The following is a 142,802-nucleotide window of genomic DNA, read 5'->3' as shown; positions in this document are numbered from 1 at the left end:
ACAGAGGAAAATGGTGAGGAATTTGGTGTGGGATTTCAGCGCTGAAAAAAAAAGCCTTCCATTGACTTCAGTGGGTTCCTTTTTTCTCTAGCAGATAAAGGAACCTATAGAAGTCAATGGGAGGCTTTTTTGTCAGCACTGAAATTCCACACCAAATTCCTCACCATTTTCCTCCGTGTGAATGGGCCCTTAGAAGGAATATGTCGCCCCATGGGTCCCTATGATGTATGCCCATTTTGATGCTGTTTTTTTTGAGTCCAAGCCAGATGTTGATGATGCAGAAAGGAGACGCCTACATCCTTCTTATACCTTCCCCTTCCATTAGAATCCATTCCTGGCTTTGGTTCAAAAAACTGCATGAAAAACTACTTGTATGAATCCAGATCTAAGGAATTATGTACACGACTTTATCATGTCTTGTAAGATTGGCAAGACATAAGACCAGACCCTTCACAGTCAACAAGATGTACAAGTCTGATAGGCTGGCTGTATATGGAATTTGGACAGGTCTGGCTGTATACAGAGTGCGGACAGGTCTGGCTGTATACAGAGTGCGGACAGGTCTGGCTGTATACAGAGTGCGGACAGGTCTGGCTGTATACAGAGTGCGGACAGGTCTGGCTGTATACAGAGTGCGGACAGGTCTGGCTGTATACAGAGTGCGGACAGGTCTGGCTGTATACAGAGTGCGGACAGGTCTGGCTGTATACAGAGTGCGGACAGGTCTGGCTGTATACAGAGTGCGGACAGGTCTGGCTGTATACAGAGTGCGGACAGGTCTGGCTGTATACAGAGTGCGGACAGGTCTGGCTGTATACAGAGTGCGGACAGGTCTGGCTGTATACGGAGTGCGGACAGGTCTGGCTGTATACGGAGTGCGGACAGGTCTGGCTGTATACGGAGTGCGGACAGGTCTGGCTGTATACGGAGTGCGGACAGGTCTGGCTGTATACGGAGTGCGGACAGGTCTGGCTGTATACGGAGTGCGGACAGGTCTGGCTGTATACGGAGTGCGGACAGGTCTGGCTGTATACGGAGTGCGGACAGGTCTGGCTGTATACGGAGTGCGGACAGGTCTGGCTGTATACGGAGTGCGGTCAGGTCTGGCTGTATACGGAGTGCGGACAGGTCTGGCTGTATACGGAGTGCGGACAGGTCTGGCTGTATACGGAGTGCGGACAGGTCTGGCTGTATACGGAGTGCGGACAGGTCTGGCTGTATACGGAGTGCGGTCAGGTCTGGCTGTATACGGAGTGCGGACAGGTCTGGCTGTATACGGAGTGCGGACAGGTCTGGCTGTATACGGAGTGCGGACAGGTCTGGCTGTATACGGAGTGTGGACAGGTCTGGCTGTATACAGAGTGTGGACAGGTCTGGCTGTATACAGAGTGTGGACAGGTCTGGCTGTATACAGAGTGTACACAGGTCTGGCTGTATACAGAGTGTACACAGGTCTGGCTGTATACAGAGTGCGGACAGGTCTGGCTGTATACAGAGTGCGGACAGGTCTGGCTGTATACAGAGTGCGGACAGGTCTGGCTGTATACAGAGTGCGGACAGGTCTGGCTGTATACAGAGAGTGGGATCTAGTCTGGCTGTATTCAGTGTGGACAGGTCTGGCTGTATACAGAGTGGGATCTAGTCTGGCTGTATACAGTGTGGAGAGGTCTGGCTGTATACAGAGAGTGATCTGTTCTTACCCGAGCCTGTGGACATGTCCTCGTCCTCTCGGAGTCTGAGCTCTTACTTTCCCCCATCAGGTCTTTTATATCAGCAAAAAACGAAACTTCCCCGCTCGGTTTCATTTCTGGAGTTGTGTGCCGGCTGAGTTTCATTTCATCTCTTGCTTTCTTCATCTTGGCTCAGTTCCAGAACTTCTGTATCATTTTCCCTTCACAATATTAAAGCCTAGATAAACGAAACTCAGGTCTGGCACTCGCCTGCTTTAACCCCTTACTGACCAGCCTGTTTTGGGTCTTAATGACTAAGCTATTTTTTTAAAAATGTTTTTGATTAATGCTTAAGAGATAGAGCCAATGACCGGTATAGAGAAGTGGTGCAGGGGGCAACACGGTGGCTCAGTGGTTAGAAGTGCAGCCTTGCAGCACTGGAGTCCTGGGTTCGAATCCCACCAGGAACAACATCTGCAAGGAGTTTGTATGCTCTCCCCGTGTTTGCGTGGATTTCCTCCCATTCTACAAAGACATACTGATAGGAAAAAAAAAATGTACATTGTCATCCCTATATGGGGCTCACAATCTACATAAAAAAATAGAGAAGTGGTGCAGACAGAGGCAGAACACGACGCTCCTGGGCCCCCCAAGTATAATATATCATTTATACTACTCCTATTGGAAGAGACACTTTATGGGATCTTAAAGAGAATCTGTCAGGTCAATTTGGGACACTGAACCAGCTACAGGTCCTTATAGACCGGGGGTTTAATGTCCCAAATCTCGCTGTTTTAAATCCTTCTGTGTTTGCATTTATAAAAAATAAAAATTTATACTTACCCAGAGATGAGTCCGCTGAGTCTTATCGGACTCCTCTCTGTGCAGTTCTTCACTGAAGCGGAGGATGTACACCCTGGCGTGACTGCGCAAGTGTAGGAGGTACGGGGCATGCGCACTGAAGTTGGGGTGAACTCCTCCTATGTGGAGTGTAGTGGGTGGGGGAGTATAAAGCTTTTTTTTTTTTTTTTTATTGTGGGCACGGACGGCTCTACGACAGGGTGGTTTGGAACACTAAACCTATGCGATCTATAGGGACCTGTGGGTGGTTTGGTGTCCCAAATTAACCTGACAGGTTCTCTGCACCCTAGGGGAGTAAATGAAGAATTGTGGGCCTTGGTGCAAAAACTCAGCTTGGGCCCTCCTGGGGAATTATATTTTGTAGGAGCTCTGGGGGGGGGTGTATTTCACTGTATGTGGGGAATGAGAGGGATACTTTACTGTGAGGGAACTCTGAGAAGGGGGTATTATCCGGTGGGAGGGCACTCATCTGTGTGGGGGCGCTGAGGGGGCATTATCCTGTGTGGAGGCACTGAGGGGGCATTATCCTGTGTGGAGGCACTGAGGGGGCATTATCCTGTGTGGAGGCACTGAGGGGGCATTATCCTGTGTGGAGGCACTGAGGGGGCATTATCCTGTGTGGAGGCACTGAGGGGGCATTATCCAGTGTGGAGGCACTGAGGGGGCATTATCCTGTGTGGAGGCACTGAGGGGGCATTATCTTGTGTGGAGGCACTGAGGGGGCATTATCTTGTGTGGAGGCACTGAGTGGGCATTATCCTGTCTGGAGGCACTGAGGGGGCATTATCCTGTGTGGAGGCACTGAGGGGGCATTATCCTGTGTGGAGACATTGAGGGGTGCACTTTACTTTGCTGGGGTACCAAGGGGACCTTACACCATGTCGCCATGTGGCCCTCACCTTGTGATCTTGTAGGCACTCTATCATGTGCCACCATGTGATTACATAAGAGCAGGGTTGTCTCCTGACCTGCTTATCACAAGTCCAGCCGCTTTTCGGGAGAAGGCTAATGTCCGGACAAGTTTATCATTACTCAATAATAATTTCCGGTGATTTGCATGGACACATTTCTAGGACTTGGCCCAGAGTTCAGTGTACTGAACTCCAGTGTGGTGACAGGAAGAACAATAGGTGGAGGTGAGTATGGCTGGACTGGCAGGGCCTGGCTTTGCTAGCAGGAAGGAGGATTCCATCAGTAACAAATAGCTTTTATCTGACACCACAAGAGTGTCATAAATTAACCCCTTACTCCCCGTTTGGTAGTATATGTGGCTTTAACCTCCCCTAACAAGACCAACATTATTCAGTTCCCTCTTATATAGCCATTATACAGCATCGGGAGATGAGGCCTACATAGTATAATGATGTATTATTGATCTATGGAAGAGAATTAAGAAGTTGTCTACAAAGTCCGACTTTGCAGGACTTTGTGTTTGGTTAAAAAAACCAAAAAAAAACCAGTTTTGCCGGGAAGAGGCACAAGACGCACCCGGGCGGTCACTTTGCAAACCCATTCAAGTGAATGGGTTTGAAAACTGACTGCCGGGTTTCTGTCTCCTGTCCAGTTACTCGGGCAGAAGATGGAAACCCACAAAGCGGAGACCGGGTGCAGGTGTGAATTCGCTCTCCGAAAACTGCAGCAAATCTGCAACAACAAAAAAAATGCTTTTCAGCAACATGGGGCCTTAGCCTTAGGGCCCGTGCACACGATGTAACGCAGCGCTCATTCTGACACGTAAACTCGTGTCAGAGTCATCGCTTCAAATCAGGATCCCATTGACTTCAATGGGTTCCGTCTTACGCGCGCGCTACACGTTGAAATCAATGGGAGGCTTTTTAACCCATTGATTTCAATGTGTTACGCGTGTTAAACGGAACCCATTGAAGTCAATGGGATTCTGTTTTGAAGCGCTGACTCTGACACGAGTTTACGTGTCGTAATGAGCCCTGCGTTACATCATGTGCACGGGGCCTTAGGCTGAGCCTCACATTGCGGAAACAGTATTTTTGGCTACTGCATAAAAAAGGATGTTTTTTACAGAAGCAGCAAAGCGAATGAAATTCATTCAATATACCTCTTCCACACATTGCAGGGGGAAAAAAAACGTGACAGAGATCTGCAAATTATAAAATGCATGTGCTTAAAAAACCATGGCAGGGTAATTCTAGCTGCGCATTCGCGAGCATTCCCACATATATTTAATAGCGGGAGAACGTGCAGGGAAGATGCAACAAAAGCTCAATAATACTGTGGAAAAAAACCAATGTGATTCACTGCTATTTTTTTCCACAGCGTTTTTCTCGCTGTTTCTCGCTGTTGGGCCTAATCCTTATCATCTGTGCATCACACTATAAGGGTAAGGCCCCATGTAGTGGGCTGTAGCAAAGAAAAGCAGCGGGAAAAACCGCAGCAATAACGCATCACAGTTTTTCCTGCAGCGCTTTTCACAGAAAGTCTGCGGATTCGTTTCCGTAGGTGGAATTGACTTGACTTGCAATCTTCAAAACTGCAACCGTTTTAAAGGGGCTCTATCAGCAAAATTTTGCTGTATGAGCCCCACATATGCATGAAGGCACCGCTAATCTTATTTTAAACCTCCCGCCCGTTTTCAAATAAAACTCTAAAAACATATATGCAAATCATACCTGAACGTGCACGGTGGGCGGTCGTGCACTGTCCGACGCCATCTTCGGTCCCGCCTTCCTCTTCTTTCTTCTTCCAGCGACGTCCTTCTGTCCTGGATCTTCTCCACCTTCATCTTCTGTTCGTCCGGAGTGAAGAAGTTCGCGAGCATGCGTAGTTCCAAGGGATACTTAGAACTACAACAAAAATGGCGCCGGCGCATGCACAGTAGCGCTCTGGAGGGAGCGCTACTGCACACGCGCGGGATTTGAACACAACCCGCCGGAAGAACAGAAGATGAAGAGGGAGAAGAGCCAGGACAGGAGGACGTGACTGGAAGAAGAAAGAAGAGGAAGGTGGGACCGAAGATGACGTCGGACCGTGCACGACCGCCCAGGGTGCACGCTAAGGTATGACTTACATATACGTTTTTATAGTTTTATTTGAAAACTGGGGGGTTTAAAATAAGATTAGTGGTGCCTGAATAACCTTTTTAAAGGCTATTCACACATATGTGGGGCTCATACAGCAAAATTAGAGCCCCTTTAACTGTTTCCGCTGTTTGCATTTTTCCAGTATACTGTATATACTCACACATATATCACACACTACATACCATATATATAACTACACAGTCAACATATACCATATATCAGGGGTAGGCAACCTTTTTTGTTCAGCTCGCTGATTTAAATAAAATAAAAAAAATAAAAAAATCAAGGATGAGGTCCTCTAAGTGCCGAGCGACAATTGTAAGACTGACGACTCCTATACTAAAGTCATATGGCACAAACCACAGCATAGAGGTGCTGCCATACTGCGCCCCAGCCACATATGTTTACTGCTATTTTCCTGGATACACATGTTCTTTTCCATTAGAAGCGATATATGTAATCTGCAATTAGTGATAATGTATGTGACCGGTAGCAGAGTGAGGTAACACCTGTAGGGGGCGACACACTATGTACCTAGATGCTGCATTTAGTCCACGGCCGCCAGTACCTTTACTTTTCTGTAAGTGAAACGCGGATTCGTTTTAGCCATATTTAATTCCTTGCGGTGCGGTAACAGGAATTAATAGGCGATACTCTTAGACCAAAGTGACAGCATCGGTGCCTGGTGACTAGATTTGGCTATAGCCACATCTGGGTACACAGTGTGTCACCTTAAGGTTGAGGCCCCACGTTGCAGAATTGCAGATTTGTTTAATTGCAGATTTTGCTGCGTTCTTCTGAACCAATGCCAGGGGTGGATTGAGCAGAAGGGAGACGTATAAGAAGGTTCCTAGATATTCCTCATTCCTTTTGTAGCCGTTCTTGGCTTGGCTCAAAAAATTGCAGCAAAATCTGCAACGAAAATGCTGCGTTTTCATAACAAGGGGCCTCAGCTTTAGGGAGACTGGGACTCCTACAATCATAGATGACTATACTGCTAGGAGTCCTGATCTCAGCATGATGTCCAAGCTGGTAAATGTGGCTGACATACGGAGCCGATTTCACATGTGAACCATGGTCGTGTGCTGCACCCGTTAAGCCTCCCGCATATAAACTGCACGGATGTGGATTTCACTGACCTATACATTAAAAATGAATTGAGAGGGCTGCAAATACAGACACCTATAGGACAGGTATAGGGCACATATAGGACCTGCTCCATAATTTGCAGCTCTTCAATTTTGGCCCAGACATACGGATGCAAAAACAACGGCCATATGTGCGGGACCATTGAAATATAATAGTCTGCAATTGAGAATATAAAGTCTAGTCATGTGCATTGCAGCTTAGTAACTCTATGTGCCTCAAAATAATTGCAATTAACCCCATCATGTCCCTCACATGTTCTATGCAGCCTGCAAAAAAAAAAAAAATGATGATTTTTTTTTCCAATGCATTAGCATTGTAATGCATTGCATTAGTGATCAGACCCCCTGGGATTCAAGGCCCCTAGGGGGTCTAATAAATGCAAAAAAATAAATATAAATGTCCCTCACATGTCCCTGTGTGCCCCATATAAGAGTTACTGATATGTGGGACATATGGAGGTAATAATAAGGTATCTTCATTATTAATAACCCTTATATGAGGTACTCAAGGGTTAATGTGAGACATGATGGGGTTAATTGCCATTAATGTGAGGCACATGGAATTACTAAAACTAAATTAATTCTCCCAAGTTCCTGACATAGATAGACATAGTAACCCCCTGCAGATACCTGGTATTTTTTGCTTCCACTTTACCTCAGAGCTTCCTCGGCTCCTCTTCTGTGCAGGATGTAATGGCTGGAGCTCAGCAGGGTCCTTGTGCTGTAAACTGATAAGCCCCGCCTCCTGGGCTCTCCTCACCCCTCTCATTGGTGGGCATAGGGCAGCCAGAGAAGGGAGAGGGGTCCTGGGGGCACTGAATGGATGCTTCCTCTTAAAATACCTGCAGGTTGCTGACCCCTGCATTGCTGCAGCTGCACATGGTGTCCTCCACGTGTATACTTTCTATATGTTAATAGCGAAAGCATTCCACTGCCAGGGGCCCCTGTATGTGCTGAGGTCCTGGGCAATTGCCCCCACCCCTATGGACCACCACGTGGCTCCTCTTCCTTTGGGACATATATGCAGACAAAGTGGGGCCCCAAATGTTTAAATGTTGTACCTACTACATAATCATATTGTTAAGTTGTTGTGCACTGCCTATCACTGCTGTATACTAGAGTGTTCCTAAGGTCTTTAAAGAGGACCTTTCACCTCCTGGGGCACATGCAGTGTAATACACCGCTAGAACGCCGACAGTGCGTTGAATTTAGCGCCCTATTGGTTTTCCCGTTCTGTGCCCACGGTGAAGAGCTACTTCTAACAGTATGTAAAACCGCATGTGCCCCAGGTGGTGAAAGGTCCTCTTTAAGGCCAGGGCCCCACATTGCAAAAACGCAGTGTTTTGGCCATAGCAAAAACACTGCAGCAAAAAACGCGGCGTTTTACAGAACCTGCAAAGTGAAGGGGATTCTGGCTAATCCCATACACACATTGCACAAAAAAATGCAGCAAAATCCACAACACAACAATCAGATTTTCCGTAATGTGACACACAGCGTTTATGGCGGCTGCAGAAAGTGCCAGCAAAGTGAACAAAATGTAATCACTAATCTCATCCACAGCAGGTTAGTTTCAACTGCGGCTTTACCATTTTTTAATAGGGAAAGTAAGGGCAGAGAAAAATGCAGCAAAAGCTCAATGAAAAACACTGTGGGGAAAAATCCTGTGTTTTTTGCAGCTTTTTTTTCTCCAGTGTTTTTGCAGCATTTTGCTGTGCTGGCCCCAATCCTTAGGCTAAGGCCCCACGGCTCGTCCCACAGCAAAAAAACACTGCGGGAAAAACCGCGAAAGCAATGCATTGCGTTTCTTCTTGTAGCGCTTTAGACGTAAAGTTTGCAGATGTTTCCTCTGCGGACTTTCTGTTACAATTATACCTATGGGGAATCTGCCAGCACTTACGTAGGTATAATTGACATGCTGTGATTTCCAAAACCGCAACAGTTTTGGAAATCGTAACATGTTTGCACCGCACTTTTTACCGCAAAGTGGGCATGGGATTCGCTAGAATTCCATCCACTTTTCCCTGAAAAAATGCCAAGATTTTTCCCGTGGGGCCTTAAGGAGGTTGTTCAGGAACTACAGGTTTCAGCAAGGAGGCCGGGGAAGGTGAAAAATAAAACCCACACTCACGGGGGGCGTGGCTTGGCCATGGAGGAGTGAGGTTGTGTGCTGCCTCTGCTCCGTCCCTGGCTCTGGGTAAGGACACCTTGTTCTGCTGACCGACATTGGACTTACCTGCTCAGTGATGGGGAAGAACCGCAGGCCCTCTCAGCGGTCCTCTTCAACCCCTGGGGACTTCTGGATCCTCTTCTATCTCCCGCTTTCTCCGGGTGCCGCGCTGTGGGGACTCCTCTGCTCCGGCCGGATCCAAGATGGCGCCTGTTCCTGTAGCCGCTCCATGCGGCCGGCCTGCTGCAGCCTCTGTGTTCTCCCCGGCTGCCTCCAGCGAAGTTAACCCTCCATCTACTGCCCTCCGCGATGCTGTGGACTCTGGAGACGCGCGGCCGGGCTCTCCTACCTCCGGCGGTCCGGACAATCTGCATGCCGGGGATGTCCGTCCACCGACGCATACCTCCGGCAGCCCCTCTCATCTCTCCTCCGGCCTGATGGTTGATGGGCAGGTAGGCTGTGACTCTGCCTTGCCCTCTCTACTGCCTGCTCATAGGTTGGATGGTGACTGGCCGTCCCTGCCGCCTTCTCCTGCTGCCCCACTGATGTCCCCCTCCTTGGAGCCTATGAATGCCTCCTCAGGGTCTGTTGCTTGGGGAGGGGGCAGGCCTGACTGGTTCTCCTCTGAGCGCTCTTCCCCTAGGATGGCCCCGACATCCCCCTCATGCCCCGTCCGTGAGACCCTGAATGTGTTGTGTGTGCCTCCAAGCCCCCTGGCTTCTGACTGTACCAACCATGAGGCCCATGGACTTTCTTCCCCATCTTCTGCTCCCCCTCTGGGGACTGCCCCCCCTTCTGCTGCTCCCTCCCGGCCTCCCCAAGGTCATCAGGTTGCTGTTACTTCCCCGCCAGTTCCCCCGGACTCACCTACTGCTGCTGCGGTTAGTGGACCACGTCTCTGTGTGGCTTATGATTCTGCTGGAGCTGACGTTTATTCTGTTTCTGTCTCTGATACCCTGGTCGAACTACGTCGCCTTAGCGCTCACTTGGCGGCGGTCCCCACTAAGTCTGACATGGAGGAATATGTGATTCGACTTGAGCAGTCTTACAAATCGGAGCTATCTGCTGTCCGTTCCTCTGTACAACAACTGGAGACCAGAGTGGATTCCCTCGAAGCGTCCTCTGCCTCCCATGATTCCCAGCTTTCTAACCAGGAGGTGACCATTGCCTCTCACACTCGGCAGCTGCGGTTCTTGTCTGATATGCTGGATGATTTAGAGAATCGCAATCGGCGTAATAACATAAGGGTGAGAGGACTGCCTGAATCTGTTGAGTCTCAGCATCTGGATACCACCTTGCGCACCATCTTCAATTCGATTTTGGGGGCCCCCGTGGATTCGCCCATTGAACTTGACCGGGCGCACCGCTCTTTGGGTGCGCGCCCTCCTGATGACAATAGGCCCCGAGATGTTATTTGCAGGGTGCATAGATACCAGTTGAAGGAGGCGATTATTGAAAGTTCGGGAAGTGCCGAAGATGTTGTTTCAGGACTCTGAGCTCCAGCTACTTCCGGACCTGTCGCGCCTCACCCTTGCTAAACGGAGAGCACTGAAGCCTCTTCTGGATGTTCTCACCCAGCATCAAGTGCCGTACACATGGGGCTTCCCTTTCCGCCTTCAGGTCCGTCATGGCGGCCGTGTTGTCTCCATGTCTCATCCGGATGAACTTTTCAATTTTGCCTCTGCCTTGGGCCTCCCATCTGTTCCTGCCCTCTCCTGGCCTCCGTTCCCTGGTGATCTCCTGTCGGCCCCTCCTGCCCGTCCTCAGCGGCGTACTGGGAGGCGCCGCAAGACCCGCTCCCCGGTGGAGACGAAGCCGTCTCAGGCTGCTCCTGGCGCTTCTACCTGATTGCTCTGACTTGTTTGTGCCGGGCTTCTTTAGTTGTTTGGAATGGACTCCTTTCGCGTTCCTATGATATGTGTGGGGGGATAGGGATGTGTGATGCTTATCTCTAAATGCGGTGTTTCCATCCTCTCCACCAGCTGGTTCCTTTGTTTGGATTGTTCCCTTCGATTATTATGTTCTTGTTTTTGTTGTTCTATTTTGTTGGTCAGCATTTAATACTTTGCTAGAAGATTTATTGTTTCGGTGTTTTTGCCTGGGGGCCTGGGATGGGGTACCGGCTGCTATATTTGGAAAAGCCCGTTTCCCACCGGGGTCTCCACGCTTTCTGTTTGCGTGGTCTTTGGCAACCTTTTTCTTTGCCGTCTCCCCACCTCTCTGTGTGGAGTTCTTCTCTCCACCCCACTTAGTTGGTTTTGTTTCTCTTATTTTCCTGTCCTCTGTGTTTCTTTTCTGGTTGTTTTTTCTTTCTTATTTCCTCTTTTACTTGTCTTCCCTTATCGTTCTCTGTTTGTCTCCCAGTTGTCTTGTCCCTTTCCTCTCTCTTTCCTCTCCCCTTGGCCATGTCCTCTGTTAACTTTTGCACCCTCAATGCTCGGGGCCTTAACGTCCCTCAAAAACGTAATCAGATTTTGTATCAGTTACATAAACAGCATTCACATGTCCTTGTTTTGCAGGAAACCCATTTTAAGAAGGATCACGTCCCGGACATCCGCAGTCGTTACTTCCCTAAGTGGTTCCACAGCGTCAACCCTGTTGCTAAGTCCAAGGGAGTCTCGATTGCTATCCACTGTTCCTTGCAGCATGAGGTTCTGGACACCTGTATCGACCCTGAGGGTAGGTTTCTCTTCTTGAAATTGCGCACGGGAGGCACGGTTCTTATCGTGGCTGGCTGCTACCTTCCGAATCAGGGTCAATTGGCATACTGTAGGTCCCTTATCCGCAGATTGGCAGACTTCAGTGAGGGGGTAGTAGTTTTGGGTGGTGACTTCAATTTTGTCCTGGACCCCCTTGTTGACTCCTCTCCCCCGCGTCCCCCCCACGCTCCCTCGCAATTGCGTCGTCTGTTGTCAGCCCTTCACAATTCCCAATTGGTTGATGTCTGGCGTATTCTACACCCTCAAGATAGGGATTATACGTATTACTCCCCGGCTCATAACTCTCACAGTCGCATTGACTTTTTCCTGACCAGCCACCATGCCCTCTCTTGGTCCCCGGTAGTCCGTATCGACTCGGCCCTTTGGTCGGACCATGCTCCTGTTCATTTGTCCTTGGACATCCCTGGTTTGCCGCGTCGTCCATTCAACTGGCGCTTAAACGAGGGACATCGAAGGACATCTCCTGTAGGGAGGCTGTCGGGGAGGCTATCCGGAACTTTTGGCTTGATCATACCCATGACTCTACTTCCCTCCCGATGCAATGGGAGGCTATGAAGTGCGTAGTGAGGGGGGTCCTTATTCAGCATGGCGCTCGCCTCAAGAGGGAGCGAGCCGTTGGGATTACTGTCCTTTTGGGGCGGATCCACGATTTGGAGATGTCCCACAAACAGACTGGCTCCCGTACGACCTTCACGGAGCTTATCAATGCTAAGGAGGAACTCTGTACCCTTTTAGACGGGAAATATCTGCGCTTCAGGGATCGCGTTAAAAAACATTATTACGAATTTGCTGATAAATGTGGTCGCTCGCTGGCTCGTCGTCTCCATCCGCGAGACTCCCCCGCGTACGTTCCGCGCTTGCGTGGGGCTTCGGGCGGTTTAGTTCATAATCCTATTGATATCGCCGCGGAATTCCGCTCGTTTTATTCCAACTTATATAATATTCGCGGTCATTATGCGGACCTGGAGCCGTCGGCGCTCGGGGATAAGATCCGTCGTTATGTCACGGAAACTGCTCTCCCCTCCCTTTCTAGTTCTGATACGGAAGCCCTTGAGACACCATTCTCGTTAGAGGAAGTCGCAGCGGCGATTCAGGCGACGCCTGCGGGTAAGGCGCCGGGCCCAGACGGGTTCACTGCTTGTTTTTATAAATGCTTCAGTTCTCTGCTTTCCCCGGACCTGGCGCGGGTTTTTAATAGTGTAGGGGAGTCGTCACCGTTTGCTACGCAATCCTTGTCTGCTCTGATCACTGTGATTCCTAAGCCTGGTAAGGATCCTGTGTGCCCGGCGACTTACCGGCCTATTTCCTTAATCAATATAGACGTGAAGTTGTATGCGAAATTGTTGGCGAATCGCCTTTCCTCTTTCATGCCTGCTTTGGTTCATAGTGATCAGGTCGGCTTTATCCCGGGTCGGGAAGCGCGGGATAATGTTTGCAAAACTGTTCTTGCCATCTCCATTGCCCGCTCCTCTAGAGTCCCTCTTTGCTTGCTTTCGATTGATGCCGAAAAGGCGTTTGATCGCATCCATTGGGGGTTTCTTCGGGAGACCCTTGTGCAGATCGGTATTGGTTCCGGATTCTTGGGCAAGATCCTGGCTCTCTACGGGAATGCGTCGGCGCGTGTCTGGGCGAACGGAGTAATTTCGGATCCCTTTTCTGTTCGTAACGGTACCCGCCAGGGTTGCCCCCTCTCGCCGTTGCTCTTTGCTTTGGTGATGGAGCACCTGGCGGTGGTGTTGCGCCGTTGTCCAGATGTTCACGGTATACCTCTGGGGTCTCGCGTGGTCAAAGCGGCGTTATATGCGGACGACCTTCTGCTTTATGTCTCCGAACCGCGGGTGTCGTTTCCGGCTATTCAGCGTGAATTCTCCCGTTTTGGTGCCCTTAGTAATTTCAAGGTTAATTTATCTAAGAGTGAGGCCCTTAATGTTTCACTTCCACCTTCCGAGGCTGAATTTCTGGCGCAGACTTTCCCTTTTAGGTGGCAACCTTCCTCCTTCAAATACTTGGGGATCCATATCTCCCCTGATCCTGCTTCCCTGTTCCAACTTAATTATCTTCCACTTTTGGATGCCATTGCTACGGACCTACGCTCTTATGGCGCCCGTCTCCCCTCTTGGTTCAGTCGAATCCATGCCCTTAAAATGGATGTCCTTCCCCGGTTTTTGTATTTATTTCAGGCCCTTCCCATCCCTCTCCCACGCACTTTTTTGGCTAGGGTACAATCCTTGTTTGGGAGGTTTGTATGGGGCTCCTCTTGGAGCAGACTTGGGTTTAGTACTCTTGTTAGACGTAAGTCCAGGGGAGGCGTTGGCCTTCCGGATGTGCGCCTTTATTATCGCGCCTCGGTTTTGCTTCGTCTGTTTGACTGGCAATTCCGTCGCCAAGATAAGCAGTGGGTGTCCATCGAATTTGACCTGATATCATCCTTGCTCTCCTCTTGGCCATGGATTCCACCGTACTTTCGTCCCAAACCTCCTGGCCTTTACGTTCTCCCTTCACACTTCCTGAAGGTGTGGGATCTGGTCTGCTCTTCTGGCCGCTTGGCCCGTGTTCCGGGCCCTATGACTCCTCTCTTCGAGAATCCTATGTTCCCCCCTGGGTGCTCAGTGGATCGGTTCCTCTGCTGGGAGAGAGAGAATTGTACTCGTCTTCAGGAGGTGGCAGGTGATTCCCCGCTCCTTCCTTTTGCCCAGTTATGTAGCTCTCACCCTGACTTACGCCTCTCGTGGTTGGAGTATGCCCAACTTCAGTCCTTTTTGAAGCGGTTCTCGCTTACTTCTCGCCTCTCTCCTCCGGCTTTAGCTTTGGAATCCCTTGCTGGGCGACGGACCTCCCCCCCTCGCGCCCTTTCGCTGTTGTATGATGTTCTCCTTTCGGATGTCACTGCGGAACTCCCCTCCTATGTTGCTGCCTGGAATTCCGATCTTCCTGTAAGTCTGTCATCTGCGGATTGGGACAGATCCTTCCTGCTTTCTCATAAGATGGCCCTACCGTGTAGCGCTCAGGAGAGGAATTTTAAGATACTGTCCCGGTGGTATAGGTGTCCAGTGCTTCTTCATAGGATTTTTCCTGCAGTTTCAGATTTATGTTGGCGCTGTGGTTCCGCTAGGGGTACTATGCTACATATTTGGTGGGATTGTGATGTTCTGTGGCCTTTCTGGGACGCGGTGTTTTCATTGTATTCCACGGTCAGTGGGCGTTCTGTGACTGTTTCTCCTCAGCTGGCGCTTCTGTCAGTCATCCCTGGCAAGCTGTCGGTGGTTAAGGAGGACCTCCTGAGACATTTTCTTACGGCCGCCAGGGCTGTTATTCCAAGACGCTGGCACAGCTCCACTCCACCCTCCCTGCTTGAATTCCTTCAGGAGTTCCTTCTTATACAGAGGATGGAGACCCTGGTAGCGGAGGATTCTCCCGCTTATTCCAAGTTTGAGCTTCAATGGCGTCCTTGGATTATGTTCCAGGAATCTTCTGCTTTTTCTACTGCCTTTGCTTGAGTGTAACATGGCCGTCTGCTCTCTTCCCTTTTCTCTCTCTTGCTTTCCCTTTCCTTCGTTTTCCGTTCTGGTTCTGTTTGTGGTCCCTCCGTTTTTGTCTTGTGTTTGTTTGTTTGCTCCTTGTCCCTTCCTTATTCCCTTTATTTCTCCTCGTTGAGCTATTTTACTTTTTGGTCATGTGAGGGGAGGTCTTTTTTTTGGCCTCCCAGCCTACTGATTTATATGCTTTTTCATTGATGCTCGACTTATCTTCTTTTTACTTGTGTTGTATTTTTATTGAAAAATACTTAATAAAACCCGTTTAAGCATAAAACCCACACTCACCTGTCCCTGGTCCTCCCCCCACCCTGTCTGGTCCAGCAGCGCCCCAGGGCTTGTTCCAGTGGCAGTCCTCGCCACACGTAACCAGTGAGGCCAATCAGGGGCCACAGCAGCCTAAAGAAAGGAACTAGGATGTCACTCACATAAGTCACCTGTAACGTGTCCTTTCCTTTGGCTGCTGATCGGCCTCACCAGTCATGTGCGGCAAGGACTTCTGCCAGAAAAAGCCTGCACCACTGGAGACATCGGGAACAGGTGAGTACAGGTTTTCATTTTTCTTCTTATCTTTCCCCTTCCCCGACTTCCTTGCAGGGAACTGTAATTCCTGGGCAACCCCTGTAACATCTCAATATACAGAGGCCCGGTTCACATCTTCATTTGGGCCATTCTGGTCCCCTATCTGCATGATATATGTGGAGAGAAAAGTCCTGTAAGCAGCTCTTTTCTCTCCACATTTTTTGTGTGGAAACCACATGGACCCCAGTCTAGTTTATTGTTGAGGAGCACACCCAGATACTTATAGGTCCTAACTATCTCAATATATGTCCCTCGGATCTCCACCGGGGTCGGAGCACTTCTCCATTTTCTAAAGTCCACCACCATCTCCTTGGTCTTCCCAGCATTAATCCTGAGATGGTTCTGCTGGCACCATTCAACAAAATCCCGGTTTAAGTCTCTGTATTCCCTATCATCTCCATCAGTGATAAGGCCGACTATAGCAGAGTCATCGGAGTACTTCTGTAAGTAACAGCTGGAGGAGTTGTGCCTAAAGTCAGCAGTGTACAGTGTGAAGAGAAATGGGGCAAGAACTGTACCTTGCAGTGCCCCCGTACGATCACAGTGTCAGACACACAGTCCTGGGCTCTCACATACTGAGGGCGGGTTGTCAGGTAATCTAGGATCCAGTTGGACAGGTGATGGTCCACTCCACCAAGGTTCAGCTTCTCCCTCAGTAGCCCTGGCTGAATGGTGTTGAAAGCCCTGGAGAAATCAAAGAACATTATTCTCACAGTGTTCCCGGGTTTCTCCAGGTGAGAGAGAGCTCTATGAGGAAGGTGGATGATGGCGTCATCTACCCCAATGCCCGGCCAATAGGCAAACTGGAGGGGGTCCAGAGCTGAGCTCACTATGGGGCGTAGGTGTGTCAGGACCAGTCTCTCTAGGACCTTCATCAGGTGGGATGTCAGTGCTACAGGTCGGTAGTCATTGTAGCCCGTCGGGTTGAGTTTCTTTGGTACTGGTACCACACAAGATGTTTTCCACAGTCGAGGTACCACTCCCAGCTTTAGACTCATATTGTACATGTGCGCATACCTCCCAACCGTCCCGATTTCAGCGGGACATTCACGATTTGGGTGACATGTCCCGCGGTCCCGGTTGGAGGGAGGTATGTCCTGAGTTGAACACATACGCGGCTGAAGCGAAGAGCTGACACAGGTCAGCTCCTCGCTTCGCCGCTGCCACCGGCTACTGGCTTGTAGACGCGATGTGATGACGTCACTGCCCCCAGTTTCATGTCCCCCATCTCTGCCCCCAGATTCATGTCCCCCCCATCTCTGCCCCCAGATTCATGTCCCCCCCATCTCTGCCCCCAGATTCATGTCCCCTCCATCTCTGCCCCCAGATTCATGTCCCCCCCATCTCTGCCCCCAGATTCATGTCCCCCCCATCTCTGCCCCCAGATTCATGTCCCCCCCATCTCTGCCCCCAGATTCATGTCCCCCCCCATCTCTGCCCCCAGATTCATGGGCAGATGAAGGGTGTATATGAAACTGGGGGCAGAGATGGAGGGGGGACATATAATTTACGGGTGACTGTAGGAGGATTATACTGTGTGCGGGCACATGAAAAATTACTGAGAATGGGCGGAGTCAACACAAAAGTGGGCGGGGCTAAATTTGCCGCTACGCGCACCGCACATTTTGTCCCTCTTTCGGTTCTTCAAAAGTTGGGAGGTATGTGTGCGTAATATATAAAATAGTATGAACAATGGTAGACATGTATGGAAGTGAAGATAGATAGATAGATCGATAGATAGACAGATGGACATTGATATGCCCTATATACTTACGCATATACACATACATTCATACACATACATTCATATACCACATAGACACACACACACTCCTATCTACACACATACAGGACTCACACAGTAAATAAAACACCTAATATACACAAATATAAACATCTATACATATTTTACCCAAGAATATATACTCACATTTGGGTGACTTGCTGGGTGCACAGGACATGGGAGAAGGCTCATGTGCAGCTCTGTCTGCCAGTGGTAAAGCAGCTAATCGCACAGGACATCTCCCCTCACACTCTGGGGAGGGGTGGCACAGGAAGCTGCTCAGTGCGGGGAAACTTTTACAAGCAGCGATCTGCAGCCCCTGCATCTGCCAGTGATTTATCTGTTGCCGATCTAGTCCTGAGTATCACAGCACCAGAACTGGCCACATGCTGCAGCATGATCCAGACACTTACTTTCCTTGTATGGGACTAGCTTCTTTACCAAGTGTGTGCCCTGGTTGCAAGAGGCAGCGGCCCAGCAGCACAGTCCCATCCAAGGAAGCAAGTGTCCGGATCACGCTGCGGCATGTGGCCAGTTCTGGTGCTGTGATATGGTACAGGAGAAGCGGAGAGGTAACAGAACTGGAGCCTCAGAAGGCGGAGAAGACGGTGGATACGGCTGTGACTGCAGAGACCGGTCAGGAGAGCCGCAGAGGTTTAACCTAGCACAGAGAGTGCTGCTCGGTTTGTTTTTGGGGCAGCCCTCTCCTGCGCTAGATTAGAAATAAAAAAATCAAATTGCCCTGGCTGCCGCCCCCTCCAAAGTGCCGCCTGAGGCCACTGCCTCACCTCGCCTCATTAGAGATGCGGCCCTGCTCACAGGCCACTAAATCTTAACCGAACAGGGTTCACAGTATCTTACCTCTCTGTGTTGCCGTGACTTCAGTTTAGCCACCCACAATGTGGTCGATAAGTGCGGCCATCAAGCAGACGGTTCCTGGCCCAAACTAAACGCATATTGCGTATGATGTGATAGAGTAGTTCCCAGTAAGGCCTGAACACTGACAGTTGTCTGGAATTCTGGGCCCTTGTGGTGTGTTTGGGGTCCTGAGGTGGTCCATACGCTATGATCAATATTACCATTGCCATGGGGGATGAAAAACCTAGTGATAAACCCATTTTATATAAATCGTGCAATAAGTCTGATGTTTCTATACATACCCATAATGGCATGACCCTCCTCCGGAGTGATGCCACTCTCGATGTACGTTTTAGCATCTCCTCATATCATTATAGGTATGTAACCTCAGACTTGTATGGGAATCTCAGACTTGTTCCACTGTTCATGTAGACTGGGTTTATTTCTAGGTCTTGTTCCCCCACACCCTGTGGTCTTTGCATTGGCCTTTGGTTCTTTTTTTTTTTTGGGGGGGGGGGTTTGGATATATGTAATGCTCCCCACTCTGGACATGAAGCCATTGTGTAACTCCTTTTCCTTAGCCCTGACCACACCAGCCCTGTGGCCTGTGTGTAATGTACTGAGCAACACTGAAGTGTGCCTCCTGAGGCAACAAGCTAAACTTGCCTCATGAAAGACCCCTGCCTTTGGTGTAGGGGCAGCACAAGTTGTAAGAAGAGCTGGCAAGTGTGACTATATAAGAGAGAAATTAAAGAGAAAGTATTGTTAGCCCTTGCTGGGAAAGACTATAAAGCAGAGGAAGGCACAGAGTAATGTGAGCGTCTCTATTGGTATCCTATTTATAGCTCCTACAGTGTTGGCCAAAAGTATTGGCACCCCTGCAATTCTGTCAGATAATACTCATTTTCTTCCAGAAAATGATTGCAAGCACAAATTCTTTGGTATTATTATCTTAATTTAATTTGTCTTCAATGGAAAACCACAAAAAGAATTGTCAAAAAGCCAAATTGGATATAATTCCACACCAAACATAAAAAGGGGGTGGACAAAAGTATTGGCACTGTTTGAAAAATCATGTGATGCTTCTCTAATTTGTGTAATTAACAGCACCTGTTACTTGAGGCACCTAACAGGTGGTGGCAATAACTAAATCACACTTGCAGCCAGTTGAAATGGATTAAAGTTGACTCAACCTCTGTCCTGTGTCCTTGTGTGTACCACATTGAGCATGGAGAAAAGAAAGAAGACCAAAGAACTGTCTGAGGACTTGAGAAGCAAAATTGTGAGGAAGCATGAGCAATCTCAAGGCTACAAGTCCATCTCCAAAGACCTGAATGTTCCTGTGTCTACCGTGCGCAGTGTCATCAAGAAGTTTAAAGCCCATGGCACTGTGGCTAACCTCCCTAGATGTGCACGGAAAAGAAAAATTGACAAGAGATTTCAATGCAAGATTGTGCAGATGGTGGATAAAGAACCTCGACTAACATCCAAACAAGTTCAAGCTGCCCTGCAGTCTGAGGGTACAACAGTGTCACCCCGTACTATCCGTCAGCGCCTGAATGAGAAGGGACTGTATGGTAGGAGACCCAGGAAGACCCCACTTCTTACCCAGAGACAGAAAAAAGCCAGGCTGGAGTTTGCCAAAACCTACCTGAGAAAGCCAAAACCGTTTTGATTACCGGAAATGGTTGCGCGCAGTTATTGTGTCTAAAGGTGGTGCTACCAAGTATTAGGCTGAGGGGGCCAATACTTTTGTCTGGCCCATTTTTGGAGTTTTGTGTAAAATGATCAATGATTTGACTTTTTTTTCCATTCTCTTTTGTGTTTTTTCATTGCAAGCAAAATAAATGAAGATATTAATACCAAAGAATTTGTGATTGCAATCATTTTCTGGAAGAAAATGAGTATTATCTGACAGAATTGCAGGGGTGCCAATACTTTTGGCCAATACTGTATAGACACACTGCATGGGATCATATCCCTCAAATAACTGTAACATAATAGTAAGTGAATGGATACAGACAAGACCTGTGGATGAAGATGGCCGCTGTGCCTTTATTAATTATAAATGAACATTAAACCACATACATAAAAAGTACCATAACCAACAACTGAAAGAATCTGGATGGATGGCTCACCAGTCATGACAGTCTACAGCCAAGGGGCTGATGATTCAGAAGGCTGGCACTGTCTATCACAGCAAAGCGATAGGACATGGGGGTTGGGCAGGGCTGCTAAGCAAGGTTCGGTGCACTTGTCGGGATGGGCACCACCATTAGGACACTCATTATTTGTATGTCAAGATAAAATTGATTTTCTGTTAGTGCCCTACGAAATGCTTGGTAGGCATACATCTCCTGACAGATTAATCCTAAAAGGGTCACCTGAATCTAATGGTGGTCTCCCCTTGCGAATCGCTGCCTCTATTACCGAGATATTGTCAGTTTTGTCAGTACGCCATTGAGAACTTTGATTTGCTGCTTACCTATTCGGAGCAATGGTAATGCCCTCATTGCTGCAAAGAGCTCGTGTCTCGCAACGGAGGTAACAATTCATCGGGAAAACACAGTATGATTTAGCTGACCCTAACCTGTCTATCTGCAGAGCTGGGGGATATGTTGGGTTCCCTTTAAATCATTCCTACATATACTCCAGGCCTTCTTTATCTCTGTGTCTGTGTGTCATACCATCAGTAGCCGCCATGAATCTTATTAAGGCTTTGCTAACTTTATTCCAACTATGTCCAGATACAGTCCTAACCCAATCCCCTTTAATGTAATGAGTCAAATCCAAAGCCTTAAAGGGGATTTTCAGGGCAATGATAATGCTGACCTATCCGGCTGCTATAGAGAGAACAGAACCAGAATTAGATAGTTCTGTTCTCCATATAGTGGACATATTCAGTTACTCTCACTCCTTAGGATAAGAACTGAGCTGCAGTAACCCATGATACAGCCATTACATGGAAAAATGGGCTGTTTCTGTGTCTGTTCTCCATATAGCAGCTAGTGAGGACAGCTAAATGGCGGGGTCCTGGGTGTCCGAGCCCTGACAAATTGATATTGATGATCCTTGTCCAAAAAACTGGCACTTGGCCTGGTTTAGGGGCGGACACAGACAGGTGAGGGTCCTTGTGCAAGAACAGTTATGGGCCCCTTGTTATCCAATATCTCAGCATAGACCACCCCCACTTATGTCTAGAAAGTTGCTGTTAAGGCGATAGGGCCCCCCTGACCTGCTGGCCCCCTGTGCACCTACTCAAGTTGCGGTATGTTCGCTCTTTGGGAGGATTCAGACTGATAACGCCCTTTGACGTGAATGGAAGACGGAAATTTCTGCCTGACTGGTGCGAAATTAATTCAGAATTTGGCCGTGGAAAAAATTCTGCTTCAAATTCCTGAAACTGAAATTTACAGCTAGGAAAAATTCCATTGTGTGAACATAGCCTTACTTTTTTCAACCTCCAATAAACAAAGAAGTGGACAGGACTATTGGGACACTTGGCCATTTTGTCCATTTCCATCGATGGAAAGAAAAATAAGTTACCACACGATGAGGTCTAACATGTGTGAGTATCTACTAGACTTACCCACTGACACATAAGGGCCATGCTTATGCTGGGGGTCATACACGTGTTCAGACTGGTGCAATCCTGAATTAAACTAGGCGTGTTGGTTCTGTTTGGTTCACTTGCAGTCGGGCCAGTAAATGTGAGCAACAGACTATGTTTCCAGTCTGAACACAGTCATGTGAACGCAGCCTTGTTTATAGAAGGAAGGTGGAAAGACCAGTACCCAGCAGGATACAGACAAGCAACCTTGTCACCTGGGGGGTGACGCATGCACAATACTGGCAAGCAGCCGCTCTTACACACTTATCACCTGTAACGGCATCTCAGCTATAACTATACACAGGTCAGGCTTCTAGAAGGTCCCATGGTTAGGCTTCATTCACACACAGTTGTTTGGGTTGCAATTTTTGGTGCTGGAAATCTAATCCAGTTATGACCTGATATATATTACCCCTGCAGACCTATTTGGTGCTCCACGTGTATAAGGGGTGTGCTTCATCATAAATGAGGCGCATCTTCCACCGACTGAGGGGTAATGAAGACTGGTGGTAATATCGCCAGTCTTCCTAAATCTGCCCCCCTCTGTCTAACTGTTAGACAGTGTAAAGTTAGACTAGACAGCCTTAAACTGCACCAGATTGACCAACCTGTCTAATGCTGTTCGTAAATCTGTCGTACATTTGCACAAAACTTGTCACAATATCCGATATTTTGGTGCAATTTCCAAAATTTTGGTGCAGTTGCTGCACGTTGTTTGCACATCAAGCCTCCTAACCTTTTTAATAAGCCCCACAGAAATAGTGTGAAGGTGTCTAAAACATGTACAAAATGAGGAGTAAGCAATCCCAGAATTCTGACATATATGTATTAGTTCATCTGCCCCACTGTGTGCGAGAAAGGGGCAACATACACACATCAATACTCAACATACAAACGCTTCCTCTAGTCATAGTATGTTAGGATGGGTCATCAATATGTGATCTGTGATGGATTGATACCCAGGACTCCCACCTATCCACTGCTTGAAGAGACCAGTGTTGGGATGAGAGCTACGACCTACGGCCGCAGTATTGCATCCCAACACTGGTCTGCTGCACCATGTAACCAATGAACGTGATATCATCAGCCAAGATCTTCCTCCTTCCATTCGTCTATAAACATATATACTCGGCTTAACCAAGTATGCATGTGTTCTCTTTGGGAGAAGAGAAAATGATTCTGCCAGACACCTCCAGCCATGGCCTATCGCCCTTCCGCGACAAATGGATGGAGCCTGTTGAACTTCAACAACCCCATCCTTATATTCCTTACATCTGCTGGGCAGAGTTTCTTTAGCTAGTTGGCCGTTCCAACCAAAATCCATCTGACATTATTCTAATATTGTGGCCATGTTGGACACCATATTGGACCTTGTAGTCAGATATAGTCATGGTGGCTTATTGAGATAATTCACCTATTCTCAGCCATGTTGTTTTACTGTACAGGTAATGTAGGGTGTATTGGACACTGGATTTCTATATATACCATAATCTCTTATGGACTATGTCACCAAGAGCTACACATAAAATCATCACTTTCCTCTTGGTTTAAGCAAAGTGTCCGATAAATGTTTATGGCGTTGGGTTCCTTGGCAGATGCCCAAAGTACATTATAATCTACATGATGATTTTCATTGGGGTGACCCGGTTGTGCGTCCAGTTCTTTGCCTATAAATATATCATCAGGTAGGGTATCTTGTATTCCTTTGGTTATAAGGTCAATGTCGTGACCACATTCATAATCACTTTGCGTTGTATTGGTTGACAATTTTGGAGACCCTTTCACATAGTCAGGAGGGTATATGTCTTCTGGTTTATGAACATCATGGAACTCAATCTCAGGATCACTCGAGAAAAGGTCGCTTGTTCTGTTCTCCATTGAATCGGGTGTCATCTGGAGGTAGGGAAATTGATGACCCTCTGGAAGCCAACTGGGTCCATTGGTGTCACATAAAATGGTCTGTAGAGTTGTCTCATAGTCCTGTTCCTTCCTTGGTTTCTTATGTAAATGGTGTGGTTTTGGGTGTAGTAACTCATAAGAAGAAGCGAAAATTCCATCTTCGGTTAGGATGTTATCAAATAGACTTTCAACTGTGCCGTCCTCATCTGAGCCCAATGTATCCATGCTAATTCCTATCTTAGAAATGGTATCTGGAACAAGATACGCCTCGGCAACACCTAGGAACGTGCTGCTATCAAGGTGCCCATCGGGGAGCACAGGCAGGTTGGATGATAAGCCAATAACATTGTGTAAAGGATTGATGGGAACTTTTCTTATGTCTTTTAATAAAATATTCCTGTTCTGATTGGCGGAATGATTCAGATTTTTAGGGTTTCGATTTCGTTTCTCTACTATGGCTTCCTGGGAGAAAATCGACGTGGCAAGTTGTTGTGTGGCAGCTTCTATAACAGAGTATTTCCTGTTGAGAAATAACAGAACAAAAAGTTTATCAAAAATGTGCAAAAGTCAACGAAACCCACAGAACGCACTGACAAAAACAAACATAATCTCTCCTCAAGACCTGAAGTAGCTTAAAGGTATTTTCTGGGAAAATTGGGTTATTCTAAAAAGACTCTTAGAATGGGCACCAATCGGCAATATTGGCCATTACCGTTCCAAAAACTTTCCTATGTACCCTGTTTCCCCGAAAATAAGACTGTCTTATATTAAATTCTCTTCTGAAATATATAACCTGTCTTATTTTCGGGGATGTCTTATGCAGTGGCTGGAGCGGAGGACAATCAGCAGTCATGTCGGCACTTCATTAAAGGAGTTGCCAAGTTTCAATTCTATCTCCTATTCTTAGACCCGAAGCTGTTCTGCCCAATTTCACAATACACATTCTAGAAGTTGAAAAAAATATTAAAAACTATATTGATCCACTCTAGACCTATTTCCCCCCCCCCCCAACATCAGGCCCAAAAAATGCCATTCCCTTGGGCTTGCTACTGAAGAAATCGGTCCATAAACTGAATTTCAGAACTCTTGTGACTCTCCGACCACATCTGTAGCTATGTAGCACTATCACTGTATTGATAGAAAAGTAGAGGTCTCCTAGCCTCTTATGTTGATGTAGATTTTTGGGCAGGTACATTGGACTGTAGAAGAGACCTTTGTACTTACATAATCTCAAAGTATCCTCCATCTATAGGGCTGCTATTTCTAGTTAGTCTTAAATCCGCTAAAGGAGCATTTGGATGATAAGAGCCCTTGATGGACTCTGTGGGGCAATTCTGGAGTAAGTACTTCTGGACAAGCAGGTGAGTTCTAGTCAAGCTCTTGGAATGGGCCAGTATCTCCTCAAGCTTCACATAATTTCAATGGACTATCCATAATACATCTAACGATAGGTTCACACTAGGTTCCTTGGCTTGTGGAGCCAAAAAATGGGAACCCAATCTGTTTAAAAAGCAGTTACATGCGGAAACCCGTCGCCCCCATAGACTATAACTCCAAGAAACTCACCGTGTACCAGTCTCTGCAAAGGGACTACACCATGGCCACCTACCTGGAGAGAATACGCCACCCCAAACACAGACAGACCCTGAGCCGGTACAGACTGAGCGCCCACAACCTGGAGATAGAGACGGGGCGACACAGGCAGACGTACAAGCCACGGGAGAACAGACTGTGCCAGCACTGCGACCAAGGGGCCCTAGAAGACGAGGCCCACTTCCTGCTATACTGCGCCAAATACTCAGCTGTGAGGGCCGTCTACTACCAAAGACTCTCTGCCCACATCCCAGACTTCATATCCGCAGACGAGAAGAGGAAACTCTACATCCTACTGGGAGAAGAAGAGGCCACTGTGGAGATCGCTGCCCAATACGTGCCCAGCTGTCACCAACTAAGAGGAAGATGAGACGCATGGACTATCAAACCCCCCATAAACTATTAAACCCTACACCCACAACCCAAAAGACCCCACGGACTGTTATACCCCAAATCACCCATCCCCCCCCCCTTCCCCGATACAGCTGTCACCAACCAAGAGGAAGATGAGACCCCACGGATTGTTGACTCCTATTGAAATGGTTCCGCCTCAAAATCCTGATGCAAAAAACTATGTGTTAGTGTTTTTTTTGTGGGGGCTTATTATTACCTGAGTAACATAATCCTTTTCTGTATTAACTGTTCTTAGATGCTTTTTGGAATACTTTCTAGTCTGGTTATGGTTCATGGTCAATGTGCATGAACATTTTGGCCACCCAAGTACCTTCTATATTGTCATATAGGTCACTTGGATGGCATTAGAATCAATGTTTTCCTATGGCACATCAGGTTTTGGGTTTTTTTTTAAGGATTGGCGTATCTTTTCTGTTCTGTTGTCCTATTCTGGTCCCAAGACGTTCATATACTCGAGTATAAGCCTAGTTTTTCAGCATAGTTTTTGTGCTGAAAAAGCCCCCCTCAGCTTATACTTGAGTCAAGCAAATTTTATTTTATTTTTATTTTATTTTTTTTTTTTGGGGGGGGGGGATCCATGACCAGCCGCAATAGTAATGTATAGAATCTCCCATACAATAGTGACGAAAAAAAAAAAAAAACTTTAACAAAATATGATAAAAAATACAAGTTCTAAATCCCTCCTTTCCCTAGAATACATATAAAAGTAGAACATGACTGTGAAACACAAACACATTAGGTCTCCCTGTGTCTGATAGTGCCCGGTCTATTGAATATAGGGGATCTGCAGTGCTCCTGTTCTGTCAGGAAGGGGTTAATAGGAGCACTGCAGATACCCTATATACAGCCAGGCTGAATTCCAAGTGGGGGCAAAAAAACTCAGTCCTCAAGCTCAGGGAAGGGGCAGACAGACAACCAAAACATCCCCTCCCCTTCCCCAGCACCTACTGCACCCAAAAACTCTAACCATTTTAATTTTTGAAATTTTCCAGTAGCTGCTGCATTTCCCCCCTAGGCTTATACTCGGGGCCTCGGCTTATATTCGGGTCGGCTTATACTCAAGTATATACGGTAAGTTTTTTTTGTTTTTTGTTTTTTTTTTAAATGTAGATTGTAAGCCCACATAGAGCTCACAATGTACATTTTTCCCTATCATTATGTCTTTTTTGGAATATGGGATGGAAATCCATGCAAACACGGGGAGAACATAGAAACTCCTTTCAGATGGTTTTATGCCCTTGGCGGGATTTGAACACCAGGACCCAGCGCTGCAAGGCTGCAGTGCTAACCACTGAGCCACCGTGTGGCCCCCTATATACGGTAAGTTTATGAATGTGTGAAATAAACAGCTGACACAGTAATGTCACCCGAGTGCCGTCCATTTACCACTAATACCCTCGGCCAGCATCAAATTTGAAAAAATAAAATCAAAGCAGGAAACACCAATGCAAAATGGATACACCATGGACATTAAAAATCTATGTGCAAATCGGAAACGGATGCTGAAATATTCAACTTCAGGAATTTGAAATAGAATTTTTCCACTTGACCAAATTCCGCGTCCAATTCCACCCCCTTTATTTTTCCTCTTCCTATTCACTTTAATGATTGGTGGAATCCACCAGAATATTGATCATGACACTTAACTTTCTGAATTCAATGGAGGTTGGTTTCAGGCAGAATTTGGAGCTGATTTTGAGGAGGAATCTGCCGTGTGAACGTAACCTTAGAGTTAACTTTATTTAATGGGTCAGGAGTGTCAGGAGTGGTGAGAGGTCCCTCACAAGCAATTCTCTAGGGTAAGAACCCTGGAACATCTCTGCTCTGTTGACTGATATGTCATGGCGTGGCGGTTCCATGCACATGACCATATTTCATTTGATACAGATGGAGGATACTTTGATAATGCATCCCTATAGAAGTGTACATGTTGGTGGCATATTCCACTACTGCCATGTTTTGGGCTGCATTATGTAGATGGAAATTCGATCAGGTATCCGGCACATCCGGTTGTATCTGTATTTCTGCTGGACTATACCCTCACATTTTCCAAAAACGGTTACCTGTAAATTTGGTTTTGCAGGAAACGTCGGTGATTGACTTTCCTTTTGGTGGGTCTGCTCTTCTTTGGTCTTTGTAGAGTCCGCATAATATGGGTGGAGGCCACTGAGACAAACGTGAAGAGATCACGACCACATTCGTAGTACCCGAGTTCGGAACGTGGGTAAAGGTTGAACGCAAACTGTGCCGTCCTGTGATGCATGGTGATATGCGGCTAGGCACGGGAGCTGGAAGAGAGGGTTAGGGATGTAATAAGGCAAGTGGATATCACAGTCCTTTATTATATATATATATATATATATATATATATATATATATATATATATAGCTTTTTTATTTTGCGGGATCAATATAACAAATATTCCGTATTTACAGTAAATTCAACAATATACAAACTGCGGTCCATACTTACAAACCCCGGCGTATCTTATACCAGTCTATGTCATGGACAGACTTGGGCAAATGTATGAAAGTCTGCAGAGTTCTAGAAATATTAGAAGATTTTTGCTTAAATATTTGCTACTCTTTTTTTCCTAATTAATTTGACTAAATAATTTTAAAAAGTAAAATAAAATAAAAAAAATTTTATGACCTGACATAACTACAATCCATTTTCTTAAAGAGGTGACGTCTAATCCCCGACTTAGGACAATATGGATCCTATGGTATATAAGGGCTAAAATTTATCCGTGACCAAATCTCTGCGTATCGACCGCATTGATATATTTACTAGCAACTAAAAGTCCAGTCATAGAAATAATCCCGTCACTGTATGTCAGCGAGACTAATTCTAACTAAGGGTATCCTATGAGATCAGCTGTGTAAAGTAGTGTAACTATATTTAGCTTACTACAGGATAGAGCTTTATATTGTCTTATTATGAATCAAAAACATTTTTTATTACAAAATAGCTTAAAAATTTGAAAACAAATGTAATACATCAGTCTATTAAATATCTCTCATCTAATTCGGAGTTTTCTATCTCTACTTATTTTACATCTATTCATCTATAGATTTTACATAATCTATTTCTACTTGTTTTCTATCTATCTTTATTATCTATCTCCTATCTATCTATCTATCTATCTATCTATCTATCTATCTGTCTATCTTTATTATCTATCTATCTATCTATCTATCTATCTATCTATCTATCTATCTATCTATCTATCTATCTATCTATCTGTCTATCTTTATTATCTATCTCCTATCTATCTATCTATCTATCTATCTATCTATCTATCTATCTATCTCCTATCTATCTATCTATCTATCTATCTGTCTGTCTGTCTGTCTGTCTGTCTGTCTGTCTGTCTATCTATCTATATTATCTATCTCCTATCTATCTATCTATCTATCTATCTATCTATCTATCTATCTATCTCCTATCTATCTATCTATCTATCTATCTATCTCCTATCTATTTATCTATCTATCTATTTATCTATCTATCTATCTATCTATCTATCTATCTATCTATCTCCTATCTATCTATCTATCTCCTATCTATCTATCTATCTATCTATCTATCTATCTATCTCCTATCTATCTATCTATCTATCTCCTATCTATTTATCTATCTATCTATTTATCTATCTATCTATCTATCTATCTATCTATCTCCTATCTATTTATCTATCTATCTATTTATCTATCTATCTATCTCCTATCTATCTATCTATCTATCTATCTATCTATCTATCTATCTATCTATCGTTATTATCTATCTATCTATCTATCTATCTATCTATCTATCTCTCTCATATCTATCTATCTATCTATCTATCTATCCTTATTATCTATCTATCTATTTATCTATCTCTCTCTCTCATATCTATCTATCTATCTTCCATAGTTATCTATATATTAATTAATCTACTTTAGATCATAATAACATATATATATATATATATATATATATATATATATATATATATATATATATATATACCTTATAAATGCACATCAGCAGAATACTAAATATCTATTGATGTTCTCTCTATGTAACTTTCTATCTATACTTCTGAAATCCTGAGCAGTATATTATATTATAGGCCGTTCTATTACTTACATAGACAGGAGAGATGTGCGCAGACCTGCAGCTCCTCAGGCAGCCTTTATCAGATTGAAGAGCAGACCTGGGTACATCCAGATACTGTGTATAGTGAGTGCCCAGAGCCCCTCCTATGTGGTGTATAGCGATAGCAGGGGGTCTGGATACTGATTATACACAGCGTGTGTTGTATGGAGAGGAGGGACTCTGGACACTCACATTGGTGGGCCCAGTGCAAAGGTTTCATAAATCCCCCCTCCCCATTACCACCCCTTATAAATAACTGACCTGCACAAATTATAATGCCCATTCAGTGGCACCCACATGGTATAATGCTCCTTAGTGGCCCTCACACAATATAATGCCTCCTTAGAGGTCCTATACAATATAATGACGCTCTGTGGCCTATCAAACTATCGAATGACCCTGCAGAGTCCTCAGACATTTACATCCCATAATATACAGACTCTAGTGAGATCTATTTATTTTCTAGCAATTACCATAAATAAAACAGATATATAATGGAATAGGACAAAGGAAATCCTGCTATAGGGCTCGTTCACATCTGCGCCCGGTCTCTGTTCTGCAGGTTTCCGTTTCCTGCACAAAACTGAGCAGGAGACGGAAACCTGCAATACTCTTTCATACCCATTCATTTGAATGGGTTTGAAAGATGTCCGGCCGTGAGCGCCGATGAGCGTTTTATGCTCTCCACCGCAAAACCGTTTTTTTTTAAAACTGGACACAGAGTCGGACATGCAGTACTCCGTGTCAGATTTTTAAAAAATGGTTTCGCGATGGAGAGCATAAAACGCTCACTGGCGCTCACGGCTGGACCCGGTCTGACAGCTCGAAAGCTGAGAACGGACTCCAGGCGCAAGTGTGAACCTAGCAATGCTGGGATGTAGTGATACGAAAAGTCAAACTTTATACATATCCAGTCAACGTCATGATGTTCCTCAGACATGCAAGGAGAAAACGTTTCCAGGAAGGTTGTAGAAGGTTTGATGGGGCCATATATCCCTCCCAACATTCAACAGACAGAAAGAGAGACAAAATGTGTGATGCACTCCGGCAAATTTTGCTTCGCCCACTTCTACGTTGACGCCACCCATTCTCACCCATTTTTCTTTGTGCTCCCACACAATATAATCCTCCTACAGTCACCCTAACATTATAAGCCCCCACATTATAATGCTCCCCTCCAATTTCCCCACAGTATGAAGTCTCTCTCCTTGTTCCCCAGTTTAAACTGGGGGTAAATAGAGGGGGACATTAAACTGGGGGCAACTAGAAGCAGACATGCCCCCCCTCCAGCTACCTCCGTGGTTTAATGTCCTCCTCCATTTGCCCCCAGTTTAATGTCACTCTCCATCTGCCCCCAAGTTTAATGAACCCTTCATTTGTCCATCTGTCTCCAGTTTAATGTTCCCCATCATCTGTTCCCAGTTTAATGTCCTTTTGATTTGTCCCTAGTTTAATGTCCCCCTTCATCTGCCCCCAGTTTAACTGTCCCCCTACATCTTCCACCAGCTTAATTGCCCTCTTCATCTGCTCCCAGTTAAATTGCCCCCTACATCTGCCACCAGTCTAATGCCCCTTCATCTGTCCCCAGTTAATATCCCCCTACATCTGCCACCAGTTTAAAGTCCCCCCCCCGATCTGCCCCAGCTTAATTGGGCAGACCATCTGACCGCAGTTTCATTGCCCCTTCATCTGCCCCCAGTTTCATGTCCCCCTTTATCTCATTCCTGTCTAATCCCCCCCCCCTCCAAAGTTTAACATAATTAAACCGCTGATACTCACCTCTCCCCGCTCCCCTGTTGCTCCGTCTCTTCTCCTGGACTATACAGGGAACTGTGCGATGTGAGTGACGTCATCACATCATATCTACAGCTCCCGGGGCCAGAGCATAGGGAGGGGAACAGTGGTGAAGCAAGTGCTGACCGTGGATAGCTCCGGCTTCACCATTGTATTCAACTAGTCCATAGGAGGCTTTTTTTTTTTTTTTAGCACTGAATCTAAGGCATATTCCACACTAAATTCAGTGTCATGTTCCTCTGTGTGAATGCACCCTTATACATTTTTTTTATATGGATTTTTGGTGGTGTTTTTTATTTTGTAAGAATTTTTTTTCATCCACTTTTTTCTGGCATTTTGGAAGAAAAACACCCCCCACAAAAAAACCCTCATTCTCAGAGCATGCTGTATTATTCTAAAAACACTACTGGCCTCCAAAGTGTTACAATATAATTCTATACACTTCAATCTTTTTAGGTATACCTATTAAAAAAAAAGAGATAGAATGGTGGTGTGAACGCAGCCGTACATGTAGCACTTCTTAGAGTGTGCTATATTATTCTAAAAACACCACAGGCCCCCAAAGTGGTACAAAAACAAAAGTTCAATGTATTTCTATACACTTCAAAGTAACATAATACTTTTATATCTTTTTAGGTATACCTATTAACAAAAAGGAACAGAAAGGTGGTGAGAGTGCGCCCATACACGTACCGTGTTTCCCCGGAAATAGGACACCCCCCGAAAGTAAGGCTTTTTTTTTTTTTTTTAATTGCCTAATATAAGGCACTCCCCGAAAATAAGGCATCCTCAAAAATCATTGCAGCCGGCTGAATACTGTGCGCAATGTTTCGTGTGCACGGCTGCTGCCTCTGCTGTTGTATCCACAGTTCTGGCTGCTGAAGGATGAGCTGGGAGATGCCCGCTGTGCATATGCTGCAGTGAGATCACTGTCCCAGCTCATCCAAGAGGCAAAGGCAGCAGCCGGTGTATGGCAGAGGCAGCAGCCGGCTTTCCTGTGCACATGGAGCACAGTGCACAGCATTCAGCCGGCTGCAATGCCCACGAAGTGAGGCACTCCGGCTCAACCGCTGGAAGCCTCAATAGCCCCGCCCACCACTGCCACTGCTAGGACGAACAGCAGCACCAGCGCTGCTACGAAGATGGGGAAGGTAAGTAGGATACCTTCCCCCGCCCCCCTACACTACCTACAACTGGGAGTCATGCCGGCACTCCGCTAAGGAAGTGCCGGCATGACTGCTTTTCGTCAGCCAGCAGCCACTCCATAATAAGACGTTCCCCCAAAAATAAGACAGGTCCTATATTTAGGATGGAAATTTAATATAAGACACTGTCTTATTTTCGGGGAAACACGGTAGCACTTCTTGTACAGTATAAACATCCTCATTTTTAGAGTAGTATCATAGTATTCCAAAAACCTCCACGGGCCCCCGAAATGGTGCAAAACCCAAAGTTCAATCTATTTCTTTACACTTCAAAGTAACATAACACTTTAATATCTTTTTAGGTATACCTTTTAAAAAAAAGGAGCAGAAAGGTGGTGCGAACTCGACTCTTCTTGTATCAGCATCCTAGACAAGTCACACTAACAACCTGCCAGCTATTGACATCCAGCTATGAATCCTTTAACATTAATAGAATACTAATTGGCCTTTCGTGCATAAACTTATAAGGGTTAAATGGGCCACGCCAATTACAAAGCAGCGCGGTGCGCTCCGGGCCAGAAGTTGGAGTTGTCATTAATACGTTTTAACAACCCCTCTCAGCTCTCGTAGCCCCTGACTTCTGCCTTTTGAGAAGTTATAAAGCCACCTGCCAATTAACAAATATTTCCTGTACGGATTCGCCCCTCATATGGCGTCTCACCCCGGAGACGGAGCAATTAGGGAAGCACTTCATTACACAATGAATGGCGTGTGCCGAGAAGAAGGAGTCAAAGGGACAATAAAGAGATAAAGGTAACCTGCCGGAGAGCCAATTGTCCTCTTACTTGACCAGAACATATTTCTCGCTTTTTGTTTGGCGATTGAATAAAAGCGAGTCTCAAAGGTTAACGTAAACTGGGAGATAAAGCGCAGCTTGACATGACGTTCCTTATTTAGGCGATTCCCAGATAGATTGGTCGCCATCTTCGCCTCTTTTTGCATTCAGCACAATATAATGTATATAAAAGAGAGGAATGAATGTAAAAGCGTACAATACACGACTAATGGAGGTGAATATAGCGGCAAAGTCGTCCATGTATCTGTGACAAACATCCAGCCGTCCTAGTTGGTTGCCGTTAGTTTTTTGGATTTTGTAAATCCGAAAAAAAAAAATTTGCAAGGAAATCAGAACAACAAATCTTTAGCAAATAATGCGGTTTTGATGCGGTTAGGCTTAAAGGGGTTGTGCATTTTTTAACCCACATAGACTATAATTTTTTTGCTGAATATGGCGGAGAGAAAAGTCAACTGAAAGGACAACAATCTGCAGGGCACATAGTGGGCCATAGCAAATTCCGATATTGTAGGCCCTGCCTTCAGCCACACGGATGCCCACATTACCTCCACCAATTCCCATCCGCATAGCACAATGCACATGTAGTGGCTCAGATATGGCATCCTGCCTGCTTGTGGCCCCTCACACGGTATAATGTCCCCTACGGCATATGTCCCCCTCATTGTGGCCCCGCATTATACTGTCCCCCTCAATGCGGTACTTAATATAGCCCCCACAGTATAATGTCCCACCTAATGTAGTTTTCCAAGGCAAAAATATTCATCACCGCCAAAAGATAGGTCAACAATATCAGATTAGTGGAAGTCTGACACCCAGCACCCCAATAAATCAGAAGTTGATACATAGAGAATAGAGCAGAAGTAGACAGCGCTGCTCTCTGTGCAATGGCCAGAGCCGGTACTGCAGATCAACTGTCATTCACTTAAATGGAAGATAAGCGGCAGTTACTCCATTCCACCAGTACACAGATGGTGCCCTCTGCTTCCTGCTCCATTCTCTGTGTATCATCTGCTGCGAACTTCTATTCAATGGTGGTGCTGGGTGTCAGACCGACACAGATCTGATATTATTAACCTAAGTTATATCTAGATTTAATATAATAGCCTAATATGGGCCCCACAATATAATGCCCTCCTTCATATGGGCCCCCACAGTATAATGCCCTCCTTCATATGGGCCCCCACAGTAGAATGCCCTCCTTCATATGGGACCCCACAGTATAATGCCCTCCTTCATATGGGCCCCCACAGTATAATTCCATCCTTCATATGGGCCACCACAGTATAATGCCCTCCTTCATATGGGCCCCCACAGTATAATGCCCTCCTTCATATGGGCCCCCACAGTATAATGCCCTCCTTCATATGGGCCCCCACAGTATAATGCCCTCCTTCATATGGGCCCCCACAGTATAATGCCCTCCTTCATATGGGCCCCCACAGTATAATGCCCTCCTTCATATGGGCCCCCACAATATAACGCCCTCCTTCATATGGGCCCCCACAGTATAATGCCCTCCTTCATATGGGCCCCCACAATATAATGCCCTCCTTCATATGGGCCCCCACAGTATAATGTCCTCCTTCATATGGGCCCCCACAATATAATGCCCTCCTTCATATGACCCCCGCAGCATAATGCCCTCATCATTTGGCCCCCACAGTATAATGCCCTTCTTCATATGGGCCCTACAATATAATGCCCTCCTTCATATGGGCCCCCACAATATAATGCCCTTCTTCATATGGCCCCCACAGTATAATACCCTCATCATATGACCCCCACATTACAATCACAGTATGTCAGCGCCCTCTTGCAGCAGGTTACTGCTCCCTGCCACATGACAAGGGTTTCTTCAGGAACGGTTTGAGGAACAAAACTAGTTCAAGGTTATGTCTTGACCTCCAAATTGCCCAGATCTCTATCTGACCAAGAATCTTCTGTGGTATGTGCTGGCAATAGTTGTAACGCACAACTTGCAGGACCTGTAGAATCTGCTACTACCATCTCCCTCTATTGGGCCCTGATCATAGGTTTTAATCATGGTGGATTTGTTTCCTTCTTTCTTTCTGCTATACTTTTGCACACCTTACACTCCATAGACTTCCAGGCTTTAAAAAGACAAAAAAAAAAAAAAAAAAAAAAAAAAAAGGGGAACATCTCCCTTGAAATCTTGACTCAAAATGATGCTGATCTACCACTAGGTGGCACTAGCTGCATTGGTATTATACTGTAGAACTAGTAACTGAAAGGGACCTGAGCAGTAACTGTGATAACATAAGGGGCAAAGGGGGGTGAGAATGCCAGTCTTCATAAATACAACCCACTTGGGGAAATGTATTATCCTGTATACTCCAGTTTTCTGGCATAGATGAGTGATAATGTGGTGTAAATATGGTGAAAGACGCTTTCTTGTACCAAATGTGGCATCACCCACAGCCACAATATGTCATAAATGGCTGATATATACAAGTAATACCCCTGAGTCCTGGACCTGTGGGTGTAGTGTGCGCTACACTGCAAACACAATAGTCGTGCACTACACAGACATCTATGCTAATAAACACCAGATCAATTAAAGGGGTTTTCTGGCCGCAAATTGATTTTTTTATACTGAGAATCGAACCACAAGACAGATTAGCAGTGTGTCAGTATATAACCTGTCAGGGTTCAACACCCGAACCCTACACAGATCAGCTGTACTAGCAGATTCCAGGTGTCAGATGCTGCTAGCGGACAAGGTGCAGCACAGCTAATATTCAAGTAATAGGAGCGGCACTGCAATTACCCAGAACCACCACTATACGGTGGATAGCGCTGTTGTTCCACTCATATTACTTAAGTAGTAGCGGTGCTGCATTCTGTCTACAAGCAACGTCTGGCACCCTGGAGCTGATAGAACAGCTGATCTGTGTGGGGTTCAGGTGTTCAACCCTGACAGATTACATACTGATGTCCTGTCCGGTCATATAATACATATATATACTAGTTCCCCTAGCTTTATTAACAATAGATCCTCCTTATAAATAAACCCCCTCCCCTTATAATGTTTAACCTGGCTCATAAATATGTGCCCCCCCCCCTTATCAATAATGGTGCCCTTTTATTTCTCATTAAATAATAACTAGAGATGAGCGAACGGTGTTCGATTGAATAGATATTTGATCGAATATCAGGCTGTTCGAGATATTCGATTCCAATCAAATACCACACGGCAAACACACTAAAAATTCGTATCCCCTCCCACCTTCCCTGGCGCTTTTTTTGCACCAATAACAACGGAGGCACCGAAAAAAAAAAAAAAATCAGAAAAAGTAATTGGCTGGCTAAATCAGGTGACCTCCAATTTATACGAATGGTGGATTTCAGATTCAGGTCATATGAGACTGTGAACTATGTGACTGTGAGAGAGGGATAGATGTACTGGCAGGGTTAGCTAGGGATTACCTTTATTTAGGTGGGAATGTTACTCAAACAGCTCTTTGGGGCTCTATCTCGTCGGGATCCCTGTCAGCTTGTGATATGCGCGAGCTGACTTTTTCTCATAGGAATGCATTGACCAGCATTGATTGCCCGAATGCCATACAGTGTACATCATTCGGCCAATCAATGCTGGTTCTGCCAGAGGAGGTGGAGTCTAAGATCGGTCCACAGCAGTCTCCATTGTGGTCCAATCTCAGATGCAGCAGAGCTGACTGTGTGCTGAACCCTGCTGCATGTCAGATATAGCAAAGCTGACTATGTGCTGAACCCTGCTACACCTGAGGGTTCAGCACACAGTCAGCTCTGCTACATCTGACATGCAGCAGGGTTCAGCACACAGTCAGCTCTGCTGACGCCAATGCTCATGTAAATAAGGCTTTCCTGATCCAGGTCACCAGACCAAACATCTGGTGCTGAGGATTCTGGAGCCCCTTTGGAGACGAGTCCCCCGTTCCCTTACTCCCACCTATGTAGGCCCTGGTGCTATATAGGGTCTTTTAATAAGAGCAGAAAACATAATTTTGGGCATAAACCAATAAGTAATGCAGAGATAATCATCTATTTATAGTTATTCAAATGAATCTGCAGGTGCACCAGGGGCGGGGCCTGATTTTCCTACAGTCTTCTGCTCCTATAGCCCAATTCTCCACTGGAATGGCTGCCAAATTCTACCACTTTAGCCATGATTGACATTTTCAGTTTCCATTATGGCTGTCTATGGGCAAATCAGGCTCCGCCCCTGGTGCACTTGCAACCTAATTTGCATATCCATAATAGGAGCATTATCTCTGCATTGTTTCTGGCCATAAAGGTGTGTTTCGGGTCCTATATGGCACTATAATTATTGATTTGGGAAGGATATTGGACCTTATAGGTTCCCTTTAAGAAATCATCCTTCATCTACGTCTATGACATTCTAAGTATTGTCACCGTATTGTCCGATGTCCGGTGGTAACACCAGCACCTCTCCCGGTATATCGCAACTACCGCTCTCTTTTCACATGTGTCTGCCAGCAGCCATAAATCCCATTACCAGATTTCCATCTGTAAGACGTCTTGCCCCGCAGACCTTTGTATGTCGGCAAATACAGCAAGGAGCTGCACATCCTCCATCTGAGACATAAGACGTTTCTGCTAGCGCTGAAGATGACGTGGGAAGGTTCCAGGGTTTTTCTGTTTCAAAGAGCCACTAAAATAAATTCTGACCCCAGAACAATGTTTTCTCTCATGTTAGCAAGTCAGCAAATGACACGTTTGGATTAGCACGCTGGTGTAAAAGCATGGGAGCCGAAGGGTGGGCGCGGAGCGAAGACTTGACGGAGCCAGGCAGACAGCTATACGGGAGCCTCATATGTTCTGCATTCTTTTATCCTCTATGAGATCTCCCCTCAGCAGTGACACCGCCATGTACTGACATTGCTCAGATATTGCATTCTCCAAAATTATTTTTTATTACAATTTTTGAATTTTTTTTTTTTTAAATCACAGCTGGTTTAGATAAGACTGAATCATAACAACACAGTGAGAAAAGAAGAAACTGAGATGGTGTCAATGCCAAGTAAAGGCAAGGATATTTCACCAAAATGTAGTCCTACTTGGAACGTTACCATGAGTGAACACAGACACAATTTTGCCGAACTTTGAGGGGTTATCCATTATTTTAATATTGATGACCTAACAGGGTGTGTGTGTGTGTGTGTGTGTGTGTGTGTGTGTGTGTGTGTGTGTGTGTGTGTGTGTGTGTGTGTGTGTGTGTGTGTGTGTGTGTGTGTGTGTGTGTGTGTGTGTGTGTGTGGTCCTAGATAAAAATGGGAAAACCTCCCAAGAATCGTTTTGGGTTTGGATGGCTGACCTCTTTTGAGCCTCCTTGGTCATGTCATGCCCTTGGGGTCACCACTGAAGTTTGTCATTGGGCCTTAGTGGTGAGATGGGCATGCCTCATTACAGTTGGTGTCCCCATGTGACCCATGTGTATTATGGCTGCTCGTAATGAGTCCGGATCTTAGGCCTGGTCACGTCTATGTCAGTAATCCGTCCGGGGGAGCCCGTATGGGGACCCCCCAAACGGACTACCAAATGCAATGACAAGTGGTGTGCAGTGAAAGCACACAGACCCCATAGACTATAATGGGGTCCATGCAGTGGCGTATATAAGCAAGAAGGGAAATGGGGTACAAGTAAGAGGGGGGGAATGGGGGTGCAAGCTGTGTGTGAGCACCACAATCTTGTTCACACACAGCCTGCGCCCCCACGTCACCCTCTTTGCTCACACACAGCCTGCACGCCCATGTACCCCTCTTGTTCACATAGGGCGGAAAAGGGGTGCAGACTGTGAGTAAGAGGGGTACATGGGTGTGCAGGCGGTGTGTGTGAAAGGAAGGAATGGGGGTGCAGATTATCTCCCACACAGCACCCCCCCATTGCCTCCTCTTGTTCACCTGCACACCCATGTACCCCTCTTCTTCACAGATAGCCTACAACCCATTCATTGTAAAATCTGTACAATCGGAATAGCTCCACCTACACAATACTTTGATTCTATCTTAGTTGGGTAAAGGACCTTTGATGACGTCATGTCACAGGACCTTTGATGACGTCATGTCATGTCTATAGAATAGATGCCGACAGAGGGCTTGGGACAATGGGCAGGAGATAGAAGTTTTTCCTGCCTGCTGTCACCAGGCAAGTGCCGGGAGGCAGGGGTACAGTAGTGAAGCCGGCAATTACTGGCTTCACTACTGTTAAAAGATGGATTGTGGAGGAGGCAGCTCCTCTGCACTCCGCTTCCATCTTCAGGCAGCCACCGGCGCTGCAGTAAATAGGGCCCATTACGTGCTGGAGTTACTCCAGCAGGTAACGGCCTAATTTAAATTCTTTAAAAATTATGCAGCGTTAGCAGCTGCCACCAGGTGCTACCGCTGCTACCTCGGTAGTTGCACCCCTAGGTCCGTGTGTTTTCCATGCGGTGTCTGCATGAGTAATGCGGACAGTAAAGTAAATTGTGAGCTACTTTTCTGTCTTTTCTGTTCCCTGCGGAGACCCTGCGGAAAGCACACGAACCCCATTATAGTTTATGGGGTCTGTGTGCTTTCACTGCACACCACTTGCCAATGCATTCAGTAGTCCGTTCGGGGGTCTCCATGTGGACTCCCCCGAACGGATTACTGACGCAGATGTGAACCAGGCCTAAGATGGTAAAGTCTTGATCACGACATGGATCTCTTTGAAAGGTCTGTTATGGCGGAGGTGACAGCAGCTGACAAACAGCACGGTATAGGTCATGTAGAAACATACAGAGAATGCATCCCATAAAACCTTCATGACAAATATAGCCGGGCTGTAAGAATAGGCTTCATGTAATATATATATAGTAATAGGGTAACATAGTCTGTAAAGATGATAAAAGACTTGTCCATACGGTACAGACTATTATCCTGCAATGTTGATCCAGAGAAAGGCAAAGGCTCCATGAGGTAGAACTAATTCTTCATCTGAAGGAAAATATCAGAATAAATCCTTGGATCAAAGACTGAATTATAGCGAGGCCCCGGGAGTTTAATAATAAGACTAACTTATCATCCAGCGTTAGACACTGTGATAAATCTGGTGTAGTATAAACCTGTCCGATCTAGCATTGTACTGTCTAACCTTGTAAATCCGCCCCAATGTGTACAAGCAGCATATTAAAGAAAAAAAATTCAATATAAGTTACGATAAATGTGACGTAGCCCATCACCTAGTAAAGTTATGATGTCTAGAAATCGCCACTGTAAGATGCATCTCCCCCAGTCTCTTCTCTGAGAACATGTCATACATCCCTCATGTCTTCTGTATTGATCCTTCTGGTAACCAGTGCGTGCGGTTCCTGTTGGGTTCCCCGCTGTGTGGTTAAGAAAAGACGAGAACAGATTCTGCGTCCCGGCACAGTGATGTCATCCGATGAGTTTTACAGATACAATGCATCAGCTGACAATCCTCCTCTCCACAGGGACTGTCATCGTCATGTATTTTGAGAAAGAAAGCAGCTGCTCACCTTCAAGTCCTCGGCTTTTTATTGGATGTTCCACCGAGAACAGTGTTCGAGAAATGTCGAAATCGATGATAGGGCGGATTTGTCTGACCATTGCATGTTAAAGGCTGTTTTATTCATTTAGGAGAAAGAACATTGCCCAAAGTCCTCCGACCGCCTTCCTACTAAAAAACAAGATTTGAGATACGTATAATAACTTGAAAAGATGTCGCAAACCATGTGGGGGCCATATACAGGGGGAACATATGATGTGTGAAGGAGGTGAAAAAGGGGGTCATATGCTGTTTGGGGGCCATAAAAAGGGGCCATATATTGTGGAGGCCGTAAAAAAGGAAGGGGGGCAACAAGAAGGGGTCAGATACTGCGTGGGGATCAGAAAAAACAGTCATATACTGTGGGGGCCATTAGAATGGGGTCATATACTGTGAAGGGCCATAAAAAGTCAAAATATATACTGTGTGGGCAGCGCCGCACCTCTAATGAGGCGACCTGAAGCGACCGCTTCAGGCAGCGTTATGCCAGGGCCCCGGGCGGGGCGGCATTTTTGCTGACCTAAGCCAGTCTAGGACAAGCTGTCCTGGACTGGCTTAGCATCACCGTCTCGGCAGTCCGGCATGGGAAGCGAGCGGTGGATTGGGGAGGCCCTGTGGACGCAGCGCTGCTCCAGCGGCCTCCCCTCACGCTTAGCAGAGAGCAGGTCCTCTCCCTGCCTGCTCTCTGCCTACTAATGCCGCCCCCTCCGCTTCTCCCCCTCCTCCCTGGGGGGGGGGGCTTTCTGTCGTCCGCGTCAGGCGGCAAAAAAGCTAGGTTCACCCCTGTGTGTGGGGACAAAGAAGGGGGTCATATAATGAGGGGTAGCGTAAGAAAGGGGTCGTATACTGTGTTGTGAGTTGAAAAAATGGGGTCATATACCATATGCGGATCCAAAAAAAGGGGTCATATACTCTGTGGTGGGCCCGAAAAGGAGCCAAATACTGTGGGGGACATAAAAAGCAGGGACATATGCTTTGTGGGGGAGAAAAGAGCTCATATACCATGTGGTGGTCTAAAAGAAGGGGGTCATATACAGTGCGCGGGACCAGAAAACGGTGTCATATATCGTGTGGTGGGTCAGAAAAAGGGAGTTATGTATTGTGTGGAGGGGCCAAATAAGGGGATTGGGGTTTGTTTGTTTTTTTTGAAGGTCAGGGAGACTGTTCACACCTGGACTAAGACTCACCTCTGTTTTGACACACAAACCTTGACTCTTTGGTTTTGCAGCCCATGTCCTCCATGACAACCACGGATGCCCCCAGGAGTTCTAGCCATACACTGTATGCACCCATCACAGATATATTTGCCCCCTATGGTTGTCACAGGTATTCCCACAGATCCCACCACAGTGCCCCCCCCCCCAGGGATCTGGACCCAACCCATAGATCCATCTATATATTTCTTCTATGAGTACAGACTGTACTTGACACGTGTCCCGGGTTTCTTCTTTGTCTGATGTGTTGTTCATTCCTGAATGTCAGATACAGTTACTCATCTGGGCTCCTTCTGAAAAGACTGACTGGGAACAGCTGGGGCCCTGAACCTTAGACCTGGGGTACGTGTCTACAGTGCCCGGGTCTAACAATGCCAGGACTTCTCTGAGTCCTGCAAAACTGTTTGCTATTTGGGGTAACATAAGCCCCTGCAAACCAAGTACCTAGGAAGTGGTTCTATTTCAATTCTAAGACTTAGGACAGAGGAAGATGGAATAGATTTTGATACAGATTCTGCCTCAGAATCCGCTCCAGAACCCTGAAAAAATAAGCGTCCTGCTCGATCTTGCCAGGGATTCCATGGCAGACTCAGCTGTAGAACCTGTGGCATGAACTTCAGACTAATGCCCCATTTTCTCAAGACAAAACCTGTGGCAGAAAGTCAAAGCTTTACCCCAGAATCCTGCCATACATATTATTATAAACTGCAGTTGTAGTGTTACATGTGTGGCCTTTCACATGGAGGCGCCTCTTGGGTCTCATACTGTCATGGCCAACACAAGCTTTAGCAGTAGAAGACAGGAATGGATTGTAAAATGGTGGCACTCTGACTAGTAACGTTGTGTGAGTTATTTAGTTCCTGAGATCCTTCTCTTCAGTTGGCCCATGTCATTTTATGGTGACCCTTCCTTTTTCTTTGTCCCTAGATAGCAGAGGCGGAGGGGAGAGCCTTACCTGAAGAAATCCCCTCATTCCATGTTCATCTGGGACACGTCCAGCCAAAAGTTTGTCTGGCATTCAGGATGACATTGGCCACAAATTCCCAAGATAAGAAGAAGCATCATTGGCTTTACATTGGGTCAAGGCCTCCCTAAAAACTGTGCTCACCATTTTCACTGTTTATTGAATAAAGTTTTGGCCGACCCCACAAAAAAGGAGACGTATAGTGGTCACATGTCCTTTATTTATAAAGTCCTAATAATATTCAGGAAAATGGAGAGGTCGGGGACTTTCAGTCTTCTCAACTCCAATTGTTAAGGGTCCTTACTGTACCTCTATGTGCCTCCAGGTAAAGCCAAAAGATAAATGGTATCACATCCTATGTCATGACCGAAACACCCCACATGGGAACCATGATGCCTCGTAAAGAACTATATGGACTCAATGTGCCCTATTTTTTTTGCCTTATGCATTAGTCCCCACTGAAGACTATAAGCATTGTTGGACTGGCCATCCAGCATAAGAGTATGTCCTCTGGTGGGCCCAGACCACTCACACAATAATGGTCCAGCAGAAGGCACCCAAAATCAATGGATAGTCCAAAAATCAGTCAGTCCAACACTGACTATGGGCTGTTGTGAAGGAATTACCCCCCTGTAAATACAGACCTCACCAGGGTGGTCATCTCAACAAGAGAAGATCAATTAGATGATGTTCCCCTTAAACCCTTTCACTGATGGAAATACAGGTGCTGTACACATTCGACAAATTTTAGTTCATATGAAGTGTTTCTGCTGCTTCGTAAAACTTGTGACACATCACAGTGACATTTCAGAAGTTTTGATTGGAGTGGGTCCAGGAGATCCCAGAGAAGTTTTGATCGGTGTGGGTATAGTAGATCCCGGAGATGTTTTGATGGGTGTGGGTCCAGGAGATCCTGGAGAAGTTTTTATCGGTGTGGGTCCAGGAGATCCCGGAGAAGTTTTGATCAATGTGGGTCCAGGAGATCCCAGAGACGTTTTGATCGCTGTGGGTACAGGAGATCCCGGAGATGTTTTGATGGGTGTGGGTCCAGGAGATCCTGGAGAAGTTTTTATCGGTGTGGGTCCAGGAGATCCCGGAGAAGTTTTGATCAATGTGGGTCCAGGAGATCCCGGAGAAGTTTTGATCAATGTGGGTCCAGGAGATCCGGGAGAAGTTTTTATTGGTGTGGGTCCAGGAGATCCCGGAGAAGTTTTGATCAATGTGGGTCCAGGAGATCCTGGAGAAGTTTTGATCAATGTGGGTCCAGGAGATCCCAGAGAAGTTTTGATCGGTGTGGGTCCAGGAGATCCCAAAGAAGTTTTGATCGATGTGGGTACAGGAGATCCTGGAGATGTTTTGATGGGTGTGGGTCCAGGAGATCCTGGAGAAGTTCTGATCAATGTAGGTCCAGGAGATCCTGGAGAAGTTTTGATCAATGTGGGTCCAGGAGATCCCAGAGAAGTTTTGATCGGTGTGGGTCCAGGAGATCCCAAAGAAGTTTTGATCGATGTGGGTACAGGAGATCCTGAAGATGTTTTGATGGGTGTGGGTACAGGAGATCCCAAAGAAGTTTTGATCGATGTGGGTCCTCTGATGGGGTTGAGCCAAGGATTGTACCCCTTTGGTTATAATCCACTCTGCCAGGCTCTTCTTGGAGAGGTTGGACTAGCTATATACAGACTCGTACACTTCTTCAATCTCATTTACACACAAGCAGACTTGACCACAATCGTTGGAAGACACCGCACCTGAACCCCCAACAATCAAAACTTTACAATGATGATCTTTCCACCCTTGTAGTAGAGTTCTTCCTATAAGAACATCACCTCTATAATCTTATAATTGACCTTTTCATGCTTATGTAAAATACTTTAATAAAACACATGCCTAAAACTTTAACACACCATTTTATTTTTAATACCATGGGTGCACAAATAACGAGTAACAATCTAGTTACTTATCACTGTAGCGTTAAGCCTCCAGCACACGACCATAGTGGATTTAGGGTCCGCAAATACTAATTCGTAAAATATAACACCTCATCCGCAATCATGGATCCGCAGTAAAACTTGTATGATTCCCTACACTGGTCTGTGCCGCAAATGGGGCCAAAAATAGGACCTACTTCATAATTTGCGGTCCATGAATAGACACATGGCCCCAAAAAACTCGGTCTTGTGTCTGGGCCCATAGAAATGAATGGGTCTGTATTTGTATTCGTAGTTGCAGATAAAAGTTACGGGGGCGTGCAGGGAGCCTACACCATTGAAAACTTTTCTCTAAGAGTAGTACATTTGGTCATATGGAATCCATAGGTTCTGTCAATGGGGTATTCACGGATTTGTACCAAGTTTTTGCCGTCTTGGGTTAATTGGGATAGACAATATAATGTAAAATTTCAGAATTTGAGTCCAGAGAACAGACAAGGCTCAGTCTAGATAGAAAAAGCAGCTGGGAGAGGACGAATTATTAGCGGGCTAGAATGGAGGACATGGAGAAGAGGTTTGACATACCAGTATTAGCAGGGTGCAAGGAATGCTAACATATGAGAATTCACATCCAAGCCACAAAAAGAAAGAGGAAAACCTGACAGATGATCTCAGTAATGTTACACTACTTCACTTGGTCCAAGGACGTTCCATCTGGAATAGCAAGTGACTTGTTCTGGGCAGAAGTTAAAAAAGTCTTATAATGAAGAGATGTGAGAAGATAGGATGAGTGGTCGTGACTGCTGAGATACAGCTGCTGAGATACGCCGGGATACAGCGCTCCCATAGGATGGGATTATTAACCTGTCTGACCATCTGTAGAAAATTCTCATTTTTGCTGTCGATTACATTGTATTGGCTACAAGACGCCTCCAGAAGGGGCTGAAGGATGTGGCAGATCCTCTCGGACACTTCAGACCAGGTGAGTCCTACCTTTATTTGTAGCATTGACATTTCCCCAATATTTCCTGCTTTTTACCATATTTCTTATTCAGGGATTTTTTTCAAATTTTCACAACTTCATTCCGAGAGCCACATCTTAGTTTCCCCATCAGCATTGCCATTGGATGATTTGTATTTTTAAGGTCACCATTTGTGGGTACATAGGATGTATGAAAAACTTAATTTTTGCGGGGTGATGGGAAAAAAAAAAATTCCACAATTATCGCAGTCTTGTTTTTTGGCCTCTGTTTTTAGAATGTTCATCTGCCGGTATACATTGTTATGCTCATTCTGTGGGTCAATACGATTAGGGTGATACCAAATTTATCTAGTTTTATTACTTTTACTAGAATTGATTTTACGTCACCGTATTTTAAGAGTCCAAACTGTTTTTGTATTTGAGTGGGGGCCATTATTTCTACGAGACGATAACCCTGACCAATATAAGGAGATCATGGTTGGGTTCCTGACAAGTCCCAGACCATAGAAAGTTCCTACATTCATGGTCGTATCGATTCACAATCTATCAAGACAACAGAAGTCATCGCTAAGATGGTTCGAGAAAATCTTTTAAAATTCTGCAAATTTTTGAATTCTTTATATTTGCAAAAATTTGAAATTTAAAAATAGTTCCGTTCATTGGAAAACCCCTTTAGAGAATGATTTTTCTTGCAATCTCCTCCTAAAAACATAACCTAAAAGAATCTGAAAATGGTGCCAATGAAAAATTCTTGTGTGAACACAACTGTCGTAAAAATATATGGTTGCCAAAATCATGTTGCGGCAAAAAATGTCTAAAATTATTGTGTTCTTAAAGGGTTAAAACTATATTTTAATGGCTAAAATAGTTGCTGTAAATTGAAATCTTGTTGTCCCAAAAATTATATTTGTCCAAAGTGGGGCTGGATTAAATTCCTGAAAAATGTATACATTTTTTTCTTGATTATGCCAATTGGACAACTTTCTTGAAGAACATGGTAGGAGATATCTGGAGCTATTTCCCCATACTGGCAAGGTCGTAGACGACTCTTCCAATAACGGTGAAGATTTACATCCCTACGATATTTTTGTGAATCTGCGGGATTAGAGTTTGTTGCTTTTTTACTGCTGTTTTTACGAGAACTTGAAATTTTGCCAAAAAAGAGTTGCTTGTAAAATTGCTTTAGACATCTGACAATGCCCCGGATATCTGTCAGCCCGATGTTTTATCTGACAACTTTGCCTACAATTTCGAGCTGTTTTTTGCCCCTGTGGTGTAACACTGTCTACACTCTGACCCCGTCATAATGAAAGGTTCAACTCACATGAAAGTTTTTGTACGGACACACACAGAGTCGGAGGCCGTAGAAAAATAAAAAAAGCAGCATGAAAAATCAGACAACGATTCGCAACGGAGAAGTCAATGGACAATCGGATTGGTAATTCTGGTCTGGTAAAAAACATCTGTTTTTGGTTTTTATTTTCTGTCACATGGAAAGTATATGCCAAAAAGAAATGGATCCAATATGGACATGAGAATATGTTGTGTTTTCTGGACTCAAATTTTTTTTTTTATAGTCTTGTGAATTACGGTAAAAATTCTACAAATTTCACTCAATAAGATACAAAAATTTTCAAAAACTAATCATAAAACTATTCATGCATGAGTTAGATCAGAGTTATCAAAAATGTAAAAACTTTAAAAGAAAGGAGGGGGTCACAGATTCGTACCCCTAAAGGAATCTGCTTCTCGGAGTCTGTGGTTGAAGGTCGTACCTTGGGGTCATTCTTCCTGTAGATCTTGTATTTGTTGCTATAGGCCATACTGTACGGATTTTGACTGTAATTACCTTTGTGTAATGTAAGACTAATACGTGTATTACACCGTATATTTTTGGAGTGGAGGCTAGCTGCGACCTCTCTTCCTAATGTTTTTGATAACTGTGATTTTTTTTTTTCAAATCTATAATTTCATAGAATTTTTTTAAAAAAATTACAAAAATTATCGTACAAAGCAATATCCAGTAAAAAAAAAAAAGAAACACGACATAAGAGACCACGAGCGGCAATACACATTCAATAGAGTTGTGTGATCAATTTCATGTATTAATAAAGTTTTGTTATTAATTAGGAATTTTTGAGATTTTGGTGTATCTTGTAGGGTGAAATTTGTAGGCTATCTTAGGCATGGCCAATTTCCTCATAGTTACTTCAATTGTTCTGTGACGTATAGGTTAACAAAAAGATCTTGTGAATTAACCCTTTTAGATTAAATTTTTTTTTTATTTTTTTTTTTTTAAATTACTAAAGGCAGGAAATGTGGTAAAATAAAAATATACATCCTATTCACCCCTAAATTCTCCGCTGCTCCAGCTCTGCAGCCCCACCAGTCTTGTTGACTTGAGTGATGATGTCATCTACATGACTTGACTGCTGCAGCCAATAACGGGCCTGAGACCAATGATTGGCCACAGTGACACGTGGGCAGATACGTCATCAGGACAACTCAGTAAATAGAGAATGACAGGGGCCACTGGAGCTTTAGAGCTGGAGCTGCGGACAATTTACCAGGTATTTAGACAGAATTTTTATTTTATCACATTTAATTTTTTTCTTTAATTCGTACATTCCCTTTAACAATGTCTTTTTTTTGTATTAGTTGATTGGGTTCACGTCCCCACCACTATTTCTATTTTTCTGTTTCGCTATAGGAACGGAAAACAAAAAATAACACAAGTGCCAGATCTGTGAAACGATAGATGAGAACGGAACACAATGAGCCCCTAAACTGTGACAGAATCTGTTATGTTCCCTTTGGCCAAATCTAAAATGGAGTTTCCGATGAAAATGTGAACTTATTCTTGGGGTTTTTTCTCATGAGCCACTGTTTTGTGTCTTTACAGGTCAATGTGATCTAAGCAAGGGACTAAAATTGATCAAAAAATTCACCTGGATCAGAGTGTGAGACCAATCATGATCTTGGGGCAACATAAGGTAGTTACAAAAATGAGCATCTGAGGGTCTACTGGGGTCACCACTGACCGGCCACCTCAAGCAAAAATATTTTCAAGCCATTATACACCATGGATCTATATGATGAATATAAGTTAGCCGAACATTTCAAAAACATCTCGAACAATTTCACCAACCATGTGTCCCTCACCGATATCTCCACCGATGATCTCATTGCAACCTCTGTCATTGGGATCCTACTGTCTTTAATGTGCGTTACTGGGGTTGTTGGAAACTTTTACACATTGGTGGTAATGTGTATATCTATGACCACATCCACATCCATGTACATTCACATAATCAACCTGGCCTTGGCGGATCTCCTGTATCTTTCGACTATCCCGTTTATTGTCCACAATAGCTTCGTGAAGGACTGGTACTTTGGAGAAATTGGCTGCAGGGTCCTTTTGAGCTTGGACCTCTTGACGATGCATGCCAGTATCTTCATCTTAACCGTAATGAGTACGGAGAGATACATTGCTGTCACCAAGCCTTTCGATACCGTGAGAAGGTCAAGAAGTTACAGGAAAACCCTAGCATGTGCCATCTGGATTTTGTCCTTCCTTCTGACCTTGCCTATGATGTTGATGATCCATCAAGAGGAGAGGACATTGGACAATGACAGTATAAGGAAGCTCTGCACACCCACCTGGAGCGATGACCATTACAAGGTCTACCTGACCGTCTTGTTCACCACCAGCATCCTTGCCCCAGGTGTTATCATTGGTTACCTGTACACTAAGCTGGCAAGAGCCTACTGGATCTCACAGACCAAAAGTCTCCTAAACAAAGAACTGCAACGCTCTCCGAAACAAAAAGTCATTCTGATGATCTTCATTATTGTGCTAGCCTTTTGGGCCTGTTTTCTCCCTTTTTGGATCTGGCAGCTTATACCCCTTTACAGCCATGGGGGCTTGAAAGTTTCTGATCAGACAGAAATCTACGTCAACAATCTAGTGACATGTCTCACCTATGGCAATAGCTGCATTAACCCCTTCTTGTACACGTTACTTACCAAAAATTACAAAGAGTATATCCGCAACAGACAAAAAGGAGGACACGGATCTCTAAGTCTGAAGGGTGGAGGAGGATATCCAGAGAACTCTGCAAAAAGAACGGTGTCGGGTGGGAGCCAACAGGGTACAGAGACTATTATAGTAAGCACTGCCAAGGTGGCTACTGCAAACCCCTCAGACACCAGCAGAGGTAACGTCGAGCCAAATAAATATTCATATTATTACTATAACTGTGCATAATATCAGCACAAATAATCACAATTGTAGTGTATTATATGATGCATTTAACAAAGGTGGGAATGGGAGTCCTAAAACCTTTTAAGCATCTGGGGTTCTTTTTACAGGATAAGTTGTATTTTTCAATGGCACTGTTTTGGGCTTCATATAATTTAGTAATTTTTATTTGGGGGTGCGGGGGAGAAATTCTGCCATAGTTTAGACACAAGAGTGAATCTTCAAACCATTAAAAGGATGTAGTTTTTTTGCAAGATAAATTGTATTTTTCAATGCCATTGTGCCATTCAATGATATATAATTTAGTAATATTTATTTGGGAGTGCAGGGGAGAAATTCTGGCATAGTTTAGACACTAGAGGAAATCTTCAAACTTTTCAAATTATGTGGTTTTTTTTTTGCAGGATAAGTTGCGTTTTTTCAATGGTACTGTTTTGGGCTACATGCAATTTAGTAATTATTGGGGGGAGACATTCTGGCATAGTTTGGAAACAACAGTGAATCTTCAAACCCTTAGAAGGATGTGTTGTTGTTTTTTTTTTTTTTGCAAGATAAGTTGCATTTTTAAAAGGCATTGACTTGATCTACATATAATTTAGTAATTATTATATGGGGAGTTGGGCGAGAAATTCCGGCATAGTTTAGACACGAGAGTGAATCTTCAAAGCTTTAAAAGAATGTGGTTTTTTGCAGGATAAGTTTTATTTTTCAATGGCACTGCTTTGGACTACATATAATTTAGTAGTTATTATATGAGGATTCGGGGGGAAAATTCTGGCATAGTTTAGACACAAGAGTGAATCTTCAAACCTTTAAAAGGATGTGGATTTTTTTGCAGGATAAGTTGCATTTTTCAATGGCATTGTGTAGGGCTACATATAATTTAGTAATTATTATTTGGGGGTATGGGGATGATATTCTGGCATACGGTAGTTTAAAAACAATAGGGAATCTTCAAACCTTTGAAAGGATGTGTTTTTTTCCAGGATAAGTTGTATTTTTTAATGGCACTGTTTTGGGCTACGTATAATTTAGTAATTATTATTTGGGGGTATGGGGATGAAATTCTGGCATAGTTTAGAAACAAGAGGGAATCTTCAAACCCTTAAAAGGATGTGTTTTGGTTTTTTTTGCAAGATAAGTTGTATGTTTTAATGGCACTGTTTTTGCTACATATAAACAACATTGAATCTTCAAACCCTTAAAAGGATGTGTTGTTTTTTTGGGTTGTTTTTTTTGCAGGATAAGTTGTATTTTTCAATGGCATTGTGTTGGGCTACATATAATTTAGTAATTATTATATGGGGAGTTGGGGAGAAATTCTGGTACAGTTTAGACACGAGCATGAATCTTCAAACCATTAAAATCTTGTGTTTTTATTGCAGTATAATTTGTATTTTTCAATGGCATTATGTTGGGCTACATATAATTTAATAATTATTATATGGAGGTGAGGGGAAGAAATTCTGGCGTAATGTAAGCACGAGAGGGAATCTTCAAACCTTTAAAAGGATGTGTTGTTTTTTTTTTGCTGGATAAGTTTTATTTTTCAGTGGCCCTGTTTTGGGATACATATAATTTTGTAATTATTTTTTGGTTACGGGGGAGAAATTCTGTCATAGTTCAGAAACTCACCATGCTGTATAGATGATATATGTTCATTTTATGTTATGGGCTGTTATTATTAAGGCAACACCAAAGATGTATAGTTTTCTTTTTTCTACAATAAAGCTGTTTTTATGGGGAAAGTGTGTTTCATTTATTTAGAAGTTTTTAATTTTTAATTTACTTTTCTTTAGTTTCTTCCAATTTTTTGCTAATTTTGCACCAAAAACTGTGACTTTTAGGTTTTTACCACCTTTGTTGAAAAGTGCATGTGATTGGATGGAGCTTTACAGGAGTGGGCACATGTGCCATAGAGTGGGCCATGCCATAGAGTATACAAATCTACCAGTCTTGGAATAAGTACTATATAAAACTGCAATACAGTGCCAAAGTAAGAGCCGTAGAAATGAAATAATGCAGATGTTTCAGCAAGTCTGAAACTTAAAAAAGTGGATATGTTTAAATTTTCTGGTTCTATACAGACATATGTGTCCCCATTACTAGTAGTGTCTTGCATATATATAATTTATATAATTTAGGGTTTTGTTTTTACGGTGTTCACTATGCGGTAAAAATGACATGTTACTGATACGCTTTGGGTCAGCATAGTCACAGTGTTTCCTTTTATTCAGTTTTATATATATATATATTTTTTTCACTTGCCAGATCCAATATGACTAAGAACAACTGGACCTCGGGATTCTCTCTTACCGTCTCCACAGTAGATTTTTCACTTCCGGAGATGATGTTCCCATAAAATACCAACAGCGGCAAATGTAGAACAAAGTAGCTCAAATATGGACATTTGTGCCGGTGACCGCTGCCTCCAAGGAGGGAACCAAAAGAACTCTTTCTTGTTTGGAACTGCAACTTTGAGGCTCGATTTAGAAGAACCTGGCATGTCGTGTGTTAAGATATGACATAATATCACCACCCAAATCTCTTCTAAACCACTTGTATGATAGGCATAGCCTGACACTTCGGGCTCTCAACACCAAGGTTGCTCTGTTTTTACCGTGTACCCCTCAACCACCCTCCGTTGTAACCCAAGGACAGAGAATCCATCTGGTGCAACCTCCATTTCATTGTGGTACTGATCCATGAGCCGACAGATTTTCGAATACATGGCACCTCTACCCAAAGTCTGGAGTGCTGGTGGATACTACAGGTTTCATCTTTATACCATTGTCCACTCCTACCAAACTTTCCAGACAACCCCTTTAATACTGTGTATGGCTTTTTTCTTTATCTTTTTCATCCTTCTAGGCTTCTGTAATTTAAGAGAGCTTGTAGTTATTTTGGTATTTTTATACACTCTGACTTTGTGAGGTTGTCCAATTTGTATTGCTAGATATGGCTGCCTTAATACCATTTATGTGACATATGAGTATGTCTTTGGAGTGGCGAGGAAATCCATGCAAACACGGGAAGAACATACAAACTCCTTTCAGATGTTGTTCGAACCCAGGACTCCACTCCTGCAAGGCTGCAGTGCTAACCGCTGAGCCACCATGTTGCCCGGAAGATTTTGGCTTTCTGTGGTCTGAATGACATTCTAGTACCTTTTTTTTCAATTTTTTTGTTTCCTTAGCTCTTGGGGAATTTCTTTCACTTACTGTGGGTTTTACTCTCAACATAAGGTAAGATTTTAGAATGGTCTCCATTTGGCAGGATCTACAAACAAGCTTTGTTGAACTGGAATTCAACTTTTGTCATGAAGGTGAAGGGTTAAATGGATCGTCTGGCAGGGTAATACTTTTTTTTTTTATAAAGGGCTCAGCATAGGTTAAAGGCAGTCTAACCTCTCCTCTATCACCACCATGTAACAGAGCACATTACAGTCATAGACAACTCACCTCTATGTGTAGACTTGGAGAATAACTACTTTGAAGTCCGGGGGCGGGTCCTCACCTCCCTGAAGCACTGCTCTTGCCACTTATACCTCTACCCTCTTCTGCCCTCGTCACCCTGTTTGGGGACAGTTGATCCTTCTGCTGCTATGATATTACCCGTCCTGCTTGAGCAGCAAGAGCAGTGCTCCAGGGAGCTGAAGGACCGCCCTCAGTGCACCAACTACCTGATTTGCATAAAACTATATAGGTTTTTTTTTATCTTCAAATCTATGAAGGTAACATCCATAATAAAAGTGTATTGCTTTTTCCTTATTACTATGTGTTCTGTAATATGGTGGCAGTAGTTGAAAATGCTTGAAGAAGGTGATAGGCTCCCATTAAAAAATAAAAGTAGCAATACTCACCTCAATGACTACCCTTCATTGTCATTCTGATGTATTCTGAGTACCCTGCTGGTCTCTACTTCCTGGTCCTTCTCGAAACAAGAAAAGACACTCAGTCAGTCATTTCCTGAGGTGGGTCACCATAGCTCATCCCACAAAAAACAAGCTCTCTTTTATTTACATTGATGGAAAATAAAATAAAAAAAAATGCTTGGTTCTTATACCATACCTCCAGTTATAATCAACCTTTCATAAGCATATAGTACAGGTGAATGTAATAAACTTTGTAATGTATCTTATTAAAGAAATCTGTTTCCTTCTCCGCTTTTCAGGAATTTACTTTCTCCATATTATTCTATGAAGAGGGGAGAGGGGGAGAAAAGACACTCAAATAATTGCTGCTTTTTTCAATCTGCTATTCTAATCTATTCTAACACTGCTAGGTTGTAGCTAAGAGGCTGTGAGTGCACAGAATGAAACAATAAATCAATTACCAGCCAGAAGGAGAGTCCTACTCCACCCCTCTCTACTCCATGGGGCTACCTGAAAGAAATATAATGTAAGCAAGCAGTCAGATTGAAGATAGGGTGCAGGTTTACACCAATTGGAGGTACACTTTAAGGATAATAACAGGCTGGTCTTTAAGGGGTTCACATTAGTCAGGAGTATCATAAAGCAATGACTTGCATCACATTGTCATATTTGCCTTTGTATCTGTACAGTTAGTTTTCTGTTCTGTTTTATGGTTAAAGGAAGTCTTCCCCACCAAGATCTCCTCTAGGCCACTTCTATGTTGTGAGGCCGGTTAGGGACATAGTGAATATAATCTGCTAATCCATATACACATGAACTATTTGGGGTATCCTGGGCATGGCCATGCCTACCCGAGCACCTGGTACTGACTCGTAACAAGATTGACAGGACCCCATATGGATTAAAAGTCGATTTTTTTGCCAAGTTTGCACCTTGACACATAAAGGGCACATTCACTGTGTCAATAGCCGCCCCTATCACAGCATATAAGGGGTATAGGAGATATTTAGAAGGTGGTCGACTCCCTTTAATGTTATTACGACAGCCGCAGGAGCAGAGCGAGGTTACGTGTTAGATCAACAGCCCCTACACAGACACATACAGATCATTTATTATTAAAGCAACATGATCATTTGCATTTGACAAAAAAGCAATACCTTCTTTGTCCGATGTGCTCGACTTTCCAAGAAGTAGCGAAATCCACTCTGAACCTGTAGGGCTGTCTGTGCGGATTTATTTTGACACCTGTGAAGCAGGTGAAGATCTAGAAACTCCTTGTGCCCGACATCTCTTCCCCATAGTAGTAACAGTATACAGCAGGTCATATAGCGTAATAAGGTCATTGTCCGGACGGCATAGGATAAAAATAGCAAAAACTGGAATATTTTACATTGTCAGAGTCCGGACTTGTTTCTAAAGGGGTTATCACAAGATATATGTTGGTGGCATATAACAGTATGTGACTGGAGAGGGTCCGAGCTCTATACATAAGCTTTATCCTGAGGCTATACGATGGCATTACTGCCCCTATGTTCTAGCCATAAGTTGGGTTAGACATTGGTGACATGTCAAAGGAAATTGGCATCAAAAGGTGGCAGAAGGCGCAATTTAGTTGGATTTAGAAAAATATAGAGAACGTGTAAAGTGGGCATGAAGGGTCTTAAAGGGATTATCTGGTTCTAGTGATGGCCTATTCTTCGGGTACATAGTTACATAGTAGATGAGGTTGGATGAAGACATCAGTCCATCAAGTCCAACCTACAATCCCCTACAGTGTTGATCCAAGGGGAGGCCATCAATTCTTCTCACTCGCCATACAAACTGTAGCATCGAGTATAGGTACTGGAGCGCTGTCTTATTAAACTCTACCTAGAGCCATGGTGTCTAAGTGCAGGTCACCCAGGACCCCGCAGATCGAATATTAATAGTCGATCCTAAGGATACGATCAATACGAGAAACCAAAGAACTCCTTTAACCCCTTGCAAACCACCCATTGACCATATGTCCAAATGGTTGGCCATTGGCTCTACAAGGACGTACAGGGAAATCGGAAAAAAAGAATATTAAAATACCCCCAAAAGAATATTAATAAGAATAGGAAAAAATAAAATTGGCATAAAAATAAAGCCCAAGGAATCACCAAATAAGATGAAAAAATTATCTCAGTAACTCGGATGAAAAGAATGATATAAACCCTATCAAAGAACCCGAAAATGTGTCCGGTCATGAACCATGGGAAATGGCCCAGTGATGAAGGATTAGGAAAGATTGGGACACTCTGAGTTTGAAGGGACAATAAAACCCTAAATGTGTCTCGATAAAACCTTCACTAATAACATTGCTTCCGAAATGTAATGTCAGTGTGTTGCGTGCAAGTTTTGATGCAGATTTGTTTAAAGTTTTTACCCTCTGCCTTGCAAAAGATACACTATATGGCCAATGGTATGTGTACACCAGGCAGTGCGTCCATAGGAGGTTGTTGGACATCCCATTCACCACCATGGACTTTAGTTTACATAATTCTTCTGGGAAGGTCTACCACAAGGTTCATGTGCATCTTTGTGGAAATTGTGCCCAATATGGCAAGCAGTATTCCATTTCACACCAAAGGTATTGGATGGAGTAAGGCTAAGGCTCTGCATGAGTAAGTCTATGCCACACTCTTCACCCCATGTCTTTATGGTCCTCAATTCTGAACAGTCAAGTGGTAACAAAAAAAGGACTTTTACTGCACCAAAAAGTTGTAAAAATAAAATTGTCTGACGTCTTTTCATGTTGTAGTGTTCACTGTCCACTGTAATGAAAATGAGCCTGAAAAACATCTCCATACCCCACCTAATGTGACAGTAGGCACTATCATACCTAACAATTGTCCCAGATTGGGCAAGACAGTCCCAGATTTTGGGTGTTGTATTGTTGTCCTGAGTGGCAGAAAGTACGTCCTGGCTTCAACCTCATCTACATCCTCCCTGATGTATTATACTGGTGGGGGCCACAATGAGGGGGCATTATTTATACTGTGTGGGTAACAGTGACAGGGCATTATACTGGTGGGGGCCACAATGAGGGGGCATTATTTATACTGTGTGGGTAACAGTGACAGGGCATTATACTGTGGGGGCCCCAGTGAGGGGGCATTATTTATATTGTATGGGTAACAGTGAGCAGGGCATTATACTGTAGGGGCCACAATGAGGGGGGCATAATTTATACTGTGTGGGTAACAATGGGCAGGGCAATATACTGTAGAGACCATAATGAGTGGGCATTATATTGTGAGGACCACAATGAATGGGTCATTATATTATGGGGGCCACAATGAGAGGGCCATTATTCTTTGTAGGTACCACAGGGGGACGTGATAGTGTGTCATTGCCATTAAAGGGGCATCATACTGTATGGGGTCCCAAACAGACATGTTTTAGAATGGGCAGGACCATAAGGGGGCCACAGGTAGAATTGGAAGTGTAGCTTACAATAACCAAATTTATTGATTTTGCCCTTTGACAGCTGGGCACCACGTTTTCCAATTGGGTTGCGTTCTCCAGGTACCTGCCAAGTGTATCCATGAGACTGTCATCCCTCGTGACGTCTTCCTTACATCGCTCTCACCGTACTGTGCGGACAACGACGCCTCTCATGGTTTGACTATAATTTTTTATTAACTTTCAGGCACATACATACATCTCGTTGCTTTCGATAGAAATGTTTTAATCTTAGCGTTTGGTTCCAAGACATTATACCGTAGCTTACTTCTGTATTGAGTTTCCTTTATGAATTTTTTATTTTAAATACAGATCTAACATAAGAAAAACCTAAAAAATATTTAAAGGGGGTCACCGCAGATATAACAATAAGATGTACGTCAAAATGTGTAAAACAAAGAGGTTCAGTGTCAGTTTGCTGCTAAAGTCAACGTATAGCCTAAAAGAAAATGTACGTATCACCGAGACGAACAATGAGATGAAAGTCGGATTATTTTGGAGAATATTGGAGTAAAACGTTTGGCCATTCGCTTATTTCTAGCGCGTTACTATCTCCTTAATTAAAAAAAAAACACAAAAAAGACCAAATAAACCTTCTAGAACCTTCTTAAAAATACATCTTTAGATTTAACAGAAAAATATAAGACTATTTTTTTTAAAAATGAACCTGAAATTCCCGTGAATACATCATTTACACATCATAGGCTTCGGGGTAGACCCAATGAAGGAATTACGTGCATTTTGCTTCCCGAATAACCTAAACTTTGGATATCAGGCCATGAAACTCGCAAGAACATTTTTGTCTGAGAAAATGATTGAGTATCTATCTATAGTCTACTTTTGTTGCCTTGGAGGGTAGTAGACCTCCTTGAGGAGATCCAGTTGGTGTAGGGAGTCTTACACGCAATGCTCGCTGGGTAAGAAGTAAGGGGTCACCTATTGGCCATTGGAGAGTTGCGTCCAAAGCACCGATCTGCACGAAGGAGGGGCAAGAACTATGAAATAGATGTCTACGGTTTGGCTGGTTCCCTTAGTCATGTCTTAAGGTACAACATCTTAAAACTCCCGAGAGCTGGGAAGACACATCCTACGTGCACAATTGGCCTCAGAGCCAACAAAACCATCGGCACACTGGTGGTAGGATCATGATTAAAGTCTCTCCTTTCAGTGAACGCCATATTGTCTTGCACATTAGATAGAGGTTGGTTGAGGGTGGAACGATTGACAAATCAATAGTCATCTGTTGAATGATCATTACAGTGATGTAGCAAGACACATTTTAGTAGATACTGGCCATTGTAGATGTTCAACGTGAAGTACTGAAGTGACGTTCACTGTAGAGGGTCAAAAAATCTTTTACGTGATAGACCTTTCATGGATGGGTCATGTGTTGGCCAAAAATTTCATGGCCAACTTCTTCCCAGGCAATGATTTATCGGTTCATAGATTGGTCACCCCACCGATGATGGATAAAGCTGTCCATGCCTAACGTATATGGCCACCTAAAGGAAGACAGTGGTCTGCCATTTCCCTAAACATCTTGAGAATTTAGAAGAACCCATGCAAGGAAACTATCAGCTATCGCTAAGGCACCGATATTAAGCAGCTCTCATCATGCTCTGGTTCCAGAACAAAAGAAGAAGTTGTGACAAATGAAGAACTTTTTACAATCCTGTTTTTGGTGCAATCCCGTGAACAGCAGTCTGGGCTCCTATCTTGGTTATTATAAGAAGTAGACATGATAAGGTTGGAAGACTGAATTTCGGTTAGTGGCTACGTTGACATGTCATGAGTATATTAGCTGCCGATCTATATAAAAAAATTGCCAGAAGTACATTCCCAATGGAAGGCAGCCAGAAGAACAGAAGACAATACCTAAGGGCAGCCGGGGCACAGAGCGATAGGTACGACCACATGCTTATTGGGCATGTTCTCGATAGGGATGCAATAAAATGAAGACTAGATCTTATAACGGTATAAAAGGATCTATGCACCACTGAGTATAGGAATGCCTCTGGAAGCTTGGGGAGGGGTACACTACTTTGTGGTCCTAGCAGGTGGCTTAAGCTTGGTGTTATGTATAGGGTGATTGGTTGGATCATACGTCATCGTGAGGTCTTATCCTACCAGCATCGCTTGGTGTAGTAAGTGGTTTCGAGCATAACGTGTACAAAGCTAATCTTGGCGGATTACACAATGGTCGCCTTCACGTCATACATTCCATGGATGTGGAGAAGAGCAGAGAAACATAGACCCTTATCTACCCTGAACGAATCTGCGTGGAAGTTGTACGGCTCCACGTAACTCCACCTATATGGTCGTAAACCAACAATCTCACCCTGCCAAAAAAAACGTGAGTTAATCCCATATAAAGTGCTCTGTGAAAATCATGGCTGAGATAAGGAAACAAAGGATTAAGTGCACTCATATGGAGTGTGTAGTCACTCATTCAGAAGTCATTGTACTTGAGGCGAGCGGCCTATGAGCTATGTTAAGTGATGCGTCATTCCGTTCCTTTCGGTTTAACCAGTCTGTCTTTAGGTTTAGGGTAGCATTAGAGGCTTCCCGTTCCACGATACGTGTCAGGGCATCACTCCTGCTGAGGTGGAGGCTGCTGCTGCTGATGGTTGGTTGATGGCTCTCCGCTATTTGCTTCTGGTTCCTCATCAGAAACGGCTTCGAGGTGGTATACTTGGCGGATGGTGCGGGTAGTAAACTGAATGGGTGCCCTCCTAGAAGGCAAAGAGATTAGAACATGTTAAAAAGAGAGTATTGCCAATTATTTTTAGCATAGCAGCAGAGTAGATGAGGTTGGATCAAGACAAGGTCCATCAGGTCCAACTTACAACCCATACAGTGGAGATCCTGAGGAAGGCAAAGAGCCCCATGAGGCTAACACCAATTGCCCCATGTCAGGAAAGAAATTCCATCCCGATTCTAAATCCGGCAACCCTGGATCATCTCGTCTTCACTGAGAATGTAAAACCTGTATTATTTTTTTTATATTTTTATTTTTTTGAAGTTTTTCTTTACTCTATTTTCTGTACACAATTCTGGGGGCGGCCATCTTGCCCAAGTTTCTCCTCTACTCTGTTTAACAGCTTTTAGTCATATGCTTTACAGCGTACTCATGGCAATAATCAGAAATAGCGTGAAGCCAACTCACTGAGGTATATGGGTGTTTTCTAGGCGTGCTCAGTGCAGGTAGATAAGCTACGGCATTATTTATTATCTTGCTTTTGATGTAAATGAGGTTAGCGCTACAAAGAAAACCCTTACAGATTTGGCAATTGTCTGTCTATTATTAGGCTTGGTGGTCAGAGTGTAATACAATTAAAAAATCCATAGACAGTAGTGATATGGAAAAAAATATGGATTCCCTGTAAGTTAAATACTATAGGTAGATTTTTTGACATTTTTTTATGAGGAAGCAAACCAACCATAGGGCGACATTGTACAACATACAGCTGCACAGATTGGTGACATAGCCCCACTACCATTTACAATGACTGGGTATCTCTCCCAGCACCAATATTGTGGTTCATAGGGATACTCTAAGCCAAAATAAATGTGACCATAGAGACAACAGGTGCTGTAAACGTGTCACTAGTTAACATACTTTTGTCACATTAAAATTCAGTCTGATCTGTAGGCAGCATGTCATAGAGCAGCGGGAGCAGAGCAGATTGATATGTAGATATATGGGGAAATATTCTATATAATTTATCATCGTACCTCCCTCTGGGCTTAGGAGTCCAGTGGGAGGTTCTTCTAAGTAATTAATATTTTTAATCATGAGTAGGACCGCCCACTGGACTCCCTAGCCCAAAATGAACACAAATTTAGTTTAATATATACATTTTGATAGGGCTGCTGGATTTCATCATGCCCAATCCCTTTGTTCTCAGGGGGTGTAAGTCTCCAGTCAACCAGAAGTGTCTACCATTGGCTTAATCTCTTCTGTCCTATTCAGAAGACATGCATGCTCAGCCAAACCAAGTGTATTGGGAGGAATAGCTAGACTCTATCTATCTATCTATCTATCTATCTATACATATATATATATATATATATATATCTTGTAATAAGAGGCAGTGCATGAATACGCCAGTTCTCTTATATGGGCTGATATTACTACAGCTCCTGGAATGTATGGCAGATTTTTCCGTCCACCATATGGGATCCTATCCAGCTGCGGTGTGCACATAGTTAATATGAGTAAACTGTAACGTGCGGGTTTCGGGCACCCGATGGGGCACTGATAGCTCAGCAGGTTATACACAGGGAGCTCTCTGTACACGGCTCGCCCCCATTAATAGCGCTGCCCAGGAGGGGGCCTGCCGGTCTTGTCGGTGGCCATAACATCTCTGACTTGTCAGACAGGGATTCCTTTGTGCTCCCGGCCATCGCGAGCACCTGGGTTGTAATAAATTTGGACAGGTTTTTATTTTCTTTCGCCGTGCGCACAGCTATGGAGAGACACAAGGTTTTCAGTCATAAGAGAGGGACGGGCCGAGCACGAGGAGACACAGCCAAAACATGCCAGAGGTTAAAGGGCAAAGTAGCAAATAAACAGCAGGTTCTCTGCACCCGCTGGGTACGGAGGACACTTCACATCAAAGCACTACAAGGGGTTAGTTGTGCCTTACGGCCAAAATGCAATCTCTCTTATGGAACTCTACGAACTAGGAATAATGAAGATTATACTATTAGAGATAATACAGGATAACCCCGAGCTATTAGTGGTAGCGAGGTGAGGTATAAAGAAGGATTGCAAGCAGTCACTGAAAATGCTGGATTGTTGCCACAGAGGGAACCAGTCTAGTCTATAAAGGATCCAGGTAGAGAGATCTATCTGTATACACATCTAATTGTCATGTGGGAGGAGCTCTACAGTATCTGGCTCTATACTAATAACCTTTTTTTTTTCTCCTATCAGTATGTCTTTGTAGAATGGGAGGAAATCCACGCAAACACGGGGAGAACATACAAACTCCTTGCAGATGTTGTTCCTGGCGGGATTCAAACCCAGGACTCCAGCGCTGCAAGGCTGCAGTGTTGCCCGAAATAGTAATAACCTAGAGTGATGCTAGCTATTAGGCTGTGTTCTCACAAAGGAATTTGGAGCTGATCTTAAGATAAATTAACTCCAAAAATGAGCTCCAAATTCCTCCCCGATTGTTTGCAATGGGAGGCAGCGACAGACGCTTAGGTTTTTAGGATGCCGATCGATAAGAATTCCGCTCCATTTTACGATCCGTCACTGATCATGTGACCTTTTCTTATCTAGGCTAATCACCCCCTACTCTTTGTGTACTGCCCCCTACTGGAGCCTTCATAAGTCATCACTCTCTATGTAAGCAGCTTCGCATAGGGAATGAGCAGGAGGTTGCCATACAGAAGAGCACTAGGCCAGGGGTGGCGCTGAATCGGTAAAGGGATGGGGTCTAGACTGAGATGCAGAGAGTGAAGGCTCATGGGAACTGTAGTTTTTAACCTTAATTTAAAAGTAAGAAAAACTAAATCTGCTATCCAATGAAATGCACGGCAGCCCAGCGCGAAGGGAGAACAGCTCGGTGCTCGGCCTCAATACAGCAGGGACGTTGGAGAGATCGCTCGGTGAGTGTAATGCAGCAGGTAAAGCAAAGTCAATCTCACACAGGTCATGCACATACACGTACTTGCGTTGCTGCCGCTCTAATTTGCTGTTATCGGAAGAACAGAAAGAAACGGTAAAAGGAAAAAGAGAGTGGTAGTTAAAGATTTTAGGTTCTGATCAAGTCTTCATGAGATCCACACACATTACACTATCGGAAACCTCACAAAAATCATCCTCGGAGATTGCATAGGTGGTATGTATAGGAAACATCCGAAGACGGAAAAGGTGGTGGTTCAAGATGTCGGAAGGTGAAAGTTATGAATAAATTGACAACTGGGCGTCGCCAGTTGGGGCGTGCTATGCACGTTTTTTTTTTAATGTAGCCCCATATATAGGGATCACAATATTATTTTTTTTCCCTATCAGTATGTCTTTGTAGAATGGGAGGAAATCCACGCAAACACGGGGAGAACATACAAACTCCTTGCAGATGTTGTTCCTGGTGGGATTCGAACCCAGGACTCTAGTGCTGCAAGCCTGCCATACTAACCAATGAGCCACCGTGTTGCCCCACTGTGCTATGCACAGTTTGACAATGTCCAATCAGATGGTAGAGAAGGGAAATAGTAACACCCAGTTGTCAAATTTTCAGAGTAATATTTAGGAGGAATAACAGAGGAACGGAACAAGAGTTAAGGGCAAAATGCTCCAGAATTGGTATTTACTTTAAACCCCTTTGGCGCTGCTCACAGAATTTGGTCTATCTGACACCCAATGTGCCAGTTTTAGGTCAAAGTCAATTTTGTTATCCGAAATCTATGAGCAGCGCCGGAAACTTTTAAGGAGTCTAAGAATCCTCAGAAGTCCGAGATCGACACGTCTCAGATCTATAACCTATAAGATTGGATTTCCAATTTACAAAGGGAAGACCTCTCCACCTTACCTTAACCGGCTCCTTAGTGTTGACACCTCTCGGTTCATGGACTCTGCCGATTCCGTCACGTCTTCCAGTTCCCTCTGCAGTCGGCGGCGGTTGGAGTTCGCTCTCGATGCCTCTTCTTCCGCTTCCTCCAATTGGCGTTTCAGCTGCTTCATGCGGATGTGTGCTTTCTCCAGCTAGAAAAGTAAAGGCTCTTTCTTATAATCCATCTCTTTATTGCAGACAGGCCTGAATCTCTAGATGTCTCCCCCGAAACACATTCACGTGTGAGAATAAACGTGAGCTGACCTGATCCTTGAACTGATCGGCGTTCCTCCTCTCTTCCTCTACTTGGATGAGGACTTCCTTTAGCCTCTTCTCTGCACGCCGCACCAGCTTGTTAGCCATAACTCGCTCCCTGGAGAAAAAAACAGATAATGTAGATGTTAAATTCGGATATTGAAATTTTTAATTAAATTTAAAGAGTCTTATTCAAATTTACTAAGGGAAATATCAAAAAAATTGTAAACTTTACTTTGTTATTGCTAATTGAAGGGGGCCTGTCTGAAGTTTTGGTGGTCCACATGCAAAAACAAAGGGCCAGAGGCTTTAGCAGTGCCCCTTTGTCTCTGCGTGGGTCTCCGCCGGGGGCTGACTTGGCCTCTGTATAGACATGTACTTTCTATGATGTTTACACCCCCATACACCGGCCACTTGGACTTGGTTTACTGGCCCATAGCTCGAAATGCGTAAGCCTTAATATACTTGAAGTCCAGTAAAGTGGTCCAGAGAGGGCTGGATATTTGGGTCGATACCAAGCGCGATGCCCGCCTCTCTGCCTTTATAGGACATATGACAGTGGTTTTCCAATTGGGACACCCCAATGGCCGCCTGGCATGTCCTGTACTGACATACGTACTTGTATTTGGTGACTGCCTAAATTCTACATTGGAAATGATAATCATTTTTTATTATAATATAATATGGGCCATAGTGACATTGGTTTTATCATCTTCACTTCCATCCTATAATGCAGGAGCTTAAAAATTCCAACAAATGACAGTCTAGAAAGTGACAGCTGAGGTCGGACCGGTTACTATGGGCCACAGAGACGTCTGGGACAATAGGTTCACTTACTTTGATTCTTGCTCCATTTGCTCCTCCAGCTGAGCGATCTTAGACTCCAGGGATGCAATAGCGATCTTGTACTTTGCCCTGACGGAGGAATCCATCTCATTTAATTTCACTTTGAGCTCCTTGTTTTGTCTCTCCATTTGCTGACGCGCGTTTTCTGCCTTCTGCGAGAAGCTCCTCTCTGCCGCCAGCTCGGTGGTCATTGTCTCCACCTGTTGGAAGTATCCGGTACTGTAGTAGTGTATATGACCGGGGTATAGCACAGCTATTCGGGTAGGTGCAGACTCAAACAGATATGGTGACTATTAAAGGGAGTGTGTGATATCTGCAGATGACATTGCACCCAATTATCGGATGCTAACCACAGGGCAAAGGGCCACCAAGTAGACGTACCCACGAGACACTTGCCAGCCAGTCAGGCCAGGAGATACCCTATATCGTATGTGGTGACAGATTCCTTAGTATATAAGAAATGGTGGCCGCAGACTGACAGATAGATGTGCACTGCTCCTCTTGTCATGTCTATCGGATTTGCAATGTCACCATTAAATACTTTTCATGTGCAAACTATAATACCCCTACGAGAACCCAAAGCAACTTAGGGGACCTCCCGGCCTATATGGCTGGGAAGCACCTCGTGGATATGTCCTCTTGGCCAAGGGGAACCATGGTCTATAGCTGAATGGTGATTCTTCTATGGGTATTTCATTGGACGACATTGCATGTCTGATCATTATTATTATATAGTATATATTGGTATTACTACGGTAGTATCTTCTCTTACCTGTATGGTATATTTCCTATATCTATCATTAAGCAGCTCCATATTACTCTGCTCCTCATCCAGCTCCTCCTCCAACTGAGCGATTCTGGCCTCCAGTGCACGCTTCTCATCCAAGAGGGCCGATCTATAAGAAATAAAATTCAGGAGGTTAATAGTGGAATCTCTTGCAATGTATGATATTAGATGTACTGTATATGTAACATGTAACTTAAAGCATACCTCCAGTTATAAACAAATTTTAATAAATGAATAGTAGATGTGACTATAAAAAAACGATGTAATACAGTATATCTTATTAAGGAGATCTGTTCTCTTCTGTGTACTAGCAGCCACTTATCTACAACCTAGCAGTGTTAAAAAACAAGGAATAGCAGAGTGTAACAGCAGCAGTGACTTCAGTGTCTTTTCTAATTCCCCTCTCCTTAATACACTGATATAGAGAATGTAACTATCTTAAAAGTGGAGAAGAAAAGAGAATTCTTAAGATATAGATGTTTGAAGCGGTAATGACAGCCTCTTCAAGCAGCTGACTGTCAGGGGGCCTGAGCGTTGGACCGCCACTGATCTTCAATTGATGATAGAGTCAGAGATGGAGTGGCTGCAGGAGAGGCAGAGCATAGAGACATCCACTATATCCAATATATAGGGCTCTAGGGGGACCAGGGTGTAAATTAGTAACAAAGCCTATCCAGCGAAGGAAATACACCGGTTATCCTGGATGACCCCTTAAATGAGAGATGAAGTTGTGTAACCCTGGAAAACACGTAAGCACATACTTGCCACTGACGCCATTAGCCAGTTCATCCGCCAGGTCGTCTCTTTCCTGTTGAGCTTGTCTTTTTGCCCGTTCGGCAGCTGCCAAGTCCTGTAACAGTATAAGTAAATGTATTACAGGTCATCCTTACTATATGGCAAACAACAGAAGACCAAATACCAAGCATGGAATTCAGCTTTGATGATGGTAGAAAAATTTTAGAATACTTAGTTGGGAAATGGACACCCTAGAGGTGGTCGGTACAAAGAAGACCTTTACAAAAGACCAGGGGAAAGACATTGTGTGAGGAGGAAAGAAGAGTAAGACATCTACATGGGGAAGGGTTCTCTACAGTTACAGAATGCCCTACCCCATGAGGTAGTGAGGTTAGATCCTACGTCAGCATTCAATGAAAAGCTAATGACCAATGATATGGATGTATATACAAATGTATATAGTCAATGGGCGGTCAGCATTAGCTTAATCTAGGAATGAATGATGGTTTCCAGACTTAGATGATGACACCTAGACATGTGCAGTCAATGGGCGATCAGCGCCAGCTTAATCTAGGAATGAAATAAGGGTTTCCAGACTTAGATGATGACCACCTAGACATGTGCAGTCAATGGGCGGTCAGCACCAGCTTCATCAAGGAATGAATGATGGTTTCCAGACTTAGATGATGACCACCTAGACATGTGCAGTTAATGGGCGGTCAGCATTAGCTTAATCTAGGAATGAATGATGGTTTCCAGACTTAGATGATGACCATCTAGATATGTGCAGTCAATGGGCGGTCAGCACCAGCTTCATCTAGGAATGAATGATGGTTTTATCGTAATGTATGTAATGTAGCACAACCAATTTACTGATCTGACCACAAACCTCTTGTAGCTGGAGAAGTTCTGCTTCTAAGCTCTTCAGTCTCTTCTCATTCTCCCTAGACTGGATGAACATTTCCTCTCGAGATGATCGCGTCTCCTCCACTTCACGCCACACTTCTTTCAACTGGAGCTGTAATACAAGTCATATCTACCGTCAACTACATACTACCATAAATATACTAAGGCCACACCATGAATGATTGTATCATACAATTCTCCTACTTATACAACACACACGAAACATATGGATATTCAAGCACCTTATGATAGGAACTAAGGAGCTCTAACACAATCCAGAGGGAAGGAAACCATCCAAGTTATGGCAGTAACTAGTGAATGTGTGTTCAGTCACCTGTAGCTTCTTCAGTTGTTTGACTGCTTCTTCTCGCCCCTTGTTAGCAGCATCAATTTGACTTTCCATATCCTGAAGGTCCATCTCCAACTTCTTCTTGCCAGCTAGAATTTGAGCCTTCTGCTTGCGTTCTTCATCCAGCTCCACCTCTAGATCTCGCACCTACAAAACAAGCAGCGAGAACGTTGAAGTCATATAAATACATGTGCAGAATACAGTAAAAATATGGATGTGAAACTATAACGCACCTGCTTGAACAAGAGCTTCTTCTTCTCATCATTTGAGTCATCGCGGTTCTGGAGATCCCTGTCGAACTGCGCTTTCATGGCCTGCATGTTGACTTCCAGACGGAGTTTTCCATCTTCGATGGCCTGAAGTTCATCCTCTAGTTCTTCTATCTGGGTCTTCATTTCCTGGACTTGTTGCTCCAGCGCTCTTTTAGCTCTTTCCAGTTCGTGAACCTGTAGTGGCACATTTTATGGTTATTAAATTTTAGACAATATCTAGGGAGTAAATCCCATAGAGGCAAATGTCATGGCAGGTAAAAGAGAGGTCATCTTTGGTTTGCCATGTAGAAGATTGGGAATTGGCCTATGGGTCATGAACAAGTCATAAAGAAAATACTAACTCCTTCTGAACTGAATGACAAAATCAGACACCTTAAGGGGGTGATCAAAGGAAGGAAGTTGACACTGAATTTGATGCAGAAACCACCTCAAATTCCATCTGAAATCTGCCTTCCATTCATTTCATTGGGAGACAGTAGTATTTCTTCAGCTGCTAGAAAATCTGCCGCTCGTTCCTAAGATGGATTCCTCCTGAGAACTCCCATTGAAATGAATGTGAGGCGGACAATAAACCTTTTCAGTCGGCATGGAATTTGTTGCGGAATTTGTCAAAATCCGCTCTCAGAATTTGGCCCGATAAAGGTAAAATACAGTGGCACTCTTCTCCAAATTTTCTTCAAATTCAACTCAATTCAAAAAGCAGCTTCAAATTCAAGGTGAAAATCCTCATTAGTTTTTGACAAACAGAAAAAATTTGCTTAGAATTCCTGAAGCAGAAATTCAGCCTCAAATTGACAAATTCAGCACTATAGATGAGCGAACACTGTTCGGATCAGCCGTTCCGAACAGCATGCTCCCATAGAAATGAATGGACGTAGCCGGCACGCGGGGGGTTAAGCGACCGGCCGCCGGCAAAGTGTATGTGCCAGCTGCTTCCATTCATTTCTATGGGAGCGTGCTGTTCGGAACGGCTGATCCGAACAGTGTTCGCTCATCTCTATTCAGCACCAAATTCCTAGGTATGAACACTCCTTAGGTTAGATTAAACACAACAAAATCCCATTTTTTTTGGCGTTTTTCACTGGAAAGGATAACAGTGTGATAAATTCTTACATTCTTGCCAACATCATCCTTGGAACTGATCAGGTCATCCATTTCTGCCCGCAGTAGTTTGTTCTGTCTGTCGAATTCATCCTTGAGATCGAGGGCTTCTTCCAATGCTCGGCTTAGAGACAGAGCCTTGGTTTCCTTCTCCCGAGCTTCTGCCTCTGCTCTATCTCTCTCCTCGGCGTAGCGGGCTGATATATTCTTCTCTTCTGCCAACATCTAGAAAACACACAGGAACATTCTTCAGTTGATGGATCTTGAAGATGCACAGACAATGGAAATCACGTTATTATACGTCATTGTATTTACCTGGTCGAACTTTTTCTGTTTCTTCTCCAGGTTGGAAACAATCTGCCGCTGATGATCCAGATCAACCATAAGGTCGTCGAGTTCTTGTTGCAAGCGATTCTTGGTCTTTTCCAGCTTGTCATTGGTTTGATGCTTCTCCTCGAAACGCTGTTGCAGTAGCTCGACCTCTCTAGCTAATTTCTTTTTGGCGTCTTCCAAGTTCTCCACAAAACCTCCATGTTCCTCCATCTTCTTCTTGGAATCAATTAGCTGAGAAGAATAAGACAAGGTCTTTCACACTGTGCACGTCTCTTGGGTTAGTGATGAGGTCTACATGCTAGATCTTACAGAATAGGTTCTAGCTCTAACTTGTTACCTGTTGTTGCAGGGCCTGAAGTTGACGGGCGAGCTGGTTCTTGGCTGCCTCTTCTTCCTCAAGGTTCTCCAACAGGTTATTTTTCTCATCTTCCAATTGTTTTACTCTAGAACTCAGGTTGAGTTTATGTCTTGTCTCCTCTTGCAGTAACTCCTAAAAGAGAGGCGACAAGATAGGTATAATAGGTAAGACGGATAAAAAATATAAAACATATACAGCATTATATAGTAGACAAGGAAGTGCGCAATTTACGGTGGATCTGTCAGTACATTGTGCTGCCCTATGTGAGGATAGCACAGAATGGGGACAGGTCTGCTCTCCGATTACGCCAATTACTAAATTTGGTGCCTCATTGGTTGGTCTTGGCCCTGCTATGAGCTGACACAGATCTGCGCCATCCTCCAGCCCAAGTTATAGTAAATCTGTTGGTCTATAAGAGGTCCCATCCCTTCTGCTAAACCAGATACACTTTCCATGAAAATACATCTACTTTTCTTGCCTTGAAAAGAGGAAAAGTTGCAAATTTTACCGCAAATATGGCATGCGACAAAGTTTGCAACTTTTTCACACCATAAAACGGGTCTTCCTAAATGTCCCCCAATGTGTCTTTGAAAGCTCGTATTAGTCAAAGGATACTAATGGACTTGACCCCATGCCATGTTGCTCTTATATAGAACTGCATAGACTGTTAGTTCCGAGTACCTGGGCATCTTGTAGTTGTGACTGCACCGTAGACAAATCTTTGGTTAGTTTGATGGTTTTGCTTTCTGTGGATCCTAAGGTGCCCGACACACCATCCAGTTCAGCCTGTGGAGACAATAAACACGTGTGAGAAGGCGATATCCTATAGTCACTGGGAACCACTATATCTTGGGTCCAGAGCCCCACTTTCTTCCTCATGGCAGTCCTAAAGCGGCAGGGCTCAGCCCCTCCTCTTTAAGACGTCTATAAACACCCTCGACATAACAAGATCTTCAGCCTTACCTGTAGTTTTTGTAGCTTTTCTGCCAATTCGGCCTTTGCCTTCTCGCTCTCGGCGACTCGGACCTGAAGTTCAGACACATGTCCTTCTAGTTTCTTACGCTTCTGTTCGGAATCTTGTTTTGCACTATGAAGATTTTTGACTTCCTTCACTAGGTCGGCGTTCTCGCTTTCTAGTGTCTGTTTTACTTTCTCCAGATTCACTTTGAACTGAATAAAACAAAAAAAATTGCATGTCATAAAGCCGGCCATATACAATATATGTATCTCATATGAACCCATCAACTCTAAGGGGACCAGCCAATGATCTCATGTGTACGGTGTCGTCCTGGCTCTCTGCGATGGCAGGTTTTGAGAGAAAGGAGTATAGGGCATGTTCAATTTCAATATGCCCATTTCTCGATACTGAGGGACCAGAAAGAGGTCTGACAGACCCTTCTTCCCACTCAGAACACGTCCATGCTCAGTCTAGTACGACCACCATAAATACAGATTGCGTGAAGAGAAATATATGGTCATAAACTTTTTCCAACCTCTTTAGATCATAACATATATTGTAAGGGGTTTTCTGGCCCCCAGTATCTGCTTGGAGGGGGTACGACACCCAAAACCCTGATTTGGCTGCCTCTGGGCACCGGAAGCCACAGTGACTGATAGGAGGCGCTGCAGGCCTTAAGTGGTGGCCATGACATTTTCATGGTGTTGGTCACAAACAGTTTGGCGGTGCCCTGACTCTCGTGTATCTGTCCTAGTCCTTCCTTTATAAGACACTTATTCTCAGACTATATACTCACCCTCCGTGACTGCTCAAGCTGCTCTGAGAGGTCCTCCAGAGCCTGCGTGTGGCGCTGTCGCATTTCCAAGACCTGAGCCTCGTGTACTTTTGTTTCTTCTTCAATGTTCTTCTTGAGATCAGTCACTTCTTGCTCACGTTTTGCCCTGGATTAGAAAAATTATTTAGAAATCATAAATCATTCAAAAAATAAAAAATAAATAAAAAAATATAATATATATATTTTATTTATTTTCTTAAAGTGACCCTCTAACCTCGAACTATAGTTTAACTATCTATTACCTATGTAAAGTATACTTACCTGGTGCCCTCCGTTTCAGCGGCCATGTCCTTGTTCCAGAGATGGACTCCTAGAGCCCTCCGTCACAAAATGGACGCTGGCATCTTAAGAAGCGCTGTCTCACTACAGGCATTACTAGAAGATTGCTGCACACAGGATCAGCCTGAAGTTACTCCTGCATGGAAAAGCTATGCACAAGCTGTGTCAGCACTGATCCTGTGTGCGGTGATCTTCTAGTAGTGCCTGGGGCAATAAAAGATTGGGATGCACATAGCGCCACCCCATGCCACTGGAGGGGTTGAGGGGCTTGTCTGTGATTTCAATGTGTCCAAAGATGGGATTTTTGTAGTGACAGACAGATATACATTAGAAAAATGATGGCTGAATGCACAGATTTCAGCAGGGCCAACAAACCATCTGGGCAGATAAGGATCGGGCTCTTAGATTTTAACATATCCGACGCCCTTGGTTCTCAAGGAAGATAAGCCACTGCCTGAGATGTCTTGCTCCTCTCTCCTAATTAAGGACACATGTCCCTGGGCTCATCAGAAGGAACAATGAGTGAATGGGGCTGAGCTGCAGTACCAAGCACAGCCTCTATGCAATGTACGTTGCTGTGCTTGGTATTCAGTGAAAAGGCCGCAGTGTTCAGGTGAGTGGTCTTCAACCACTACAATGGTGAGGGTGTACCCCCAGGTGTAGGCCAGCAATATGTAAGGCCAAGAAACCCCCTTTAAGCTGCATATATATATATATATATATATATATATATATATATATATATATATATATATATATATATATATATATATATATATATATATATATATATATATATATATATATATATATATATATATATATATATAATATATATATATATATATATATATATATATATATATAATATATATAATATATATATATATATATATATATATATATATATATATATATATATGTAGATTGTGAGCCCCATATAGAGATCACAATGTACATTTTTTGTCCTATCAGTATGTCTTTGTAGAATGGGAGGAAATCCACACGAACACGGAGAGGACATACAAACTCATTGCAGATGTTGTTCCTGGTGGGATTTAAACCCAGGACTCCAGTGTTGCAAGGCTGCTAACCACTGAGCCACCACCGTGTTGCCCCTTTAAGCTGTATACATGGTGAGTTTTACTTTCCTGTGCTGCTTTCCCTTTCCAAGCTTGCTGAGTTGGCAAACTCAACCTTGCGCACTGTAATATCTGGGTCGGGTGCTTTCTCCTAATAAGACACACCTCTGGACAACCTGCAGCTGCATCCCCCTCCTACCCCTTTACTGTTTGCATTCTCTAGACAGATTTTTAGAAACTGTGTATGTCAAGTTGATGCAACCTTCCCTGACCAGATACAGTAGAGTAAAAAAAAATGTATACATTCACGTATTCTATGGATTCATGCAAAAAGAACAAAAATAAATCTAAGTAATGATAAAAGATAGATAATGGAAGGACATGAGTGTTATTCTTATGTGGATGTTGGTGTTGGGGCCCTTGTGCCACCTCTCACCTAAGTTCTTGCTGTGCGGCAGTAGAATCTAGAGTGTCCTCAAGTTCGGACTTCAATGCTTCCAGCTCTTCGCCTAGGTCCCGGCGCTGCTTCTCTGCTTTCGCACGAGCCACTCTTTCCGATTCCATGTCTTCTTGGAGTTCTGACATCTGAGATTGGAGCTCGCGAAGCTGTTTCAGTAAACTATTCTTTTGGCTCGCCTCTTCTTCAATCCTGCAGAGGGAAGACAAGACCAATTGTCATATTTAAGACATAACGTGCCCATGCACATTGGATGAATGTTGGACACACTTGACAATTTTGGAGGGACCACTCAAAAACTTGTATGGGGGTGTCTCACCCAGTGGGGGAAATAAGGATCGGACAATTCAATTTTGTCATAGCGCCCAAGTCACTGGTACATGCTCATGACACTAACATGAAGGTCGGGAGGGCTAGCTGTGAGTCGGCCAGGTTGTAGGTATAAGTAAGACCAGACATGGTTACCTAGCCAGGGCCGCTTGCAGCTCTTCTTCCTTACGGGCCAGTTGTTGTTTTAGTTCCTCAATTTGTTGTTGGAGCTCTAAGATCTGATCCTGTAAATCTGAGGTTTCTCCGTCCAACTTCCTTTTCATTTTTTCCATCTCTTGTCTGCCCTTTTCTTCTTTCTTTAGTCGATCTGTCATTGGATTTATACATTATACTATGTGGCTACAATGGAGACCATTCTGTACTCATGACCACAGCAATGGAGATACTCTACCTTCCATATCTGCAATGACGGCTTCATACTTGGTGCGAAGTTTGCTCAGACTCTTTATCTTCTCTTCTTCTTCGGCCATGTTTGATGTAAATTCAGAAATTCTGTCCTCCATCAACTTCCTCTCCTGTTATGGAAGAAGCAGTGAGCCATTGGTTCCTGTCCACATGTAGTAATATTGTCCTTGTATTGTCTATGTGCACAAGCATTGTGCTGTCTATTGGGCCTTGTCCTCTCACCATTTGTACACCCGGTTCTTTGCATACAATAAAATGAACATACCTTGGCGAGTTTGGCGTTCTGGTCTTCTAGCAGAAGAATATCTTCCTCCATCTTCTTTAATTTTGCTTCAGTGGTTACTTTCTCCAGCTGCAGCTTCTGTCGAGCGGCTTCCTCCTCCTCGAGCTGCTCCTCCAAGTCCTGAATATTACAAGGAAGGATAGAAAATATCCATAGTCAGTCCTAACATCAATGTAGACAATCCAATATAGTGAAGACCATGAGTTTATCTGCTAAATCTCAGAAGAACAGTATCAGACATTCTGCAAGAAAACTGGGACCTTGGTAAGACCTTCACAAAGACCTGAGCTTCCCACTGCTTTACCTGCACATGTTGCTGCATCTTCTTCTTGTCATTTTGTAATTGTAAGTTGCGTTCTTCCTCTTCTTCCACTCGAGACTCCAAGTCATGCAAGATCTCCTCCAGCTCCTGCTTCTTTGCTGCAAGTCTGGCCCGCATTTCCTCAGCTTCGGCAAACAGCTCTGTCTCTGCTTGAAGCTGCTCGGCCAAAATGTTCTTCTCTTCTAACAACTACAAGGAATAAAAATGGCACTTCTTAGGTTTTACCACCGGTAACATTGATGGGATGTTGGTAGCATAAATATCAACAATGGGGGTCCAGTCCTGGGGCCCCCACTAGTGTCTAGAAAAATATACACGAGATATGGTTTAATGTCTTGTCTTCTGTCTACCTTACAAATTTTGTGCACTATTGCAACTTATAGTCTGCAACCAGGATAAAGAACATGAGGGTATCTTCTTCTTTGCTCTTACCTGCTGATATTTGCCTCCCATGTCCTTCAGCTCCATCTCTGTCTTTGTGTGGGAATCTTTGACTTTCTGCAGTTCTGCCACCTTGGCCTGCATCACTTCATCCTGCCGAGTTACTTGTAGTAGGGGCTTCACCTACAGGAAGGAATATTCCATTTAGACCTTTTCTAGAAGTTACATACTGATGACCTATCCTCAGACTAGGCCATCAATATGTCATGGGGGGGGGTCCCCCATAGAGAATCTGTTTAAATAGACTGTAGCATTTGGGTAGATTTTAGTTGCTCAAGGACCATTAATAACATCAAAGGTCCTTATCAAAGCAAAAAGTGCTGCAGCACTACTTTTTAGAATCATGAAGTGTAGCAGTACAGAGCTGTATAAAAGTCACTGATGTTGCTTAAGGACCTGTGTCAACATCATGATAGGTCCTTAAGCAACTAGATATGCAGTAGCATGAGAGATAGTGTATATTCTAGAATGTATGTGTTGCTAGAAGGTGTTGACTAGACATGGATACAGTAGGTAGTACCACCTCGCCTCCAGGCTGATGCTGCTCCCTCTAGTAGCCAATAGTAAGAAATATTAAAAATTATTTTATTACTTTTAATATTTCTTAAAGGGATCCTATCATTCAGAAGCAATTTTTTGTCCCTAACACATCGGAATAGCCTTAAGAAAGGCTATTCGTCTCCTACCTTTAGATGTCTTCTCCGCGCCGCTGGTCCGTAGAAATCCTGGTTTTAATCGGTATGCAAATGAGTTCTCTCGCAGCACTGGGGGCGTCCCCAATGCTGCGAGAGAACTCTCCAGCGCCGCCTCCATCTTCTTCAGGAATGGCCTCTTCAAGCGTCTTCTTCCGGCGCAGGCTTTGAAACTTGTAGGTCTTGTGCCTCGGGCAGAGCCTACTGCGCATGCCCGCGGCCACAAGAAAAATGGCCGCTTTCACAGCAAGTAAGCGGTCATTTTCTTGTGGCCTGTGGGCATGCGCAGTAGGCTTTGCCCGAGGCCTACAAGTTTCAAAGCCTGCGCCGGAAGAAGACGCTTGAAGAGGACGTTCCTGAAGAAGACGGAGGCTGCGCTGGAGAGTTCTCTGGCAGCATTGGGGACGCCCCCCAGTGCTGTTTGAGCGCTGGGCTGGGGCCCGCCCCCAGTGCTGCAAGAGAACTCATTTGCATACCGGCAAAAAACGGGATTTCTACAGAACAGCAGTGCAGGGATGATATCTAAAGGTAGGAGACGAATAGCCTTTCTTAAGGCTATTCCGACGTGTTAGGAACAAAAAATTGCTTCTGAATGATAGGATCCCTTTAAAAAGTGAAAAAATCCTAAAATTATTAAACTGTGAATTACATTAATATATATATATTTTTTTTACACATTCCCTTTAATAATGAAAAACGTGTGTAATAAAAAGCAGAAAATTCTACATAGTGATATTGGCGAACCTTGGTAAACAGCCGCCACCATTGCCAGTGTCTCAGCTTCAGGTACGCAGCGCAGTTTCTTTGAACCACCTTCAAGGCGCTCATTTGTTGTTGTCTCCTTGAAAAAGCTCTGCAATAAAAAAGTTCAAAAACATTTGTTATCTTCAAGTCTTTTTACCATTCAAGGCCTACATAGGGGAACATAGTCTATGGACTGACTTCCTGGCCAGGTATCCTCGGCACGCCGCTTGGAAGAGAACGATTATATCTGTGATTTTCAGGTCTCGCTCTTCTTCCAGGTGAGCCAACACTCCGGCGCGGAAGAAGATTTTGCTCTGTCCTATACGGAATAGATTAGGATCCAGCTCTAAGGCCTTGATCTGCAAATCAAGAATGGAAAGACGTCTTATACAAATGCAAAAAGACCAAGAGGTTTTATTGCAATTTCCTTTTGGAGCTTGTTTTATGAGTTTGCATTTTTGTCTAGAAGTAAAGAAAAATAATGCAACGCCTTCTTACCATTATTGCACAGGCTTGCTTGCCATCCATGAATCCTTTGGGGATTGCATTTGGTGTCAGGATCTCATATCTAAGAAAATAATGTATTTTTGTGAGTTTAAATTAAAAAAAAAAAAAAAAAGGAATAATCATAGATGTTGGTGCAGCACTTTCCACCACTAGAGGGCAATCTAGCGCCATATTTTCATTGTTTGGCCTCCGCTGGGTGAATAGAGCCCCATGAATATAAAGTATATAGTATAAAGTAGTCATTACTAATACACTAGGCATTATCAGTAGCTCAGGAGCCACATGTGGCTCTAAGGTACCTACACATGATTCCCATATGATAGCATTACACACTATTGTCTCTTCAATGAGAGTGGAGCTGCAGTACTTCTGCTCAGCCGCTATGCAGTATACAGAGCTCGGCATAATGTATAGTGATCAGCTGATCAGTGGGGTGTCTGGTGTCAGGTCTTCAGGTCACTTACCTCTGTCTGAACTCCTGGAAGATGATTCTATTTGGGAAGCCCTGTCTGCAGATTCGGATACCCTCCAGGACTCCATTACAACGCAGCTGGTCAAGCACTAAGTGAGGCTCCAGTTTTCCAGCCTAAAGAATACAGATAAGGGTCTATATATACAGGAGTAAAAGGCACGTGTGCCACCTATATGGTGTGTAACACTATACATTTCTTTAGGTTTTCTTGTTCATTTAAGTTATAGAGAATATCTTTTGTACAGGATATTCTGATCTTGCTGGATTTTTAGAAGGAGAACCAGTAGACCCCCCGCCCTTACAATATTCAAAGACATCTCAACCTGATGAGAGCCAAAACACCCCAAAACAGCTGTCTGCAGATGGGTTGGCTGTTTGGTTATCCATGGTCATTGACTTACAGGCTGCTTATAGGGGATTTTATAGAGGCTGTTTTCTTCTTTTTGGAGGAGATCTAATTTGCATATCTTTTCCCATAAAGTATAGCTTATAAGACCTCAGACATCAGTCTCCTCAATAAGTATCAGTATGCCCCTATCCCAGAACCAAAAAACCTGGAAGAATACTGGAAGGTGGGAAGCCTTCTTTTGGCAAAATCTGGAGAGTAATATGGGATTTAATACACTCCTACCAGAATGCGATGTATGATGGACCATACGTGTGATTTAAGTCAAAGTATGTGGTCTTCTAGTAATGGCTTTAGGTGGCATCATCTTCTATGTAGGACCATGTCACAGAATGCTATCATATGGATATGTAAGAACAAATGTAGAAGCTCTTTCTTACCCTCTTTTCATGATTAGGGATTATACAACGCACAAAGTTGGGGTTGGTGTTCCTCAATGTAGACATCAGCTTGGACAGAGATTCTTTGTAAAGTTGTCCGACCGTGCGGAACATTCCTTTCTTGGTCTTGTAGGATGAGCCAAATGACATCTCCGCCATGCCGCTCATCTGGTCCAGGCCAACTATTCTGTCGACTGAGGGCAAATTGGTGAGAGGGGTGAATACAACATGGACATGAAGTCTTGGCGAGTACACTTCTATTTTAGTATAGGTGCTGATGGAATTTTATGGTACAGATAGTCTTCTCATAGGTGAACATGGCAAAGCGCTCACACACCAATTGGCAACACACAACACATTGGAAGGCCGGCTATATTATATGACTGCTTATAACATAAAGGGAGTCTATCAGCACAACCAGCATATCAACTCAGCCCTGCAGATAGGTAGGTTAGGGTCACCCAAATCATACGGTGTCTTCCATTGTGAATTGCTGCCTCCGTTGCCCAGATGTTGCCTTTTTGTCAATGGAGGGCGCAATGAGGCCAATGCCATCGAGAGCTCATCTATTGATAAAAACAATATAGAGGCAGCAATTCCGAAGAGGAATCCAATTCACAGGTGACCCTAACCTATCTATCTGTAGAAGAAACGATGATAAAAAATCCAGCACGCCCAATAATTGAAAAATAAAATATAACCTTTACTTCATAGTGGTTAAAAACATATGCTATGATTAAGAGACCTGGATGTGAGTCTCGAAACGCGTAGGCTGTTGTTTTATTCTGGATCCATGCTCTAAGGAGCTTTTTCTGTTTTTAACCACTATGAAGTAAAGGTTATATTTTATTTTTCAATTATTGGGCGTGCTGGATTTTTTATCATCGTTTCTTCAATTGGATTCCATTCTAATGGTCGGATGTTCCGTGCACCCCGCGCCATATGATACCATCTGAACAACGTTCAAGGTAGAGCGATTTCCGTATTTTTGTACATACATTATCTATCTGTAGGGCTGGGTTAATATTCCAGGTTCTGATGACAGACTCCCTTTGATGGCCTTGGTAAGGCTCTGTACACATCTGCTTTGGGGGTTCATTTTGGAAACTCCATCACAGATTTCTCTGCATATGCCAGGAACATAGCACCGTATGAAATGCTATTTTTCCACGTAAGGTGACCCAATTGGTATGGGTGTAGAAAAATGGAATCAAAGAAATTTTTCGACTAATGATATTTATCATGATTGAGGATTAATATCTCTTTGCTGGAGGCCTGACCATTGGAACCACCAGTAGTCACGTGTGGATAGAGTGGTGGGACGCAACTCCATTCATTTCTATAGGACTTTGTGTCAGTCCTCTATAGTGAATAGAGTGCAGGCTTTGTTATATGGGACACTTGTAGACCTCAAAATTGCTGGGAGTCCCAGTGACTAAACCCCCAGTGACCAGACACTTGTCCCCTATCCCGTGGACACCAATGGTGCCTGATCCAACTGTATGGCATAATCTGTGTCAGATGTGAACAAAGCCCAGTCCAAGCGTGAAGCGTTCAGTATTATATAGCATGCCTTTATTATGAGCGGGAGATTACAGAACAATGCAGACAGGCGGGTGGCGAGCGTCTCCATCACTCCATGCCTGAGTCACAGCCGCTGGGGGATGAGATCAGACAGAATAACTAGACAGAACCTACTTTCACCGGGGCCCTGTGGCAGCACAGCGTAGGTGTCAAAGAAATAAACCGCCTGAATATTCTGGATATCTAAAGAAATACAGCGTTGCCAGGAAGGGAAGGGGTGTATGGAATGGGGAAGGGAGGAGCGGTATAAATATTACAATATGGGGTTAAATAAAATGGCACCATGGGAGTTGTAGGTAGTGTGTCAATATGTAATAAAAGTGGGGTCAGTAAGGGACAGTTGTCAGGATAACGTGATAGCAGTAGGCATTAGGGTGGATTGTAGGGCAGGTCAATATAGGATAGTTATATGGGTGTCAGATAGTAGTGGGTATCAGGATTTTTGGTAATGGGCATTGAAATAGAATATTTGAGGTTGTCAGGATTGGATAATTTCAGTTTAGTAGTAGGGGGTGTCATGGGATAGTTGTATGTATCAGAATAGATTGGTGGGGGGTATCAGTAAGGGACGTAAGTGGGTGTCAGTATGAGACAGTTGTAGGAATTGGGATGGGACAATAGTAATATAATTTTGGAATGGTGGTGGATATCAATATGGGACGTGAGAGTTGGGAAGCCATAGTTGTAAGTATCGGGATGGGACAATAATATTGCCATTTTAGGATGGTGGAGGGTGCCAATATGCGGCATAATAGGGGGTCGGGATGAGATAGTTATGGCACCCGGGATGAGACAGTAGTAGTGTCATTTTGGGATGGTGGTGGATGTCAGTAGGGGACATAAGTGGGATCAGGATGGGTCAGAAGTAGTCATTTTGGGATGGTGGATGTCAGATGAGATGGGATAGGACATTTGTGAAGATAGATATTAATAGAATAACGTGCAGAATACAAAGCATTACATTTACAGAATAGTCATAGTGTGGAATAAAATGTAATGGAGGAAGGAAAGAATAAGGAAGGAAAAGCAAAGCAAAGAGAGAAAGAAGAGTTATATTGAAGAGGATACAGTATAGTAGCAGTCACCGGCAGATTAGTAGCATAGCACCGACTACATGTTATATATATACTACATATATTACACATCATACAGTCAGTCTTATTAATATATCTACTTGGGATAAAGCATTATACCCTAAAATGTGGCCAATAAGAACAAGTCATTCCCACATTTTATATCAAAGCCAAGATTAAGGATAGTCCCATCTCATCATGCCCGGCGTTGGCACAAGAAGCTGCCTATCACCCACTTCACCACACTTTGGTTCAGGATTTTGGGCCATTATAGGTCCTCCATACGTTTACATACTCAAAACAATTCTTGATCCATACATTGACTATAAAAATACAATATATGATAAAGGTTTCTATAATATGTGATCATATAATCCCATAATCTCCAATTCCCAGAACCCCCACCGGCAGAATTTCCCATCACTCTCTAGGACCATCTGTGATGTCAGATGTAGCCACCACCATTTATATGCCAGAAAACTCTATACGCTATATGTACTATACGTTTTCCGGCACTCACCATCTTTCCAAAGCTCTGCTGTGAATTTGTCTGTACTCTGATGAAGGAGAGTCGCAACGTTGTCATTCAGAGGATCCATGTTCTTCATCAGCCATTCATCGGCCTTGTAATCCACCTAGAAACAGCACAAATGGCATTAATATACACAACACCCAGTCTTAGGGCTCATTCACATGACAAGATTCATCAGCCATTATAGTAATGCCCAGAACACGACCCTATAGATTTTAAAGGAACTTATAACATGATCCAAGAAAAAAAATACATGCTATAGCACATGTGATTTCAGGGATCTCTCAATAGACTCAGGTCTATGGGGGATCAATGAAAACAGAATACCCTTGGGTGTACACCATGTGAATGCCTTACATCTGATAGCTGAAATATCCGTCAATATCTGAACAACACATATTGTGATGCCGTGTCCCCACTACATAGTCATGCCATATTGACTGGATGAACCATATAGATATATCTGATCAGGCAGGGGGATGGGGAGGTGCAAGGATCCCACATACAGGGCACAGACGTGCACATTGGGCCGTCTTTGTATCTTATATTTGCTGTATATTGAGTTCACATTAACGGTATAAAACCAGAGATATAGCCAAATAAAGTCACATCCCCTTTTAAAACTTACTCTTGTTCACAGGCCCACTATTTGTCAGAACTGTCATTTAATAAGACAAGTTAAAGAGGACCTTTCACCATATCCGGGCACAGGCAGTGTTATATACTGCCAGAAAGCTGACAGTGCACTGAATTCAGCGCACTGTCGGCTTTCCCGATCCGTGCCCGGTGTAAAGCGCTATCGGTCCCGGTACCGTAGCGCTTTACAGTCAGAAGGGCGTTTCTGACCATTAGCCAGAGACGTCCTTCTGCCTCGCGGCGCCTATCACGCTGTGCTGTGGAGCCGGGAGGAACGCCCCCTCCCCTCCTGATAATGCTAGTCTACGGACAAGCTGTGTGAGCAGAGGGAGGGGGGCGTTCCTCCCGGCTCCACAGCACAGCGCGATTGGCGCTGCGAGGCAGAAGGACGTCTCTGGCTAATGGTCAGAAATGCCCTTCTGACCATAGAAGAGCTACGGTACCGGGCCGTAAGCTCTTCACACCGGGCACAGATTGGGAAAGCCGACAGTGCGCTGAATTCAGCGCACTGTCAGCTTTCTGGCAGTATATAGAACTGCCTGTGCCCGGATATGGTGAAAGGTCCTCTTTAAATATACACAGATATTCCAAATATCAGATCTGATAGTGAAGCCGCCATTGTACGCAGACATGGCAGCCCTGCAGAGTCTCCCACCTTTCCGGCATAATGGATTATGCACAGATCAGCCTTGTCTCGGAGTTGTCTCGGTTTCTGGAATTTCGGATGCGTGCCAAGTTCTTGGATGACCTTCTCTACAAAACTTTTATCAGTGGCCTTCGGGAACCAGCACTCTTCATCCAGTAGTGACAGAACACCTGGAGGATTTGCCTGGAGAACAGAAGAGACCATAGAATACAATGGGCATTGAGTTACCGGGGAGGACCACAGAATGAGCGGTAATGTATTGGATGACATCAGAGAATGTGCTGGAATGTAAGGGCTGGCGTAGTATAGACAGGCGGTATAATACCTGACAGCAATGCCATCTTACCGGCCTCTCGATCAAATCGATACAAGGCTGCAGGTCCAGGCCAAAGTCAATGAAGTTCCACTCGATGCCTTCGCGCTGGTACTCCTCCTGCTCCAGGATGAACATGGTGTGGTTGAAGAGCTGCTGCAGCTTCTCGTTGGTGTAGTTGATACAGAGCTGCTCGAATGAGTTCAACTGCGGATAGGGGCGACATTGTGAGAGATGGTAATAGACTAGCCATACAGAAAATAAGGTAGCCATATATGTGAAACAAGTGTCAGCGTAATGTGCCAATATGTTTGATGGTGTCTTGACAATGGGATAAACAAGGATTGCGCATGTTAAATTTCAACATGTCCAATCCTTTGTTATGACGGAAGATATGCCAACACTAGAGGTGTCTGACAGCAGATATATATTGAGCTGGGCTTCTCTCCATTTCACATGGGCCACCTATCTTACATATCTCCAACTCTCTCCATGAATGTGTGTAGTGAAGAAGTCATGAAACAGGTAAAAAAAAAAAAAAAAAAATAGATTAAAAAATTGATAAAATTGATGACATCTGTGTGTGATGTCTGGATAAAAAAAATTACATTAAAAAAATAAATACACAAACCCCACCCCCAGAAATAAATGTGTTTCCATAGAAATAAATGGAGTCAGATACGTCAGTAAGAAAACAAAAAATGAAATAAAACAATCCAAAAATATAAATGAAAAAAATAAATAATAATGAACAAAAAAAAAATGGAAATAAATTCTTTTTACATATGGGAATAAATTAAGTGAGTGGCACATGTGTCAGATAGGTCAGTAACAGCTATTTCACTTCTGTAATAGTCATGAAACAACTAGAAACAAAAAGTTAAAAAAAAAAAAAAAAAAAGAATAAAAAAAATAATAATTAAAAAAAAATCATTTTACATGGGGAATAAATTCAGTGAGTGGCACGTGGGTCAGATAGGTCAGTGACAATTATTTCACTTCTGTAATAGTCATGAAACAACTAGAAACAAAAAATAAAAAAAAATAAACCAAAAATAAAAAAGAATTAAAAAATTTAAAGCCATAGTGCCCCCCCTACTGTGCTGCGGCCTGAGCTTCTCCTATACTATACGGCTGACCTAGACTGTGAGATTTACCTCAAAGATTTCAAAGCCTGCAATGTCCAGAATCCCAATGAAGGAGGCGCCCTGTCTCTTCGTCCTGTCCAGAGCTCTATTAATACGATGAACCAGCCAACGGAAAAGCCTCTCATACATGGCTTTGGCGAGCGCTTCCACAGCGAAGTCCGCCTAGACACCGGGAAGATCGGTATGAATGGGTAATACGAGGTGAGCCGTATACTTGGGGTCATTGTTATCACATGGTCACACACTCACCTGCTCCTTGGTTTGAGCCTTCTGGACGTAGTCGCGCCCCACTTTAATCTTTGGCATCAAGATGGCACGGGTAAATTCGGTCACGTTGAGTCCCAAGAGGTGACACAATTTTTGAGCAGCTAGGAGATACAAAGAACAAAGTCACGGTCACACTGTGAGGAATGGCGCCTGTGAAGAATTCACTTGTTCTATATTCTGTATAAGAGCCGTATGATATGGCAGCCATTTTTTATCTACAGTTGCTTCTTCTTTATAGTACGACCATGGCCGAAGTAGTAGCCACGGTTTTTGATGCATTTTTTTGCACAATGAGTTTTTGACTCCTATTGAAATGAATGGGAGGTGTTTTTGAGGCAGATTTTTAGGCAGATTCTGCTTCAAAATCTTCTTGCGAAAAAAGTCGATGTGAGTTCACGCTTAGGCCGGTTGCAGATGACCGTGCTGCAACCGGCCTGCCATGAATTAAAAGCACAGTTGGCACATGAGGATGTTCCCCGTGTGCCGCCTACGCACGTGCCATGCTTCCGTGGCGAATAGGAGCCACATAAGCGAGGGTCGCAAAACAGGACAGGAATAGGGCCTGTCCTATATTTTTCAGCCCAGAGCGTCGGCCAGCACACGGGACCATGAAATTCATGGACGTGTGTACGAGCCCATAGAAAACATTGGGTCAGTGTGCTATCCATGAAATACAAGGATAACACACTGACCACAGCCACGGTCGTCTGCAAGGAACTTTAGGGGGAATTTATTGTAGATTTGGGGTGGATTTCACCTGGAATTCGTGGCAGATTCCACACCACATTCTGAAAAAATAAGCGTTCTACTTGATCTTGCAACAGATTCCACGGCTCAAGACTCAGCAGTGGAAAGCCGATGCCCTCCATTGGCATCCTGACGTGGGTAGCCCACGGGCAGAAAACGGAAAATAAAGAGGAATTCCACCTCATTTACAAACGTGTTTTCTTGCCCTTAAAGGGGTCCTCCAAGAGGACTACAGTTATGTACATGAATGCCAAGTCACAAAGGACGCAGGTCATGTAACAACGGATTGGACATCACCACAAAACTGGCAGGACATTTAAATGTGATGTATTGATTTTCAAGTTTTTTGTGAACAAACGTGTCAAAAAACACATCGCGTGAAAAAACGCTCAAAAAAAAACAAAAAAAACGGCTCACTTTTTTTTCAGCGAGGAAAATTCAGCGAAATTTTCCTTCCTGTGAATGGACCCTTAGGGGGAATTCACACAATGTAATATGGCACCGATTCTTGCACGATAACTTGCGTAAAAATCAGTGCTGCAAAAAAGACTCCCATTGACTTCAATGTGTTACGCGTGTTAAACGGAACCAATTGAAGTCAATGGGGTTCTGTTTTGCAGCGCTGATCCTTACGCGAGTTATCGTGCAATAATCAGTGCCACGTTACATCGTGTGAATGCCTCCTTATGTGTACTAAATGTGAGGCTGATTTTTGGGTATAAAGGATTGGGCATGTTTAATTTAAACCTGCCCAATCTTTAATGCTTCACCTTAATTTCTGTCCATGAAGCCCACTACCCACAGAAAAGTCACCATTCTACAGGAATACTCACCTGTGTTATCCGGCATGGAAGCCTGGTCTGTGTTCCTCTCCTTCCGGAAAACAATATTTCCAAACTGGAGCACTGCGGACACCATCTTCAGCATAGCTAGAAATACACAGCGTATATCAATCTATTATATATATACTGGTGACCTAAGTTATCACATACGGTGGCAGAATTTTTACTAAATTCCCTCCATATATATTCACGTGTTAGAATTTTCAAAGGCCCAAGCCCAATTCATAGACCCACTGCGGGGAATTTACAATACTTCTATAGTATAGAATAGCTCTATGGTGCAAAAATGATGCTTTTTTTTTGTGTCAGACACAATTCGTACCTGTTTGGTTGCTATATATTTATTATGTATATCCATATTGTCATTACATTCCACATTCTATCATGAATGAGACTCTGAACCCGACAGAGGAGATATAATTCATGTGCTAGCCCTTTAAGGCGGCTGGACGTCTTCCCCGCACTCTTCCCTCCACAATGGCATTCTTTCAGTACATAATGGTGACACACATTCCGCGGCCATGAGATTGGGGACAGCTCATTACTTACACATGATTTCTTCATGATTAATTCCCATGATTTTCATGGACTCCATTGTCTCCTGGAAGATCTCTTTATCTTGTTGTCCCGGAATGGTGACGTTTCCATTAGACAAGAAGCGATACTGGTTGAAGCCCTCCAGTAACAGGTCAGCTAGAGAGGAATACGGCAGAATGTATTAGTCACTATCGATAGCCATTAAAGAGTCACCATGAAATGCAGGCGGTCTGCGGCATGTTATAGAGCAGGAGGAGACGAGCAGATTGATATATAAACTGTGGGGAAAGATTCAGTATAACTTGTCATATATAGACTGTAATCTCTGCTCCTTCTCTGCTTAGGAGTCCAGTGGGTGGTAACACAGAGATAACTGTCAATCAACGATTAGGACCGCCCACTGGACTCCCAAATTCAGAATAAATACATATATAAATGAGTAAAACAGAAGTCATACTTAATAATTTTACACAAACCTATATACACATATATAAATGTGCTCAGCTCCTCCTGATCTATAACAAATGTCCCTCAGCGATCTGGACAACGGGGCCCGAAAGTTCCCCTAAAGCCTACCGGTTACGTTTTGGTGACTGGTGCTCCATTCACTTCATTGCCAGAGATTAAAGCCCAGGCAGCCCCATAGAAGTTAAAGGAAGCGCACTGGTGCTCCATTCAAACGGAGGCCTTAGGGACACTTTCTGTCCCCTGTCCTCCTGATCACTAGGGGACCCAGCAGTTAGGCCCCCAGCTATCAGACACTTATCCTGTATCCTTAATGGTGCAACCCCTTTAAGCCTGAAATTGCCTTTAATAGAGAGAGATTCCCTGTTCGGGATCTTCATCTCTTGGCCAGTGCGGACAGCTTCTCTCTCTCTCTTTGGAGGACCTGCACTGTCCTGTGTTTGAGTGGACATGATGTAATACTTCATATATCCTGTGGTGGCACTGTAGGGAAACAAAACACTTACTGCTGAATTACTCCACTAATCCCGGCTGATTACGGGAGATCACTTCATGATCAGTACTGACACTTTCCTACATCGTAAAGGACGTCCATCCAAAATGAAGTGATCCCTTTGGCATCAATAGCTGGTAAGACCCCCATACACTATCTTTACCCTACAGCGTCGCTACATTGGCCTGATGAAGTGCTAGTAACATGTCTGCTATTGCACAACTTACTTTTGACATGTTCTCCGGCTCCGGCCAGAAGTTGATAAAAAACATGGAAGGCTCTTTCATCCTTGGCTTGGCGAATTGCTCTAGATTTTTCCAGTAGGTCTGAATAGTGGTGTTAAGGATTGCGACAAGCAGAATGAGTAACGCTTACCCAAAAAACGGGCTCCCATTTACAGCCTATAGAGAAGCCTAACAATTCTAGGGTATCTTTATTGTACCATCCCTCTGTTATTCCTCCTGGAAGTGTACAAATAAATTGACAGCTGGGTACAATAATGTCCTGACAACGGGTTGAAAGGATACAGGTCTCGATGTTGGCTCCCACGATGTATCCGGCTACATCAAAATTGATCCTGATAAATTTACCCTGGAAGAAGTAAAAATAAGTTTGTCACGGACAAGATTGCTTTAATAAACACCACAGAGGCAAATATGAATACATATACGTGTGGGAAGTCAGCATCCAACCCATAAAGATAAACCAACCACACATTTAGAATGATAAAACATAATAAATCTTTATTCGTCATCTTTTTTCACCAGTAGGTGGCGCTGAACCCTTAAAGAATAATAGGTCTGCGCCAACCAAAAAAGTGTCAGTGGCATATTGACCAATCAAATTCTAGTATTCATTTTGTAATCTTCTTTGGTGGTGACGGGTCACTGGTACTTTCTACAAGATCTCTTTTGGCATGAGACTCGTTGTGTAGGAAAACAGAGCCAAGCAGCCGCAATATCTTCTGTTTAGTGCACCAGTCTATGGGTCAAAAAACGCAGGTTTGTGTGCAAGAGTGGAGAGATTGCAGCAGGTGAGCCCTGGCGAACTCACCGCTGCGATCTAGAGTATCTCATCCATATACTGTACTAAAACTAAAGCATCCACCTATCCAGGAAACTCAGCAGCCTGTTCACTTGCAAGCCTCTGCGGCAAAAAACTGCACCTGCACCTTCACAGTTGTTATAATTGAAATGCTGGGTGTTTAAAACCTGCAGCGCAAGTCAATTTGTGCAGGTTTTAAACACCTAGTATTTCAATTATTTCGACCATGGAGGTGCAGGTGCAGTTTTTTGCCGCAGAGGCTTGCAGGAGAACACATTGCTGAGTTTCCTGGATAGTGGTAGTCTAGTATTACTTTGGCAAGTTAATAGGATTGAACTGGTTAAATAAATGCACCCTTAACCTCAGTTAGAAACACCACGCTCATGTATTATCCATATATTTGTTGGGCTCTACAGTGGGTGTCTGGTCTGCCCTTGGGTGCAATGCAATACCCTTATACAAACTCCTTAATATAAAGGCCTGCCATGACTTTCTAGAATATATAATGCAACAGTTTGATCTTATGACTCTTTAAGTTTGACGACTTACAAATCGAGAAGAGTTGTCGTTCTTCACAGTCTTGGCGTTGCCGAAAGCTTCTAATATGGGGTTTGCCTGCAGTAGCTGGTGCTCGAGCTCTCCCTAAAAGTAATAAGAGATGAGTATGGTGAGCCCCAATACAGAGTACAGAATACATACAGAAGAAGAGTGCGGCAAGAAGTGGTTCAGGGGTAAGAATCTGAAAGAATCTGCAATTGTAGACATGAACCAGGTGAACTTAAGATATAGACCTCAAAAAGAAATCTAGAAAGGGTTAACCTATGCAGTTTCCCAAAATCTGCAGCACACAGAGGTCCCCATGGTGGACTCCTACAGTAGCTGCTGATCTGGTGGAGTTTTATGGGCATTGTGAGGGGTCAGCAACCTTCAGCACTCCAGCTGTTGTGAACCTACAATACTAGCCAAAGGTTGCTGACCCTTGACTGGGACCTGCACCTATTTCCAGAACAGGGGTGCCTCAACCCCCATTTCGCTAGCTGAAGGCCACCACCTTCTGACAGAATAAATGCGAGGTGACCTCAAGAGGTGCAGGTCAGACCCTGTGGATAAGCCATAAATTTCTTTAGTCTCAAGGCTCTCAGTGATACCAGCAGGTAATTTCCACCATTCTGAATCACTGGGGCCAGAGGTCACCACATTTCCCGCTCACTCACCATTCACTCCACCAATTCAGTGAGCAGGTTGTAGATGTAAGCTACAGCTTATGTAACTGTATACCCTTCATGGATATGTTGTATGTGTTGCGATGCTGGATCATACAACTTACTGCACTACGCTTTCATCAGACTCTATAACAAATGTGTAACCTAAGAGCAGGAACCTGAAACTATCCCTGGAACCTGAGAGTCCGCAGGTCACTGGTGATTCCACATTGTTCAGATTACCCTACAGTAATGCCTCATACAGAACAGCCTGAAACCCGGGACCAGGCCATTATTAGAGGAGACAATACCAATGATGCCAGGCTATGGGCTTCGTCTGCTAACAGGGCTGACCTGGATTACATACTAGCTTTTATTTTAGTGAGTAGTGTACCAATGTGAAAAACGTAGCTCAGTATATTAAGAATTCAGGGGCACACTATCCTAAATATATAGTCATGTGTGCACCTCTCTTTAAACTGCGCAGCTTAAAAACTTACCCTAGCCTCTACACTATCAACCACTATACCACCAGGGATTTTATAATTCTCCCCTTCTCTGCCCCACACCACCTGGGATTTTAAAATTAACCTTCTATCTGACCTAGACCTTCAGAGATTTTATAATTCTTCCATCCTCTTCCCTAGCCCACCATGGATTTGATAAAGCTCCCCTTCTCTGCCCCAGACCACCAGAGGTTTTATAACTCTCCCCTTCTCTGCCCTAGGCTACCTGGGATTTTATAATTTTCCCCTTCTTGCAATAGATCACCAAATATTTTATAATTCTCTTCTCTGACCTAGACCACCAAGGATTTTAAAATGAACCTTCTGTTTGTCCTTGACCACCAGGGATTTTACAATTCTCCCCTTCTCTGCTCTAGACAACCAGGGATTTTAAACTTAACCCTCTCTCTGCCCTAGGCCACTAATAATTTTAAAATTAACCTACCGTCTGCTATGTCTGCCCTAAACCACCAAGGATTTTATAATCTTCCAATTATCTGCCACAGACCCCACTGATTCTATAATTATCCTCTTCTCTGCCCTAGACCACTAGAGGTTTTATAAAGCTCCCCTTCTCTTCCCCAGACCACCAGAGGTATTATAAATCTCCCCTTCTCCCCTTCTACCTGGGATTTTATAATTTTCCCCTTCTTGCAATAGATCACCAAATATTTTATAATTCTTCTCTTCTCTGACCTAGACCACCAGGGATTTTAAAATGAACCTTCTGTTTGTCCTTGACCACCAGGGATTTTACAATTCTCCCCTTCTCTGCCCTAGAAAACCAGGGATTTTATAGTTCTCCCATATTCTGCCTAGACCATCTGATATGTTATAATTCTCTTCTTCTCTGACCTAATCCACTAGGGATTTTATCATTTCTCCCTTCTCTGCCCTAGACCACCAGGACTTTACAATTTTCCCTTTAGCTGCTCTAGACAACCAGGGATTATAAACTTAACCCTCTCTCTGCCCTAGGCCACCAATGATTTTAAAATTAACCTACGTCTGCCCTAAACCACCAAGGATCCTCCAATTATCTGCCACAGACCCCCACTGATTTTATAATTATCCTCCTCTCTGCCCTAGACCACCAGGGATGTTAAAATTAACCTACTGTCTGCCCTTGATAACCAGGGATTTTATAATTCTCCCATTCTCTTCCCAAGACCACCAGGGATATTACAACTAACCTAGACCACCAGAAATGCTATCATTCCCCCCTTCTCTGCCCTAGACTACCAGGGATTTTCTAATTCTCCCTTTTTTTGCCCTAGAAAACCAAAGATTTTATACTTCCCCCATTCTCTACTCAGGGGAATGGTAGAAGATGAGAAAATATTTCTCCAGATTTCCTGGAGAAATCTGTAATTTATTACATTATTATATTTCTTTAGTATTTTAGCCTATTTGTTATAATCTGCACATGAAGATCTATGAAATATAATAACTTGTCACTCCAGTAGTACAGAACGTATCGCTTGTGGATACAGAACATATTGCTTATGTTAATCCAACCATGGTAATAACAAGCAATTTAATGTCAATTGTAGAATGCAGGAAAACATAAAATGGGAACATTAGCCATAAAAAAAAAAGAAAAAAAAAAAAAGAAAAATTAAAATGAAAACAAATGAGCGTTACTCACATATGACACAGCACTGGAGTTCTGGGGGGGAAACCGCACATAAAAGGGAGGGGAAACATACGTGAAACAAATGTTAATGATAACAAAAAAGGCAACGTAAAAAATATAATCAAATAATCAAAAGGTAAAACTTCTAATGATCGAGGCGGAAGGTGAGGGGGTCAAAAGACAAAACTGATGACTACAAGGTGGAATAGGTGAGTAAATCATAAAGATAGAAATGATATATCGTATATATAATATGTTATGGGTGGCAGATAAAGCAAGTGAGGCCAAAATTGTACTTCACCCCATTCTCTGGTTAAGAGGATGGTCAAACCTAACAACTCTTTATAAAAAAAAAAATAAAGTCCGCATAACAAAGCTGTAATACTCACCTTATCACTCCCTGCCAATCTCTGCTTCAGATACTTCCCCGATCCCCTGCCAGTCCGTGCTGCTACTTCCCTGATCCCCTGCTAGTCCCTGCTGCTACTTCCCTGATCCCCTGCTAGTCCCTGCTGCTACTTCCCTGATCCCCTGCCAGTCCCTGCTGCAGATACTTCCCCAATCCGCTGCCAGTTTGTGCTGCTACTTCCCTGATCCCCTGCTAGTCCTTGCTGCTACTTCCCTGATCCCCTGCCAGTCCCTGCTGCAGATACTTCCCCGATCCCCTGCCAGTCCGTGCTGCTACTTCCCTGATCCCCTGCTAGTCCCTGCTGCTACTTCCCTGATCCCCTGCTAGTCCCTGCTGCTACTTCCCTGATCCCCTGCCAGTCCCTGCTGCAGATACTTCCCCGATCCCCTGCCAGTTCGTGCTGCTACTTCCCTGATCCCCTGCTAGTCCCTGCTGCTACTTCCCTGATCCCCTGCCAGTCCCTGCTGCAGATACTTCCCCGATCCCCTGCCAGTTCGTGCTGCTACTTCCCTGATCCCCTGCTAGTCCCTGCTGCTACTTCCCTGATCCCCTGCCAGTCCCTGCTGCAGATACTTCCCCGATCCCCTGCCAGTCCGTGCTGCTACTTCCCTGATCCCCTGCTAGTCCCTGCTGCTACTTCCCTGATCCCCTGCCAGTCCCTGCTGCAGATACTTCCCCGATCCCCTGCCAGTTCGTGCTGCTACTTCCCTGATCCCCTGCTAGTCCCTGCTGCTACTTCCCTGATCCCCTGCTGCTACTTCCCTGATCCCCTGCTAGTCCCTGCTGCTACTTCCCCGATCCCCTGCCAGTTCATGCTGCTACTTCCCTGATCCCCTGCTAGTCCCTGCTGCTACTTCCCTGATCCCCTGCCAGTCCCTGCTGCAGATACTTCCCCGATCCCCTGCCAGTCCGTGCTGCTACTTCCCTGATCCCCTGCCAGTCGCTGCTGCTACTTTCCTGATCCCCTGCCAGTCCCTGCCGCAGATACTTCCCTGATCCCCTGCCAGTCCGTGCTGCTACTTCCCTGATCCCCTGCCAGTCGCTGCTGCTACTTTCCTGATCCCCTGCCAGTCCCTGCCGCAGATACTTCCCTGATCCCCTGCCAGTCCCAGCTGCAGATACTTCACTGATTCCATGTCAGTCCCTGCTGCAGATACTTCCCCATTCTCCTGCCAGTCCCTGCTGCAGATAATTCCCTGATCCCCTGCCAGTCCCAGCTGCAGATACTTCACTGATTCCCTGTCAGTCCCTGCTGCAGATACTTCCCTTATTCCCTGCCAGTCCCTGTTCTTCCAGCTACGGCAGTGATGCGTTGACATGACAGGTGAATGGTTGCGGTGGTGTCAATGCATTACTACTACAACCAGTGACTGCCTAGAGAGGTCACCTGTCCTGCCAACATGTCATCTCTAGGAAGAATAGAGACCAGGAGGGTCTCTCTACAGCAGTTTTGGAGCAGGTTTTCTGGTCCGTATAGCGGCAGGATGATATATCCTATCTATACTGACAATGTCATACTTTTCTGAGCTGTTCCATTATTGTATAGGAATATAAAATATGGCACCCAAAGGGACTCTGTGCTATATAGCAGAGCACCGCAGTCCAATAACTATGACACAGCAACTTGCATGCTTGGCTGCTGCTCTGTTCAATGCATTTGTGCAGTATGAAGGAATAAGGGACGCTGCACTGGTGGGGGTCCCAGAGGTGAGGCCTACAGAGATCAAACATATCGCCTACCCTATGGATAGATGATGACTATCAATTCTGTAAAAAACCCTTAAAAACAAGTCTGTTATTTAGGCGATGTCCACATCAGGCCCTATCGGTGCATGCACAGAAATCTTACTGCCATATATACCAACGTATCTATACAAAGGATCAATGTATAACTTTTAGGAAAAATTCACTTCGGATGCCTCGAAACATAACTTTTTTTAAAAAAGTGCCGCCAGCTATCTCTACATACATTACTATACATCTATTGCTAAAATGTAGGTAAGTCAAAAGTGAGGAACCATCTACAAGACGTGTGTCCAGACCCGTCCTTAGGGAGATAAGACTCTCGTAGTGGTTACATTACACGTGTACATTTATGGTGAGACCCTATACCTATGGCTTATTAAGATTCTTATATTGAAGGGGATAACCCATCGACATTGATCCGACTTCCCAGGGTTCAAACCCCTGTTACGGAGGAGTCTGAATAGGGTAATGGTCACCCTTGGACTTTAAAAGGGTATTCCCATCTCAGCATGTAAGGCTATATTCATAGGATATGCCATAAATACTTGAAAGGATGTGTGTCCCAGAGGTCGGACCCGCATCTGTCTCGAGAATGTGGCCCCATCTGTTCCCAAAAGTGAATAAAGGGGGTGAGCTGCATCTCCCCATTCATTTATAAGGGAACTATGGAAGTAGCCAAGCAAGCAACTTCAGCGATGTCCCTAACTCCATATGCTTGTGCGGCCTTTTGGAGGAACTTGGGATCCCGTTCTCGAGACTGATGTGGGATCCGAATCTATGAGTTAGTTATGGCATATCCTATGGCTATAGCCATAGACACTGAGATCTGAATACCCCTTTAACTCAATACTATGGAACTGGGCGACAATGCCCGAATGAGTGAATGAAGTGATGACCACTGCTCTGTCCAAACAAGGCTCTCAGCCACCCTTATATCATGAATGGCTGGGTCAAAGTGGTTGTGGCAATATAGTTGGGTCAGTCCTAAACATCTCAGACCAATTGGGATACCTATAACTTTGAGACTCCAAACTAGGTCATGTTCCAGACTTTTGACTTAACCCCTTGGTTGTATTCAGTAACTATCCAGTTAGGCCCATATCTAGCGAATAATTCCACACTCCTAGACTACTGCGAGTGTGTCCATGACAGAAGGTACGATGGCTACCATAGTGCTAGTGGCATGCATTACACAGACCATGCAGGGTGCACACAATCTCCACTTGCCTTGTGTTTGACAGATTTGAAAGTCTCCATCTGGTATTAGTAAAATGCACAAGATAATCAACAAAGACTGTTAGTAACCCGAGACTGTGGCGCCCACTACTGGCAGGTCTGCAGAGCATTGCACCAAACTGCACCTTCTCTCCAGACAGCTAGTGGGCTGCTTCATGTCTAAGCATATACTGCAACAGTCCAACAATCCATGCAACATGTGTGATCTACCCGTGCGGTGTGTGGACATATAACATGAAGAAGGAATTACTGTTACATATTAGATGCTTTCATGTTTGCTGTCTGCAGTAGGAGACTGGTCCAAGGAGAAACCGGATTCTATGCAGGCTGGTATACCTTTTACTGGACCAACATAAAGATGATACGTTTACTGTGTGTCTTTGATACCCCTTAGTATACCAGATACTCTGTAGAAGTCATATATCATACATTATGAACACATTTTGGCCCCAAAATGGGTGCTTTTATGACCTGTGACTCTTAAGTCAAGTGACCCCACCTCCATTACTCTTAAAGCATACGTGATGATCTTGTTATACCTATGTCATCATCTAGTAATATATATAGGGACATATAGAAAGAGCTGACTGGCAAACATGGGCGCTACTAGGATTACAAGACCTATGGAGCGTATCACCATAGAACAGCGACGTGGATTTGTTCGTGACGTCTTCCGCAGTGGGATTTCATGACAAGTCATTAAAGTCTATGACGGGAGACATATCTGAAGCTATATCTGCAGACAATGTGGATGTGCACGTACGTCAACAATCCCCACTTCCCGCAGCGCCCGGTAGTTTACATAAGGAGGATGGAGGACTACGTGTCCTCTGCTAATTTAGCTTTGTTTACAAGGGTTTGCAAGGACAATACAAATAAAGTTTATTTAAAGGGAACCTCTCATGTGTCCGAAACGGTTATAGGGCAGGAGGAGCTGAGCAGACTGTTATATAGTTTATGGGAAAACATCCAGAGAGACCGCCTCCTGGACTCTTTCTGTGCTTAGTAGTCCAGCAGGCGGTCTCACTAAATAAGGGACAACCTTCCTTATATTGGAGTATATACCGAGATAACTGTCAATCTGTAGGACCGCCCATTGGACTCCTAAATCCCGAATTAAGAGCTATACTGAATCACATGCTCAACACAAAGCAGAAAAGCGACATCCAATCCCATGCACATGGCGAGGGAATCTTGTACGTTGTTGGTCCATGTCTAAGGAAAGTCTTATATGGGAACTGACACATCCTATGGTTTTTGAGGACTCCATTGCTAAAAATTCTCACAGCAATGACTTGCCCATGACTGCCAAGTTATTTATTGCTATTACATTTACTAAAATGGTTTCCATATTTGGAAAAACTGCAGCAAAATCTGCAATAAAAAAAGCTGCGTTGCCGCAACGTGGGTTCTCAGCCTTAAAGGGCTTTCTCGCTATCGACATGGACAAGGAATAAATGTTTGATCTCGGGAGGGCTGGGGCCCAGAAATATGAATGTAGTGCTGCTGTTCATGCTCAATTGGAACTCCATTCATCTCTATGAGAGAATTTCTGCCCGAGTGACTGGAGACATATTGGATAGGATTGTGAACTATCTTGGCCCGTTACCTTGTTATTATGACATTTTAGGCTACTTTAATGGGGTAAAAATAGGACATTATCTGTTGTGTAGTCCGGCTGGTTCTAAATTTATTTCAACATAACAGGAAACCTAAAGAGACGTCTTACCGGAGCTGTGTTCTCCTTACGACCCTTGTGTGAAGAGGCCACGTGAGCCAAGTACTGGATCACTTTCTTTGTGTTCTCTGTCTTTCCGGCCCCTGATTCTCCACTGTAAATATAAAACATAAGAGGAACAAGTGGAATAATAAGCGCGCTACTCAGGATGGATGTGGTGTACGTGCCAGAATCCCTTAAAGGGAACTTGCCATATAGTATTCACATCTACAAACCAATCCCACCATGATATGTGTCGCCATATATCAGCCATGATGTATGCCCCTTTGGTTGTGATCGGCCATGTTGAGGTCCCCAAAAAGAAGCTTCTTTTTTTTTTTTTTTTTTTTTTTTTGTAGATTGAGAGACCCATACTCGTACTTCACCCACATTGCCAATTCCACGATGGGGCTCACAATGTACATTTTTCCTTATCTGTATGTCTTTGTAGAATAGGAGGAAATCCATGCAAACACAGGGAGAACATACAAACTCCTTGCAGATGTCCTTGGCTGGATTCGAACCCAGGACTCCATTGCTGCTAGGCTGCAGTGCTAACCACTGAGCCACCATGTTGCCCAATCCAAAAGGAAGATTTGTAAAGACTTAGGCTAGCTTCAGGTCTCTGTCATCCGGGCTGCCCTACTGACTATAATGGGGTCCGTCAGGGGTCTGCCGTATCAAAACATTAGGCCTTACTTTTTAAAGTCGGACATACACATAAAATAAAGCTGGGGAACTCGAATGAACACCAGTTGAGTCCGTCAACTGAAGGACATCAGCAACAAGTGGCACCATATAGTACGCCAAAGAGAAACAGATACTGCATAGGTAACAATTATACTAATATACCATGACAGCAAGACAAGCCTATAAATGATTCCATGCCCGTGCCACCAATCTGGTAATGAAATAGATGGAAGGGTTTATCACTCACGTGCAAAGAATTGACTGATCCTCCCGATCTAAAGTAAAGAAAGAAAAGACACAGATAAATAGTTATATACGGATGCCAAGCGCTTTCCAATGGCCACATGTTGATCTTGTTCTCAGGTGAAGTCATCCTGTGTTTGTTATGTGGGTGTGAGGCTGCAGCAGCTGGTGCACCGCTTATATCTCTAATGTCTTACAAGTCAATGTTCAGGTTATTCATTGGGTCTGGTCTATACACATATCTGATACCTTTACATTACAACCCTAACCTATCTATCTGCGGCTGCGGCTGGGGTCTGGTGACACTCCCTTTAAGCAGCACCAGTCAACAATACAGCTTGAGGATTGACACATGTGAGAGGTGTTCACACAGGTTGAGGTATACTGCATGGTAGAGGTATGCTATATCATGAGATCATTCTATCTGCAGGGCTGGGTTCTGGTGATAGACTCCCTTTCAATGTCAATGTAATAGGGCCCTCAATCTGATGTCGTAAAGCCATAACTAGCACGCTTATGTAATAGGTTATAAATCCAGGTGTTAGACTGAACCCTTGCGCCATCACCCCTTTTACTATAGAGTAGCTCCCATTTTGTTCGCTGGTGTCAAATTTTGTAATATACTTTATTAACCTATCTAACTTCCTTTCTAATATAAAACAGGCTGTAAAATTCTCCCTAGTAACCTTCTAACTGAGCAGTGTTGTAAATATGCAGAGGTGAAGCGTAAACTAAAGGGGGAGTCACTTCAAATGGCCATATCTCTTGTTCTATACCACCTAGAAAATTGGTTCTGGTATCACAGGAAAGATGAGGTTCGTAGCTATCCTATATTGATGTTCATGCTGCATATAAAATCACATTTCCAGCAGTTTTTTACTAGCTTTCTTGTGACACCAGAACCATTTTTTTTAGTTGGTATGAAACTACAGATACAGCCATTACATTACTTTACAGCCTGTTTTATATTAAAAGAAAGTTAGATAGGTTAATAAAGTATATTACAGAAATGTTAACCAGACACAATACAATTACACAGCATCGCTATCATTCACTTGTAGTCTTGCCATATGAAACGGCCTCTTTAGATGCAGCTGAATCTCGTTTCTGTTTTCGGTTCATCTATAGGAATTCCTACGAGAATTTCCCATACAGTTCTTCCATTCAACTACCAACGGGAAGTCCAGATATACTGTATGTCCGCCCCCACAGCCACTACTTTATCTAACATGTTCCACCCTCCAGAAATATTTATCTACACGTGTGTGGGTGTTCTCTCCAGTTCTCTTATACGGGCTGGGATTTGATAGTTTCCGTACGTCTGCTCTCACCTTGAAGCATGCTGCGGTAGGCGGTTTCTGATATTGCGTATATGTGCGGGGGCATTTCGTGTCGCTTCTTTCCTCGATACATTTCCACTATTTGTTCTGAATAGATAGGCAGGTTCTTGTATGGGTTGATCACAACGCAGAAGAGACCCGAATATGTCTGCAAGGTAATGGGAAACATTGTAGGCATCAATACCACATGTATGTGATCCCCATAGATTATCTGATGGAAGCGGCAGTGGTTCTCCGGCGAGCGTCACTTCCACTTCACAGACTAGAGACGTGACATTCATTCAGCCATTGTGCGGCTCAGTCCCATTCAAGTGAATGGGGCTGAGCTGCAATACCATGAACAATTACACCACAATGTATGGCAGTGAAGAGGCCACAGTGATCATCCAAATACTGAGGTCTCTTCAAAGGGTGTTGAATCCAATATTTTAGTCTCGTAATAACCTTTTAAACTGATGCAAGTGTGAACAAGTGTAAGTTGTTTCTGATCTAGGACAATCATTGTCCAATGATCGACACCACGGAATAAGATCATGAGAGCAGGCGTCCACCATTTGAATGCAGCAGTGGTCGAACATGCATGGTGCCACTTTAACACAAAAACTATGGTGCTGATATGGAGGTGCCAAATTCCTCTGTGTGAACATAGCTTTACTGTACAGAGTCAAGATGCAGCAGAAATAACAATGAAAGTGTGTATTTCCCATGGCTATGAATAGAAACTGTCAGCAAGTTGGATGTTTACAGTCTGTCTCTAAAGCATGGCTTGCGACCAGCAGTCGATAGGGGCGTTCGCGCATGTACTGTATATTCAGCACAGTATTTTACTACAAAATTTTGGTAGAAATTCGAGGCCTGAGCTCAGATTTTAGCCATGTGTTGCTCAACAAAAAGTTGCGTGTCCATAAAGTTTAATGTATATCTATGGCGTCGCAGTGTGATGTGAATGTGACGCAACAGTCGGATTTTGGTTGCAGTTCATATGCCACTTGTTGCAGTCGCATGTGATGTGTGTGTGTTTTCACAGCCAATTCACAGATTTAAAGTTGCGATTGTTTTTGTTGCGTGACCCCCGTACAACTTTTTGTCGCCCTAGATTTGGCCCCATTGGGGCTAATCCTCAATTTAAGCAAAATACATTTTTGTGGAGACCCCATGTACAGGCATCTGATGTGGATCTGACGCAGATTTTGTCACGAAATGTGCAGTGAAATCCGCGACGTGTATGAGCCCTCCAGCTTGCACGACAACTGCAGGAAGTATACATTGGCCGTGGCCGCTGTTCAGACTGTCTGCAGTGACTCGGCTATTTCCGTTTCATTCAGGAATTCTTATCAAAAGAGAAATAATCATAAATCAACATTTGCAGAAGAAATCTCCATATATGTGCACAAGCATGAAAACAAAATCACTGGTGAGGAAAACGCACAAGAATAAAATGGGAAAGGAAGCGAAGCGAGATCAATTTCCTGCAGCAGAAGCCAAAGCGACCACACCTATTCCTCATAAGTCTCCTAAAGACTAGGTTAGAGGAACAACTCCTACAATTACAGGCGTCTCTTAATTAGAGAGGGGAACGCGGCTCGGCCCCCACACTGTACAAGTGTGCAAATGTAATATTCCTGCACTGGGCTGATGTAATGGCGGCGTGGGATAAGGTGACTGCTAGAAAACGTGAAGACAAATGTAAGGGAAGGCAAAGAAAAACTGCAAAAAGGGCATGTATTGTATTGTACTGTATTGTAGAGGTTGTGCTTGGTACTGTAGTTTATCCCCATTCACTTGAATGGGACTGAGCTTCTGGTGTCCCATCTTTGATGCTGCCAGAACAGTTGTTTGGGAAAGCCGGAAAATACATTTCGGGTTCAGTGTGCCTGCACCAAACCATGGGCGCGTGCAGTGGCTACACCTCTGTTGGAAAAACGCCTTAACACTAAGGCCTCATGGGTCGGAAACGCAGCGCTAAAGCACTGCAGGAACAACCGCGGCATGAACACATCACGGTTCTTCCTGCAGCGCTTTGAACAGGAAGTTCACAGTGTTTTCCTCAGCGGATTTTCTGTTACAACGGGAATGCCGCTGGCGTTTCCGTAGATATAATGGACATGCTGCGATTTCCAAAACCGTGCCGGATTTGGAAATGGCGGCATGTCCGCAACGTGATGTTTACTGCAAAGTGGGAATGAGATTCGCTAGAATCCCATCCACTTTGCCCTTATTGTAAAATGCTGTGATCGTTCCCGTCCCAGCCTAAGGCTATGGCCCCACAAGGCAGAAGCCATTTCCAAAAGCCGCAGCAAGATCTGCAACAAAAAAAGCTGCGTCTCCGCAACGTGGAGCCTTAGGGGCTTCTATCTCTGTACGTGTGTGGATACAACGTCTACGCAGAAGAAGCTGTCCATTACTGACTGACTGCCAGTATGTCTGGCACTAGATCAAAGCTCAAATCCCACAATTCGCAGGTAACACAAAGACTCCTCTCCTGAAGATCCAAGGGCTGGTTTTGTCTGAAAGCAAGACGAACCCTCGGCAATTTACTCAACAATAAGGCTGTGTTCACACAGCTTAAGATCCATCAGATCTTTCCGAGGCACAAAGTCGAGGATTTCTGCCACAGATGTTCTTCAGATTTATTCCCAATGTGCAGGCAAATGTGTGGGCAAGCAATCGCATTCACATGAACAGGATGTATACAAGGTCACGTGTCTCCAGTGTAACCTCAAGCACAGGCCTAGTGTGTTACGTGGACATGTGTGTGACTGTATTGTGCGCCTATCACTATCTGATCTTGTATTCGGTGGCATCGGAGCGGCAGAGCGGTAAAGCCTGTATACTTAAAGGGGTCGTCTGCGATTTTTTTTCTTAAGGCCTATCTAGTTTGGAGCAATAGATCCGCCCTCGGTGCTCCGAATTGGTCATTGACATGTTGTGAAATAAATGAATATCTCGGCAACGGAGGCCAAAAATTTTATGGGGAAAAAAAGGAGTTACATTTATAAGAGTCAGACCTATCTTAGGCCCGGTTCAAATCTGCGTTCGGTATTCTGTTCAGGAAGTCCGCCTGGGGAACGGAATACCGAACGCATTGACTTATGAAAGCACACGGACCCCGTAGACTATAATGGGGTCCGTGTCTTTTCCGTGCGGTGTCTGCGCAAGTCATGTGGAGAGGAAAGAAGCTCATGAAGTATGACCCTCCACATGACTCGTGCGGAAAACACACGGATCCCATTATAGTCTATGGGGTCCGTGTGCTTTCATAAACTCACTGCTTGTCAATGCGTCCCCAAGTGGACTCCCTGAACGAAATACCGAACGCAGATGTGAACCAGGCCTGACTGTGTTGCTGGCGTAATATACTTCACCATGGTGACAGACTCTCTCTAAGAAAGATAGATGGTGCCGAATACTTCTAGGACACCTGCAGGGACAAAATGGATCAGTGAAAACCTATCCAATAGAGAATATTCTTACTTGGAGGATGCTGAGTGTATCTATGGATGACTATGCAGAGTAATGGCCGCAGATCCTGCAAACTCTGCAAGCTCAGAAGTGAAGACGCGGAGAAGAATGTAATTATGTTCCTCACGGGATTTAACTCTTTCCTATGAAGCACCAGTCATTGTGACACTGGAAAAAGCCTTCCATGACTAATGTGACTATAAGGCTGATACAATACAGTATTGATAATGTACTGCGCCTTCCTGCAACTTTAGCAGGAAGAACCTATTCTCTCCATAGTCACCTATGTATAGTTTTCTCTGCAAATACCCAACAGAGTCCTATTTACTCTGTAAGGCCGGGTTCACATTTGCATTGTAGGCCCTATCGCAGTGTTTGTCTAACATCACCGGACAAAGAAGTCCTCTGGCGCTTTTATTTAAAAAAAATGGATACCCAACGGACCCCATTATAGCCTGTTGGTGTCTTCTATTATTGTGGTCTGTTTTTATGACACTAGAGTGAACATGGCCTAAGGGGCAAATTGGTAAATCATTTTGGGCAACCCCTGTTTACGTTACAGGTTGACACACGGACAACCAACAGACCCCATTATAGCCAATGGGATCCATAGGGCTCTTAGCGTCCCCAATTTTACTTAGTGTAAACATTTTGCACTGTCCCTGTTTATATTACAGGTTCAGACCTCTCATCCAGCCAACCAGTAACCTGCTATATACTGTGGAGGGGCAAGAGCCCCAAAACAGCGTCTACAGATAGGTGACCATTCCTTTTAAAGGAGACCCCGTCTTGGCTAAAATCCTTAGTCACGTTTCAGGGCTCTTTAGTGACGTGTTGGACAGCTGCCTATAGGTGGCACTAGAGAGACACTTTTCTTCCTGCTAATTTGCATACCCTTTTCCCAGGATACATTAATAGTTTCCGATATCCCATTGTGGGTTACATAATTGGTATCTGAGACTGCTGTAGTACACTACGCATACGGCAAAGTGATTTTGTTAGGCTGCACAAGTCTGTGGTTACCTAGGCCTTAGGGGCATTTTGTTTTTATAAACTCTCCGTAATATATTTGGACTCGTGAATGCTGTTATTGCAGTTTAGTGAGATACTAGACAGGTGGAATGTGAGAGCGGAGAACACACCTTCACCAGTTTCTGCCTCTGTGCTAGTCTAAGCAATGGTTTATGGCAGCTATGGGACACGCCTGAACAAAGGTAGGGCATGGCCGCTAATCTCCAAGCCGCTAGTGTCAGAGGAATCAACAAAAACTCATTACATGTAGGGCCGCAGTCCAGTTAGGGGACAGTTCAGAATAGCCATTGGGTTTTTCCAAGATGTACATATTGATGACCTATCCTATGGATAGGTTAATATGTGATCTGTGGGGGTCTGACACCAAGGACCGTCCCAGATCAGCTTGTTAAAGTGGCCGCAGAGTCTGGATGAGTACTGTGGAAACGTCACTCAATAACAGGAACAGTGCCACACATATTGTAGAGGTTGTGCTTAGTATTGCAGCTAAGCCATATGATCAATCGATGTGACATCATCGGTATAGGAGCTCACCTGTGGCAGTCCAGGGTATTGGATGCCCGCCAATCACATATGGGCAACCTTTTTATCGATAAGTCACCAATTTGTAAGTCCTGGAAAAACCCCTTTAATTTCAAGGTGTGGTCCACTTACAGTACCATAGCATGGTGCGCGAATACGTCAAAAGCTGTATTATGCACTAGGACACGCCATCACATTATCAATGGTGGTAGTCTAACTTCTGGGACCCTCACTGATCTTGAAAATAAAGGTGCAGGCTACCTGATTTAGTGCTGTGACCCCTTCACTGCCTCACTCTAGACTACCTGAGCACACACCAGAATTCGGGAAAATTTATGAAACTATCTTAAAAAAAACAATATGAAGGATAGAAGGGGAGATGTGGGACGAAACGCATGTGGGGGCTGACGGTTGGCGGTTGTGGTGGTTATTATACTTTGGTGTGAATTAGGTCCTTGTCTTGTGTTATCCTTTGACTTGTCGTGGACTATATCTTGTACATTAGCTTTACTGGGCTCCATCTGCAGCTGATGTATATACAGTATATGAATTATACATTGTGTATTGTCCCATTGTGCTGGTGAATTATTTATTGTATATTTATAGTACTGTGACTGCTCGAGACTTGTCCCGACGGTCACGTGTTGCCCGCCATGACCATCTATCCATTATGTTATTTTATATTGTTTATAAGGATAGATTCTTGACTTTTTTTATGATTAATTTGTAAAGATTTATGCATTTTATGGATATTTTGGTGTAATATTGAGTATTTTTACTCTTTCTGGGGAGATATAGACTATATATAGGCTGTGCCATGTTATATGGGGAATTGTACCGGAAATTAGATTGTCTTAAAGAAGAACTGTCTTAGTTGTGCCGTGACTGGCTACTCCGGGAAACTAAGAAAGTTTTGCTTTTAGACCGTTTTAATAGGGGTAGATGACTAATTGAAAAATAACTGAAACCGAACATCAACCAGGATGACCGATGTGATCTAGTGCACGTTGGTTATTTCAGTCCGGTTATTACAATATTTGTGAGGTTCTATGGATCAAACACGTCTGAATCGGAACTATTAGACTCCGGGGCCTCAGCGGTCTCTGACGTCAATCGTAAGCGCCAAAGACAGTGTAAGGGGCTTATGGAATAATTGTGTCATTTGTCTGATCTTCTGCTGCCATCTACTGCTGAAAGACTAAATTGCAGGGCAAATCTATTCACAAAAGAACCCCCCCTACAGCTCAGAGAAAGATGGTATGTTCCAGAGAGGAAAAGCGTGTGCATACAGGAAGCTGCAGGCAGAAGGGGGACACATGTCGTGCTAAGAGGACCTGCTGCAGGCTGCTTTGCCCATTAAGGACTTTCCTTTGCTGAACAAGGACCCTGAGAGACTTCACTATTCCTGCCTTGTGTGAGCTTGTAAACAGAGGTATGTTGGAGTGTGAGTAGAGTGAGGGGCCATACAGCTCGGTCAAGCATTAAAGCAGCTTTGTGTGCTGGAAGACAAAGCAGGCCCTGCCTGGAAGATAAAGCAGGCCCCTGCCTGGAAGATTAATAAGGTGCACCTTGTTACTGACTTACTTTAAGAGAGGCCTCTCCTAGCCAATGCATACAGGTTCTAACTAAAGACACTAGAGGGGTAACTACCACTATTTGTTGTGCGCACTGTCATATTGAAGTTATATGTTTTGCTTAGCTACTGTATACTTATTTCTTACCTTCTCTCCCGTTCCCATTCCCTTCCCCTCCTTTCTTTATTAAACTGTTATATATTGTTATTCCGTGGCTCTGTGCAGTTACTGCGTATATCATCACCTGCTTCCCATCACATTTCTGGCGTAGTCGGCAGGATCCGCAGTCTGTATTGAGGCATGGAAGGACAGGGGAATGCTGTAGATGGGAATGCACTAGTGCAACCAGAAGGGGATGCACCAAGGCAACCAGATGGGGGAATACCAGTGAGACCTTTATCCCTGGGTGCAATGTTGACCCATATACCAAAATTTAAAGGAGATAATATACCGCTGCATGACTGGGCACAGCGTATGAAAGGCATGTTAAGGGTGGCAGACGTAACTACAGAAAATCAAGGTGAAATATTGCTGATGGCCCTAGAGGGGCATGCTCAAGATACTGTATTGCTGCGTCCTGAGAGTGAAAGGAGGACACTGGAGCAGGTGGTGAAGATTCTTGAGAGAGTGTATGGTGGGAGACCTGAAACAGGTGATTTGCAGGCACAATTGTTTCATAGATTACAATGTGAGGAGGAAGGGTTGCCACAGTATGCCAATGCACTTCAGAGAATTATGAGGCGAATTGTTGCCGCAGAGCCAGAGCTAGCACAAACTCCCGGATATGCCGATCGCACCCTGCGAGATCAATTTCTTAGAGGACTATACAATCCACTGATTAAAAGCGCCCTCCGGGAACGAATAAGAGTAGAGAAAAAACTGACTTTCCAAGAGATATTAGAAGAGGCAGTCTCACGCACGCAGGCTGAAGACCATGACCCACCGAATAGATGGAGTGAGGTCCGGACGCGTAGGGTAGTCCCGAGTGAGGGGCCCAGAGAGCCAAGTCGGCTGGAAAAACAAGTAGATCTTCTGCAAGAGACTGTATTAGCCCTTCAAGAGCAGCTGAAGCTTATGCAATTACAAGCCAGAACGCCAATGACTGAAGTGGTAGCAACAAGACCAGCGGCCGCGCAGCCAAACACTCGCATAGCATCAGAGCAAGAAAAGAGAGACCGGTTTGATCAAAGGCGACAGAGACCCGCTAGAGAATATCAGTGTTGGGACTGTAGAAGGTGGGGCCACATGGCAAGTCGCTGCCCTGAGAAGAGGGGACCCCAGGGGACTCCGACGTTAAACTAGAACCTCCCTCCATAGTTGGGCGTATGGCGGGAGGACGAACGGACAGTATGGGAGATAAATGCCCTGAAGATATAGTTGCAAACACTCCAACGATTACGGCTGAATTTGAAGGGAAGAAAGTGAGATGCCTGCTAGATACGGGGTCTCAGGTGACCACGATGCCAGAACAATTCTTCTATCAACACTTTGGACGGACCATGTCCATTGACAAGAGAGCCCATATCAAGCTGATGGCGGCTAACAATCTACCTATTCCAGTAGTGGGAGTCGTGTGGATGGCGGTGCGTGCTTGTGGCCAAGACTTAGGCCAGAAGGGGATTATATTAACGGAAGGACAGTACAACAGGGTGGTGCCAGCCATCATGGGCATGAATATTTTGAAGGAGCTGGATCAGCTGCTTTTCAACAAAGAAGGACCTGATTACTGGAAGCAGACCGCTAATGACAGACCCACGCAGAAAGTTTTCCAGCACCTTATCCGCACCAGCGGTTTGAGGAGGAATGGCGGGAATCGATATCCAGTAGGAAAGATCCGCGTACCAAGGCGGACCAAGATAACTTTACCACCAAATCGAGAGACTGTCCTCACGTTACCTGTTGGGGCGCACCGGAAGCTAGATGGTATAGAAGTTTTGGTGGAGCCCATATTCCTCGAAGAGGATAGAGTTGATCCATTGGTGGCACGAACTTTAGCCACGGTGAGAGATGGAAGAATCCCTTTGCGGTGTGTGAATACAAGTGATCAAGCCCTCACGCTCACACCGGGTGTCGTCTTGGGACATGTTTATTTGGCGCCTGAAGAAGTAGCAAGTACTGAGACAATTGAGCTGAAACCAATAGAGGGAGAAGCCTGGGCCTTGTCCGTATCCCTTGAAGAAAGAGAGGATCCCACTGAACAGTGGAACAGCCGCATTATCCTAGAACAGATGGGAGCAGACCTTACACCCTTTACTCCTGTAGAGGCCAAAACTATAGAAAATTTTATCTGGGAAAATCAGGCCACGTTCTCTCGACACGAGGAGGACTTCGGTTGTACCGACAAAATTCAACATGAGATACCCACTGGGGAGGCTCCCCCCAGCAGAGAGAGATATCGACAGATACCCCCAAAGTACTATCAAGAAGTAAAGGAATTGCTTGCTCAGATGCTGAAGAGCGGGGTGATACGAGAAAGTCAGAGCCCTTGGGCTGCCCCGATTGTGCTGGTTAAGAAAAAGGATGGGTCCACTCGGTTTTGTGTTGATTACCGCAAACTGAACAGTTGTACAATCCGAGATTCTTACCCGCTGCCCCGTATAGAGGAGTCATTGACCGCCTTGGGAAAAGCCCGTTACTTCTCCTCTCTGGACTTGGCCAGTGGGTATTGGCAGGTCCCTGTGGCAGAGAAAGACAAAGCCAAGACTGCATTCATTGTGCCCATGGGGCTCTTTGAATTCAACCGAATGCCGTTTGGACTGAGTAATGCCCCGGGAACCTTTCAGCGCCTTATGGAAAGCTGTCTAGGAGACATGAACTTTGAAGCTACCCTGATATACCTGGATGATATCGTGGTATATTCTGCAAGCTTTACACAACATCTAGACCAGTTAGGCCAAGTGTTCCGACGCCTGCGGGGACATGGGCTTAAACTCAAGCCTAAGAAGTGTCGAATCTTTCAGAGAGAAATCGAATATCTGGGGCACAAAGTGTCCGAAGCTGGAATACAACCTTCAGATGACAAAGTGAGAGCAGTGCAACAGTGGCCCACACCGACCACATTGAGGGAAGTTCGTGCATTCCTTGGGCTAGCGGGTCATTACCGCCGCTTTATCAAGCACTTTGCGAAGTTGGCAGAACCCTTGCACGAATTACTCAGAGGGACTGCGAGAGGGCCGAAAACACAAAGGATCAACTGGGGACCTCGACAAGCGGAAGCTATGGACAAAATAAAAGAAGCCTTGACCAGCGCCCCTATCCTCGCATATGCAGACTACAATCTTCCCTTCCGGTTATATACCGACGCAAGCCTTTACGGACTAGGCGCAGTACTGTCACAAGTACAAGAGGGCGTTGAACGTGTAATTGCTTACGGCAGCCGTACGTTACGAGAAACAGAACGTAATCCTGTGAATTACAGCTCTTTTCGCTTGGAACTGCTGGCGTTAGTGTGGGCAATCACTGAAAGGTTTGCCGAGTACCTCGCTGGAGCCCGGATTGAAGTATACACGGACAACAACCCCCTGGCACACATCACCACTGCCAAGTTGGGAGCCATGGAGCAAAGGTGGATAGCACGTTTATCCAAGTATGACTACCATGTACAGTACCGCTCAAAGCATGAGAACCAAAATGCTGATGCGCTCTCTCGAGTCACCTCAGAAGTTCCTGTGGGAGAAATAGATGAACAATTGGAAGAAGATGAAATCCCAGATTTCCGCAAGTTCACCTCAAAGGTTGTAGAGGCTCGGATTGTGGAAATAACAACAGGAACATCTTCACGGCTACTGGGCCAATCCAGGGAAGAATGGATCAAAGTGCAGTCTTCTGACCCAGAGTTAGTCAGGGTGAGGGAATGGGTGACTCAACAGAGGAAACCAAGCAAGAAGGTACGGGAAGAATTATCACACGAGACCCTCCAGATTTTGAGCCAGTGGGAGAAGTTGTCTATGCAAGAGGGGCTGCTGTATCGCAGAGTGTACTTGGCGGCTGAGCTAGAGGAGCGATGGCAGGTGGTGATACCGCAGAAAATGGCATTACCCCTGGCTCAGGAAGCTCATGAGAAGGGGGCCCACTTTGGACCGGATAAGACGTACCAATGGCTGCAAAGGATAGTATACTGTCCCCAACTTCTCCGGACAGTAGAAAAAGCCTGCAAGTTGTGCCGTGCCTGTGAGCTAAGCAAGTCCCTGACACAGAGAGCGCCAACGCAAACCATTGTTACCAAGGAGCCATTGGAAGTGCTTATGATTGACTATCTGAAGATTGGACATTCACATCGGGGCTATCAGTACTGTCTTGTGATGACGGATCATTTCACCAAGTTTGCAGTGGTGACGCCCACCAAAGATCAAACGGCTGCATCAGCTGCGCAAGCCATCAGTGAAAACTTTATCCAAGTGTATGGCTGTCCCAAACGAATACACTCTGATCAAGGGGCCTGCTTTCAGGGCAGTGTCATGAGGGAGCTGCAGAGAATCTATGGCATGCAAAGGTCAAAAACCACTCCGTACCATCCACAAGGAAACGGAGCCTGTGAGAGGTTCAATCGGACTCTATTACAGATGCTACGCACATTAGAAGATGATCGCAAGAGCCACTGGCCCAATTATGTAGCAGAATTGGTGTGGACTTACAATAATCGTGTTCACTCTACCACCGGCTATGCCCCATATGTTTTGTTGTTTGGAAGAACTGGGAGGGGCATCGAGGAATTGAACCTGACTCCCCCTGGGGATAGTGAAAGTCAGAGTGTGGGCTCCTGGATAGACTGCCATCGCAGACGACTGGAGACTGTACATCGCATTGTCACCAAGCGACTACAGGAAAAGAAACACCCGCCACAAAAACCTGCACAAGAGGTTCCGTTCCAACCGGGTGACAAGGTTCTAGTTGCTGAGAAGCGTCCACAACATAAATTGAGTGAGCGCTGGGAAGTAGAGCCCTACATTGTAGTCAGAAGAACCTTCCCCCATGGACCAGTTTATGAAGTGAAAAATGAGCGAGGGGACCGTACTCGCATTCTCCACCGAAATATGCTAAGGCCCTGTTATTCTGAGACAAGACCGACTGAAAGCGAAGCTGAGAGCACGCCTGCATCTGTATGTGTCCCCACTGAGGGGGGCTTTGAAGACGAAGACGAAGAATGGTGGCAGCCTCCAACCAACCCAGTCGACTGGGAAGCATCACCTGACAGAGATCCAGAAGATGTAAACCTTGAAGACAGCCTCCTTCCTCCATCTAATCCAGATGCAGGTGCCACCCCTGCAGAAGATGATCTGACCTTTGCCAGAGCCAGCAATGAGAATGCTGTGACCCCTGATATGGCTCAGACCACGAGAGAAGTGGCCATGGCTCCACGTAGAACTGAGAGGGCCAATGCTGGTATTCCCCCTGAAAGGTATTTGGCAGATGAGTTTGTGTATACTGTTAATAGGGTTGATTATAAAGTATTGACCCCCAAACACCAGGTTGGGAGGCCGAGCAGAAGGTGCTTTCGCATGACCCTATGTAAGGCGTCCAAGGAAAGTATCGACCGGGACGGCCGATGTCAAAGAGGGGGGGCATGTAAGGGGCTTATGGAATAATTGTGTCATTTGTCTGATCTTCTGCTGCCATCTACTGCTGAAAGACTAAATTGCAGGGCAAATCTATTCACAAAAGAACCCCCCCTACAGCTCAGAGAAAGATGGTATGTTCCAGAGAGGAAAAGCGTGTGCATACAGGAAGCTGCAGGCAGAAGGGGGACACATGTCGTGCTAAGAGGACCTGCTGCAGGCTGCTTTGCCCATTAAGGACTTTCCTTTGCTGAACAAGGACCCTGAGAGACTTCACTATTCCTGCCTTGTGTGAGCTTGTAAACAGAGGTATGTTGGAGTGTGAGTAGAGTGAGGGGCCATACAGCTCGGTCAAGCATTAAAGCAGCTTTGTGTGCTGGAAGACAAAGCAGGCCCTGCCTGGAAGATAAAGCAGGCCCCTGCCTGGAAGATTAATAAGGTGCACCTTGTTACTGACTTACTTTAAGAGAGGCCTCTCCTAGCCAATGCATACAGGTTCTAACTAAAGACACTAGAGGGGTAACTACCACTATTTGTTGTGCGCACTGTCATATTGAAGTTATATGTTTTGCTTAGCTACTGTATACTTATTTCTTACCTTCTCTCCCGTTCCCATTCCCTTCCCCTCCTTTCTTTATTAAACTGTTATATATTGTTATTCCGTGGCTCTGTGCAGTTACTGCGTATATCATCACCTGCTTCCCATTACAACAGCAGGAGGTCTTGCCAGGGCCCGGGAGAGGTGAGTAAGGCTGAGGCCCCACATTGCGTAAATGTAACATTTTTTGTTGCAGATTTTGCTGCGTTGTTTGAGCCAAAGTCAGGAGTGGATTTAATAGACGGGAACGTCCAAGAACTTCCATGATACTTTCCATTCCTTCTCAATTAACTCCTGACTGTGGCTCAAAAAAACGCAGCAAAATCTGCAACAAAAAACACGCTGCGTTTCCACAACGTGGGGCTTTAGCCTCGGCTGGATTCCCATAGTCCCTGATGTCAGTCGGAAGTCCTTCAGACAGCAGGGAGTCTTGCCGGGGCCCGGGAGAGGTGAGTAAGGCTGAGGCCCCACGTTGCGGAAATGTAACATTTTTTGTTGCAGATTTTGCTGCGTTTTTTCAGCCAAAGTCAGGAGTGGATTTAATAGACGGGAACGTCCAAGAACTTCCATGATACCTTCCATTCCTTCTCAATCAACTCCTGACTTTGGCTCAAAAAACCGCTGCAAAATCTGCAACAAAAAACGCTGCGTTTCCGCAACGTGGGGCTTTAGCCTCGGCTGGATTCCCATAGTGACGGGAACACTAAACTAAATAAAATACTAATAGGATTTGTGGACAGAGATGTAGTCAACCAGACACGTCAAATATCCATCGATTGGTTCCCTTAGATACAAGCTGATGCTATGTGCTACATCTCCGTGGTGCCAGCACTTCTCGTAGCGGCCATGACTGCTCAGCGCAGGTGTTATCTGAGATCCTGTTTTCCAGCGAGCTCATTACATTCCATAGAGACAACAGCAAACTAATCCACCTGCCTAAAGTACAGGTCTGGGCAGGCATCCACCTGTCTACTGAACACAATGCTGTCCTGAGGTCACTAGGAGCCGGCCCTACGGAGCCCAGTAATGGAATGTGCAAAACAGGTCGAAAGGAAATAAGAAGCTCAACCTAATAAACATACTCACCCAGATGGCGGAAATAAGTCAGGGAATGGAAAATCATTTAAAGGGGCATTACATAAATATGCCTTAAAGGCGATTTAGGATACTAAACCACCCACAGGTCTTCATGGACTGGAGGTTTAATGTCGATACATGTTCTTATAAAATATACTTTATCTAGAGCTCAGTCCATTGAGTCTCATCGGACTCATCTCTGGTGCTCCTGGCGCCTGCGCAGTTCTTCACTGTGCATGTGTCCCAGGTCTGGCGCACGCGCACTGAAATCGAATTGTGTATCTCCAATTCTGCGCTGGAAGTACAGCCTATATAAAACTTTTTTATTTTTAATTTTTTTTTATTGTGTTATAACAGGGCGATTTGTGACATTAAACAACTGGTCCATATAGCAGGATATATCTTAGATAATTTAACTTTGTGCAACATCAATTTGCATACAAAGGGGCAGATTTGCTAATACTGTCTAAGTTTTATAAAGTGCACACTTATACTGCACCAGATTTATCACAGTGACCGATGCTGGATGATAAGTGTGGTGCATGTTTAGACTGTCTAGTTTAACCTTCTATGAGATTACCTAGTTTCTGCCAAAAAGAAATGCGCATGGGTTGGTTAGATTATGAGCCACTCCCTTTTCTTGACAAGCTCCACCCCTGCTGTATAAGCCCCACCCTTCTTTTATACAAGGCGGTGCTATTTCAATAGGAAATCCTCCCCTAATGTCTACAATTCTTCTGCAACCTGGATGTATATGATGTCTTTAAACAAATAACCCCCCATGGCGACCATGGTACACAATGGTCATTGACTGAAGTGTAAATTACCTTGTAGTTGAGTAGTATTTATAGGTTTAACCCCTTGTTTTGTATTCTTCACGTATGTAATAACTAACAATGCCTAAAATGAAGACGTCTTAGGTAAACATTACTCACATAGATGAGTCCGGAGTAGTAGCGATCCTTCAGATTGTGCAGGACAGAGGCCTCATTTAGACAGGTTAATTCTGCCATGTCCTCCACCTTGGTAAACTTGGGTGGGTTCATCTTCTGGATGTCATCTTTGTTGACCACGACTTTTTTACCATTTTCAGCCAGTTCCACCACCACCTCATCGCCCCGTTCTTCTTTAATGCTGGCGGCTTCGAACCCATGCTTCTCAGACGGTACCCACACCAGCTTCTTGGCCGTCCAGTCAGCCTGTGTGGCGGTGATACTCACGGGGTTTTGGTCGACAAAAAGGTAGCGTTCGGCATCATCTCTATAGGAGTTTCGAGATGACATTTTGGAGGCCGATCAGGGTCCTAGAAGAAGGAGATACCTATTAATAAACCCATAAGTAGAACATGGCACTCTATCACTATAGCTAGAATTATTCTGTAATATTTCCATGCCAGCCGGCCTTACCGTCCAAGAATTTTTTGCTATGACATAATGGCACAGCACGGCCAGAGAGGCAATAAAGTAAATGGCATTTGATTGTCTGCCAGATGTACTACGGGAGCAAAGGAAGTGAGAAAAAAATATGGAAAATGAATAGAAAGCTCATGGAAAATCTTACGCTGCCTGTTCTAAGCAAGGAAGTGCATGTTCCCTCGAGTCACAATGCCCAACGTGCGTGAAGTTCCTATAAACTCCAGTGGTCTCCGCAAAGATATCGGATAATGGAAAAACCAGCTCATATCAGACTGTGCCACCTAGAATGCCCTATGACAGGCGCTGCGTTATATATTACATCATATCTTATACGTCTACATATCACGTCTACCTGCTTGCTGTCCAGTCTATACAAACAATACAGGAAGGAAGTGCTTACTCCAATATGGCCGCCCCCAGGGAAGCCTTCAAGAGTGAATCAACTACTACTAAAAGTAATAAACATCTCGTCTACAGACTTACAGAAAATGACGGAAACTGAAAGACGTGATACCTGATCCCATTAAAATTATTACCGCTCATATAGGTCGGTGCCAAGAAACACCATAAAGCCTGACATCATGAGTAAAGCGCCATATGTGTGAGAGCTGGGTTATTTATACTGGGGAAATACACGTAGGTGAACGTTACGGAGCTGTACTCATATACCAGCACGTCATATAGGAACGTATTTTATAAGACCAGGGGGAAAGAAGAAAGTAGCGGACTCGCTGGCTATATACATTACATGCGGGTAGGCCCAATACTTATTTGACTTAACGCTATCCCTTCTGACCTACCAAATACACATATGCTTGACTCCGCTGAGTGTGCATATAAATATAAGGGATTAGTTATGTTAATATTATACTTGACCCTTCTTCCCCCCCCGGTCGGGATACCACCATATATACACATTAGATGCCCAGTTGGTCCTATTGAACTAGTAAGTTTAGTTGACGCTAAAGGGGTATTCCTCAATGTAAATGGGATCTTCAGAACAAACGAAAAACCCAATAGTGATTGGGGGAGATGTAAAAATACCTCTGTGCATTCACACGATGTAACGCGGCACTGATACTAGCACGATAACTCTTGTAAGAATCAGCGCTGCAAAACAGACTCCCATTGACTTCAATGGGTTCCGCACATTGAAATCAATGGTAGGCTTTTTAACCCATTGATTTCAATGTGTTGCGTGCGCTAAACGGAACCCATTGAAGTCAATGGGATTCTGTTTTTCAGCGCTGATTCTTACAAGCGTTATCGTGCAAGAATCAGCGCCGCGTTACATCGTGCGAATGCCCCCTAAATGATCACAGAAACCTCAGTACTTGTGACTTGGCTCGGCACCAGTAGGAACGGGAAACAGGCCGCCAAAATGTAGGACCAAGGCGAGTATAATTTCTATTAGTTCTTTTTTATCATCTTATAGCTCCCCCAACCACAAGTTTACTCTAGAAAACCGTCTTAAATATTGAGGACCTATCCTTAGTATAGGGCACCAATATCAGAACGGCATGCCCGACACCCGACGCCCACACAGATCAATGTGAAACGACGTCATGCATGGACAGCAGTGACAGCTGATCGATGGGAGTGCCGAGTGTCAGACCCCCACCGATCTGATATTGATGACCTATCATCAATATCATATTCATGGAAACCCCATTAATCTAATGTCCATGGCGACCTTAACACATACTTGCCAACATTTGCTTGCAGTCGTCTGGGGGAACAGCACGTTGGAGATGGCCATTCCTTCTCTTCTAGAGACCGCGGCCATTTTGGGGGTATATCATACCCCTTTTTTGTGATGCAAGCATGAAAATGTGTTGCCCATGCCCTTTTTTTTTGTGTGACATTACCAGCACATATAGTGTCCATGTCACAGAACAGAGAGTCATCCCAGGACATTCGCCACGTTCTCTGGGAGTCCAGGAGGTCTCCCCTTATTTCGGAAGACTGAGGGTCATTCCTGGAGAGTTGCCTATGTCTATGGTTGGATCTACAGTCTTACCTGTCATACACATGTGTGATAAACTCTACTAGACCTTCCAGTGTATGTCTTGCTATGCTCTTCTATCTCTACTTAGGAACCTTCCATGACCATTGCCCTGCCCAACACGCTGTCAGCAAATACAGTATACAGGAATATAGTAAATTTATAAGCAAGGGTGTATTTACACACTAGAAGGGAACCTGACACATTGAAAATATTGTCCAATCTGTAGGCGGCATGTTATAGAGCAGGAGGAGCCGAGCAGATTGATATATAAGTCTGTGGGAAAAGATTCAGTATAACTTGTCATTAATTCATTTATCCTAATCTTAGAAGTCTTGTGAGCGTGATCACTGTCAATCACTAACTAGGACCACCCACTGGACTCCTACGTATAAAAAGAGAAGAGTTTTAGATGAATATATCACAAGTTATACTGGACCTTTTCCCATAAACCTATATATCAATCTGCTCAGCTCCTCCTGCTCTATAACATGGTGCCTGTAGATCGGACTCCATTTTCCACATGATGGGTTCCCTTTAAGCCTTATCCATACATATGTATTGGAATATGAAGCTAAATTCTGACATGATATACATACAGAAATAATGTACGCTGTGTTATTGTACTCATGTAGGTTATAATAGAGGGTGACCTCATTGCCAATGCTAGTGAGAACAAACCATACCAAACAGTCAAGGGGTCACGGAGCAGGGTCATAGGTGATCTATGAATGGGGCATCGGAATCAGCTGAGCACACCAATTTAGTGGTTTCCCAGGCTCCTGTTCACACTGACCTCTCTGATCGGTCACAAAAGATAAAAATGCAGTTACATTGTCAAAAACTACACACACAAGGCCAGACCGAAGGCCAAATACAGCGGTACAAAATCTGAAAGGCCAGGTGTCTGAGAAATAGTTTTCATGCCACTTGCTGTATTGAAAAGCCATGTCCTCCGCACTGAGGAATGCGAATCTTCAGCACCTTGCGTGCACATAGTGGCGGAGCTCTACAGGGAGCGGCAGAGTCACATAGTTCTAGTAACCAGGCTCAGACTCTGTTCACCTCTGCGTTGGAGACTGCTTCAGCTTTGCAGATCCCATCACATCTGATGTCCTAAAGAGTCAATGGGGTCCTTTGTGTTACAGATCTGTTGCATGCTGGAAGTCTGTTTACCCAATGGAAAAATGGAGTTTGCAATGTCGATGTAAACTCAAATGTACTACAGACACTCATCTCCTATCCACAGGATAGAGGATTAGTGCATCATCGTTGCGACCCTGATATGCCCCACATAAAGCGTTGTACACACTTGGCCACTACCCTACTCACTTTTATGGGATTTTTTTTTTTTTTTTTAATGTAGATTGTGAGCCCCCTATAGGGATCACAATGTGCATTTTGTTTCGTATCAGTATGTCTTTGCAGAATGAGAGATAATACATGAACATGCAAACTCCTTGCAGATGTTGTTCCTGGTGGGATTCGAACCCAGGACTCCAGCGCTGCAAGGCTGCAGTGCTAACCACTGAGCTACCATGTTGCCCTACTCTTATAGGATTTTAGGTAGGGCTCTCTATGCCAGAACCGTAGAAGACAAAGCAGTGGTGGTCATCCATTCCAAGCACCCTCGGGGATTCTTGACGGTCTTCATTGTATCCCTGAAGATCTCAGCAGTTGGATCTCCATTATGGATAGGGGATAGATAATAACAATATATGCTCTCTACACAATGTACTTCATATCTATAAACTCCTAGGATTATAATTGGTAGCAAAAAATTTGAGAATTTTTTTAAAAAAATTTCATAAAATGTGCTTACCAGGCAGAACTATACTGGAGCATATAAGGGTCATGAGGGGTCGCACGTGCGGCATACTATAATACAGTATGAGCATATTCTTACACGTTGTAAATATGCCCCATAGTACAGGTGTCTGTGGGTATTTTCCAGTTACACAATCGTTCCCTATCACTCAGACATCGGTCACACTACATCAGGTTACGTTGCTCAATCACAGCTCAGGTAACAGGATGTAAGCCCTGTATTGACTACAGACTCTCGTAGCCTGGTTTGACTTATTACCTTAATTCTGAAAGGAAACATGTCTGACGTCATCAGCTACTGTTTTCAGCAATGCACAAGGTACAGCAATGTGCTTATGTGTCACTTTCACCAACTCCAGTCCTCTGCAATTTTTAGGTGTTGCTTCACTTATTTCTTCTACCCCCCACCATTATTGAGCAATCGGTACTGTTAGTTTTGGTGCCTGCTACGCTACTTAGGCTCTGTACTGTCAGAGGTGGACAGCATCAGAGCTCACAATCACGTCCCCTTGTCTGCTCTGGCCCAAGACCGCCCACTTGACAGTAGAAGCCAAATTAGCATATCAGGCAACAAAACTGGACTGACTGCTCTGGAATGGTGGGGGCTAGAGTTAAAAACATATCCACTGGACTGGAAGCCGTCAAACAGCTATTAAGAGATGCTAAGAACTGGGTTCAGGTTGTGGGAAAAATACTGCAAACTAAAAATTTGTTCAGAAATAGTTTAGATTTGTCAATTCACAAAATTCAAAACTTTATGAAGAAAACAAATCTAAATCCCATCAATATTTGGAGTGAGTACACGTTATCAGTTCCTCTCGATATTTGCAGACACTTTTTTGGCAGGGAGGTTGTTCCCGCCATCTTGGAAAACCAAGCAGAGGTGTTCTGTGGATGTAGGTTTGCTGCAATACGTCTCTGTCTTCATGTCATCCCAGACGGACTGGATAATGATGAGATCGGGGCCAGATCATCACTTCCAGGACTCTTCCTCCAAAGGGTAAGGGTCACACCAAATACTGATGGAATTTAGATTTCTCCATTCGCTTCCTGTTGTAAAAACGATTAACCCTTCAATTTCTGAAGGTATTCTTATGCTGCAGTATTTTTTCGATGTGTCCTATAAATTTATAGAATATATACATATATGTATATACTGTATATGTATATGTAAAATTTTCTAAAAATCCTGGGGAACTGTAAAAGGTCATCTGCTGCGAGCTGCGATTTAACACAACATTAGCATGTGAATGGAGCCTTTTCTTGCGGCTCCCGATGTGCTACATGTAAAACAAAGGGCGTACAGTATTTTGTGGCAGCGGCGTTCATTCCTGAGCAGCCGTGTTATTATTTCCTGGAGCACAAGCTACAGATCAGGACCCCCCGATTATTTATTCCCACTACTAATTTCATTAATTATACAAAAGCCAAAATGCACAAGGCGAGTTATTTCATTATACCCCATAGAATAAGTTATGAAGAGTCCATTGTCCGTAAAAATAACGCGACAACGACGACGACGGAGAAGAAGACGAGGTTTACAAAGGCTCGCTGGAACAAAGAATGGTACAGAGCTGAAGGGTCAGCCTGGCATGCGGGCCAACTACTGTAGCTTTACAGTCCAACCCACATAACAATGGGCCGGCTGCCAGTCTGTTTACTTTCTTTGGCCTTGCTTGCTGTGCTGCAGCTTAGTCAAACAATTCTGCGCCTCCCAGCTCATTCCAGGGACACACATACTATGTTGGCTTATATGCAAGACTTGCCTGTCCAGCAAATATTCAACATTTTTGGTTCTTTTAGGTTACTTAGTTTTCACATGCCGAATCATGAGACCGCTTTCAAGAAGTGGGACTATGTCACGGTGACAGATGCATCATCTACTAAATGTCCAAACCTGAAGATCGAGATCAATGTCTGACTGGAAGGGTCCCTACCACTTGGACCCTCATGATCACTAGAACAGGGACCCTAAGATCCCTAGTCCTCCTCAATGGCTGACCAAGGTGCAAAGGACTTTCAATGGAGTGGTGGTCAAACATGTGAGGTGCCCCTCCAGGCTATAGGACTAATACAGTACAGTGCTCAGCAGTTTCATAGACACAGGCTGGAGCAGCAGAGTGCTAGACACTGGCTGGAGCAGCGGGGTGCTAGACACTGGCTGGAGCAGCGGGGTGCTAGACACTGGCTGGAGCAGCGGGGTGCTAGACACTGGCTGGAGCAGCGGGGTGCTAGACACTGGCTGGAGCAGCAGAGTGGAAGACACTGGCTAGGGTAACGGGGGGCTAGACACTGGCTGGAGCAGCGGGGTGCTAGACACTGGCTGGAGCAGCGGGGTGCTAGACACTGGCTGGAGCAGCGGGGTGCTAGACACTGGCTAGGGCAGCGGGGTGCTAGATACTGGCGGGAGCAGCGGGGTGCTAGACACTGGCTAGGGCAGCGGGGTGCTAGACACTGGATGAAGCAGCGGGGTGCTAGACACTGGCTGGAGCAGCGGGGTGCTAGACACTGGCTGGAGCAGCGGGGTGCTAGACACTGGCTGGAGCAGCGGGGTGCTAGACACTGGCTGGAGCAGCGGGGTGCTAGACACTGGCTGCAGCAAAGTGCTTGAAATCAAACTTAAGAACCACATCCTAATGGTTAGTGGGGACCACATCAGCGAGGCTAATGGTGATCAGACATGTATCATCTATCCCTTTAAGTTCTGCATTACATAAATACCACATATACATAATTGTGCATACTTGTAGCACCATAAAACATTATGTATTAAAAATCGGTGAGCAATGAAAGCACACGGACCCCATAGACTATAATGGGACTGTGTGTTTTCCACGCGGTGTCTGCACGAGTCATGCGGAGAGAAAAGTACTTCAAGAACTACTTTTCTCTCTGCATAAGAGGGGTCCGTGTGCTTTCATTGCTCATCACTTTTTAATGCCTTCGGTATTCCGTTCAGGGGGTCCACAAGCGAACTTACGAAATACAGATGTGAACCAGGCCTCAAATAGGACCTGCCACCAGATCCAGATCTGAAAAGCCCAATGTTACCCTGAGTATTTTGGTGTTTTGTTTATGGCTGTTTAGCCATTCCAAAGATATAAGCCCTTTTAATGCTGATGCAACTTAGGATCTTCAACACTGCCATGACATACAGCACGCGAAGACCCCGCCCCAATGTTACCACCCACTTGGCTAGTAAACCCTAATTTGTATCAACATTAGAAGGGCTTATATCTATGAAATAGCTGAACAGATTTGGATATACAAAGCACCAAAATGCTCAGGGTGACAGCACCAATCAGATGTTGAATGTCGTTGGTATTTTCCAACATGGCGTCAGGTCCTCTTTAAATGCTTTACTGTATCTGAAGGCAAAGGTAATATTGTCAAGAATCATCTCGGGACTTCCACTCTCTTCTTCTTGCCTGGTTACCTGTTTGTCAACGCTCTTGAAAATAATACCGCAAACGCAGCTACCTAAAGAGCTCTGGTTACATGGACGATGGTGTATTAATAATTCACTACAATAATAAAACTGCCAAATACATAAAACTAAGCACTTACACACGGATAATAAACATCCTCCCAGACTGAGACACCTTCTACAAAATGACAGGGTGAGAAGATACTGAAGGCAATTATCCTACAGAGTACTGTATACATATATGATGCCACAAACGGCTATAAAACGACAAGGGTGGGGCCTAAAATGAACACTTTCACATCAAAAGTGTATACTCAGTGTGAAGGCTCCACTGCAGTTCCATAGGAATGAATGGAAGCAGCCGGCACACAGCCTTAACCCCCTGCGCGCCGGCTGCCTCCCTTCATTGAAATGGGAGGCTAAACTAAACATCTCTAGCAGCTACTTACCTCTAGAGATGGCTGCTCCGGTGCCCTCCTTCTTCTTGCCTCGCTGCCCCGCCTCCCAGGTTAGTGTTTAAAGCGCTAGGTAGGCAGGGCTTGTGGCTTAGGAGAGTGTGGGCGGGTACAGGGCGGGGAGACATGACGTCTCCCCTCCCAGTACCCGCCCACACCCTCCTAACCCGCCCACACTCTTCTAACCTGGCAGGGAGGGGGCAGGGAGCAGCGTGGAGCGGCAGTGAAGCAAAGAAAGAGGAAGGACCGGGCACCGGACCAGCCATCTCTGGAGGTAAGTGGACACCAGGGGGGACTAAGTAGCCAGAGGATTAAAAAAAAATCCTCTGGCTACTTTAGTGATTCACTACACAGCGTGGATTCTAACAATTGTTAGATTCCATGCTGTATAGTGAATAGGATTGCTTTTAAAATCCGATCTCCGATTAATTAAAAAATCCCATTGACTTGCATTGGGATCGGAATTGGGATCGAGATCGGGTTCGAATGAAAAATGATCGGAAATCGGATTTTAAAATCGATCCTGAAAAGTCAAGATCGGCTCAACCCCAGTCATTGGCAGTAGACAGGAAGAAGTCAAGGTAGACAGCAAACAAAAAGACGTGGTCAAGAATGCAAACGATGTTCAATAAGGAACAAAAATACCGTTGTAGACACTGGAACCAAAAAGATCTTATTGTTAAAAAAACAGAAACGAATGGGGGAAGGGTTCTTAAAGGGAGTCAGAACCCAGTATATTAACCCACCTATCTATCTGTGGGGTTGGGTTCTGGTGCCATGATACTTGGGCCTTGGCGTGAGTCAGGATGTTTAACGTGTATGAGGGCTCGAAGATTCACCCAACGGGCAAAGTGGCAGTCAGGATGAAGAAGTCAGACACGTGAGGAGATAAGCTATTACAAGTAAATTATGTAAAAAGATAGATCTGTTCATGTAAGACATTGTAAAGGTCAAAGGCGTTTGGAAACAGCAGTCTCTAGGACGTCACAGGACGTTCCAGTTGTTGGAGAGTCACGAGTTGGCCAGCACTAGTCTGGAAGCTACACAGATCCTAAGCTTGTTCCTCTGCCATATCTGAAGATATTTATAGCACCTGGCACAGAAATAAAAATCTGGAAAAAGTCAAAAACATGTTCAGATCTAAGATTTGTTCCATAAATCAATATTCAACACAGATGGAACCCATTTTCTTATTGGAATTCTGACATTACAATTGTATTAGCAACCTAAAATATGAGTCTTGTAGGCTATTGCCATGCCTTACTAGACGAGAAAAACTACAACACCATATGAAATTAGGTTTCAAAAAATTTGAAAATTCTTCAAATTTGCAAAAATTCTTTGTGTCTAGTTACTCGCGAGTGGCTTCTCCACTTCTCCCGAGTCTCGAAAACAATTTGGATTCTCTTCGTCAACCTAATCGGTGTCTGAAGGTAAGCAGATTAATGAAGTCCGGACAGGGAACAAGCAGAGGGTGTGGTGCCAATCCTTCCCCAGGAACAACAGAAGAGACAAAGGTGTGCCTAAAACAAAGCAAACTTGGTTTGGGATATGGGAGGAGGGCATACATTTTCTTCATGTCTATCTTGCATAATAGCTGGCTTTGTTGCTAGGATATTCACTATAATGAGATTTTAGAGTCACAGCGCTAAAACATATTTTGTGTTTTGCTTCAGGCCAATAATTTGTGAACCCGTGGGAAATCTTCGGCCATGTGTTGAAATCCAACGTACCCCATCCTTCCTTCCCTAGGTCTACCTAGATCTGACTAAAACTGGTGGATTCAGCTGATGTTGATCCAATGTATATAAACAAGGGCCTTAAACCAAGGATCCTACACTAAATTATCTCAGAATTGGGCGTTTCATAACGAAGAAAAAGTTTCTTCCCAGTCGTGGAGCACAGATGGTGGACCTTAGACCTAAGCTTACTTATAGGTGGTCACACATGCCAAACTAAAGTTGATAAAAATGGACAATTTCCCCTATAACAAACCTTTCACCACCTCCACCAAATCTTTACATCATTCAGTAGGTTCTCTGATTCCATTGGAGTTGAATATTTTTCTACCATTCCTGAAAAATTGGGGCTGTTAGTTTTGATACTCAACATGGTCATTAGAATTTTTACTATCTGGTGGGCTCCATGGCTGGAGTAGACATCTTGGACTGCCCACCTGACCGTAGAGAGCCTAAGTAGTGTATTGGATGCTGAGACTATCTGCAGCAATTACTCAAGAACAGTGAGGGATAGAAAAAAAATTCCATTTGGACCCACTGAAGGATGAAAGAGTTGGATACGATGGAGGTGGTGAAAGGTCCTCTTTCATACTCTTGTCATCGCGAGCATGTGGGAGACATGGCCAATTCAAATATGAAGGTTCTGTGATGGATCAGCCATTGCTTGTCGACCCTCACTGGACAAACTTGGCCGTCTTGAACGATTATAATGGCCAATAGCAATGAAAAAGTGTAAGACTATAGAACAATCGTCTACCAGATGAACGTTCTTTCAAGAGTTGTACCAAGTTCTATCTAACATGTATGGTCACCTTAAACATCAGAATAAGGAAGGCCACCATTATACTTGAGAAAATATTAATTTTAGCTTTAAGTAAAATATCACCTACTTACAAACGCTTTTCTTTCTAGTGAAACGATAAAACTTGCGTAGAAGAGGCTTTTCTGCCCCAGAGCTTGAGAACATCAAGAGATGACTTTCTTTGATGTCTACAAAGCCTCGCTATACAACCAATTACTGCCACACCTCATGGAGGCATCTAGTGTGAGATTTACTTATGGATATTAGTTTCATTGCAATTCTAAGTGAATGTAACACGTAGATGTAGTTCATTCTTCAAGCTCAATCCTACAGCAAATGTTTTTGAATACTGAAGCACCCCTACCACGTAAGAGAAAAGATGTCCAAACCCACCGACTTCTTGGACATCTCTTTACGAAACTCTCCCCTCCACAATCTATCCTGAATGCACTAGCCAGGCTCAACTTCAGCCCAAAACGCTATATCAATGCCAGTCACTGCTCTGTTTACCCATCTATCATGGACTACAACTTAAACTTATCATTCTTATCCACAAAGGTCTTCACAATGTTGCACCCCTCTACATAGCCTTCCATTATCTAGGTCTACCACCCAACCCCTGCTCTCCAATCTGCCATTTATGTAAGATCAGCATTTCCTTCTCCAAGACTTCTCTTGAGCTGCATCGGTGCTCTGGAATGCCCTACCCTGGACAATCAGGTTATTACCCAGCAAACTGTTTTACACGTGACCTCAAAGTTTTAGGCAAACTTATCACACTCTTTAATCTAAGTCTACATCTCTCTAAGATAACTCTTCTCTTTCTATCTCTTCCCTTGCAGACGGCCATGGACGAGTTCAGAGTGCTATCTGAGTTGTTCCCGAATATCACACTGACCCATTCATTACTATCGGCCCACGCACATGACAGTGTATTACAGGGAGCAGTGTGTGGGCCCAAAGTCCGGGCTGGAAAACTCAGGACAGGGCCTGAGGAGCTTCCACAGCTCTTATTCATTGAATGAATGAGCCACGGAAACACAGCCGGTGCAGGGACAGCCATGCCTTCAATCACAGCCGTCTGCAAGAGGCCTAAACATCATTCCTCAAAATCTGAGATGGAACTGAAACCTTGCACAGTCAAGACTAAGGGTAGGTTCACACGGCGCAGGGCTCTCCTCTCTCCGGGGGACCTAAACAATGGAGAGCCCGACCACCAAAACAGAGGTTACCTGCAGACACCGGTAGATCCATAGACTATAATGGGGCCCAGAGGGTATTCGTTGGGTGTCCACCATTTTTATACTGAAATCAGTGGAGAGAAAAGTCCAAAAGTCCTCCGTACAGGTCGCCGATTTCTGCGGTGGGCTCTGGCACAGATGTGAACTCAGCCTAATACAGTTTATCGTTCCCTTAGAGTCAATGAGGTCAGGGGTAGTTGTCATATTGGCCGATAATCCCTTCGGTAGAGGCATTGTAATATGAGGATTCAGGAACAAAAGAACAACTTCCACAATCCTTTGAACCCTTTTCCCTTAAAATTAGGCAATTGATGTCTTAACCTTTACTAAAGCTTTTAATCCAATCTTCCCGTATGATGCATCCAACCTGGAGATGGGCAGCACAATGTACCTACAGAAGGCGGCAGGCGACACTCCCACTCTCCATGGCAGAATGTTCTTTTTGTATTTCCTTACACATCAGAATAACATAGCAATGCCAGGAAAGGATGTGGCTTACGCATTTCGGACCTTGCTCAGCCTTCAATCATGGCATTCCTATCATAGCATTGCTATTGTGAAAGAAAATCTCTGTCGGCGAGACAAAAACCTTTAGGTTAGGACATAGAAGGCCTTGTCTATGCAGGCAGATTGCTGACCATAACCATGACCATAGCACTGATCGATATAGGAAGCTGAGCGCACTTGTTACTACTATCACGAGGGGTCTGCACCATGGATCGGTCTCATCTACGTTCATTATTGGTGGTAGCCCACCCCTGCTTGCACAAGGTTTGCTGGATCCTTGTCTTCAGATCTTTTATTCAGATGTTTCTATGGTTACTGAGCTGCAATTCTAAGCATTTCATACGATTTTACACATTTTTAAGAAATACATCAAGTTTATGGCAAGATGTTCCAGGGTTAACCCTTATTTTACTAGACAATGTTCCTTGGCATGTTGGATCTTATCTTCTCAGCCAACTCCTGACTAGTGACAACCCATTCTTATCGAATTAGTGTTCGGGGTTTATCACAATTTCTGTGTTTTGGTTTGTCTACCCATTCTTTGAGGACTGACCTCAGGTTCTCAATGAGTTTCCTGCCCATGGACCCAAAACTCTATATTTTGTTGACCAAGCCAATTTTTCCATGTGACATGGTGTCCATTATGCTGGAGAAAGCATTGTCCATCACCACATTGGTCCAGGATGGTTGGGAGAAGTTGCCCTTGGAGGATGTTTAGATACCATTCTATATCCATTGCAATGATCTTAGGCAAAATAGTTGGTAAGCCCTGGGTGATGGACCACCCCAAACATGGATGGTCTCAAGATTCTTCATTATTGGCTTGTCTGAGAATTTCTCAATGACCCAGTCTGCCAAAGAAAATAACTTTATCCCAGTCCTCTGCAGTCCAATCCCTAGACTTTCTGAAGACTATCAATCTGTCCTTCATGTATTTTTGGGATAGAAGTGGCTTCTAGAAGAATGACTGTCCAGAGAAGATAAAATGAGGACTACCATAGACTTGCCAATAGGACTCACCTGAATCAAACAGTGCTTTCCCCTTGTGCCTCCGTTGCCAAGATATTGCTGCTTTTTCCAAATGCAAATAGTCTCTTGGTGTTACCACTTACCTCTTTGGAGCAAAAACAAAGCCCTCATTGCTCCATAGAGTGCAATTGAATACTGGCAAAAACAGCAATAGGCAATTGTTGCAATAGGCAACAGGCAATTCCAAAAGGGAACGCTGTATGTTTCAGGTGACCCAAACCTATCTATCTGCAGGTGACATGCTGGGTTCTGGTGACAGATTCCCTTTAAAGGGATTCCTCATTAAAATAGGGTATTTTTTCTGCCTACCACGTTGGAATAGCCTTAAGAAAGGCTATTCTACTCCTACCTTTAGATGTCTTCTCCGGGCCGCTGTTCAGTGAAAATCCCGGTGTTCGTCGGTATGCAAATGAGCTCTCTCACAGCAATGGGGGTGTCCCCAATGCTGCAAGAGAACTCTCCAGCGCCACCTCTATCTTTGTCTGGAACGGCCTCACTTCACGTCTTCTTCTGGCGCTGGGTTCAAACTGCATATGCCAGCCGGCCACAAGAAAATGCCGGCTTACACTTAGTGTATAAGCGGCCATTTTCTTGTGGCCGGCGGACATGCCCGAGTCCTAGAAGTTTGAACCCAGCTCCGGAAGAAGATGTGCATAGAGGCCATTCCTGAAGAAGATGGAGGCGGCGCTGGAGTTTCTCTCGCAGCATTGGGGACGCCTCCAGTGCTGCAAGAGAACTCATTTGCATACTGATATTTCTACCAAACGGCGGCCCGGAGAAGACATCTAAAGGTAGGAGAAGAATAGCCTTTCCTAAGGGTATTCCAACGGGGTAGGCAGAAAAAAATACAATTTTAATGATAGAATCCATTTAAAGGAGCATTTCCTATATGGTTAAACCACAAATCTCAGCTTCCTTAGATTGAGATCTAACTATTTTTTTCTCACAGCAAATACACACAAATCAGATCCTAATCTCAACTGCGCTTATACTATTTCATTATCATTGGACCTTCTCTGACAAGCAAGATTTTCCCAAGACTTCACACTCCACCAAAGGCGTATTGGAACTTGCCCCATTATACGGGTACCACCAAAAGTAAGCAGCTCTGCTTTGTGACAAGTTAAATAGACCGGAACGCGTGTGTTTGTTATCTCGATGCTGCCTGCATGAAGACGTGTAGAGAAAGTGATTTGCTTTACACCAGCGAAACATTCTCCAGTTGTGATCCCTTAGAAATCTTATGGGGCCAACTATACCTCTCCAGTTGTAGGGCTTGCAGAGAAACAAGTTTGAGTGCATTGCCTTCTATTCTTTCCAGATATAGATGTCAAATCAGGTGGTTAGAGGTCTTCCATAATGATTACACCTCATGGAGTACTGGTTTTCCTTATGGAGATCCAACTGGTATAGGGAGTCTCCTACCATAGTCATGTTCTTCCATGGTTATAGAGTAGAAGCAAACCCAATGTAGCCCGACCCTTCAAAGCAATCTCTTCCAGCATCGTCTTTTGGTGGGTAGATCCCTCAAAGAACATGTCTGACAAAAAAAGTCTCGGAACATGATGTGAGACAAACCAGCGGGGTACTAGTTGGCTAGGTGAGAGGTCAAGAGGATGCTATGGGGAATATAGTAACCAGATCACACAAGGTTTCTGCTCTGACCTTTTTCTGATGCCCTCACGGCCCTTTAACAAAGCGTGCGGAGTGAGGTGGGGATCAAAGTGGTCCGGAACAGGGACGCCTCGGCCCAAGAGACGCGTAGAGTAGAATTCCGGCACACAATACCTTCCATTATACGCCGAAATGATTAACAGAAAAGAAACCAACAAACTGGAAAAAATTGCATACCTATGTACTATTAAAATTAATATTTTTATACCTATTTTTGAAAGAATTTATAAAAACATTTGCTTAAAACTTAGGTGCCTATGTACAAAAATGGTAAGAGATCTTCAAAACGGTGAGAAGACGCCTTTGTAGTATGCTTTATGATCTTTCATCTACAAAGTCACGCACATGTCTGCCCCACCCTACAGATGTAGCCTCATCTCGGAGTGCTAAATCAACTATAACCTACACATTTCCCAAGACCAGTAACAGAGGATCTCTGGGTAAGAGTCAATAAACAGCCAACGACTGCTACAAGAATACAGTTCTTTATTACTGTCAGGTTCTCAACTTCATTCACCTTAAAGAAGACCTTTCTCCACCTCCATTGATTCCAATTCCTTGCATCCTTGAATAGTCAGTGCAGAGATGGATTTCTTTCTCTAGCCCCCACCATACCTGAGCAATCAGTGTTGTTATTTTCACCTATTTTGTTAATCAGGCTCCCTATTGTGAGGGGGCGTGCTATCTATCTAGTCTAGGACCGTCCACCTGAGCAATTGGGTATTCAAACTAACAGCAATGATTGCTCAGGAATGGTGGGGTCTAGAGAAAAAATTCCAAATGGGCTGGAAACTGTGGCTTGGTGCCTTGAACAGTCGGTCAAGTGAAGCATGTATACGTATTGGAATGGTCAGAAGATATGAAGGTAGAGTATAAGCAAAGAGACTGACCCTGGTACTAGGGCCAAAATAGTAGCCTTGGAACAAAGCCAATAAATGTATTGCTATAATATCCAGACTAACCTCTACTCGCAACAGTCTGAAGAGTAGATATTTCTATTTCCATCCACTGCAGCATGTAATCAGTTAAAATGAATAATCCGACGTCAGATCACCAGAAGTATTTCCTAATATTCCTGCCAGCCATGTTATAGTTGGCTTCATCTTGCTATGTAAATACCAATAAAAGTAATTTCCAATGGTCATTAATGAGCTTCCAGTATGTAACATTGTAGCTGACATCTAGGGTGGCATTGGGTACACTCACCCTCGTGTTTATGGGCTCCATAAATAACCTTTTGTCTTCATTCTGTTATATCGATGTAATCTGTTACCATCAAATAACAAAATAGTCACATCAGGGCCAAGCTAAATATTCTTCAGTCACACTCTTCTATGTTTATTGTTTCTTTTACATTATGTGCCAAGGCAACATGTTCATGCCAATGCATTTGTAATGCTTTTCTATACACCTACATCACCTCGAAGGAGCCCCAGACACCGAGGAACTCCGACAAGCAACGTTTACTACAAGGACTACTCAGACATCTGGGTGTGACAGTATACGGCCCTGGGGACCTGGATAGAGACCAGTCCCTCTATATACGCCATGACTAAGAGCTGCTCGGCGTAGTCTATGTGGTTTGATAGATATCACACGATTTGCTAAATGCATTAACCTGAGATATCACCATATTACCCCCTACATTGGTGGACCAAACACACATTAGACACCCATGGGGCAATGCTTGTTCTGCCAACAACTAGTAGGCCATGCATTTGTTCTTGAAAAGGGAGATCCACTGCCAGACACTTTGGGCACAAGCTCATCTACTCAGGGTCCAGTTTTGGGGGTTTCATCATGCCCGACCCTTCTTTTCTATGACAGACAAGAGATTCCCATACATATCAGATGGTTGGCTGTTCTGTCGAAATCGTTGGGTTTGGCAGACATTCGTCTAATAAGTATGGCCAACTTAAGCCTCTAGCTTACAGACATGCTGGGAGTTGCAGTTTCACAACATCGGGTGAGCTATAAGTTACACTCGTCTACATAAAACTAGTATGACAAGTACTGTCATAAACCTGTGTAGTATAAGAAACCTATAAATGATAAATCATAAAAAAATCCTGAGATAGTAGCAGATCACCACTATGTCCTATAGAACTCATCTGCAATTGTCTGGTTGTCAGGGCATGCTGGGAGTTGCAGTTGCACACTAACTAAAGAGCCATAAGTTACACTTGTCTACATAAAACTAGTATGGCAAGTACTGTCATAAACCTGTGTAGTATAAGAAACCTATAAATGATAAATCATAAAAAAATCCTGAGATAGTAGCAGATCACCACTATGTCCTATAGAACTCATCTGCAATTGTCTGGTTGTCAGGGCATGCTGGGAGTTGCAGTTGCACACTAACTAAAGAGCCATAAGTTACACTTGTCTACATAAAACTAGTATGGCAAGTACTGTCATAAACCTGTGTAGTATAAGAAACCTATAAATGATAAATCATAAAAAAATCCTGAGATATTAGCAGATCACCGCTATATCCTATAGAACTCATCTGCAATTGTCTGGTTATCAGGGCATGCTGGGAGTTGCAGTTGCACACTAACTAGAGAGCCATAAGTTACACTTGTCTACATAAAAGTAGTATAGCAAGTACTGTCATAAACCTGTGCAGTATAAGAAACCGATAAGTTATAAAAGTCATAAAAATTCTCGACATAGCAGCAGATCACCGCTATGTCCTGTGGCACACCAGATAATAGTGTCTGGTTGTCAGGGCATGCTGGGAGTTGCAGTTGCACACCGGCCACCATAATTTATACCACTCTATATAAAACTAATATCACAAGTACTGTCATAAACCTGTACAGAATAAGAAACCAATAAACTACAAATCCTAAAAAAAAAATCTCAAGATACTATAAAGCAGTCATTATGTTTTCTGGCACTCCAGGTGTTGTCAGGGCATGCTGGGAGTTGTAGTTGCACACTAGCTAGAGAGCCATAAACTACACTGCTCTACACAGTATCACAAGTACTATCATAAAACCTGTGCAGTATAAGAAACCGATAAATCTTAAGAAATCTGGAACAGAATATCACAGCTACGTTCTGGTTGTCAGAGCATGCTGGGAGTTGCAGTTACACAACAGTTGGAGGACCACTTCTCTAACAGAATCTAGTATTACAAGTACTGTTATAAATCTCGTGTAGTATAAGAAGCCGATAAGTTACAAGAAGTATAAAGTGTCAGATCACGGCCACGTTCTGGAGAACTATCATATATACCTTATATATAGGTATACTGTTATTTAACGCTGAGTAACAAGAACCTATAAGGATACACCTGCACCCCAGGATTATATAGTGACTGCCTGAAGTTTCCCGGGGACAGTCTCCAGAGCTAGAGCACAGACTTGATGAGGAATAAGAATCCTTACCTGGTCTCAAGCAATGCGGATTGTCCTACAAAACCAGAAAAAAAAAAAGAAATATATCCCCTGTGCTGCAGAGCAGGTAGTTATCTCCAAGGTGGATGTGTCCCGCAGCCTGCTGTGCATCCAGACACTCCACTGTCAGTGCATGTCCGGAAGGAGAGGAGGGGGAGTGCAAAGGTCCCTGATGTCATCTATCTAGGAGGGGCCAGGAATGCTCTACGCTCCCATGTAACGTGCTGAAACCTCACAGGCAAACATCATACCTACAGACAAAGGGCTGGCTGCAAGACATTTTTAACCTATTCTGACAAAGGTGTAACGCGTTTCCTCCTCGAGAAGCCAAATGTTACTTTGTTCCGAGACTTTCTGCCAGATAAAACTTTCTAAATTTATTTTGCAAAGACTAAAAGAGGACTCGGCACATTCCTGTTCTGCTGACATTCCGCATATACGTCCTATATTGTTCCATGGATGTTATTAAAGGGATATTCTGGTGTTAAAGTTGGATCCTTGTATGATCTGGGACCGTCTTTCATTCTGCACCTTTTTAAGATCTCTTCTTACTGTCAGTGAATGGAAAACTTAAAGGGATCCTATCATTTAAACTTAATTTTTTGTAGATCACACGTCGGAATACCCTTAAGAAAAGCTATTCCTCTCCTACCTTTAGATGACTTCTCCGCGCCGCCGTTTCGTAGAAATAACGGTTTTCGCCGCCATGCAAATGAGTTCTCTCGCAGCACTGGGGGCGGACCCAAGCGCTAAAACAGCACTGGGGGCGTCCGCAATGCTGCGAGAAAACTCTCCAGCGCCACCTCAATCTTCTTCAGGAACATCGTCTTCTTATGGCTCAGGCGGTGAAACTTGTAGGCCTCAGGCAGAGCCGACTCGCATGTCCACGGCCACATGAAAAATGGCCGCTTACACAGTAAGTAAGCGGCCATTTTCTTGTGGCCTGTGGGCATGCGCAGATGACTCTGCCCGAGGCCTACAAGTTTCACCGTAGAAGAAGATGTTCCTGAAGAAGATGGAGAGTTCTCTCGCAGCATTGGGGACGCCCCCCGTGCTGTTTGAGCACTGAGGACCACCCCCAGTGCTGCGAGAGAACTCATCTGCATACCGACGAAAACTGGTATTTCTACGGAACGGCGGCGCAGAGAAGACATCTATAGGTAGGAGAAGAATAGACTTTCTTAAAAAATGAAGTTTAAATGATAGGATCCCTTTAAAGGGGACCCGTCTTATTGAACATGGTGTCTGATCTACAGGAGATGAGAGGACTGATAGACAGTTTTTGGGACAAGATTCAATATAATCTGTAATATATTCATATCCCTGCTATTTCTATAGGAGTCCAGTAGGCGGTCCTACTAGTGACTGCTTTCCATATATAGAGGAAAGTAGAACCTCCCATTGGACACCTACACTCAGAAAGAATACTTGTAAACTCTCCCCGAAGCTCCCGAAAAACGGGATAACCTCCTGGACTACTAAAAGGGCAGGTGAATTTCTCGGTCCCCCGAGGTAGCACTTTAACAGGTCATTTGGATACTTTATGTGTCAGACAGATCTGGAAATGGGGCACAACCAGCACACCTAGTGCCCAAAGAGGTGTATCAAAATATATAATGTCCAAAAAGGGCACGATCACACCCATAAAGGACGTGGCTTTGTCTGGAACTTTTTGCGTCATGCTGTGCCTGCTCTTCCCCCAATATGTTGGCCGGTATGGGTTTATATGAATTAATGACAGGCTATACTGAGTCTTTTCCTATAAAACTATATATCATTCTGCTTTATAACATGACGTCTGCAGATAAGATGCCGATTTCCACATCAAAGGTTCCCTTTAAGAAAAATTGTAACTTGGGAAAAAACACACTATAGAGTCTCCATTATGAAATCCCATATATAATGCAAGCAGTGACAGTGTAGAGGGGGAGAGTTCTTAATACTGGAGCACTATGCAGAATTCACGTAACATCATGGCGCCCATCACTAAGACACAATGGTAGTAATTCGGCAGGGTACCACAAGAGCCACTGAATGGCTGCCACGTCATACACTGTCCACATAAAGACTGTGTAGAGCTTCAATTATACCTATAGGGAAACCGCCAGCATTTCCGTATAGCTAAAATTTACATGCTGCGATTCCCAATAACGCAACAGTTTTGGCAATCGCAGCATTTCCGCTGCGTGTATTGTCCTGCGATGGGTGGATGGGATTCGCTAGTGGTGGTGGTGATGATGGATTTTGCAGTGGTGTTCACGCCACACGTGTAAAATGTCACCTCCAATCTTCCTCATTAGGCAACGGTGCCTTAAATCTTACTGATAAAATCTAGTAACCCTATAGACCAGGGGTCCTCAAACTTTTTAAACAGTGGGCCGGAGGCAGAGCAGGTCGCACAGACATAGGGAGCGGTGCCCTCCAATAGGTAAAGTGAAGTGCGCTCCATGGCCTGGCCCGAGCTCCCCAGGAGCTTCATTATAAATGCACGCCTGCCGGCGTTGTCAGCGAGGCCAGACAAGTGCTTGGCGGGCCACATGTGGCCCTCGGGCCGCAGTTTGAGGACCCCTGCTATAGACTATAATGGGGTCCGTGTGGTTTCCGGATGAAACATGCAGAGAGAAAAGTCCTGTAAGTAGCAGTTTTCTCTCTGCATGTTTCATGCAGAAACCACACGGACCCCATTATAGTCTATGGGGTCCATGAGTTTCCTTAGGTAACCGCTTTTTAATACGTATAGGTTTGCTTTTGACGGGTCCCCAAGCAAACTCCCCGAACGGAAATCCGAACACAGATGTGTACCAAGCCCAAACAATAATCCAGAATTATTTTACAGAGTATACAATCATATCCTAAGACAGACATGTCAGGAGACCCCTTTAAATAAAACAGTCATAGTTGCCCATAGCAACCAATCAGAAGGCAGCTGTCATTTTACAGGAGCAGAATACAAAATGTAAGCTGCGCTGTGATAGGTAGCTATGGGCTGTGATTGGTTGCTAAAAAAGTTTTGCTTTATTAATAGTGCCCCATAGTGTATATTAGACAGTTGCAGAACGTTCCATGCACAAGGTATTTCCATAAAAGTCTGCATTCACCTCTGCACTGCACCACTGCTGACTGGCAGCTCTGACCAGTATTGAGCCTTGTGACAGCTCCGCTCCAGCTCGGACTCGTGTAGGACAAGTCTCAGTCGGGTTATATCGACTACATTGGTTATTATATTCTGTAATATGAAAGATTGGATAGGATGAATTATTATACACATGCGGCACCTATAACCATTTTCAGGTTGCGTTCCCAGTCGCCGTTTGGCGCAGTCTCACTACATATAAGAACATCAAAACAGCACGCCTGAAAGCGAGAGGCGATTTGTAGAAGTTATTACATGCTGCTTTGTGTAATATTTGCATGTATGTCTTGCCGAGTAAACAGCACAATGGCGCGGGTGAAGATGTTCGCTCTACCATGTGCTGACAAGGGTGTTAACTGTTTACAGCCCATGGGACAGTACTACTGATCAGGGATGGGTTAAGGATAACATGGAGAGCACGGGTCTCCCATCCATTCACGCCAAACATCCCTGTTACAGAATAATGTCACATAGCAGCCCTTCAAGCGATATACACTGCCTGGCCAAAAAAAAAGGCGCGAGTGTTAATATTTAGCTGAGCCACCATGAGCACGAATAACAGCACGCATCCGTCTCGGCATGGAGTCTATAATGTTCTGTAGTGTAGACTCAGGGATTTTGATCCAATTCTTGAGTATCAGGGAGCCCAGGTTACACAGATTCGTTGGGGGTGGTGAGTGACAGCGCAGGTTCCTTTCTAGCACGTTCCAGTGTTTCGTGTGCTTCTCATCGCACCCGGACACGACCATCACTCTGGAACAATGAAACGTGATTCATCTGACCACATGACCTTTCTCCACTACTCTAGGGTCCAATCCTTGTGGTCTCTTGCAAATGACAGGCGCCGGCGTCTGTTGGTCTCTGTCACCAATGGCTTTCGTGTGGCGACACAACTGTTGAAACCCATTCCTTTGAGTTCTCGTCGCATTGTTCGCTCCGAAATGTGTCGCTTCGTCGAGTTGAACATCTGTGTGAGCTCAAAGGTGGTTTTCCGGCGGTTATTCTTCACCAGTCGCTTTAGGGACCTACGACCTCGAGTTTCGAGTATAGTCTTACGCTCACACTTTCCACGGTTGGAGGGGGGGTTCTCCACCATCTTGCCATGCTCGTATGATACACTGAACAGTTCTCTGTCCGATACCAGTTACTTCAGATATCTCCTTGGTCGATTTGTTGGCCTGATGCAATCCAATGACTTGCCCCTTCTAGAAGGCACTAACATCTCTTCCTCTGGTAGCTCTTCCGTTGGTAGACATCGCTTCACACCTTTAATTATGATCTGCACTTGACAGGCTACAGCTCAATTATATATATTCAAGAATATATGCAAATTCCTGTCATGAACAGTTCAGAATTATATCAGGGGTGGAACGGTACCTTGTTGCACAAGGCGACTTTTTTTTTGGCCAGGCAGTGTAATGTCCAATAGTGGCCCCCAAACAGTATATTGTATGCGTTCGGTCCAAACAAAAATGCTGGGTGAAACTTGCAAAGTTCCCCCAACACATATTTACCTGCAGTAGCCTCCTGTGCCCCTGTTTTTCCCACAGCGCTTTTCACAGACAGTCTGCAGAGTTTTCCTCCGCGCACTTTCTACTTCAATTACACCTATACGGAAAACGCCAGCGTTTCCGTAGCTATAATGGAGCTGCTACAGTTTACAAAAACGCAACAGTTTTTGTCACGTCCACTGCGGAGATTAAACAGAATTCCAACCACTTTGCATGGACTGTAAAATGCTACACGTTTACACAACATGGGGCCCCGGCCTTAAAGAGGTTTCCCGGAAAACCTATTTTCTGATATGTGGGAAGGTGAGAGAAAAAAAAACCATACTCACCTGTCCCCAGTGCTCCGGTGTCTTCCACTGCGGTCCACTTCTGCTGCTCTGGGGTCTTGTTCTGGCAGAGGTCCCTGGCACACGTGACCTCTGAGGCCAATCAATGGCCTAAGGAAAGAACACGGGATGACATACAAGTGATGTATACGAGTGACGTAACCGTTCCTTCACCTAAGCTGCTGATTGGCCTTTGTGGTCACAGGTGCACTGGGGCCTTCCATCAAAACAAGGCACCGGAGCAGCAGGACCAGACCACGATGGGAGATGCCGGAGCACCAAGGACAAGTGAGTATTAGCTTTTGGGGTTTTTTTTACCTTGTTCAGCCTCATATCATAAAACAGTTTATCCCGGACAACCCCTTTAATATAATGCTCCCCTGCTACTGATCCATCATCTGAAGAATTACTGTTACATGCATCTACTGAGCGAATATTAACCAAGCATGTAATGTACATTAAATGGCCACGAGCTCCTGCCGAGAGTGATGGGGCTGAATTAAGTGTACTGTATATACATAGTATTACTTTATTTTATTACTACAGACCCCAGTTGTAGAGTTGTTAGGCCAAACCATTGCCCCCGACTCTTTTTTTTTTTCTTCACAGTCCAAATCCGACTCCTGCCCCGAATCCTTCATAAATGGCCGATGGCCATGGTCAGAGGGAGGCAGTAAAGATCCTCTAACTCATGAATAAAGCTATTTAGGCATAAGAGTGTTACACCCTCAGTCTCTTGTGGCACTATAGTAGTAATATGGCACCCATTGAGCTCACACTGGTTGCTCCAGAGGCCCATCATGGAATTCCTCCAAATGACCTCAATTCTCTATGTCTTCTGGTCAAAAATAAACGTATGTGGACACGGTTTTATAGCCCAAAGCTAAAAATGCTCTGCCATTGTGTGGAGTAAAGTGTTCTCGCTGTGATGGTGACGGTTGAAACCGGCATTTCTGTTTGTGTCATATTTTACATTCTTGAACGCAGGTCAGTCACCTTGGATGTAGGACGCAGTTCACATTACATGTTGCTGTTTACCTGTTTGCTTGCAGAATTAATATTCAGACAGGATTAATTAATAGAGAATTAATTCCATTTAATTATCTTAAACGCATAGGGTGGCTAGAATACACAAGGGTGACATTAACGTTGTAGAGTCAACCGATGATGTATATTCATGAGTGTCCATCCTAAGCCTCTCCTGACGTAACTCAGGATCATTGTAGGATTAGAAATACGAAAGCTGGCCATATATATGCAGGCCCTTGGTATACGGAGCATGTTGTAATTTGACATGCCCGAACCTTCTTCTTCTACAATCTGCCACTGAGAGCCCAGCCAGTCCCTAAGATATAACTTAGTCCCAACAAAAATCGGCAGGTTTGACCAGTATTCACTTTATTATGTATGGCCACCGTAAGATCCCTGATACATGCCACTTATAAGCTACAAGAGTCTGACTGGATAGCCACTATAGGTGAATGCTGAAGGTTGGCCATATGCACCTTTTTAGGTGGCCATGTCCAGCTATCTAATGTACATAAGGGGAGCCCTGCTTCTTGAGAAGGCAGAAGTAAAAATAGTTGGACATGTTGATTTTTAATATGCGTGATCCTGTATTCTTAAAGGAGTTAAACCCTCACCAGAATTACTTATTCCACCCTCTCCCCATATGAGCACTGAGAAGACATGAAGAAGACATGATAAGACATGAGCACTGAGAAGACCTGAAGACTGAGAAGACATGAGTACTGAGAAGACATGAAGAAGACACGAGTACTGAGAAGACCTGAAGACTGAGAAGATATGAGCACTGAGAAGACCTGAAGACTGAGAATACATGAGCACTGAGAAGACCTGAGTACTGAGAAGACATGAAGAAGACACGAGAAGACATGAGCACTGAGAAGACATGAGCACTGAGAAGACATGAAGAAGACATGAGTACTGAGAAGACCTGAAGACTGAGAAGACATGAGTACTGAGAAGACATGAGCACTGAGAGGACCTGAAGACTGAGAAGATATAAGCACTGAGAAGACATGAAGAAGACATGAGAAGACATGAGCACTGAGAAGACATGAGCACTGAGAAGACCTGAAGACTGAGAAGATATGAGCACTGAGAAGACATGAAGACTGAGAAGACAAGAAGAAGACATGAGAAGACATGAGCACTGAGAGGACCTGAAGACTGAGAAGACATGAGAATACCTGAAGACTGAGAAGATATGAGCACTGAGAAGACATGAAGACTGAGAAGACATGAAGACTGAGAAGACAAGAAGAAGACATGAGAAGACATGAGCACTGAGAGGACCTGAAGACTGAGAAGACATGAGAAGACATGAGAATACCTGAAGACTGAGAAGATATGAGCACTGAGAAGATATGAGCACTGAGAAGATATGAAGACTGAGAAGACATGAGTACTGAGAAGACATGAAGAAGACATGAGAAGATATGAGCACTGAGAAGACCTGAAGACTGAGAAGACGTGAGCACTGAGAAGACATGAGCACTGAGAAGACTCAGAAAAAAAAAAAAAAAGAAGAAGACGACATGACCACTTGGCCAAACCAATTGTGCAAATGAATGTGGGGTTGGGCAAATAGCTTCCGCTTCTTAAGGTGTATGGCCACCATTATGGTCTAGGCCTCTGTGGTCATAACACTGATTAGATTCAAGTGGCAATCTCCTCTACCTATTGAAAACTCATGCAGTCTCTGACAGGCCAAGAATGCATGTCTATGGGGAGCCAAGAGGAATGGCTGTTCACTCAACAAACATTTGCTATCTAGGTGAGTGTTTATTGCCATGAACCTGGACTACATATTTGCAGGTTACAGCTGGATCACCACCCGGCTTTATGGTCTGGTATATCACGGTTTGGTAATTTTGTAGTTTTCCATATCATACATGACCATGACGGAACATATGTCTCTTCCGAATCTGCTCTTATAACTCTATACAGGTCACTGCGCTGACCTGACCTCTACACTCGGAGCTCAGCATTGTCCAGCATTTATAGGAGATGGAAAGCGTCCATTTCTCAAAAAATCTAAAAATCGCCATAAAATGAATACAAAGAAGTGCAGTCTACCCGATGCCACTCCTTACCCACACCCTGCAGATCACGCAAGACTTCTAATGTGATTGCAGGTGGGAGGAGAGTGAAAACACATGTTTTTCCCACTTCCAAAAAAGGGCAGAAATTGCACGGCAGAAGCTCACCACCCTTTGGCCCTCCGCCAGAAACAGGAGGTGCCGTCACTCAGGTAGGGTGTGTTCTGTATGTGAAGTGAACTGAAATACTTGGACAATGACAGAGAGACAATCTACAGGGGTGGGGCAGGATGATAGCAACCGTCTGCCAGAAGAAGTCACACCTTACATACAATGCCACTGGAATTCGCTGCTGCTTCGTAGCAAGCCTTGTGCGTACAGAAACTCAAGGGTTAAATCATAAGTCATTAAAAGATTAATGTAAAACAAGGGTCCAAAAACACAGATTAGTAATAATCTCTGATGTATAATGGATCAGATTATCAGGGCACACTTTCTAAACTGATATTCCGCGATTCGGGGTGTATACGCAGTTGGGGTAAAGACACATGGTCAGGTTTTTGGATGCCAAAATCATGTGTGTGTTTAACAAAGGGAAGTTGATCTGTCCTTTATGATCCGCGCCTGGTTTAGGCTTCAAAAACTGCATAAAAACCCCAAATGTGTGTCTTTGTCCAAAAAACATAGTTGGAGTGGGAGCGATTCTATAACCTATGCGTGCCAACCTCTGTCTGCTGCACCATAAGCCAAATGCAGGCTGCAGTAAATGTACCTGCAAACTCTGTGCGATGGTGCGGCGTGAAAACCACGCAAATACTTTCATGGCGGTTTTGCATAAATCAGTTTTTTAAAGGAACGGTTCTAGGAAAATGTTCTCAGACCTGTGTCCGTGGGCATCTCATTGAAGATCCTAAAATCTCGTGGTTGTGGTTTCTAAATGTGTTTTTGAAGCTGCACTCAAGTCAATCTGGAAACTTGCAGAAAGTAACATGGAAAAAAACTGTGTACAAACTGTGACAAATAGGGCAAGGACCATGGGATGCACTAAACCAAAACTGGTTTATGATAACTGGTCTCGTTCTGGGCGCCAAGACTACTGAACCAGTAAGGCCGGGTCCACACGGGAGTTTTTTGGACTGGATTTTGATGCAATGGCCGCCTCAGTATCCGGTCCAAAAAACGGAT

The 142,802-nt window shown here is 44.3% G+C and overlaps 2 protein-coding genes across 9 annotated transcripts; one reads left to right on the top strand and one right to left on the bottom strand.

Moving 5' to 3' along the window:
• The first annotated feature begins 49,548 nt into the window (after positions 1-49,548).
• On the top strand, positions 49,549-50,733 carry LOC142210106 (urotensin-2 receptor-like). Its single transcript, XM_075279132.1, has one exon. It carries the CDS (start codon positions 49,549-49,551, stop codon positions 50,731-50,733), a length of 1,185 nt encoding a protein of 394 aa, XP_075135233.1.
• Positions 50,734-58,242: 7,509 nt separating this feature from the next.
• Positions 58,243-133,805, bottom strand: LOC142208876 (myosin-10-like). 8 transcript variants are annotated; one of them, XM_075277687.1, is made up of 44 exons: positions 133,574-133,805; positions 114,993-115,360; positions 100,229-100,385; positions 98,902-98,929; positions 97,977-98,079; positions 96,239-96,268; positions 90,062-90,154; positions 88,996-89,059; positions 88,696-88,794; positions 87,523-87,666; positions 86,965-87,060; positions 85,367-85,485; positions 85,127-85,279; positions 84,003-84,176; positions 83,666-83,839; positions 82,363-82,477; positions 80,884-80,952; positions 79,186-79,379; positions 78,392-78,513; positions 77,919-77,988; positions 77,619-77,779; positions 77,421-77,529; positions 75,976-76,107; positions 75,526-75,732; positions 75,204-75,341; positions 74,925-75,048; positions 74,669-74,840; positions 74,183-74,395; positions 72,347-72,491; positions 71,556-71,762; positions 71,274-71,378; positions 70,572-70,724; positions 70,217-70,465; positions 69,914-70,126; positions 68,762-68,974; positions 68,514-68,675; positions 68,163-68,291; positions 67,300-67,388; positions 66,524-66,647; positions 65,743-65,951; positions 64,915-65,023; positions 64,630-64,802; positions 63,769-63,792; positions 58,243-60,819 (listed from the first exon to the last, which is right to left on the bottom strand). In XM_075277687.1, exons 2-44 carry the CDS (start codon positions 115,338-115,340, stop codon positions 60,678-60,680), a joined length of 6,054 nt encoding a protein of 2,017 aa, XP_075133788.1. In that variant the 5' UTR covers positions 115,341-115,360; positions 133,574-133,805; the 3' UTR covers positions 58,243-60,677. The 8 variants fall into 8 exon arrangements, with proteins under 8 accessions (XP_075133788.1, XP_075133781.1, XP_075133782.1 ...); XM_075277680.1 differs by lacking the exon at positions 96,239-96,268 and adding an exon at positions 92,869-92,889 and having other exon boundaries at positions 133,574-133,804; XM_075277681.1 differs by lacking the exon at positions 96,239-96,268.
• Between the last annotated feature and the right edge of the window lie 8,997 nt (positions 133,806-142,802).

Source organism: Leptodactylus fuscus, chromosome 6, assembly GCF_031893055.1.
Source record: "Leptodactylus fuscus isolate aLepFus1 chromosome 6, aLepFus1.hap2, whole genome shotgun sequence".
Lineage (NCBI taxonomy): Eukaryota > Metazoa > Chordata > Amphibia > Anura > Leptodactylidae > Leptodactylus > Leptodactylus fuscus.
Note: the sequence above shows the minus strand (reverse complement) of the source record. Positions and strands in the feature narration are given on the sequence as shown.

What these genes read in the sequence shown, in the direction of transcription:
- LOC142210106 (XM_075279132.1), top strand. Translation starts at nt 49,549, where the DNA reads ATGGATCTATATGATGAATATAAGTTAGCCGAACATTTCAAAAACATC.
- LOC142208876 (XM_075277687.1), bottom strand. Translation starts at nt 115,340, where the DNA reads ATGTCATCTCGAAACTCCTATAGAGATGATGCCGAACGCTACCTTTTT. An exon ending in TCGATTTGATCGAGAGGCCG is followed by an intron (nt 83,840 to 84,002) that starts GTAAGATGGCAT and finishes TCTGTTCTCCAG; the next exon opens with GCAAATCCTCCAGGTGTTCT. An exon ending in AGATGCAGCAACATGTGCAG is followed by an intron (nt 75,342 to 75,525) that starts GTAAAGCAGTGG and finishes TGTAATATTCAG; the next exon opens with GACTTGGAGGAGCAGCTCGA.